Genomic DNA, 125566 nt, shown 5'->3' with positions numbered 1-125566 from the left:
TTTTTGACATTTTTGACCATTTGACATTTTTTGACACCTTACTATACTATGACATTTTTTGACACCTACTTACTATGACATTTTATTTTGACATTTTTTGACACCTTACTATACTATGACATTTTTTGACCATTTTTGACATTTTTGACATTTTATGACATTTTTTGACACCTTACTATACTATGACATTTTTTGACATTTTGACATTTTTTGACACCTTACTATACTATGACATTTTTTGACACCTTACTATACTATGACATTTTTTGACACCTTACTATACTATGACATTTTTTGACATTTTTTGACCATTTTTTGACATTTTTTTGACACCTTACTATACTATGACATTTTTGACATTTTTTGACACCTTACTATACTATGACATTTTTTGAGATTTTTGACATTTTTTTAGATTTTTTGACACCTTACTATACTATGACATGACATTTTTTGACACCTTACTATTCTATGACATTTTTTGAGATTTTTTGACACCTTACTATATACTATGACATTTTTTGACCATATTTGAGATTTTTTGAGATTTTTTGACCATTTTTGAGATTTTTTGACACCTTACTATACTATGACATTTTTTGAGCATTTTTTGACCATTTTTGACACCTTACTATACTATGACATTTTTTGAGATTTTTTGACACCTTACTATACTATGACATTTTTTGATTTTTGAATTTTTTGACACCTTACTATACTATGACATTTTTTGAGATTTTTTGACCATTTTTGACATTTTTTGACACCTTACTATACTATGACATTTTTTGACTTTTGACATTTTTTGACCTTTTTTGACACCTTACTATACTATGACATTTTTTGACACCATACTATACTATGACATTTTGACTTTTTGACCATTTTTGACATTTTTTGACACCTTACTATACTATGACATGTTTTGACCATTTTTGACATTTTTTGACACCTTACTATACTATGACATTTTTTGACCATTTTTGACATTTTTTGAGATTTTTTGACATTTTTTGACCATTTTTGACATTTTTTGACACCTTACTATACTATGACATTTTTTGTCATTTTTTGACCATTTTTGACATTTTTTGACACCTTACTATACTATGACATTTTTTGAGATTTTTGACCGTTTTTGACCATTTTTTGACACCTTACTATACTATGACATTTTTTGTCATTTTTTGACCATTTTTGACATTTTTTGACACCTTACTATACTATGACATTTTTTGTCATTTTTTGACATTTTTTTTTACATTTTTGACACCTTATTATACTATGACATTTTTTGTCATTTTTTGACATTTTTTGACCATTTTTGACACCTTACTATGACATTTTTTGAGATTTTTTGAGATTTTTTCACATTTTTTGACCATTTTTGACATTTTTTGACACCTTACTATACTATGACATTTTTTGACACCTTACTACACTATGACACTTTTTGACAATTTACTATACTATGACATTTTTTGACACCTTACTACACTATGACACTTTTTGAAAGTTTTTGACGCCTTATTATGACTTTTTTTTTTTTTTTACCATTTTTGATGCCGTACTACACTATGACACTTCGATTACTTTTGCCATTACGTATTACTTTTCCAATTATATATTACTTCTAAATTTACAGATAAAGTTTACTGCTGTAAACTACATCTAGTAACAGATTACTTTGACTATTACATCTTACTTCTGATATTATCAATTACTTTTACATTACTTCTATTTATACAGATTACTTATACATTATTTTTATATTGCAGATTACATCTATTATTATGTTTTTCTGATAGACTGAATACTGAACATAAACAGTGTTAGCGCTCTGTGTTGGACGGTTGATGTAAAGCCGTTTGTGAATTACCTGGAGTCCTCTGTCCTGGTCTCAAAGAGCTTCCCCATTGTACGAAGACTCTGTGATCGTGGGCTACGTCTCTGTGATCGCGGACAATGTCTCTGAGATTATGGACAATGTCTCTGCGATCATGGACTGTGTCTGTGATCGTGGACGATGTCTCTGAGATCATAGACGGTGTCTCTGTGATCATCGACAATGTCCCTGATCGCGGGCAATGCCTTCGAATCGGTGACCCCCGTCTCCGCCGATTCTATCGCAAGGTCTCTACGAAGCATGGGACAATGTCTCTGATCATGGACAACGCCTCTCTCGTCTTTGACAAGGTCTCTGCGATCATGACATGTGACAATGTCTCCCTCATCCTCAACAATGTCTCTCCGATCATGGACCATCTCTCAGCGATCCTGGACGATGTCGTGGACGAAGTGGTGACACCTGGAGGAAAAAAAAAAAAAACATACAAAGGAAAATGATCAATACACTGCTACCTATTCCTCATCAACAGTTTAACCATGAAAACACGGATTAATATTCAACATTACAGCTGAAACAGAACATTTAACAAACACTAGAGGGTTGTTTCAGAAAATGAACAGTTGACTGTCATCACTTCCCAAAAAAACAAAAACAACATATATTTGGGAAAAAGTACAATGATTATTAATTGTGTGTCCATCAACTAACCACTGAAGCACTTGTGTATGTTACTGTGAACTGCACAACAACAATAAACATTAACAGTTCAGTAAAATTTTGAATGCAGGGTTCTAACTTGTGTTGTTTACTATACTTCAGTAAAAATTCTGAGTATTTCTTCCACCATAGTCAGTCACATACAGAATCATTTTTTTCAAAGTCCAACCTTGTTCTTATTAGCACAAATTTAAAAGGTCTTTGTTTTGTGTTGTTTTCATTTAATGAATAACAACCAAATTTACAAAGGTCTTACCAGCAGCTTATGTGGAAAATTTGAAGTAAATAAGTGTAGGACTGGTTGTTACACACTGTAAAGGTATTATTAAAATCACCCTCAGACCAAGAGTTAAAATTAACACACTCACGAACAACTCAATCCAATATTTTATTTGTAGAATTGATATTGTTTTATGCTGTGTAGTTTAGTATGTCTAGCACATACACAAGATTAATAATTTCTGATCATGTACAATCAAACTGAAGTTAAGATATTTTTCAGTCCCATTTTGACTGATCCTTAACAACAACAATAATGTCGGACATTTTGATGCCTTACTATACTACGACATTCTTCGTGCTTTACTATACTGTGACATTTTTACTTCTATTTTGGATTACTATTACTTCTGCATTGCTTTTATATTACAGATTACTTTTAATGTAATTTCTAATATTAGATTACTTTTCCCATTACATATTACTTTTCTAATTACTTATTACTTCTACATTTACAGATAAAGTTTACTGCTGTAAACTACATCTAGTAACAGATTACTTTGACTATTACATCTTACTTCTGATATTGCCAATTACTTTTACATTACTTCTATTTATACAGATTACTTATACATTATTTTTATATTGCAGATTACATCTATTATTATGTTTTTCTGATAGACTGAATACTGAACATAAACAATGTCAGTGCTCTGTGTTGGACGGTTGAAGTAAAGCCGTTACTGAATTACCTGGAGTCCTCTGTCCTGGTCTCAGAGCTTCCCCGCTGTACGAAGACTCTGTGATCGTGGACTACGTCTCTGTGATCGCGGACAATGTCTCTGAGATTATGGACAATGTCTCTGCGATCATGGACTGTGTCTGTGATCGTGGACGATGTCTCTGAGATCATAGACGGTGTCTCTGTGATCATCGACAATGTCCCTGATCGCGGGCAATGCCTTCGAATCGGTGACCCCCGTCTCCGCCGATTCTATCGCAAGGTCTCTACGAAGCATGGGACAATGTCTCTGATCATGGACAACGCCTCTCTCGTCTTTGACAAGGTCTCTGCGATCATGGACAATGTCTCTGATCGTGGACGATGTCTCCCTCATCCTCAACAATGTCTCTCCGATCATGGACCATGTCTAAGCGATCGTGGACGATGTCGTGGACGAAGTGGTGACACCTGGAGGAAATAAAAAAAAACATACAAAGGAAAATGATCAATACACTGCTACCTTCCCGAAAAAACAAAAACAACATATATTTGGGAAAAGTACAATGATTATTAATTGTGTGTCTATCAACTAATCACTGAAGCAGTCGTGTATGTTACTGTGAGTATTTTTTCCACTACAGATGGTTACTTACAGTATCATTATTTCAAATTTCAACCTTCTTTTTACACATATTTAAAATGTCTTTGTTTTGTGTTGTTTTTGTTTAATGGATACAACTAAATTTACAAAGGTCTTAACAGCAGCTTATGTGGAAAAAATGTAAATAAATAAGTGTAGAACTGTTTATACACTGTTATTGATATTGTTTGGTGAGAATGTAAGGAAAGTTTTCTTTGTTATATGATTAATTGTAAATATTGTTGATTAAGCAAAACAAGACATCTGAATACGTCACCTTGAGCTCTGAGCAATTACAGTTAGTACTTTATTTCTGTTTTAATAGATATAGTCAGTTCTTAATATGTTCATTAATAAATTCATAAAATACCAAGGTTTGAGCTGAGATTTACCCAGTGACACTAAACGAAAAAACTGAAAGCGACTATTGACATTAATAATTTGGTTCACCAATACATCTTTTTCAGATTGGGTAAATAATCAAAGATGACTGCTACTCACATTGTTAGTAGTGAACACTCTGCTAGTTTTACTGTTTATAGCAGTTCGGTCTCATTAGTTTCACATTAAGTCAGTCATATACATAGTACTGTTCGGTTTTTGTCTGTGGACATGATGCTAAAAAAAAAACAACAACAAAAAAAAAAACGAATTTCTAGTTATTTCATCATTGAGGTTTTCTTAAAAATTCTTAAAAGCATCATATCCTTAAGAACCAACAACAAAGTAACTAAAATGTTTGAGGCTCAAACTTGTGGAGGACCACAGAGTTAAAATCTAGTTTTCAAGCTTAAATTTAACATATAACTGTGCTACAAAAAACAAACAAACAAAAAACTTAGACGGAAAACAATCACAATGAGTTGCTGAAATACCGCTATGAAACAAAAAATGACCTCAAAGAAATGTAAAAATGATCAGGAATGGACACAGAACTATGGAGACGCAGTAAGAACGACCACAAAGAGGCTGACCGTATATAGATGTAAAATAGCCAAGTAAAGACGCAAAATTATGCAATAAGACCACAAAGAGACACAAAATTGTCACAACCATATGATAATCAGACAAACAAACCAGGTGTAAGGCAGCCAGATACAGACGCCATGTAATACAAGATGACGATAAACAGACACAAGACGATGACACGACATGATAGGCATAATAGGCCCGATGGAAAACGAAGTTACAAAGAGATACAAAATGTCGGAAAGGTGACTGTAAACAAATTGAACAGGTATTTAAACAGACTAGCAAGAGCTCCTTGTGTTTTTTACGTCCACACTTGGGGGGTCACAACTCATGTCAGGGACGCCTCAGTCACAGAAACACAAACACACCATTACCCACACGATAAAAATGACTGAGAATGGAAACAAGGTCAAGAGATGTCTTTGAAAGAGACGGCTAATGCTAACGCTCGCCGCTAACGCAAATGCTAACTCTAGCCGCTCACTAGTTCGCTGTTTGGCCTTACCTTCGCCTTTCAAGTGTATTCAGCGTCCAGACTCACTCGTGTTCGACATAAAAGCAGCTCCAAAGCTTGTTTTAGCATCCAGACTTCTTCGGTAATCAAGTTTTCTCACAGTACTGACAAACCGAAGAAACGTCTCAAACTTGATTTTGAACTATTGTCCCCGACTTCCTCTCTCCGCCTCTCTGAGCTCCTCCCAGAAGATCACGACCAATGGCGATACAGGACGCGACCAATCACAACAGAGCCAGATGATGCTGTTCCGCCTAGCAACCGCCTCTGATTGGTCGTATAATACATCCACGGGGAAAGTAGTAAACCGATAAGGATCGTGGATATAGTATGTAAACTGGTTACTGTAATAATACATCCATGTTTACAACCTTGTCTCGGAGTGCTTTTCAATCTTTATTTTGGCTTAGAACTTAAAAATGTACTGTTTTAGGTAAGATTCGAGCACGCGATCTCCAAGCTTCCAAGCCGACGCCGATTTACACCCCTGAGAAGCACCGTTGTAACCGTTAAACCCAGATTACGTCACGTCCTGCTTCGTCATCAGGACTTAAGGTAAAATGGAGGAGAAAAAAACGCTTTGAGCAGAAGAAGTTAAGACAATCAGTGTTTACTACCAGAAAATCAGGAGCACAAATTCACCGTTTGATGTTATAAATATGAATTATATTATTACAATCTGTACATACACATCATCCTGCTAAATCTACAGTGTTTCAACAGTGCACCAGGAGGATGGAAATGTCTGCTCATAACCTACAAAAAAACATCTAAAAAAATATGGATATACATGTATGTGTATAAAAACTGCTATAATTTTGTATTGTTGGCCTTATAGAGTACATTCAAACTTACCAGTGTCTTTTGTTTTTAAAAAATACATTTTTGTCAAGTTCAGTATAACAGGCAAGATAATGTTAGACAAACATGAAATGTCAACCAGTTCATAAAATAACGTACAGTTCAGAGCATGATAGTAGTGACATCTGAGTATGAACATGTAAAAGTGTAGCCTTCTACAGTCACTTTAAACCCAATTGAGTCAAATGGGTAAAAAAATGTGATTTTGTCATTTTACCGGGTCTTACCTCTTCTGTTATTTTCCAGTGAACTCACTAAATATATTTGCTGGCTTTTCCTGACTATCATACAGTAGCTGAAAGATGCAGTGATCAATGTTCTTAGATAGTTTAGACAGATCTTTGTCTTATTAAATTTAAATATCTACATTTTTGTTCACATGCTGTTTTTCCTGATTGAAATGGAGTCAAATTGGTAGGTTTTCTTCCTGGAATAAATACAATGTTCTATGTTCAAATCTTAAAAAAATAGACATTAAAATACAGTTTAGAGACTTTGGGAAATAATAGATTCATCAATGTGACTTATATTAATCTTATATGTTTGGTCGTGTGTTTCAGTTTGACAAAAAGATGACTTGTTTCGTATGAAAAATGGCAAAATGTCATATTTTTTTCCCCAGTTTTATTGTCATCAGGTGGGCGGTGGGCCGTTGGTGTAGCGTAGCATGGGATAGAAAGACCGTGCAAAGTTGTTAGTCACAGTGCAGCTGGGGTCACTCTCTGACATGGGGATCAGACAGGGGAGCAGCAGGAGGAGCAGCAGGAGGAGGTGGAGGGGGAAAGCAGCACGGAGGACTCGGTAGAAGAAGGATCGTGGTGGCGACGCCTCCCTCCTCTCTCTGTGCGACACAAAAGACAGATGACAATTATTTCAGGAACAGATAAAATACGTAAGGTGAAAAGGTCATAAAATAATAAAAGGCTAAATATCAATGCCTTTCTTTATACCTTTGTGTGGAGGAACCTTTCTTTGAGTGTGCAGCCTCCTGAGAAGATTCTGCAGAGGCACATTGACCTTGAACGTCTGATGCAGATTCACAGCTCTGAATTAAAACCAAGACAAGACAAATATCACTCTGGTTCACCTGCTCACACACAATGATTTCAACACACGGAAACTGGCGTTCAACAAAAACTACAGCGGGAATAAAACACTATAAGAAATTTGATGGTTTTAAAGGGGTACTCCTGAAGTGAGTAGATGTATAATGGTCTGGTATTATAATTTGCTGGTTACCAGTCGCTGTTGCAGGGTGCTCAGGTCTTGGTCCACCTCCCTCAAGAGCAACCTCAGCTTGCTTCCTGTGACGTGGAGTTTCTCCTGGGCCTCGTCGCTCTCCTCCGCTCCGTCCTCAGGCTGGAGCTGAGACCACAGAGCCTGGAGTGAGGCCTGCTGAACCTGCCTGCCCCTCAGCTCCTCCTGCAGGTCCTGCAGACCACAAACATTACAGAGGGTGATGAGTTTTCTAGTAGATTAAAAGACATGCTGAACTGTGCTTTTTTAAAGCACTAAATAAGACTTAAGTGCTATGATAAATATATGTCATTTTTATACATTATTTACATAATTTACATTTACATTTAAACAGCCTCTAAAGATCAATAAACACTGTGCCTCATCAGTACAAGACTGTCTACTTACAGTGAGTGTGTTGTGATGTTGTTGCAGGGCTCTGACAGGTGTGTCTGGATTATTGATGTCCACTGTGTAGCGTCTACTCTCTGCGTGGGCCAGCCACAGTAACAGAGAGTGGAGGGTTTCATGAAACTCCTGAGTGGAGAAATGTTAAAGGTCAGTTTGTAAAATAGAGGAGTTTAGTTGAAAATTTGCTTGTTTTGTTTCAGTTGTACAATAAATTTCATCAGAATATAAAGTATAAATATATAGCTATAAAGAAATGAAATAAATACTTAAATGCAATAAGGGTCTACACACTGTAAACAAATTGTGTGAGGCTTATAAATGTTTCTATTTGTAGATGTAAGAATTAAGTTTTTTTTAAATAGTAAAGGTTAAGTAAATTATGCTAAAAACTATTTTCAGAATGGCTGCCAGCTGTATGTGATAGCAGCATTGACAAAGGAGTTTTTGTTTTTTACTTCTGACCAATCAGGAACTGGTACCTGTTCCTACAAATTAAGGCCATTATCTTACCAAGACTGAATAAATAACAAATAGACTTAGGGCTGTGTTGTACATTTTGGTCTATTAAAGGTTAATACACTTGATATTTCTTCTCACCTGGCAGCGCATCAGAGTCTTCCTCAGACTGGTGTCCCACTGCTGGACGCCTGTACATGCTCTGCTCCAGTCTCTGTTCATACTCGCCAGTCTCTCCTGTAATTCTGGAGCCTCCTGAGCTCTCAGGTTGATGGACAGCATGATGGACTTGTAGTGAGTAAACACCTTCTGCATTTCCTGCAACAGAATATCCATATCCATGAATATACATGTATAAACAAACTGGTCACTTAATGATCAGATCTGTTGTATTTGATCTAAAAGTTTACCTTTAGTTCTTTGGCTCTGGATTCCATGTCTTCAATACTCGTGGCGGGGTCGGACAGCCGGAGGCGGTCCAGCTCCGGGGTCACGTTTTCTAACCAGGAGGTGATGTCGTCGAGGTCGGACGTGAGCTGTTGAGGCTCCTGAGGGTCGGCCTGCTGATCGCTCCTGGACTGAGCCTGGAGCAGCTCCCAGCGTTCAATCACACCTGAGCCAGCACAAACACCTACTGATCAGCTGTTTATTCTATCAGATGCTGGAAGTAGTTCGTGTGTTTGTCACAAGCAGCCAAAATAAACTCACCATCATAACATTCGGAAACGAGGGCATTAATATCCATGTCTCCTGTGTATGCAGATATCCTAGCTTACAGCAGTGAATGAGGCGAGTTGATGAAAGACTTTAAACCTAAACAGCATTCAAAAATAAACCTTTACCCATTAAAACAGAATACCTCTTCAGTGCTTTTTTGTCATAGGATTCTCATATTGGAGTATTCATCTTTGAATGCTGTGTTGTGGTTTAAAACATGTTTATTGACTGGCCCCATTTGCTGGCTTTTCATCTGACAAGCTGGAGCATCTCTATCGACAGGCTCTTTTGGCATATGAGCTAATGTTCATGTATTGGTGTTAAAGCCCTTTGAGAGGAATGTGGGATTTGTTATTTTGGGCAACAACTTTAGCCCATTTACTAAAATCTTAATTAATCTCATTAATGTCTGCGAGCATCTCTCACCTGACTGTTTGTCTGAGGATGTTAGTCCTGTCAGACCGAGCTCCTTCGGCTGCTCCTCTTCATCCAGGATCAGTGAGACTCTTTTGATGTCCTTGATGCTACCGCTGCACTGAGACATGAGACGCAGCTGGAGACACAATAAATACTGTTTTACACACAGCTAGAGCAGAAAAACAGACTAACTGCTCTGAGATTTATTTTCATATTCCAGCGGTGAGGGGATGTCTTTGAAACTCACATAGCCCTGCTTTAGTGGAGTGCTGGTGAGGGTGGGTGCAGCCTCGGTGTGGCCCTGGAGAGGTTGTGTGTCCAGGTCTGTTGCTGACCTCCATCCTGGAGACTCATGTACGACCATGGACCTGCTTGGAGCTGAGACACAAACAGAGTGAAACCACAGGCGTTATTGCACAACAACCTCAGAGATAACAATGGCCCTTTATCTGACAGCAAACTTTTAATTTATTTTATACTGTATGTCCTGAATTTGTTGACCAATAAAAAAAAATCATCAGAAATTATTAGCTGCAGGCCACCAGGCTGAATTATTCCTGCTCGGAGATTGTAGATATGATCACAAATACAATGGATTTCTGCCAATTTTTCCTTATTTGGATGAAAAAAATCTCACCAAAATTACTCATACATTTGTTGTCAATATGCCTGTACTGCATGTGGCATAATTTACTATTGTTAGTTTAACTGATGTTATAGAGGAAAACATGCAGACACTGAAATAATCCATCAACTGAGAGTCATCCTAAACTACTGACAAATCCAGCCAAATAATGATGCCACGCCAGTATAAATCACCCACCACAGGAAACTGAAAAGCTTGTTATCTGTGTAGCACGTGTTTATTCAATGCCATGTTTCACATGGTCAAGCAGCAGGAGGGAGAGAGAAGACAGCACCAAGATCACAGCAGAGCAAGCTGCAGCTGGAAACCAGTTCACACCAGTCCTTTCACAATGAAAGCAGCGATTTTTATAGATGCTGTGTTATGACACCTGGGTAAAATGACTGTGAACAAATTATGGCTACAAAAAGACAAAGCTTTGTTCTTCTGTGAAATAAAACAAGTCAGATTTCTCTCACAATGCCACCTGATGGGGCCACTGGTGGTGTTTGTTATTACAATATTCTGTAATAAATGGTTATGATCATCCAAAAGAAAAAACATGATAAAAGGACCCAGAGCAGCGTCATATGAATCCACAGGCCCTTAAAATTCCTATTTTGCAGGGAAATCTGATATAACAAAAATCTGACCAGAGCTTTGAAGCTGAGATGTTTTTGACCTTTCATTATATCTTCCCCATGAGCCAGTTGGTGTAATTGTGTGCATAAAATGAAGAAAACCTCTTTAACAAAAATGTGTCAAAGAAAGAAAAAAAAAAGGTTTGCTTTGGCATTGAAGGATTTTTCCAAACCACAGCTAAAGGAAGCAAAGTATCAATGCAGCAGCACGACAAGCAATTAAGTGCAAATGATACATGAGCTGCTGGAAAGATATCTGCTGGAAATTTATTTCACCATAAAGAGCGGTGAGTGGATTTATTACGTTGTGCCTACCCAGCGAGGAGGCTCGTAGCGCCTTGGGGGCTTCGACAAAATCCTGCTGGCTCTCGGTCAACTCCACCTCTGGGAGGAGAGAGGGGTCAGACCAGAGGTGTACGGACGTTGGTGAGAGTGTGTGTACATATGTGTGTGAAATATAGATATTTTTAAATATTTTTCTTACAATATAATCTTTAAACTCTTTAACTATGAAATCTCATTAATTTAGGTGTTTATTGCTTTCATTTCATAAGGCTGAAGTAAAGATAAATATTAATGTTTCCAGTAACTCAGGAACATATTTAAGAAGTCAGGAACTGCTTCAACTTCTGCATTAAATCATTTACAGAACAAGAACTGGGTGTATCATCAATATTAGGATGAGGGGCGGACATTTCTTGGTGTTTATTGAAGAAAATGTACCTGATAGTGCACTGAAGTAAGCTCCCTCCTCCTCGTGCTCCTCCTCCTCCTCGTCATCCTCATGTGACGACGAACCTCCCACGTCTCCGGTGTGGTCCCACTCCAGAGGCAGCGAGTCCACGCTCACCGGTGTCTCCCGACCCGAACGCTCCAGTGGGGAGGGCAGCAGGTGGGTGGGTGTGGCCGGGAGGCTGACTTGGCTCCGCCCGAGCCAAGGCCGACCAATCAGCTCCAAGCTGGACTCCAAGGAAAAGGTGGTGCTGGACAGCTCAGGTTCTTCTATGATTATCTAAGGTAAAGAAATGAAAGGGAGTCAGTCTGATGTGAATATGAATGTGTCAACAGTCCATGTTGCTTTGTGGCTCGGGGTGAATGAATTTTTATATGTCTGCCCCTTAACCTGCCTGAGTTTCCAGGGGCCCATGCTTTCCTGTTAATTTTGAGATGTTCCACTCGTCAAAACAAACACCACACTTGTTACCAATGCATGAGGAATCAGGAGACCTGCAGGAGCTGAAAGCAACAAATCATTGGCTTTGTGCATATAAGCACTGCTCGTAAATCACTGTCATGAAAGGGGCCCAATGCAACATCTGCAGTATCTTTTAAAAACTCAATAAAACCCTTTTTTAATTAGATATCATTTTAATTACAGTTTCATTTGTGCTGTAGAATTTTTAATTTCTCTAACAGTGTCATTATTTTAGGATATTTATCTCTGCCAAGGAGGTTATATTTGACCCGTTCTTTTCAAGTTCTTTTCCTTGGACTTTCTGTTCATAATGTAACGCAACGTAAAACATAAAATTTGTATGAAGGTTACATGAGTATTAGGAGTAAATTAATGTTAATTAACGAGGCAGAATCACTCCACAAAACTAACATCTGTAGAATAATAAATGGAAGTGCATTTGTGATATACAGAAATCAATAGAGGAATAGTAAAAGGAATATTTCCGTCTTTGAAAAATTTGCATAAATGAACTCATGAAATGGAAACAACGAAAATGTGTATGTGTGCTCCAGCTCACCGGGGGCTGGCTAAGGCGCTGGTGGAAGCGGACCAGTCTGCTGAAAACCTCCTGGCAGTAGGTGTGCAGCTCCTCCAGCTCGTCCTCTATCAGTGCTGCATCCTGCGGTGAGCTCTTCTGGATCAGACCCTCTCCAAACACTATCAGCCCGTCAATGCGCTCTGTGTTCAACGTGATCTCCTTCTGGAAACTCTGCAGGAAGAAGAGGGGTCGGATGGTTGGATGAAAGGAGACTGAGTCAGGAAAATGAGAAGAATGTTTCAGAAAACCGAACATGACTGTTAATGGTGTTTGTAAAAGCGTCCAGTAAATGAACTGGAAGAGATTTTTTTATTTTTTTCCTAAAAAAAAAATACCCGCGGTTTAAAATTGAAGCCAGTGCTTTAATCATGTTAACATGCAGTTCTTCTAATGGCTGCAAGATGTGAACACCAAAAAAAACGGACTGAAGAAACCATTCATAGCACAAGTGCTTACAAAGAGGCAGGATTGTTCAGAAAAAATACAGAAAATGTTCCCAGTCTACTGTGCGTGAACTGTGTCCTCACATTGAGCTGCTGTATCTTGTGATGGACGTCGCTCTCTGAAAAGTGTTCGACGTTGGTGAGCTGCAGGTCCAGCTCCGTCAACCACACCAGCATGCTCTCCCTGGTGCCTTCAAATTCCTCCCTCTGGCTGGTAAAATACTGAGGAGAAAAGAGAGGACAGAATGAATAGACGGAAGAGGAAATGTAGGTATATTTTAAATACATTTTTAATGTAATGGTGAGAGAAAACCAGAAAATCAGTGGCTTCCTCTAGGAACAAACTTCTATCTCAAACTCGAAATGCTGTAGAGTACTGTTCAGTTCACCTTCAGACTGTAACTTTAGGGGTTAAGGAAAACAAAAATCAGACATGGAAAGTGAGGGAGGATGTGTTAAACCTTCAAATGACAGTCTGACCAATTTCTCAGTTTCAAACAATAAGCAAGAGACACTACTTTTTCAGTAATACCAAAACAAAAGTGTAATTTGGTGAGAGGAACAGTGCAGCACTTTTAGTCCACTTACATGTTAATAAATCACCAGTAGCTGGCCTCTCTACAACTGATTACACAATTAATATTTTAAAGCTATGCTGGAACAGGACAGCTAGTTAAACATCAAAACAATGGCATTACAGCTAACTAATGTGCTCATTAATTATATATGACAGAGAGGAAAATAAGCAGGAGCTTGTGGTGAAGACTCATTCTCCTCTCAGCTAATCACATTATTCACCTCATGTTTTAAATAGTTGTTCTGCTCTGCACTGTACTTCCTGTACTGTACCTTCAGCCTGCGGAGGATGGCAGCCACTCTGCGGTGCAGGGTGTCCCAGCGCCGGTTACCTTCATGGACCATGGCTTTGAGCTGACTGGCCCGGTCGGTGCGGTTCTCCCTGGCCAGACGGCGGTACTGGTTGTTGACTAGTTCCAGCTGGGTCAGACGCTCATGAACCTGCCTTTGGAAACCCTGAAAAGAACAACAGGAGAGTAAGGATGGAACATGGATTTAAGTTTGTACATTTTGAAACCATTCATTCATTTCATGTTTTTTTCCAGTTGTGTGTGATCCAATGTCCTTTTCATAATATAAAATAGAGCTGAAATGATCAGTAAATTAATCTGACATAAAATTATGTAGGAAAAGATAATTATTTATTATTTAAAGAAGCCTGGGCATTTTCTTCTATTTTCAGGCCTTTAAACTAAATGATTAATTGATTAAATGACAAAATAATCAGCAGATTAATCAGTGATGAAATAAAATTGTGTCAAATAAGAGTTTGATTTCCTTTAAATGTAAATTAAATTTTTGTGGTCAGTGGAAACTAATGTCCAATCACTTTGAGAAGTGTTTTTTCCATAGTTTTAGTTGTGTAAAGGCAATCTCCTTAACAAAATTTAATACAGACAACAAAACAAGCAAACAAAACAAAGTTACTTCAAGTTGACCTCACAACTGACCTCGAACTTCTTGAGCTCCTCTTTGGCAACAGTATAAAGGACGTCTGCAGAGTTGGGGTTGGCGGCGGTGCGCTCAGCCATCTTGAGCCAATCCTCAAACCGTGAGTAGTCGTCAAGGAACTTGCACCAGAGTCTCCACGTCTCCTCGATCCTACAAAGGAGACATTGTACTGGAGCTGCAGGTGACGGTGGCGGTTTGATGAGTTCTGTTCTAATCAATGACTGAATTTCTTTCTTTTCTTTTTCATTCAAGCTTTGCTAACAGTGCTATTACGACACATGAAGCATTGAATAGAAGTTCTTAATCAAAATGAATGATTTATTAGATTAGCAATCAACAAAATGGAACAAAATTACTGACTGCAACATGTCATTATCAGTGAAAACAGTGCATTTGTTCAACAGTTCTGTAGTAATCATGTATATCATAATACAGTAATAGCAGAAGTTACAGGGATAGACGAAGGACCCAGAAGTAAAGTTCCTCTTGCAGGCAAAGATTAAAGTGAGTACTGATCTGACTGAAACATGAATGTGTGTTTTAGCTCCTACCTGAGCCTCCTGTCCAGAGCCATGGCACAGATGGTCCTCCAGCGCTGGTCCAGGCTACGGCTGGTCTCCTGCAGGGAGTCGCTCTCTGCCTCAGTGCCGCCGGCAGCATCTTCGTCCCGCAGCAAAACGTCGCACAGACTGAGCACCGACGCTACGCCCTCCGTATGCTGCTCAATGTCTCTCTGCAGCTCCTGGACACACACGTGGACGGACATGAAGACAGACATCACCATCAGTCCAACACCAAAGATGTCATGTATTAAACATCAGCCCACACAGACAGAGGACAGTGTTCCTCTGCATGAGACCACCACTCCCAAAATTACACAAAGGATGGTTATAAATTATTAAACATAAAGAGTGAGAGGGAGTGACAGAGAACCAGGAAAACAGAAAAGTGGGAACAGAAATAGAAAAAGAAAATGAAACTAATGAAAGTACAATAAAGACAAAGCAGAAATGCAGATGAAACAACCAAATAAAAATCAGAAATAGTAGGAAGAATGAAAAACAAAAACAGGAACACAAATAACAAAAAGAAAAGAAAGGAGGAAACCTCAAACAGTGAAACTGTCCGTGTGTGTACAGCGCAGTATGAAGCGTTCACTGAAGTGTGATCAGTGTTATCGACCGCTGCGGATTCGTGTGTGTCTGTTTGTCTACCTGCTGCTCGGCCAGCCTCCTCTGGATCTCCTGGTGGTGACAGACGCTGTAGGTGATTGGTCTGGACAGCTCGGCCTCGATGCGGGAGAGCCAGGAGCGGAGGTTACTCATGTTTTTATCCAGCTGCTGCACTGTCACCAGAGTCTCCTTCAGCTTTTTCACCCTGCAAAACACACAGGAAAGACTGTTGTATAAAGTGTGTAATTCAAATTTCAAATTTTGCAATCCATATTCAAGTAAACAATTAGGACTGTGAGAAACATCTGTGCACATTTACCAACATCGAGTCTGGTGGTTTTTAATGTTTTTGGTGTTTAAACCATTGAAAAGAAGTTGCAGCCCAATGAACGCAATTAAAAAAACAAAAAATAAAATTAAAAAAGAAAGAATAACTGACAAAAAACAAAAGAAGAACAGACAAAATAAGATAACAAAGCCAGAAAACAAAGATGATAACCTAAGAAAAGAAACAGACAACGCAGGAAAGAAAGAAAGAAAAGGGGGAAGAAGAAAGAAAAGAAAAAGAAAGAATGAAAAGTAACAAAAAGAAGTCAAAAATAAAGAAAGAAGGAAAGAAAGACACAGATAAAAAGAGAGAGATAAAGGAGAAAAACAGACAAATATAAGAAAAGAGAATGAAAACTAGTAAAAAGAAAATCAAGAGAGGTGAGAGACAAAAAAGAGAGAGACAAAAATCGATAGAAGATAAAAAGACAAAAGTAAAAATTTGGGGAAAAAACAAATGTAAGGATGAAAAAAAACAAAAAGAATAAACAAAGAATCAGGCGAAAAGAAAGACAAAGATGGAAAGAAAGAAAAAACTAGTTCTACAATCTACAACTCTCAGGTATCTTACGCTAGAACTTCCAAAGTCTCCATGGCAACTGACCTCCATGAGAACACACACACACACACACACACAGAGCGCGCCACACTGACTGGTGTCATAGCAACGCTCCGGACAATAAAAGCTCTCTTCAGCGGCTTAAAAGCCTGAAGTGTGCCCCATTTGGGAGTTTGAGTTAATTTCCCCAGTTGATCCTTCCTCTCCTGTCGAGGTCCAGCCGAGCCTGTCAGGGCTGAGAGGGAGACGCTCTCCACTAAAATAATAAGCCCTAAAAACAGCTGTGAGTGTAAGTGGCAGGTTGAAGAATGCATGAAAAGGGTCCCAACAGATGCCAGACATCAGGACGGACATAGATAAGTGAGTTTAGATTTCAGAGTAGAGGCATGGTTAAGTTTGAGTTCATGTACAGTTTTGGAAAAGGTTATGTCAATGGTTAGTGGTGAGATTTTGTATTTTTTGAGGACTTTTCAGTTCCAGTTGAGTTGTGAAATTACTGCACTTACTGTATGTCTAGCAGATTCACAGTCTTAGTTTAGCTTGTTAGCAGGATTGCATTTGTGAATTATGTCATTATTTTTACAGGTATTTGGTCATAAAATGAATAAAGTATTGGGCAAATTCAATCATTTAACCTGATGATGGTGTTGGAGGAAAAGTCAGAGGATTACCAAAGTCATCAGGATTCATCCTGTGGAGACCATGAACGTCTGTACAACAATTTCCTGAAAATCCATCAAATAGTTTTTGCGATATTATATAAAGAAAAACTGCGTGGTGTTGGTAGTTCAAAAAGTCAGGATAACACCAATGGTAAGAAGATTCGAATGACTGCAATCCCTTGGCAAAGTTCAGGCAGTATCATAGTCGAAGGAAGTTTGTTGTGTAGCTGATGTGGCCTCATGTTTATGGCCGTGTAATGAAGACATAATACAGTCACTGTAAATTCTATCCAGTTAAAAACTCCTCCACAACCATCCCGGTCGGCTGAACTGTCTCCCTCTCCCTTTCACTCCCCTCTCTACCTCTGACAGCCTAACAAAGGCCAGTAGCTTCATGCGGAGGCCAAACAAAAGACACAAAACCCAGTCAGGGGTCCTTGCTGAGGAAAAGGACAAGAGGAGAAGGGGATAGGGAAAACAGAGCAGAAAAGAGCAGGAGGATCAGTGAGGATATGTGGTTGGAGGATGAAGTTAAAGTGCAGCTGACCACAGGAGGGCTCAAAGTTACTCACGGACTAAACTTCAAATGACATTTACTCGTCATTGTTATTTTGTGGCCTTTTACTGTAAATGTGCTTTTACATGATAATGCTTTACAGTATTATGGATGGATGTAGCCCCAGTTCTACTGTAGCAGTTTCCATCTATAAGAAAAGTAGAAAAATATAACAGGGACTCTTCACTATATTCCTATAAACTTTGAATTAAATTACTGTGCCAGCACTGGTGGTAACAGAGCCACAGAGAGCTGCCAACCGGTTCTTCACTCAGTTGAGCTTATTAGCTAACTTTAGCAAATTGGTTTGGTTTTTAAGGTCACAATTTTACCTGGTTTCCAAACAACAAACAGCAAAAAGACAGAGATAACCACTAGCTTTTTCCTCAGGCGTTGGTGGAACCCAAATAATTCTAATAATTCTTTACATTTAATATTGGAGATAATTTAAGTTTAATAATTGTTATTTCATGATGTTATCTTCTAATATAAATGAAGTGCAACATTTAAGTTGCTTTTTCTCCTTGGCTCAAAGTAGTTTAGTTACTTTAGTAATTTTAGGTAGTTTCTTCTGATTGTTTTGCAGAGGGGGGGGGCACTGGTGAGTTTAATCAGTCCACCCACAGCCCAGAGTTCAGAGCCAGTGCAGAACACTACTCTACATGAAAGCAGGGTTACATTACTCGACATCTTGCCTTCATGGGATCAAGCGCCCTGAAATCTGCTCATGGGGACCTCACTTTGAGAATCAGTGATTAATGCATGCTGACAGACTCCGCCCCTTCCGTACTAACCCGCCCGCCCTCTCTCACATCATCATCATCCCAATCTGACAGGGGACAAGGGGAGGGGTGGTCAGTGTGGACATATGGTACTGTCTGAAACTTAAGACCACTGTTTTTTTTTCCATGGTGGTGGGGGTAGTTTGGGTGTGCAGGGTTAGGAGTCTGTATCTCCTGCTCTTCCACAGGCCTGTCCATCTGTCTGAGAGGGGTGGGGGGTGGGGGGCAGTAGCTGTTTAGCATCACAGGGGTTTAACCTCTACAGTTTGTACACTATTAGCCATGTATTCCTGACAGCTGCAGGAATACACGACAGCAGGTGGATGGTTCCACATTAGAGCTATTGTTTAATTACAGGCTCCCTGTTAAAGCCAGTCAGTCCTTAATTATGCTTTTTAATGCAGAGTGGCTTCGCTGTGAAAGGTGCTTGTGCGGGAGGATGGTGCTCAGGTCGGTTTAATGTGGTACCCTAAAACTGAATAACCATCAAAAAGTCCTCACTGAATGGCACCCACGCACTTCTGGTTTACACATTCAACATTTGCTTTCCTTTTGTGCGTTTTATAAAGCGCTTAATTGATACAAAAACACACACATACTTTGTTAGTGAGTCAACTAATCCCCCTGTGCAGCTTCTGTGTGGCTGCTCTCACCTGGCTTCGATCTGACGGAAGAGGCTGTGCCAGCGCTGGTTGACCTCCTGCAACGAGCCGTGGACCTGAGTCTGCTTGGCCTCATCGCTGGCTAACAGCAGCTGCTCACCCAACTGCTTCAGGTGGCTTTTATTCTCACTGAACAAATTGATTTCCTCTATGCAGTCCTGTGGAGACATGGCATAATAAGATTACGCTGCTTCATACAACATGTCTTGGGGAAAAGGCTGAAAAACAGCATCTATCCACTGAGATTAAACTTAAAGTTCTGCTCTTTTTTATACTAAAATAGAAAGATTTCATAAGGAGATTTTTTTCAGTGGTTTCATTATGTAAAATGCTTTAATCCCTGCATAATGTGGATGTAAAATTCAGCTAGCAGCATTACTATCCAATGCATGATGCATTACATTTGTAAATGCATATATTATTCTCATGTTAACCAATTTAGCAAAAAAGGATGAGAGAGAATCGTTTTATTTTTGACTCAGTCTCACCTGTTTCAGCTTAAAATGACAGGAAAAACACAAAAATGTGGATTCAGTTTTTAGAGTCTCAAAACACAGTTCTACCTCTCAATTCATTCTACTTGTCAAACACCTGTTTCCATTCCCTGTAGCAGTCGTCGTCACCAGGAAGTGGCCCATTTTCAGCTCTCTGAATAATTCAAACTTAACTATTCACGTGCCTGTAATTTTCTCATCTCATCTAACAGCCCAAAACACTGATCCTGCAACGTTCAAACCAATTATCATCTTGTTTACTAAATGAGCATGTTTCATGATGAGACGGGAAGGTACAAAAGGCTTTCAGTCACTGAAAGGACAACTGTTGTGTGTGAACAAAGGGCATGCAGCCATTCCATTCCAGGCCACCATCTGTTATAAACAGCATAATGCATGTTGCTCATGTATGGATTTTAATCTTGCATACACGAGAGCTTAGCCAAGGCCTGAATCATGGGTTGTGCATGTAGTATCGTATAAAAGTTTTATAATGTGCATTCTTGGAGTCCTAACATGCATCTGTTTTTGAGTCTGTCAAATGAAAACCCATATATTTGGAAAGGAATATATTACAATTTACAAGCTCTTGTACCTTCTTCAGCTTCTCCACCATTTCCTCGATGCTCAGGTCTCCACTGTGGCACACCTTGTTCTCCATCTGGGTCAGCCAATCGCAGAACTCTTTGTTCTTGTCGTTGAAGATGGTCCAGGCATTGAGGCGGTCTGCGATTTCCTGCCTGCGCAGAGACACCTGGAGAGGACAGAGACAAGGTGGCAAAACTGGCGTTAGACAGCTTTGCACAGTAAGACTTTATGGCAGCGAGACAAAACTTTGAAAAATATGAGTGAAGTATCAGCATCCAGATAATTAGGGTCACAAAGCAGAGTCCAGTCAGAAGGCAGAAAGAAGCCTGTGCAGTAGTTAAGGGTAACATCTTAAAATATAATTATACACACTTGGGTTAGACTTAATTTCAATGTACCTGTAATTTGTACAATGACAAAAAGGTATTAAATTGAATTGAAAGCTACTGAATTATAGCGCTGACAGGACACATGCTGTGCCTCCTGAGCTGCAGTTATAAATAAACCTGTAAAAGTACATCTACTGATTTTCCACCTTCATGTTCCAAACACTACACGGTAACTCAGGTTGTTCATGACTAACGGCAGATAAGTGTGTTTAAGACAAAAAGGGGATCTGGTGCATTGTCCACGGTAAAGTGCTTAACATGATTTATAGTTTTTAAACAAACTCTGCCACTGACTGTCTCTACAACAGAAAAGCAAACATATCTCAGTTACAAGAGTCAGACATGTTCTTTGTTAAATTTACTACAGACTTGTTGGGAACATCTGCAAGCATAAAAAAAGAGTTTGACATGAGATAAAGGCTTAAAAACAGCGGTGCCAATGGTTTTGACGAATGTCAGTCCAGCCTGAAAGAGGGTTATGTGTTATGATTACATCCATGCATGGTGTGTATCCAGGAAACACTGTGACCCAAATCTAATGCTCAACAAAGCATTTTGTGGATTTGTGTTTGGTGCATGGGTTAGTATAACTGAGAAAAACTATAGCTCATTTCAAAATCCCTAAAGTATAAAAAATGTGTGTGATTACTGTAAAACTGACTGAATATTAAGTGTCTTCTTTTACTAGAGTGAAGCAGTGGGAACATTTAATCTCTATCTAAATCAAATGAATAGAGAAAAATCCCCGAGAGACTCGAGCTATTTGATAAAATTAACAAGGTCCATTTTCCTAATGACAGCTTAATGCCATGAAAACACCCCATTACATAGCTGTGGAGGGGGCTGATGGTCTTTTTGAGGTTAAAGGGCTTAGCGAGCCCACAGGCCATGTTTGAACCAGCTATATTTTACTGTTCACTGGCATTTATTTGATTTAAATGAGCCCTGCTTTGGTTTTAATGTACTAACACTGCTGGGCCCTTTAGACTCTGGAGAATTTAGGGGAGCATTGTGAGCTGCAGTCACTCCCGTGAGGACTTTGTGCTTCCCCAGGAACAATAGAGCCCGTCCCCTGAATCCCTTTAGTCCAGCCAGGCCATCTGCTCGTCGGACCCATTCCAGTGTCTCCCCTCCACCACCACCACCCCTGCCTACAACCTGTTAACTATGCAGAGGAAGCAGCAGTGGCTCAGATCCATGCCCCCCGGCCATGTCAGGAATGAAAAGGGATGAAAATCTTATGTCTGATCAAACAGCAGAAATTAGCCTGTGTTTTCCACAAATTTTCTTTCCAGTAATTCCTGAATTCAACCTATTTTCAGCATCCTTGAAGAAATCCAGTGGGTTTCAATAAACTATACTTTTTTTTTTAGCTTGTTATAAGACAAACTTAAAAAGAACTGAGGGGTTGTGATGAGCAGCTATAGGTAACGAAGACAATGCCACGTACAAAACCTGAAACATCAACAGAAAACCCAGTGATTAGACATCCTGGCTGCTGTTGCTGCATCTGTGAATCCCTGCAAACTGCTGCCAAAAAAGGAGCAGGTGGAAGCGGCCAGAGCAAACCAGGGACCCAATTAGCACGAGTGCAAATTACCCCATAGCCAGTAATAACTGAAGAAAATGTCCCAAGCATGTCATGACCATTGGTTTCGCAAGAACAAGAGTGCATTTATGTTTAAGCCAAAAGACTTAACTGTAGGAATTTGACCAATAATGCAGTTACAGAATTAACGTCGTGTTCTGTTGGAGAGTTTCATGTGATTGCTGAGCTTGCAGTGAGTCAGGAGCTGATTCTAACCTTAAGAAACGGTCAAGCAAACATTTAAATAAACGTACAAAACTTGGCTTCAATTTTTTGTAGCTGATTTAGGCAGAGCTCCATGTAGAAAACTTTTACAGAAGATATGTAAAGAGAACACATTAACCTGACCTGTAGGGAGGCAAGTTACTTCAGTTTTAATAAGAAGAGGATAAGATGTTGTAGTTTTCCCTCCATAAACCTGCACATGGTGGCTCTTTTCTCAGACAAATGAGTGAGTGTGTGTGTGTGTGTGTGTGTGTGTGTGCTCAGCCCCAGTGGTGCACAGGCTTTGTGCTGCTGGTCACCGCCAAGAAACCGCTGGTAGCAACTTTTCCCTCCTTCTCTCCCCTCTCTCTGTCCCAAAACCCCCTCTCCACCTGCACCACCTACAACCTCCGACTCTCTCTGGCTCACTTTATTTCCTCTCTCACTCTTTACCTGTGTATTTCTTTTTTTGTCAGTCAGTTCTCACCTTCATGCACAGCTCTTCCCACTGACCGTGGAGTTGCTCCAGCTGCTGCTCCAGCAGAGCCGAGTCACCAGCCGCGATGTACTGGGACAGGTCTGTCTTCATGGTGCCCAGTTCCCTCAATCCACTGGACAAACGCTGCAGAGAGAGCTCTATCTCCTGCATAACACACACACACACATCCACACACACACTCTTAAACACCCGGTCGGATAGCCATATACAAGCTGTGTGTACTCGCTTCTCTACCTCCTTCTTGCTCGCATTCGCTCTGACCGTTCAGATTAAAGGGCTGTGGACGGGACAGGGGGAGGGTAGAAGGGGTAGAAAAGGGGGAGGGGAGTGAAAGCATGGGGGTATTAAATAAGGGAAAGGGGGGTAAACTCAGAGGCGCTCTGATGGGATGGGGGGTAGCTACTGATGGAGCTGAGGGGTGGGGGAAACTTTTGCCAGTTTTCAGTCTGGCTGACCAGTTAGATTCTCCTCCAACAGATTCATGCTGATGAAAACTGTTGGGATTTACACCACAACTCTGTGTGTTAATGTCACACACACTGTTCAATGCAATTTCCCATCCAACACCATGACAATTACGTTACTATAACAAGTTCAGAACCTGTTTTTCTGCAGATTTTAAGAAGTAATTTGTGTTTTAAACAGAAAGAGTTTTGTCTCTTTGGTTCTCTGGTAGATAAGAAGCTCTGGTGATCCAGGCATTTAGCATCCATGACAGTGAATGACAGGAATCCTCCAGGACCACAGCTCAGATTTTAGATATACTGAGGTGGTAGTGTCACACCACCATGTTCTAATCACCTGAATGAGCTTCTCTTTCTTCGAGTCGGCTGGTTTTTCAGGCAGCAGCTGCTTCATCCTGGTCTTAATGTTGGTTATCCCGTCCTGACACTGAGACCACATCTAAAATAAACAGCAGGACACAGACGTAGAGATCTCAGATGTTTATGTCTAACAAAAATCTGATCTGATGCACTGTGATCAGTGATTTGCACTGTGAAAAGTATTCAGTGTATTTTTGGGAATAACATTTTGCGAATCCCTGAATTCTATCAAATGATACAGGGACAAGTTCAGTTAATGCAGACTCAGTCTGCTTTTCAACATGCTATACTTTAAAGTTGCATTATAAAAATTGATTTTCTTTTTTGTAGTTGACTTCTCTGTTGTCTTTGGAATAAAGGGATCAAGTGAAAGGTGTGTGTAAAATCTCACTATAGGCAGAACTGTTGTTTTAATATTCTTGAACAGACAAATCTTTCAGAATCAGATGCTAAAATAAAAGCTTTGTGAAACAAATTCATTCATGTCAAATGTTGGAAAAACATGGATCATGTAAGTGGTTGCTAAAATGTTAAAATGTTTTTATTACGCCTTCTTCATTAATGTCAATAAAGGACATCAAAACAAAAAGTATACTTTATAATTCAAAATTTCAAAAAGCTACAAAACAACACAGCTTCCTGTTCCTAAAGATCTTCAGATACTTGACCGTACACAACGACCACGTTAGTCTCTTGCTGTCAGTTCTAGTTTGTGCTTTAATGCTACTGTGTGTGTGATCTTTGACATGTTGCTCAGAGGGATTTTCCTTTCCCCCGGGTAGATCCTGTTTAGCTTAAAGAGGTTAACACAACTTTCCCTGACCTCTCCGAACACCAAAACATTCGGATGTTGTACTGTAATTAACACAGCTCACAAAGCAGGGAGATCTTCTAAAACGTAGATGGTAGTGATCACGCACAGCTCGGAGGTAGAAGGCGACGCTAGTGCAACAACCAAAGTGTCAGACACATCATTTATAGTGTTAATCGTTATATCAACGCTGCAGTGTAGCAGTGATGGAATGAAAGGGACAGACGCTGGTAACCAGCTGTGTCTGGATGTGGATCATGGACAGATTTGAGCCGCTCTTTGATCCCTCTTGGCAGGAGTTCAGTGCCTGGAGCAACACATCCAGCTCCTGTGTGTGTTTTTATTGGGCCAGGATCAGGTCCTGGATATAGGTCACACAAAGCTTAACACTTTAGGTTTATTGGGCTCTTATTTATCTGTCTGATTACACTGTATAAAACTTTTAACCCTGTGAGATTTGGATTTTCCTGTTAACACATTTTTTAAAATAAAAAACGAAGACTTTATTTATTAACGTAAAAATTGAAAAAACAACAAATAAATGAGTCTGGTGTTGTAAATGACGATGAATGATGTTACCTGAACAGTTGTATTAACCAGGTCTCTTCTCCTCCGCAGCAGTGAGGTGGTTCGTTTCCAGGCCTCCTCCAGGTCCTGGAGCTCTGACTGCAGTCGACTCCGACTCTCAGACTCTGTCATGGTTTCGCTCAAATGTTTTCCAGCCTCCAGAGTCTGGTTGTACACGGCAGAGTGGAGACCCAGAGCCTCTTCAACACACTTGGGGACAAATATGGGAAGAGAGGGTCATTTTTAAATATGTGATTTGTAGCATTTAAACATTAAATTTGTCCCAGAGATGAAGTTATACTTCACCCACCGAAAAAACCCCAACATCATTTTTATCAGATGTTTTGCTTTGGTTTAATTTTCATTGACAGAAAAGATCTGAAAATAAAGAACAACAACAAGAAGAAAAAGAGCACTTGTCGTCATCTGTGCTAACCTGGTGATCGTCCGCACAGCTTCGCAACTGCTGCAGCGTACACAGAGCAGGGCCAGTAGGGGGCAGCAGAGGGTCAACATCCCTCAGCAGCCTCCGCAGAAGTTTGGAGCCGCGGTGGTAGATTCTCCGCTGCCTGAGCTGCTCCTTCACCCAAGACCTGCGCTGAGCAGCCAGAACAACGGCACTAAACCAGCTCTCCCTCACACTGGACACTTGTGCCAAGAACTCAGATCTGGATGAGAAGCAACAGGAGAGGTTGACACTGCTGAACACTGTTGGTACCCATTCAGACTCTAAAACATGTGATAAATTTAATATGAAATAAGGGATGAGTTGAAAAATACACTGATAGATGAGTCTGTTGTAGGTCATTCACGGGCAATTGCTACAACACCACAAAATCAGCAGAATTTTAACACTTGTTTACAGTCTTAAGTAAAAATCCCAGCAGGGGAAACAGCAGGAATTTTCCTTTGGATGCCTTAAAAAATTTACAAGCTTTTCAAGCTTTCCAAACACCGCAAAAAATGATTTAAGGAAGCATCAGGGAAAGAGAAATGTAGCTGTTCCAGGGCGGAAAACACCTGCACACACTGCATTTTGCTGTGTGTCAGTGTGTGACTGTTAAAAGCAAAGAAAGGAATGCAACTGGAAAACTTCAAATCTAATCACTTCATTAGATGACAGGAGGAGAAATACAAGACTTGACTACTGGTGCCAAACTAGTTTCAGTACAAATACAAAAACTGAGTTGATGAGTAAAACATTTTATCAATCCACAAATGGTGGATACACAAATCGCACTGAGGTCTGATATCCCATCCTTCAGCTGGAGATCTATCACTGTCCAGTCATGATTTACATATTCAGTGAATCTTCCTCAGTCTTGGCTCCCATTTTTCTACTAAAATCTCTATTTATTGGTCGCCAAATGTCAAAATATAAACCCATCCGAGGCAGACAACCCATTAACCTTGACGCCAAACAAAATGGGAGAGAAGGAGGAAGAAAACCAGTGTTTTGCAGAGTAATGAGAAACTCTTAAAATAACACCCTTTATTCCTGAAGTATCTCAGCTTGGTTTCTGTTACAGTCGTTAGTGGTAATTATTTCCCCCAGACACAACAATAAATTATTTCTCTAGCTCTACCTGTGTCATGACACAGCTGACAATAAAAATATGGGTATTCTGGAAGCCTTTTAAGCCTTTCAGTTTCTCAACGTGCAATCATAAACTATTTAAACTTACTGTTACGGGTGCCAATAGAGACATACTGGTGAAAACTGCTGTTCCTGTGAATTAGATGGACTAGTCAAACTGAGGAGGATGCTTAACTGGGCCTTTGTCGATGTTTGATTTGAGTCCAGAAAAGAGACATAGTCGAGGGTAAGAACCAGGGAAAATAAGAGCCAGGAAACTGGCTCATTGCTCCACATGCAGGATTTTGCTTGTTACTGTAAATATAAAATGTTTTTTATGGTTTTACCACCAAGACTTTTCCATAACTTATATGTACCTTTTCTCTCCGGTTTCTTTTTCCATGGACTTGACTGCCTCACAGAGAAGACCCTGCAGAAGCTGGTGTCCAGCAGTAATTACTTCAGCCTGAAGCCTCTGTGGGAGCAAGAGATAACAGCAGGAGAGACAGCACAATGAGAATCAGTGATCACACTTCTATTTTTATCAGATTTGACTCAGTAGAGTGATGGCAGCAATACCAGTGCAGGTTTAACACTGCATGTTTTTTCTTTACTATTCGAAACGAATGGCATTCAAGTGGCCAAAGAATTTATTCACAAAGAATTTAACCCTAGCTTCTCCGTAACAAGTCAGAATAACTGCAGAGTTAAAGCAACATTATGTGACTATTTCACCTTAAAATAAGAGCTTCAGAACAGTTTTGATGGTTCAGGTACGATCTCCTGCTAACCGAGTCAGCGGCTTAAACTGCTGGAGTCAGACCCAGCAAGTCCAAGAGTAATGCTGAACTGTAGATCAGTTAAAAAGTCAGTGCTCATGTCTGATATCCAGCCAGGAAATTTTGACAATATCAAGAATTATGAACAGAGTTTGGTGTGTTTGCTACAGCGTCAGCACTTCCTGCTCCAGAAGCCAGGGATCATGGGTATATATACTGTTCGGTCGTGTTTAGTTCAGTGAATGGGACTACACCCTTGGAGTTCTGGTGAAGCGACTGTTTTCTGTACAGGTAAACCACTAAACCCCTCAGATTCAGAACACAACAGAATGAATTACAACTCGTGCAGAGGCCACTGTGGCTCAGCAAAAGTCACACTGTGTTGCTTTAACTTTGCTTTTACCGAGACTTAACAGGGTGATGCAAAAACCACTTCACCTGAAGCTCCAATCCCCCAGAAAACTGATGCAATTTAGAAGCTGGTTCCTGTTTGTCAGATACTAATCTCAGTTATGTCTCTGAAGCGAAAGAAACAGAGAGAATCTGAAGTGTTTTTACCTGATGGACAGTCAACATCTCTTGAAGACTGGAGTCACTTTGAGGCTTTTTGGGCATTGATTCCTCAACAAGTTTCTCCTTCATATGTGTCAGGGTCTTACACTTTTCCTGAAAGGTCTGGGAACCCTGATGCTCAGCCTGTAGCTCTCTGGAAAACAACATATGACATTTACGTACAAAAACGACACAGTTGACTGCTACAGCTTCTTATACTAGGCCAGAATGAGTGAAATGTGTTTAAGGACCACACGTCTCTATACTCTTACCTGTTTATATCAGATGTGCGAGTCATGCTTTCCATCCACTCCCTGATGAGCATGTGCAGTCTCTCCGCCTCCTGGTCGTTAAGGATCAAATAGCCACTCATCTCCCTGACGTCAACCAGTGATGGTAACAGATCACTGAGCTCCGAGAGAACCTGCTACACATCCGAGAAATGAAAAGTCTTGTATAATACAAGTGCTTTGTCATGTACAAGGGGAGCTCATTGATGGGAAATAACAGGGATTCAGACGAACCTCCACAGAGTTTTTGTCATTTAAACCAGCCTTCAGTTTATGTTGTATGTTCTGTGTCTGCTTTTCAAGGGTCTGCAGAGACGTATGAAATAACTTCTGCTCCTCCAAATCCTCCTGCACACACAGAGAAATGTAACTGACGCAGTCAACATTGATTTATAAACAAACAGTCTCTAGTTTCTGATAAGTTAATGCTTGAACAAAAATTTCTTACCTTAAGACTTTTCTTTTTCCCTGACATTGCCTGGCTGAGCAGCAGGACGTCACGTGACAGCAGTCTGGTGTCCGATTGGATTAAATTTGCAGCCAGTGGTTCTAGCAGACCAGTAAGAGGCTTGGAAGCCTCCAGCACGTCTCCCACGCTGCTTTGCAAGTTCTCAGCAACATCCTGCAACTTCTGGTGTCAAAAAATGAAAGAAAAAAACATAATAAAGTACTTTGATGAAGGAGTTTTTTAATCCATATAGGTCTAGCTATTGTTTTTACTGTGGGCAGAGCTGGTTTATAATAATCTCCTTTAATTGCCTAACTGCGTCACTGTTTTCCTCAAAGAATTTAAAAAACCCAAACATCATAACACTCGTGCCCAAATGAAACTAAAAATGGAAATCTTGTTTTCGTGGTTCTGGACTGAAGTATCTCCAAATGCAGCCCTCTGTGTACTTCTGAGCAGGAGAGGGAAAAATGGAAAAAATTACATGAATAGAAACTTGTTTTTTTGCATGAATGAGCAAAACAGCTCGTAGTGCAGCATCAGGTGTACGAACACAGCACACACCATCGCTGATATTTCTGCCCATGAGAGCATGCTGTTTGTTCCTTTCCCAGAAGAGAAGACCAGTCACTAAGAAAAACATTTAATTAAATTGTGAATGTAATGCACAGACTCTCTGAATCAGAGCCAGGAAACAGGATGAGTTAAGAGGAGAATTTCTCTCAGTGACATTCAACAATCCTAGAAATTAGTTCCAATTCAACCAGCAGTGGAAGAAGTATTCAGATCAATACAGCAGTGTAGAAATACTTTGTTACAAGTAAAAGTCCTGCATGAAAAATCCTACTTGAGTAAAAGTACATAAGTACCAGCAGCAAAATGTAGTTATTGAAGCATCAGTGTGAACAGCATGTTACTGTTGTAGCTGCTGGAGGTGGAGCAGTTTTATAAACACGGTCACCAGATAAATCCACAGGGTTGTGACATGATTAATGGCAGAAGAAAGAAGAAAAAACAGAAAAAAAAGAAAACCAAAGTGCTGATTCACAAATCTGTTGTCAGTTTTTGGATTTTGTCTGGAAACTGTGATTCTCGGTGAGATATTGGATCGTTTGAACCTTTATTGATATGAAACCATGTGAGACGTTTGGAGAGAAAATCACTTTGTGGTGAAGCTGTTAACAACTAACAGATATATAAAATGTGACACCAACCACACACTGCTTTTTGTAAGACAGCAGAAACCAAAAAGGTCGGAAACTTCTGGTTTAATCTTTAACAATTTTAAAAGCTTGCTATATTATCAATTGTGTAAAATCTCCATCTTAAAAAGAAGTAGTAATTAAAGCTGTCAGATAATTGTAGTGGAGCAGAAAGTACAATATTACTCTCTGGAGAGGAGGTATAAAGTGGTACAAAATGGTCAAGTACAAGCTTTCTGATATCAGCTACACTAGATATTCCAACTCTGCTAAAAGCCCCCTGAACTCACCTCCACTGTGTGAATCACAGCCTGCGTGTTCTGTTCAGGTGCGAGCGAAGAACTCGACAGCTCCTCCCACTGACGCCACAGGTGTCGCAGGTGAAGGGAGCAGTTCTCAGAGAGACGACTGTACTCCTGCCAGAGGGAAAGTGTCTGTCCAGTCTTCACCTGCTCGTCCTTTAGCTCCTGAACCACGTCCTTCCACCTGCCACAGAAACACAATACATGACAGTCCTCTATAACTCTACAATGTTGTGTGCAAACTGTGTACATGTAAACCTACAGTATGATACTGTGATTACACTTTAGTGCAAGTAACTATAAAGACTTAAATTCACAAGGAGACAGGGGTTGGAGACGGTTCTTTAAGTTTGAATTTGATTCACTAATAAAGTCCATTTTTTCTCATTTATGAAACTAACCGTTTTCGCTCTCCTTCCATTTGATCACCTAGTGCCTGTGCCGCTCCACAATGAAGAGTCTTTGCAAGACACTGGAATGATTTTTCCACAGCTGCCAACAGCTCTTCTCCTTTTCCAGCCTGCTCCTGGAGCTGCTGCACAAATAAAAAAAACACCTTTCTTTTACAGTCGCTCTTAGGAGGTGCATTTACTTCCCCATAACCTAAGTTTACGGACTGAAAATAACTGTGAGCTTGACGTCCATGAACGCCCACACGTTTCCTGGATCTGTCACAACGAGCTCTGAGGGCTTTTAACTTCACACAGTTACAGTCGGCAGATTCAGAGGAACAAAAAGCTTCTTTTTGTAGCGTAACAAACCTTTTAGATTTTAGATTAACGTGCTTAGGGAGTTGAAGAAGCAGCATTTATTTATAAAAATATGATTATATACTCCCAGCTGTAAAGCCTTTTTATGTGAGCATTTGTACAAGAACTGATGTTGAATGCTTTTGCTCACCTGGAGGAGGTCCATGTATCCCTCTGCCTGCTTTAGTGAGAACAGAGGAGCTCGCTGATGCTGCAGAGCACAGCGCACCCTACTGGCCTGCAGAGCAACCTCCGTAAGATCTCTGTCAAAACTGCTCCACTCTGCCACTGTCTGCTGTACAGCTGGTCTCAGAGTTTCCATCTGCAAATTACCCAAAAGAAACTTGTTGCTTTAAGACCTCATTTTCTCATATTTCAGATAATATTTGTCACATTTAAAGCAGGTTCAACAGCAGGCCCAGAGATGAGTGGATGGTTCTGGATTTTCACTATGTAATCAAGGAGCCATATTAGTAGTTTATTTGAAATCCTCTGTTTAAAGTGCAGGTGCTGTATGTGGATACAAAATGTCTCATGATATGCTTAGCACTGGATTTACAGTTTAACAGAACTCAGAACAAAAATTTTCGAGGAGAACAAAGTTTTCCATTTTCAACTGCACTGACAGATTTATTTTTACCTGCTGACTAAGATCCTCACAGGCACGGCTAACGCTCTCTGCCTGGTTTGAGAAGGTGATATCACAGGGACGCTCCTCTTCTTTTTCAACATGGGCACGTGTGGATTTTAACTCCTGCAAAGCTGCAGCCACCTCCTTCACTCTGCCTACAACCGCCTGGAAGAAAAAAGTAGTCTCAGATTAGAGGACAGCAGCAGCACATGCAGCAGGAACACACCCCTGCTTATTTCCTGTTAATGTACCTGCCACTCCAGCAGAGCCTTCTGAGCCAGAGTTTGACTGGTGGGTTGTTCCCACTGATTCAGCTGCTCTTTCTGCCGCTCTATCCAACTGTGAAGATGCTGTAACCGCCTCTCTCTGACTGCACAAGTGCGATGGATCCGTTCAGCTCCGCGGATCTGAGGGGGCAAAGCCAAACAGTGGCTCATTCTTTGTCTTTTTAGTCCATTTGGAGACTTTAATCAAGTTGTTGCCACTGTTGTTTGTATGACAGGAATTATGTTTGTGATTTTACTAATGGATTAGCTTTCTCTCATTACATTTCACATATTAGCCAGTTAGCATTGTCCAAATATAGACAAATAAACAAATCCACATTTGCTTGTATACATCTGCTTAGCTAGCCTAATCTAATTCTAATAAAAATATTAGACCTGAAAATACAGTTGGCTCATTAAGATTCTACAGGTGGTGGTGTTATGTTGGATATTGGTGGCTGAGACTCTGACCTGGCTCTCCAGCTCCCTCTGGAGGTGCAGCCACTGGAGTCTAAGGGCGCCAAGCTTTTCTGCAAACATTGTTCGCTCAGACCGGAGAGACTGGACGTCTGCTCCCACTGCCTGAGGCCCAGACTGACACAGGAAGTCAAGGAGGAGCTGCCCACTGACAACACCTGCCTTTAACTCCTGAAAAGGAATAGAAATAAAAGTAAATAAGTTACTGAGTCTGAGGTAGAGAGTAGGGAGATGAAACTTTATAAAGAATCAGCTTGTAATTGTACAGAATATTCTTTGCAGATGTATCTTGCTTTTGTTTGCAAACAATGTCACTGTGTGGATGAACATAAGACATTTGGTGACTCAACCAAACAACAGAGAGAGGGGAGAGAGGATCTCCCGTGTCTGAGTTGAATTAACCACTGAATAAAGCCTTTAATTAAAGAGAGAGTAGAGGTATAATAACCCGGTAGTGCTGCAGGACTTCAGTCATCTGAGCAGCGTCTTTGGCCTTGAGAAGTGTTTCTTTCTCCTGAATCAGCCGAGCCTCCTGCTTCTTCAGCCAGTCCTCCAGGTTAGACAGCAGCTCCACCGGTGGCCATCCATCCAGCAGCCGCTGACAGACACAAGACAACGGAGAGGACGGGGAGTTACTTGTACCTTGTATTTCTGCTTGACTGTTAAGACAATACTTTTATTTTATTTATGCAGCTGAGTAATTCAGTTATAATCTGACTTTTGTGCTTGTCCAAATTATTAAATCTTTCTTCGGTAGATAAGATCTTTTCATCCTCTCCTGAGGTGATTGCCAAAGACTAACACATCAAAACAAACCTTCTGGAATCTGGCAAAACTAAACTTCCTTATTACAAATGTAGAATATCTGGTTCCATTCACTGGTGATAAATAGTGAAGAAAAATTAAAACTGTCCCTCTTCTCCCTGTGTAAGTCCTCCCTATCCTCAATCAGTCGAAAACTGATTTCAGCAGGGTTGTAGTGAAGTTTGCACTCCCTTTACCAGAAGGGATTTCTCAACGCCTCATTATTTTTTGAAAACCAACAGGAAGGAATTTGGACCATTTGCATTTTAATTCACCAGAGAACTGGAAAGTAGTAAAGTTCAGAGTTTATGGGGCGTGTGGTCAAAATTTAAAACTCTTTGCACCTGGTGCAGCTGGTCTTGTATCTTGGACAGATCAGACGTGTGCCGGGTCCAGTTGACCTCCAGCTGTGCGATCTGAGCTCTCAGCCCGGGGCAGTCAGCTTCTCTCAGGTGGAGCAGCTGAGTGGCTGCCCTGGACACAGATGCCCTCTGCACCGACATGGCCTCCACCTCCATGGAGAAGTCCTTGGGGACAGAGTCATGGTTGGAGGTTAACTGACAGACATAAAACTGACAAATACCAGATCAAGTAAGAACAAAAAGAATTTAAATGATTAAAAATAATACTGTAACAATGAAGTTAAAGCATAAGTTCAGGAAAACACAGAGTAATTGAAGAAAAATAAAAATAAAAAGGAAAGGAAATAGAAGAAAATAATGCAGGGGACTGACTGTTGTTTGGGGTGTTATCTTCTCAGGTTAAAGGTCGTGTCACAACAGCCTTTCTGTTTTAGTTGCACTGAAAGGTGATGAGGAGATAAAAGAGCCTTACCAGCAGCTTGATTAGACAGTTGTGAAGACACTCCTGGTTCAGGTCTGAGGACTCTGCCAGGTCTGACCAAGTCTTCAGGTGTTCGTTGGCACCAACCAGCCATTCACTGACGGAAGGCAAAGTCCTTCTGGAATCTGTGGGGGGGACGAGGAAAACATAGCTCATCCAGCGGGGCAGAACGTGACGACTCCTTCAGACAGAGTCCAAAACTAATAAACAAAACTGTAGACGAGGGCATCTACGCTGATGACCTGAGCTGTAAGACTCAATATGTCTTCATGTTGCAGACCCCAAATAAGAAACACTGTCAGGCCTGAGGCATTGTGAAATAACATTTAGCCTTGGATAGCCAAGTTCTTTTTAATGGCCTTTAATAGCTTTGGCCCTGGAGTGAAGAAACACTTTTTATTTCGTATCCATTAACAAAATTGCTGACATGGTTGTTCCAGACAATAAAATCTGTCAAACTGCTCAGGCAATAATTAAAACGGCCTGGCCTCCACTCACAGATAATAAAGGCTTCTAGAGCACAATAATCTGTTTTTGTTTTTTAACAGTTACACATTTTTCCCACCTGGCCCGGATGTTCTGGATGTCTCTGCAGCGTTGAACCTCCTGCTCCGTCCTCCTGAAGGCGCTCCTCCATCGCAGCTCCAGAGCGCCTCCTGCCTGGCCGACCGAGGCAGCAAACGCTGGTTCTGTCTGCAGCACCTTGCACTGATCCAGGAGCAGTCCTAAGGCCGCTCTGCTCTCGTCTAACTGAGCCAGTGTTTGCTGAGGGACAAGGTATGAGATTCTCTTAATGAGCGTCTTCCAGACTAACATCTGAAGAGACAACATGGAGCAAATGTGATGTACTGTAGAGAAGATGAGGTGGTAAAGAGCATGAGACTGAGAAATAAAAATGGCATTTAAAATGTCAGAGAAAGGAAAGAAAACAGCTGTAAAGTAATGAAGAACAAAAACAAACCAACCACATTTTCACCTGCCTCGATATCATTGTGCCATCTAACTCCTCCACTGCTATGGCAACAGCTCTCTTCATATCTCTGTCACATCTTTGCTCCATCAGACTGTCTATTAATACTATCAAAAATAAAAGAAGCCTTCAAAATAAAGGCAAAGTGGTTCTAAAAGAACAAAAGCTTCTCCTTTATCACATGTGGAGCTGACAGAAATTAAGATATGAATCAGCTAAATGTAGGTTTCATGACTGAGCCTCTATTAATCTGCCAACTCCTGACAGCTGAACCAAAACACTCACCAGCTCTGTCCTCAGTGTGACCTTCATTTTTATTCTTTACAGGAAGAAATCAACACTGAAACAGTTTCACACTAAAACTGGTTACTGGTGTCATAGTTTAATTCTGATGCCATGTTGTGTTTCATTTTTATTCAAGAGGCTAAAACTGATGAAGCAGATGTTTCTACTGCTCCTACAATGAGTTTAATCATGTTTGTCTTTAGGCGCAGAATCTAAAACATTAACAGTAAACTTCAAAACCGTCTGTTCCTCAAAAATCCAAAAAATACAGGGGCTTGTTTTTAGGGCGCTCAGGCTGCACAAACGTTCAAAACAAGCTCAACGCAGCTGAGGCAAAACAACTTCTACAAAAAAAAAAAAAAAAAAGAAACAAATACAACATGTTGAGGTTTAAAAAAGTTTGAAAAGTTGCTTTTTCTCAGTTGGATAAACTAAAACTAAACACAATACATAGAGGATGTGTACAGGAGCGCAGACATGATCTCTGAGGGCTGTTGAGAGGCATGCAGGGAAGTGTAGGAGACTAGCAACAGGATTAACAGGTAGAATCTGCACATTTGCAAAACTGAATTACAGCTGACTGATGAACAAATGAATCGCAAACCTGAGAGGATAAAGAACGTCTACTGGAGTTAAAAGAGGGAGGGAAAGTGAGACGAGGTAAGAAAAAGTCTGGTGAGAAGGTCAAGACAGCACGTTTGTGTACAGTGTGATCAGTTTTACCTGGCAGGCATCTAGTCTGACAGACTCCTCCTCATCGACTCCCTCTGGTTCTCCACTGCTGATGAGGGCTTCACACTCGTCCAGCACACGACCCAGTCGACCACAATTATCCTCCCAGAGGGTCCACTCCTACAGCGGGTCCAAAGAGAAACCCACACATCTATTTTAACATCGGATATGGGAGCACATACACCCCCTTTAAACAGAACATTTTTCCACAAGTATTCCACAAGAAACTTCTCATTTGTGTATATATGAATTCTTATGGCCTTCAGCAAATGTGCACTACAAACCTGCAGCCTCCTTTGAGAAGCCACTTCCTGTTCCAGAGCCTGTTGCTGCAAAGCTTTGGCCCTGACTTCCAGCTGTAACCGCTCATCCTCTTGACACTTGAGTACTTCTGGCTCGCGTCGGAACAGATGCTGCGCAAAAGCCAACTGAGACCCGAGGACCTGCATGAGCTTCTGGATCACCAGGAGACAGCAGATTTATGACAGAAGTGAAGTGAAATAACGGAGCGAAGTAGGCCGGGAACAAGCGTGAAGAGAGAAATGAGGCAGAGGAAGTGATTAAGGTCTAAATAATAAGCCTAATCATTATGTGTTTGAGGTCGTTTTAGCAATGGCTGTGTCTTTGAAAACCGTCAAGAGGCTTCTTCACACTCTTGGGGAAGGTGCCTAACTTAAATCTGGGCTTTGCCTGCCTGCTGAAGAAGTTGCTGAAAGCGCAGTGAGATACCTTGTGTCTGCTGAGAACGGCTTGAAGTTGGCTGCGGCTGTGAACCCGGCTCATCTTCCTCTCTGTTATGCATTCTTCGCCCAGTTCCAGGAGGTGAGTTATCCCCTGAAGCAAGGACTGGGAGGTTTGCTGTAGCTTGGCTTTTTCCCCTGGACTCTCCCTCAGATGTCTGCCCAGGACACACTGCTGAGAGATGCAGGAGGAGGCACAGAGTTTAAGGAGAATACCATAAACTTTGGAAAACACAGATCCTGTATCACATTTCCATCCCAACTACAGTGGAGCTGAATAGCTGATTTTTTAAAAGCATGTATTTATATTAGTGTGTAATTAAAACTAAAGTAAATTGCTGGGCTTTTTTCTGTTGAGGGTGCAGACAGAGCTGTAATTTAGTCGGTATTATTTGGGGATTTTTTTCCTTTTTCCTCAAAGGAAAAGGTCAAATCTAGAATGATAATGTAGCAGTAATGGCCTGTAATGCTTTCAAATTAAAAGCATCCCAATTGGGACATTAACTGTACAGCGTATAGCTGTACAAGTGTTGTTATGAGAGTCCTTTACGACACCTAAACATGCAGAAACTTACACACATACAAAGCTGTGTTGCAACAGTTACCTCCAAACCAGGAGCATCCTTTATACTTGGGAAGGTCTCGCTCTGTCCCAGGTCAAACTTGTCCAAAATACACAGCTGGTTGAAAAACTCCTGTGTGAGAAAAAGTAACCTGCATTGGTTCAGATCAGTGACGGAGAAATTATTCAGATCCCTGAATTAAATTAGCGTAAGCATGCTCAATTATAAGTAACAGTATTGTAGCCAAAATCTACTTCTCAAAAGTAATTGCAGTCAATGTGCAGCAGAAACATTATTGCCAGTATTTCATGATTATTTTATCAGAGGATTATTATTACTGATGCATTAACACATACGCAGCATTTTTTAATGGCAGCTGGTTGAGAACAAACTATTTCAAATGATTTTATAAGATGTTAGATACTTTAATCTACAACAAATCAGAATATATAACTGAACAACTGTACGAGTAGAGTAAAAACAAAATTATTTCTCTGAAATGTAGCGAACTAGAAATATAAAGTGGCATTAAATGGAAATACAGTGTGAAAGCACAACAAATTGGTGACAGTAATGCTCCTTTTTGAACACCTCAAGCTCTGATATATTTCAAACCTGATGTTGGGTTTTGAAGCCCAGATGTTCAGTGAGCTGATTGCTGGATGAGGTGAAGACCAGCTGGACTGTATGGAGACAATCCTGAAGGCGCGTCAAACAGTGGTAAGCGTCTGGTTCCTCTTTTGAGAGCGCAGGTCTGGCGTCTGATTCCACTTTATTCAACAGCTCAGCCAGAGTCACCAGCTCAGCTGAAACACACTGCGCAGGGATTCAGACAGAAATACAACAACAGGAGAGTGAGGGTGCAACGAAATAAAAAAATTACACTGATCTTGTGTTTGAGCAGCATTGTGATCTGTCACCTCCTGCTGCAGGAGCCTCAGCCGGGGGTCGTCTTCACTGGCGCCACCAGGAGTCAACAGAAGGTCAGTGCAAGCGTCCAGACAGAGGAGGACCCTCCGCACAGCCTCGTACAACTCCTCCTTCACTCCTGGATGGGAACCGTCTGCGGACTTCACCTGGGAAATATCAAATACACGATCATCATCATTTTAAGAACATTTTATATCTTGATTCACTTAAATTGACAACAATGCTTAACACAGGAGGAGTGTGACATTACTGCATTACGGCCTGTTGCTACATGCGTAAAGCTAGTTGTCTACTTTGAGTAATTCGTTAGTTTTCTATGCTTTGGTCCATAAACTTTAATGTCAGCGTCTCTGAGATCCACGTTAGTCGATCATTTGTGGGACAACTTAACAAAAAGCAGCGTTTTATTTAAAAGAGTCAAAGTAAAATCCTTTAAACTACACATGTGCTGAGATTCCTTCCTCTGTTTCTATTGCACGTACTATTTCTCTGAGCACGGCGATGGACTCGTTTGTCCGCCAGAGAACAGCAGAAGCAGATCCGGTTGATATCAGCACCTCTTCTGGAACCTAAACAAGACCAGATTATTGTAGTTTTAAGTTCACAGTGGTGAAGGAAAGAATGAAGGATGAGAGCACTGAAGGAGAAGAACGAGTGGAGTTAATTTTCATCTCATCAAGGATATTTTTGCCTCTAATATAACTATAATATCATATATATTTTAGTGAGAACAAGCACACCAATTATATCGTCATACATGTTTAAAGGTTTCTGCTATTAACCCCTCTCTATCTCTTGAAAGGTCTGAAAGACTCTTTTGCTCAGATTCAGAAGGTTTATCCCACTGTTGCCCTGGTAACAGATGTGGCGGAGGAGCTGGTAGCCTGGCATCCACTTTCTCTTGGAAATAAATTTGCTTTCATCCGCTGTGGTCCCATCTGCCCGCTCGTCCTCCACATGTATTCTTTAAAAATCACAATCATATGACGTCAAACATTCTATAATTAAATAGGTTTCTGTATTTTCCTACCTTTTCGTGGGTTTGATGCTCGTCCTGAACTTTTTTCAGAGTGGTCAGTTTTTGAGAGATCTGGTTGTGAAGTCGACTCCACCTTTGCTGCTCCTTCTCGTCATCTTCGTGCTCTGTCAAGCTAAGGACCGAAAGGAAACACACAACATGCCTGAATCTATGTGCATCTTTGTGATCAACTCCAATGACTGGTCCCCTTGTTTTTACCTGAGTGGCACCTTAGACGACTCCTGGGCTTGTTGGGATTCTTCCACCAAACTGTTCTGACCGCTCCTGACTTCTATCTGCTCCTTCAAACCATTAACAGTGTCCTGGATGTTGAAGAGAAAGCAGGGAACGGTTGTTTCTTGCTGTTTCTATTGTGTATTATTTGAATGTCACTTCAGGAAGATCACATTAGATATAACAGAAGTTCAGGAAATAGGTGGAAAATATTACGAATATAGTCTTTTATTTCCCAGGCACTTACCAGATCTTGATGAGGAGCTGTGGGCAGAGACAGATCTTCATCTCCTTCCTCTATGAAACCCAGCTAATTCTCTAGAGAATGGAGTTATAGGTCTTGTAGGAATCAGTCTTGTGTCTTCAATTGCAGCCACTGCCTGAGGGGGCTTTGTGTGAGGGTCGGTGTTAAAGGTTTTATGCTTTGGTGATTGATGTTGGTCCAGTGCAGCAGCAGCAGCAGCAGTAAAATGGCCTTCAGCTGCTGGAGTGGCTGCAGTGATCAGCGGCGGTTCAGCCATCAGAAGTTTGGGATGAGATGAATCGCCAACATCAGCTTTAGAATCGACTGTTACTAATCCAGGTTCAACATTTTTAGATCCAAAATCGATAGTGTTGCTCCCAGGCGTCACAGATAAAAGCTCTGATTCAGCAGCTTTTAAACTCGACTCCACTTCAGGAGAAGACGTATGAGCCAAACTCTCCAGTTCCTGAAACACAAAGATTTTATTGGCAGTTTACTAGACACAGAGATTCAGTGAATGAGGGCAGCATTTCACAATTTCTCACATTATCTCAAATGCTGCCACTTGATTGTGATTAGTTAGTATATGTGTCCTACTGCACTGATATCTAAAACAGAAAAAATAACTGAGGTCTATGTTTCAGAGAGAAATTAGCTAAAAATTTAAAAACAGCATCTCCACAATTAAAACATGATTTACCTTAACTTTTGACAGCGGCTTCATTTCAGCAATATCCTCACTTGTCACATCTGAAACGGTGAGTGTGTCCTCTGGGTCCTAATATATGCATGTTGTATGAATATATAAATACAAAAGCACACTCACTCACACACAGACACATATCTATGAGAGGAAAGGAAAGGTTTCTAAGGAGCAACACATTTCAAGCAGCTGCATCTGACAGTGCCAGAGTGGATTTATCAGTGAACAGTGAACAGCGTGCCTCGCACAGCTTCATATCGACATGCAAAATCTGCTCCAGGCCTCCAAACCACAGGGAAAAGAAGCAATATTAAAGATGAAATCTATTAAGTAAATCAAAAAGGAGGAAAAATGAGGGGAAGAAGCAGCCCCAGATAATGAGTTTCATTCCAAAACATGTAGAATTAATGTGTGTGTTTTCTGAAATATATCTGGATTTGGATTGGACCTTATTTTCCCATGTGTCTGGGTGTAAATGACTGATAGACACAAAAATATTTGCAATCAGTGCAGTATCAAGCAATAGCAGTGTACCTGGAATCACTAAACAGCTGCTGCACCTGTCAAAGCACGCTCACTAAAGTGCTTGTTTTTGCCACTGACAGGCTCAGATTGTTTTTATAAGCGTCTGACAACATCGTGGATAGGATTCCTACTGAGACAGACCTTTTAATTAAAGAGTAAGATGAATGTGATGTTCTGGAATGAAACCCAAGGGAAAGAGGAACCCAGAAACATGCGTTCCTAAACTGTAATCATTCTCAGATTTACCTCTGGGATACTGCATGTTAGTGTGTCAGAGGACGACGAGTGACAACTCTCGCCATCCTCATCCTCCTCTTCCTCTGAGTTAGACACTTCAAAAGCCTCCTGATATTAGTGATAAGGGCGAATGATACGATCAAAACTGTGATTTCAATGAAAATGGAGCAATAAATTGGCTTCCTGATGAATACCTGTTCCTCAATTATCTTAAATATAACTTTTCATTTTCCTAATCTAATGTTCAAGTAATTACAGTTAAGTGTTTTTCAGTATGCATACCACTGTGACTCCATCAACAGTCATCCACTCATCTTTTATTGCTATATTTTCTTCACAGTTTGTGGAGCCTGACGAATGAAGTTTTACGGATTTTTCAACTCGTTTGAAATTATTCTCTAGTACAAGAAAAAAGCTTGAACATTCCTGGTAACAAATGGAGTCTAATGGAGGAATGGATGTTAATTTAGAGAGCATGTATTTCTTTAAAATCATAGTTCATTTTTGGGGAAGATTACTCATCTTCTTACTCAGGAAACAACATTTAATAAGAACTGCTGTGTAAGGTTTAAATGTGATCCCACAGACTGTGCTAACTGAGCTGAACTGGCCTCGATGATTGTTAAAAAGATCATATTTACAGTTTGCCAGTCACTGGGTATGTACAGTAGGACAATAATAAAAATAATCAAGATAATAATCCCCCAATAAACAAACTATAAGAGTCATGGGTTTTGCTTGAGCCTGCCTCACAGCCCAGTAGAATGAACACTTAATTTTTAGGGTGATGTTTTTAGGAGACAGGTCTGTACCAGGCAGGTTCAACCAACTCCAGATAGCACAGGGAATAAATGACAGTCACTGAGTTTGACATCCTTGAGAAAATGCATCAGTTTTACTTTATATTCTTTGTTCAAAATGCAGTGACCAGTAGGAATCCTGGACTCAGTGACTGTCACTTTGTTACCACAACAGTTTTATTAACAAGACTCCCGCACACTAATGCCATCAAACTGTGAGTGTTACTAAACAATCAAACATCACACTACCTGGAGTCTTTGTGGGGATCTGCCGTGCTGCTGCATCTCTTCAGGAATACTGGAGACTGTGGTGATACTGAGAGCCTGACCGGTTTCTTCCTCCTCCCTGATCTTGTTCTGAGAGATGAGAGGAACAGAGAGAGAACAAGTGAAGCCCATGAAAACACTAAAGGTTGTTTTGTTGCATATTGTGGCTCTTTGTGCTCTGAGGAGCAACACGGAGGGTTGAGACGATAGAACAAGCTTCAGTGCTTTTTGTAAAGAAAGATTACATAAAGAAACATCAAACACCTTCTGCCTAACCTCCAGGTGTTGTACAGTAACAGAACAAAAGCATCATCTTTTCCTATCTGCATCTGACATTCAGACTTGATGCTTTACCTCCAGCACTGAGGTCTGTTCCTGGGTGAGTTGTTCCAGCTCCTCGAGCGGCTGCAGGAGCAGTCTGGCTCGGGAGAAGACCAGCAGACTCTCCTCTGCTCCCTGTGGGAGGCGAAGCTCTCCTTTGCACCTCTCCATGTCCTCCAGTGTCTTCCGCATTGACTGCACATTGGCCAAGATTACCTTCAGGTGAAAACAGAAAGTCAGAGTCAAGACAAGACACATCCTAGGGAATTTTCTTAAATCTGTGTGTAACTTGAATTGAGAATGGTTTCAGTAGTTTATTTTCAGTGGCCATGTTTAATTTCATTTTGTGAAACCGTCAGAGTAGATAGAAAAAGGAAGTTCTGTGATGTCGAAGTACATTTCATCACAAATCATCCAAAACAAAGAAGTGTAAAATTAAGTTTTCTGAGTTTCCGACTGCCTCACCTGTCGGTTGTGTAGGTGCTCCATCAGAGGTATGTTGGAGTTATCCATGGAGGATAAAATTGTTCTGATCTTCGGAACGTTCTTCTCCATAGTCTTTAGCTCAGTTTCCATCGCCTCCACCGCCTGAAACGAAGATTGCCAGCAACTTTTTGAGAGATCTGACTTTGTATTTATAGAGTTAAATGGTTTCATATGATGCACAAGTGCCATTTCTCTTGATTGTACTTTATGTATCTGTCTGGACCTGTCTGTTTTATTAGGCCTGAATCTCACAATGTGGCCACAACATACCATCTACTGAAAGACTCCACAGATTCAACCAATCTAAAGTAAAATCTCTGCACAAAGGAAATGGGGTGAACCAAAAAACAGTCCAGCTGTTTCCTCCCACTACCATGTGGGGTCACTAAAAACCAGGGAGTTGAAATTCTTACTCCAGCAGTCTGAAGGAGTTGCTCTAACGGCTCCAGGACGTTGTGTTGCATTTTGCGGACTTGTTGGTCGTTCTGGTCCAGCCTCTCCTCCTGCGTGCTGATGTCGCACACGGCAGAGATCTCAGCCAGCACCAGCCTGAAGTCCTGCAGGGCGTGTCTGATCCTCTCAGAGTCGTCCAGGACCAGCTGTAGTTCAGGATTTAAAATTAAATTCACCGTTATCATTACATATGGAAGCAGAGACAGGACACAATACAAGTGTCAGAGGTTTCACTGACCTGTAGGGAGTTTGCATGATTCTTGAGGCTTCTGGCTGTTGTGAATGAACAAGGAGCGCTGAGCCATGACTGGGCCTCGTCTAACCAACAGGTGGCGCTGTGCAAAATGTCTTCAAACTCCTGAAGGCAGGCAGGGATCTGACAAAGGAGTACAGAAAATATGAGGAGACAAACTTCAACAGATTTTTAGAAAATTCAATAAAGGACAATGTCTGACCTTGCTGAGGAAGGAGGTGCGTTGCTCGGCCATCTGCGATGCGTTTTGGTACAGCTGCAGCGGTTGTGTGAGCTGGTCCATGAGGAGGTGGGCGTGATCGGGCTGCTCCTCCGCAAGATCCTGCACCTCGCTCTCCAGCAGCATCAGGCGGCTGTGCCATGCATCCAGCTCATCCCAAACACGCTGCAGAACAGAGGGTATACAGTGTGATGAGACGAGTGATCACTCACACCCACGTTTTCAAACCGTAAACTCCACATGCATATTAACAGTATATATATTGTACACACCTTGAGCACATTTTGAGCTTCGCTGACTGTTGGACTTTTCTGCTCCAGTAACGTGTTCACTCTCTGGAGGCCAGAGCCCAGCTCTACCACTCGTCCAGCCAGCTTCCGAACCGGGTTGCTCCCCTCGATGAGCTGTGAAAACAAACCACACACAATCCCAAAAATGTGAAAATAGGGGATCTTAAGCTTATAAATCCCTGAGGATGGATTCAGTGCTGTTTCCTGTTACCTTCACCTCTGCTCTCTGAAGGGACAGTTGAACGTCTTGTAATTGTTTGCTGATATCAGCAGGAATCTCTGCATACCGGCTCTGCACACCGTCCATGATAGACTTCAGTCTGGCTTTCTGGGAGGACAAATCCTTCCTGAGCTCCTGTGAGTGTGGAAATGCAGGAGAAAAATGGGAAAGACATGATTTCAGAAAGACACTAATAGATGGTGAGGGGTTAGAAGTTTAGCTCCCTCAAATTTATTTAACTTATTTTCCTGTTAAAGGTTAAAGCCCCTCACATGTTGCATATGCTCCATCTTTAAAGGAAAAGGATGACAGTAGACCACACTGTATACTGGACTGGTGGGTTTTCACAGATAAATTTAGACTGATGACAAGTTGAAAAGACTGTTTAAAGTCTGTAATCTAATTAAAGAAGCTCAGCGTGTTGCTGTGGTTGAAACTGACAGAAACAGGCATGTGAATGGTTCAAAGTGTGTTTCTCACCGACATTAAAATAAACTTGTTTTAAGCTCAACATAAAAACATACCTTAATTTAACTCTAAACCTCACCACTGCATCACTGTTACTAACCAAACATTTATAGGTAATGTTATTTTTTGAGTCTCAAACTCCAATTTCCAAGCTTGTGAAGCATAAAAAATGAGCCTGACCTGTCGTTTGCTTGGATTCAAACAGGTTTCCAGTGTGGGGAGAATGTCGACCATGTGTGCCTCCAGCTCTCCTATCTCCTCTTGGAGTTGCTGTCTCTCTTTCTCCTCTGCCTGGGCTGCAGCTACAACCAGCAGGTTTCTCTCTCTCAGGCTGTGGGGGAAGAGTATCTTCTCAGCATCTCTGATATAAATGAGTAATCACTCTCCACGTGTATATTAAACAAATCCCACCTCCTGACATTCTCTTGGATCTTCACAAGTGTTTTGCCAACAGGTCCAGGACTGGCGGGATCCTGGGAGCTGGACAGGCTCAGGGCGTGCTCCAGACGATGCTCCAGGGAGGCTAAGGCCTGCTGCTCCTGCTCCAGCCCAGCCTGGTGCATCTCAGCCTGGGCAAGAAGCTCCTGCGGTTTCTCTTGGGTGAAGCTCACAGTGGAGGAGTCAGGGACCTCAGCCTGAAGACTGGCCAAAAAGCTGCAACACTGCTCGATCTAAAAGGAACAGAATTTAATCTTAAATATTATCTGTACATGGTTTTTCTCTGTCCTTTATGTGCGTCTGTCATAATACAATGAGCCACTTTTGTCTCAGAAAGCAATAACATTTCATAATACAGTAAAAAGTTTCACAGAGAGGAAAAGATTTTATGGTTACTGTACTCACACTTGTAGTGATGTCCTTCCATTCCTCTTGTCTCTGCTCTGTGTGCGCCATCAGGAGGCCAAGACCGCGTCGTAACGATACCCAGCGTCTCCAGAGGGCACCCAGCTCACCATCTTTACCGACCCCACAGCCCTGCATCGGACATCCAGCCGTCAGTTCTTCTATCTTCCCAGCGAGGCTGCGGAGATCCCCCATCAGCAGCTTCATAAAGAGATGAGAGTTAGATTGAGTATACATGGAAAAATGAATGTCGAAACACTTGCTACACTTGCTACTACTTACCGTAGCTCTCTTTTGTTGGACAACACATTTGTCATATGACGTCACTTGCGCTGTGGCACACTCTGAAAGCCTGGCTTCAAACCCAGAGAGACGCTGCCGTATGTCTTCATGACAGCTCCTGTGGCTTTGTTGTCTTACTGCACACCTGTAGGAAATTAGTCTTTTAGGTCTTTTACTTTAAAAAGAAGAACAAAACATATACAGAATTGGTTTTAGGAATCAAGAACAAGCACAGTACCTCTGCAAGGACTCCAGCCTGAGCTGGGCCTGGGCCTCCAGCACAGCCCTTCCCACCAACAACTGGCTGAGGATGCTGATGTGGAGCTGCTCAGCCTTTGGACGGGAGAGGCAGGGCTGCTGGGGCACCAGCTCCACAAGGTGGCATATATGAGCCTGGAATCCGTCTTCTAGAGCTTCTAGAGCCTGCTGGGTCTGTCTTTGTTCCTCGGTACAGTCCAAAAACCCTCCAGGAGCTGAGAGAAAGGTGGCTTCAGCATTATGAAGAAAGGCTATTGCTCCTTGAGCGGCCCACTGGTAATCCTTCAGGGATTCTCGAGCCTGGGATAAACTCTCCTGTTGGACAGATTACATGATGAGGGATATTTTAGAGAAACTATAAACAAAAGTATGACTTGTAAAGTTTAAAAAATGTGGGCTGGATTAACAGAATATTTCATCTTACCATTCGTAAATGGCATTCTTGCATGGCTGCATCTCTAAGAGAGTATAGCTCCTTGCAGTTCTTCAGGTTAATTTTTTCTTTCCGTCCAAGAGCCTCTAACACCCGCATCCCAGACTCCATATTTCTCCACATGACCCAGTATCTTCGTAGAGCGCTGTCTATTGCTTTCTCATCTGGAGCAACTGGCTCGGCCTCCGCCAGCTCCTCTCTTGTCCTTTGGAACAACTCAATTAAAGCAGGAAGCTCAGAGGAAAAGCGCAGACCTAGCAGAAGCTTGGTCTCTAGATTTTTGACATCAGCTGTGACAGAATTCTCCCAGGAGACCAAAGTCTCCACAGTGCGTTGAATCCTGTGCCGCTCTGAGTTGAGCTCAGACGGATGCAACTCCTGAGCTACGGCCTCCAGTTGGTCCCCTGCTTCCTGACACTGTGTCTTCACCAAAGGAAGTTCGACCAGGAGTGTTTGGTATAGTCTGAACCTCTCTCCCACACTGAGTGTTTTGTCGTTGGCACGCTGGATTTGCTCTTTGGCAATGTCTCTAGATTCCTCCATTTGTCTCCTCAGGTGCTGATATTTGTCCTGCTCAAAGGCGCTAAGACTAAGAGCTTTGCACCTATCTTGCAGTTCTCCAATGGTGTACAGCAGGGCGCTTCGCTTGGCCTCGTGGCAGTGCTGAAGCTCTTGCACTTGACACTGATTCTCCATTAGCATGTGCTTCAAATGTGCAACTGTTAAAAGGGTTTCGTGTGTTAAAGGGAACTTCTGCTGCTCCAAATCAGCGGTAATTTGCTTCAAGCTATCCCGGATGGTTGATAATTCCTCATCTGAAGAGGTTCGCTCATGAATCAGCTCCTCTAATTCCCAGCTGGTTGCTTTCTCGTGAGCTAGCAGTCCATCTAATTCTGTCCAAAGGCCTGACAGTCTGTTGACAAGGTAGCGGCTCTCTCCCGGACTCAACCCTACTGCTATGTCCTTGAAACTGTCGGTCATTGCCTCCACCAGGTTGAGCTGGCTCTGTATCTCGGCGGTGGCTGATTTGTGCCTCTCCAGCTCGCTCTCCAGCTTTTGGATGTCAGCTTTGGAGACGTTTTCAACGTGTGCACAGGGGTCTCTCATAGCATGTGTTTCTGCTAGCCAAGCATCCATGCTAGAGAGCTGGGATAACAGTTTCTCCCTCTGGTGTAGGTGTTTCTTCATGGTGTCAAGAACATGATCCAAGCTGTCAGCAATGGCCTCGTAGAGGTCTTCAACTGTCTTCAACACTTGGTCGCTTTCCTCCTTTTCCATATCAGAGACTACATCTTTCATCTCCTCAACTTGGACTTGCATTTTGGACCGTCGGGACAAAATATCAGTCTGAAATTTCTTCATGTCGACAATCTGGATACGAGCCTCCTCGGGGAAAAGAGCTAACTTTTTCCCAGTGGAGATGTGGTTTTCTGCCTGCTTGGCCCATATGACGAGGTCCTCTAATTGTTTGTTCATCTTAGTTGAAGAAATGCCTCCACAGCTATATGTGGAAGCGTCAAGCTTTCTCTTGGTGACGTTAAGCAAAGACCCGAACTCCGTAAGACTACACTGGATCTCATCTTTCTCCTTCTGACCCAGAGAGAAATGGATGAGAGCGTCTGCCTGGGATTGTAAATTCACATAAAGCTGGTTGTACAGTTTAAGGTCTGTGGTCAGGCAAACTAACTCTAAAGCGCTCTTGCTGTCATTGCTCTGAAAGTTGGAGTTCTGAAGAGCTTCGAATTTGGCTTTAAGCTGTTCGGCCTCTTTTATAAGAAGAGAGGCTTGGGAGGTGGAGTTCACAGCGTGTCGTAGAGCTCTCTTGATACTTCCCTCTAAAAGCCTCCACTCCTCTTGGACGTCTCCGAGCTGGGCAAGAAGAGCACCTGAACTTTCAGCGTCGCTCAGGTGAACTGATAATTGGCTACTTAGGTGGAGCAGCTCCTCCATTATGTTTTTCTTCAGCTCCATGGTTTGCAGCAGGGCGTGGAGTTTGTCTGCTTGAGCAGCGCTACTCCCCAAAGCATTTCTGACAAAACCACGACAGGAAAACATGAGTGATCCGTCTGCATCAGGCACACGAACAAATATTATAAAGTAATGTTATTACTGTTACTCACAAGCTCGTTTTTTCCTTCTCGGCAGCTAAAACCTCCAGAAAAGCTCTGGCCATCTTCATCTGTTTGTGATACTGTTTGACCTGATCCAGCTGTGCTGCTTTCACCTGCACGGTGGCAGAGGCATCCAGCAGCGCTGCACTCCACTGTCCTTCAGCTCTTTTCAAGGCATTTGGATCACAAACTCTCGCAGCACTCATGCTTTTCATAGAAGCTACTTGCTCCTGCACACAGCACCTGTACTCCTACAACAGAAACAGAACTGGCTTTAGAACAAGTTTTCTACATCATTGCTTTTTCTGTGCTATAAAAATATACATACCTCTGCTTCCTCCAGCTGTTTGGCCATAGCTGTGACATCAAGTTGTGCTGGTTGATATCGACACGCCAGAACCTGCTGGACGGTTCGCACCAACCGAATCTCTGCCTCACTGGGAGAGGACTTCAGATACCAATTTAAATCAATATGTGGTGTCCTCTGCAACATAATAATAACAACAAACAAAATAAGAAATGGTGGGAAAAAACTGCTTGTTATAGCACCCTATAGGCCTGTCCATCTGTTGGTAATAATAATGACAATAAAACTGGCAGGAAACAGGCTAATGCTAATTTATTTGTGCAGTTATGTTGTGTGAGGAAACATAACTGCTGTTGGGTTTACGTTGGAGAGGCAATGTTTTCTTTTTTTTGTGGGAATGAGTAATTGTTTTTCCAAAATTAAACAAAATCACACTTTATATCAAAAAGCATTTTATGATTTATGACAGTGGTCACAAACTGTGCACTGTGGGTAATTAGACCCACTAACAACCCAGCAGGAAATCGCTTTATCTCTTGAGTCCTTCCTGTCGACCTTCCTGGCAGCAGCATCATGGGAATACACAAACATCAATCAAAACACTGCAAGTCCTATCTAGTCACTGTTCCATGCATTTATAATTGACTTCTTACCCTTTTTGGACACTTGGAGCTATGAGTTTATACTTTGAATTATATTATTAAAATGCTTAAAACATCATTTTCATTTCAATGGATATTTGCTGTACTGTGCACAGTTACAGAACACAGATTTGTGCCATGAACGGTGAATAAATGTTCTGTTTTTTACTTTAATTCCTCCACTCAGTGCAGAATTTAACCTTTTGTACAAACACTGTAAACTTCATACTTTTACAAATAAGTTCATTAACATGTTTTGCAACAAAGCAAGCCCACTGTGAGAGAGGTTTTACATTAAAACCAGTTGATACTCACATTTATTATGTTACTTCTTTCCACCAAGCTCTGTATCTCAGACAAAATATCCTGCATGGTGGGCGTGTGTTTGTAGGACACTGGTGAGCCACCTGTCTTCTCTCCAGCTCCCAGACCAGCTGACAAACCCGGCGCCGTCCTCTCGGGCTCCATGCTTTCTTGCATCTGAGGCTGCAAGCACAGAAGACAGGGGTGGTGTCACATCTTTGCCTTCTTCTTCCCTGCGTTTGCCTGCAGATAATAACAAAGCTTCCTGTTCTTTCCCGTGGTAAATATTACTGTGTTGTTGACAGTGGCCCGGCGAGTCAGTACAGTTAACACAAGAATGTGCCTGAGTAGGGAGCAGCCTGCCCCGAGGGAGAAGGACTCCGTCTATTCATCCGCAAAGTGCAGCCTCCCATACTTCTTTGAAGAAATAAGTGATCTGTTATAACTTGGTTAGACAGGGCAAACGCCAAACACGACATGAACTGCTAGGTTACTCGATTACAAACAGGGGAGGTGCCTTTTTAAAACTATGTTGGGCATGACCAAGGTGTGTGTTGTAGCAGGGTGTGGGAGGAGCGAGTGGAGGATGTGAAAATGTGATTGCTGATTTGCTGTAGGCAACAACAGTACGTCAGGAAAAATCCTATACTGTTAAGAGTCAAGTTTGACTTTCTCATAGGTGGTGCAAACAATTATTGTGCACAGGACCACAGCAAAAGCTTTAAGAGGAAGTTGATGAAGGTAACAGGCATCTCCTTCTGGAGGCTGAGTGTATTCCTTACCATTGTTTTGAGGTAAAAACCTCTCATATACAGTATTTGTGTGTTTTTTCACAAGGTTTCTGAAGTGTGTATACTTTTATATTTCTGGATAAATCCCAAGCAATGTAAATGTAAAATAATTTCAATTCATCTAAAATTGGGGAAATTAATAAAAGAAGCATCAGTGAATGATGAAGTGCTTTTATTTTACTGGAAATGTCCCCTGATCCATGATCACTCAAACCAGGCAGCCTTACCGAACGACAAACAGTGATGTTGCAACTGTCTTTTAAACACACTCGCCGACTTCCTCAGTGCAGCACCCGCAAATTAAAGTCTGGCCAATTAACTGTTTCTTAAATACTTATATTTTGGTATTTGGAGGAATGTTCTGGGACAGTTCATCACTGTCAACAAATGTCAGCTGTTTGTCGAGAGAGGGCACGCTGTTATTACTCACAATAATGACAGGTTGTCTGGGTTTGAGAAATTCCTCCAAAGGTATTTTTGAGCAGTATTATCAAAACACATCTAGAAACTGAGGAGCCAGGTGCCAAAGGAGAGAGCTGAAGTGATGGCAAGGTATCGCACTGTCTTGGCAGATATTGGCAGTTGCCATATTTGCAGGAAGCTAAAAATACAAGCGTATTAGCGTTGGTAAAGTAGTGTGTGTGGTTTTCAGCCTCATAACTGCTTCATGTTATATTTTTCCCCTGCCAGTGAATATGATTACCTCCTTAGTTTTTATGGATGTCTATTTTTATCATAAAAATGTGTTTGTGTTTTAATGTATTGCATCATTTTGTTTTGTGATATGCACTACACAAGGTAATATGTGATGTGGATTTCATCAAGAGAAGAGAAAAGTGAATTTCTTTCCCTTGGATGTTCCAAATAAAGATAAATGCCAAAAATTGTACGACTGGATTTTCATGAAAAAGTCATGACATTCAAATACCAAACGGTGAGAGGAATAAATGCACAAAAAGCAAATGAGTTCCAGCTAAATTTAAGGCAAAATTTTGGATGAAATTACACTTGCAAAATGTCTGAAATATGTTTTCAGAATGGTTAGTGAATGTCAAAGGGAATCCTGTTTGATAAGTGAAATTTAGAATAGCAAGGACTCTGATTTCAGCTGTTCAAAAATGACATTTGGAGAATGTGTTGAATTTGCAGGGATTAAATAACCTTTTGAGATTCTGTTTCTGGACAGCAGCCACTGATTTCAAACTTTTTTAATGGGACGTCTTTGTGGCCTGGAGGTCAAAGATGCAGAGCAGGTAACCGCAGCATTCCCTGTCTGACCTCTGCCTCCCTGTTTCCTGTTAGCTGTCTGTGATGTACTATCGAATAAAAGCTGAAACACATGGATGGATTTTATGCACATAATCTAGAGAATTGCTGGTTGTTCAGCTGAAACCTGTTTCATTTTTTCTGCCTGCTGTTATTATTTTTATTTCAGATTCATTTCTGCATACTTGTGTGGAAACTTAATATCAAATTAAAGCCATTTCGGGCTCGAGGCAACAACCAGTGCAGGATTACTCATTCCCTTATCATCCGAATGGCTGATATCTGATTTAATTTAAACAACAGGTGGATGTAATCACTGCCAACCCTACCCACAGTCATGCAGAGTTATGAGGAGCTGTGAGTCTCTCACCCACTGTGCCAGACTTATTGCTAATTTAATTCTAAGGTTACAATTTTATATTAGATTAAAAGACCAAAGAGGAAAAATCCAAACAGACAAAATAAGAAATCCACGAGTAACATTTTAAAATGAACCCACCTGTCCCTGTGTCACCTCTGCCTCCTCCAGCGATGCAGGTGGTAATGTTGATTCAGTCTCTTCTCTTAGCAGCGAAGCGTCATCTTGTCTTTCTGGCACTTCTGAATGTTCGGGCTCCGGGCCTTCGGGGTCACTTGCTTCCTCTGTGTTTTCTTCCTCTGCCATCTCTGCATGTCCTGCACCTGCGCTTTCTGCAGTGTCAGCAGCCGTCGCCTGTTTACTGACACCGGCAGGTATGTGAGTTTTAGTTAAGGCTTCTCCAGTTGGCACTGAACTTTCCGCAGTGCACAAGACTGAGCTCATTGTTTGCTTCTCAGTGTGACAGAAATCTGTCACCTCCTCTTGTTTGACATCCGGAAATGTTGTTTCTGCTACATGAGTGTCGGTGAGCTGACAGTCAGCAACAGTGCCACAGCATTTGGAGGAATTCACCTCCTCATTGTGCATTAATTCATAGGTTTCTGAGTTTTCTTTGCATGATAATTGGGCACTTGTAGATTGCATCTCCTCCAAGTCTGTACTCATTAATGCTGAGGGGTTTTCTGACATTGAGTCTGCCACTTGACCATGACCTTTTAAGTCTGTTTCATCTGCTTTAGGCCTGATAAATGTTGAAGACAGTTCAGATTTTTTCTCAGGGAGTCCTGTGCTTGAACTTTCTGTGAGCTTTGCACCACACAGCCCTGCTCCCTGTGAACACCTGGCTACATCTGGGCTGCGGGATCCAACATTTTCCCTTTGCTGCGTGTTCTGCGGCTCCATGTCCAGCACTATCGTAAACACTTTATTTGGGCTGACAGTGATGTCCTCACAGGATTTCTCTTGTTCTTGATCGGCAACTGACTCACATGTCTCAGACTGTGCTGCTAAATGAGGGCTTTTCAGGTCTGATTCAGGACTGATTGATGTTGTAAGTCCAGATTTTTTCTCTGGGACGTCTGTGAGCTTTGCACCACACAGCTCTCCTCCCTCTGGATGTCTGGTCTCCATCAGTTTCCTGCATGTCCTGTGGCTCCATGTCCAACACTATTGTAAACACTTTCTTTGGGGTCACACTGATGTCCTCACAGGGTTCCTCTTGTTCTTGAGCATCAGTATTTGCCTTAAATGTGTCTGCTTGTGCTGCTAAAAATCCACACACACTTTCAGTGGCAGGAAGTGGGAAGTCCAGGACTGAGGTAGAGTCTTCCTGCAGCGGTTCAGGATTCTCTTGCTGAGCTATGAAACTCTTGTTGAGAGTTTGAAGTGAATCTGACATTAAAGACTCTGTGTCATTTACAGAAAGTGTCCCGTGCCCATTGCTTTGAGGACTGCTGTCAACGTTATTGTTTCCAATATCATCTTTTAGCACGAGATCAGTTTTCAGGTTTATTTTTCGTGGAGAAGACGTTAACTGTTGTGATTGCTGGTGGATTTCTGAATTAAAAACATCTGGGATTTTTGCACTTGGGACGTCATCAGGGTCTAAGGCGTCTTTTTCAGCTGTTTGCATAAGGCTATGTGCAGCACTCACGTCCACTTGTTCCGTAGAAACACATGTTTCATCCTCTCTTGTGGCGTCAGCTTCCACATTGGATCCTCGTAAAGTCTTTGTGACAAGCTCTGTGGAAGGTTGATGGTTTGTGCCTCTGGTTATCATTCTGTTGTCGTTTTGATCACTTTCTGAATTTCCCTGGTCTGTTGCAGAGGGGGAAGGAGACACCGGAGGACACACACATTCCACTTCACTGTGACCTTGACTCACCTATGAAACACAGAAAATCCACCAAAATCATAAACCTCAAAAATATCATCATCATCGTTCTGGACTGTAAGATTCTCTGACTGAAAATAATCTCACCAGGCGTTTAGACAGGGTTTCAAGTGCAGGTGTGCTTTCACTGAGAGCATCTGAAGCATCTCCCTCCAGTTCCTTTGACATTTCTGCTCCCAAACAATTTAGAAGAAAATCTTTTTCTGAGAGCACTTCACGGAGAGATTGTTGAAGCTGCAAACCTTCATCAAGAGACACCTAGCAGAGCACAGACAGATACACAAAATGTAAAAAAAAAAAAACAGAGAAGGAACTTTTGATGTGAACTATAGTTTTTAAGAGTCAACAGGTCAAAGTGTCCTATCTGTTGTCACAACAACCAGAGCAAACGGTGCTGCGACAGTTTGGTTTGCTCCTGCCGTGTTGAAATTTACTTTGACTGTCTGTGTGTTATTTCACAGCCATTCACGCGGCTCTGTGAGGATGTACTTAGTTATTAGGCGTGATGCTTTGAGCTAAACGCTAACGTCAGCAACCTCAACCTCCTGGAGGTGATAGAGTAAAAGTAAGAATATCAACAGGATTCATCATTTATAAAATGCTTAGATTCTCAAGCTGTAAAGATGGATTCATTTTGCATTTCCATGGACTGGCAAAACAGGAATAACGCAGTTTGGTTTAAGCTTAAAGAGTTTTTGGCAGTGGCAGACAGTAAGGCTCATGGGAAAAAAATAAGTCACAACATGTTTATGATCTTTAATAACACTAGTGAGAAAACCTCACTAGCCACATGCTCCCTGTGATCACTGTCTATTAGGTTCACCATGGACCTGTGAGAGTAAGACTGTGAAAACATCTGTATCTTTACATAACTGTTTTATACATATATGATCATGATATAGACATGCAAAGTGAGTTATGAGTTGTCATTTTTTCCATGCTAAGAGGAATGTGATTTTTCTATTATGAGCTTATACGTTTTATAATGTTTTCATATTGTTTTAATGTCATTTTATTTATTTATTATATCCCTATATGTTCAGTGTTATGTAGTATGTGTCAGTGTGTTCTTTCCAGCATGGCGGTTTTCCGTAGGTCTGATAAATATGAGGCTGACTACTTCCAGATAAAGGCTGTAAAATTGTCGTAGATTACCATCATCCAAAGCCACAGGACTGAGGTCTGCTTTGTTCTCTTTAACGGTGTGAAACAGGGGTTGTGTGGGGAAATCAGTGCTGACTCATGTTGGTAAACAATTTTCATTCATTTTCCATGACATACCACAAAGAGGAGAAAGTATTTCCGATCTAATATTTATAAAGAATAAAGAATGGACCTGTGGCATTTTAAGAGCAGCTCTAAGAAGACTTAAATACCCTGCTGCATAGAAAAATTATGTTTTTTTGTTCAAAGCCAGATTTTAGTTTTTGTATCAACACAAATTCAAGGCCACAGAAAATGGCATGAAGGGCCAGTTAAAAGTTCAGCATTGTTCACAGTCTGAATTTATTTAATTGCCACTGACAAAGCAGACTCTGAATGCTACAGAAATATGTCTATTACCTGGCTGGGCGATGGTGATTCAGTTTGTACCGTTTGGCTCCAGTGCTGCAGCTGCCTGATGAGCTGTCTCACTCTGTTAGCAGCGTTTTCTGCACACTCCTGCTTCTTCTGTGGAAAAATGGACCTGAGGCTAGAGCAAAAACATGAGAGAGAAAACAAACAGGCAGGAAATGAGTTCATTCATTACTTAGAACATTATAAAACTACACACAACAGGTTCTTTGGTATTGAAGGCAACAGGTAGCCTCTGTCTCATCCCAGTGGTACTGATACTTAAGGCCCAAACCACATTTCCCATTAATTCTGTTTACTTTCTGTTCCAAATTACTATACATTTTAACACTTAGAGTGGAAATGACTCTTCTATTAACCTCCTACTCTTTAAGAAGTCCCTCTACAAGCTCTGAAACCTCAATCTTCATTTGGAAGAATAAACAAAAATGTATAAATGTCTGTGTAAAGAATCAGTTTTCTCCTGCTATGTCTAACTTGCTGTTATTTGTTTATTGTGTGCACTATGCATCTAAAAACTGCATTGATTTTGTGTGTTAATGAGGTGAAGTACCTGTCAAGGTCTTTAGCAACTGCATCGACAGTCAAAGTGACATCTGCGGGAAGCATTTCTCGTGTGACGCTGGACTCTCCGGTCTTCTGCAGGCTGTCTACTCTTGCAGCCAACTCTGTCAGCCTGGTATCAAAGCCCTGAGAGAGAAACAAAAGCTTCTGTGATTGAAAACACTGTCGGTTGGTTTTCATGTTTGAGTGCGTGGTTCCTTCATTAACCTATTACTGTGAGATAAAGCAGCGTTTTAAAGGAGCTTTTAATGTTACCTGTATAGAGCACCAGTGCTGTTTGAGCTGGCTGATACCAGGTGACACTTCAGGGTCATCACACAGATTTCCAACATTATCAGTCAGGTCTTTCACTGCTGTCTGCACACTGGAGATCTCTTCCTTCACTTGTTGAACTCTCTGGTTGTTGTTCTCTTTGAGCAGTGCCAGGTTTTCTCTGATGCTGCTGTCTAGCGCCCTCTTGTGGTCTTGGAGATCGCTGACTTGCTTGGAGAGGCTTACTCGGGCCTCGACTGTTGCACTGTCTGCGATCGAGTCCTTCAGTGTTTCAAGTTGCAAAATATCTTTTTCTGTGTCTGTTACTTCCTGTAGCAAAGCCTGGAAAGTGGAGAGAGACATATAAACATGCAGTGTTTTAATATAGGTGGATAAATGTTAGAAAATTCTCCCTCCTCTTTATATAAACATATTTTTCATGGTTTTAATGTAGATGGTGTGTGTAATAAAAATGTGCAAGAGCTTGTACATGATTCACCGGGTCAGTTTACTTAATGGACCTCACCTCCAGAGCTGGTACATCAGTGAACAGTCCAGCTGAGCTTTCTTTCTGGGTTTGACAGGCTGACATCCTCTCCTGCAGAGATGTCAATTTATGGTGGCAGTCCTGCAGTAACTGGCCAAAATGTTCCTCATTACTCAAACCGTCCTCGAGGCGGGAACACACATCCTGTGCAGTGACACCAAGCCACAGTCAGACGGCTTATATTTAAGTGCACATACTTATTGTCATTATAATAACCCAGTGGTTCCCATTGTCAGTGTTGGTCAGTGTAGTTGAGTTTGCATTCCTACCTCTATCACATTGGCAGAAGTTGTATCTTTTAACTATTCAGCCATTAGTGTTAGCAAAAACATTTCAACTTTTAACTATTTGAACTGTTTATTTATTATTTTCACTAATTATTTTACCAATATCAATCACTTCAATCTAACTTTATTGCCTGTTCAGCCATTCCTTATGTATTATAAATCATTTAGCTAGTTTATTTGTTACTTTTAGGTACTGTAACTATTTTAACTACATGTCCATTACTTTAAGCTAATTATTACAGCTTATTTAATACTTTTATTTACTTTTATTTTTCAACTATTTATCCAATAATGATTGTCACTGTTTTCCTTACTTTTAGCAAAGTATTTCATCTTGCTTACTAGTCTTTATAAAGTATCAATGGCAACATGCGGCTTTAAAGCGCTGACTGACTCAGGTTGGTGAGAGGTGAACAGTTAGCAACTATTAGCTGGTAGCTTACTGGTTATTGTAGCAGTAAATTGACAGAAAGTCAGCATCACATAAATCTTAATGCTGTTGGAATGCTTATTGGATATGTTTGAAAATCACTATACTCTACTATGTTCATCACTTTAACATGAAAAGTAACATTTTTTAACCTTCAGCTCTGCCATCAGCGATGAGCAGCAGGTGTCCAGCTCAGCCCAGGAGGAATCTTTCCAGATGGCGTCGCTGCGTCGCTCAGCCAGCCCCTGCCTCTGTTCAGCCAGGCTGGTAAGAGTTAATTGCAGGGATTCAGACTTATCGCACAGTTGATGGGCTAGGAGGCAGGCTTGTCTACGTTCAGCTGTGCCGGGACAGGGGAATGAGATGGGGAGCTGAGTAATTTGGCGTTGCAGCTCTTCCACTCTGCAGCAGACCTCCTGTCTTCTGGACAGGTAGGAGGAGATGAGCTCTGGATCAGTCTGCAGGACCCTGAAGCACCAGGAGACATCCGGGTTTAAGTGACCCATGAAAATGACTAAGTCAAAACTGAGGATTGGCTTCTTTTTCATACTTAATCATCTTACAGATTTAAAGCCATTCACATGCTCCACTCACCTGTGATAAGGCTCGACTGACTGCAGAAGCTCTGTCCACTGCTCCTCTATTCTCTGGATGGTTTCCTGAATTTCCTGTTTCAGGTCATCTCCATCACACAGCCTGCGGCTCAGACCATTTCCAGCAACTCTGAGCTCCTGGAGGCGAGCCTCTCCATCTGCTGTTGCATGTACCACAGCCTGAAAAATATTTTCACAGAAATGTGCATAACCTATTCAGAATGCAGCAACAATGAAAAGTGACAAAAAGCGTCTCCTTGATTCTGCCGTTGTAGCAAACAGTGACAACTTTGTAGCATAAACGTCGCTTCCAGAAACTTCTGTGAGAATTTTAGTCGTCAAAACATCAGTTCTGCACAATGAACAGACATTCCTCTTTTTGAAACAAGTACGAACAAATATAGACAAAAAAAGAAAAGATCAGTGTGACCACGCCCTGACGTGACATTACACACGACTGTAAGCACTCCCTTTTACACCTATAGAGACAAAATAGAAATATTCCCTACTTAAAAGACTACTACTACTACTTTATTGCAGAATGTTCAAAGAGGTATTTGGCTCAGACTAAATGAGTTGAGGAGTACAAGCTCTTATAAAATAAACACAGTGAAATGATTCATGTTCAGATTTGTTGCAGGATATTATTTAACAGGTGTGTAAAGAAACTAAGTGGCTCATTTGGTGAGGTTTTCTTACCTGAGCACAGTGAAGTCTCTGCTCTACAGGACTCTGGATACAGGGACTTTCACCAAGCAAAGAGTCAACAAGTTGTCTCAGCTCTCCGACCCAGGATTGTGTGGACTTCGACAAAGCCTGAAACACCTCGACGTCCCTGCTCAGAGGACACTGCCTCTCCTCTGCAACATGTAGCACCCTGGTGTAAAAGTTGTGGTATCGTTCCAGCAGTTTGCTACTTTCTTCCACCAGTGCAGACTGCTGAAGGTTGCTGCTTTGTAAGGATGACACAAGCTGACTGAGGAGCTCTGTCCTCGCCCTGCAGAAAAGATACATAAAACTGACGTTCAGCTACAGTTTATTCACACTTTAAAACTGTACTGAAGTGACAGATGAGTAGAGAGGAAAAACCTGTCATGACCTTGCAGCTCCTTGAAAGTGCATAAGAAGAGGAAGAAGAGGAAATTCACCTACACTTAATTAACAAAGTATTATATAAAAGCAATGTTTTCAAGGATAATGGGACTCTCTGCTTCAGCCAACCTGGAGTACAACCTGTACTGCTGATTTTGCAACTTAGTAAAAGCTTTACTTACTCACCATGGGCGTGTGCTGCAAATTATCTCTCCAAACAATGTGGTTAACCAGAGTCATGTGATTGTATTGGATTTAAAACATTTAATGCCTTGTAAAATGGCCGGCATCTTGCACCATTAATGGAAATAAAAAGAGGGCTAAGATCAGGATGAGGATCAGCATGAGTCATGTACCATATAACTGCCATCATTCCTGTCTCCAGTCAGGATTAGTCAAAATTCACAACAGTGAACAGCATATTGCTCAAAAGTGCTTGATTTACTTGTAGATCTGCTGTTTATTCCTTTACCTCATCCCTGAATGAAGAGCACAGATCAGTTAGATTTAGCACTGACTTTACTGGGTCCAACTGAGCCGGATCTGTCTCTTTATTATTATTGGTGCAATCACAACTACTATCCAATCCTAATCTTTTGAGAGAAAATCTGCTATCATTTGATAGGAATATTAATCCTGGAAAAATGTTTTGTCACTTACAACTATTTTATTATTTTATTAATTTGTATTGTTATGTTGAAGTCATTGAATTAACACAATATAAAGTACACTGTCCCATACACTGCCTGTTAACAGCTCATAAATATATATGAAGTGTAAATTACAGAGCATGACATGCCCTCACCTGGAAAAAAAGTTTACCTTTGTGTAACTGCTTCCTCTTGCAGGAGACTAGGATCCTCCTCCTTTGCTGCTTTTTCCTCAGCGGTTTGCAGCCATCGTTCTAAATCCTCACTCTCCTTTTCCAGCCTACAATACACACACACCACACACACAGCATGAACGCAGGCATGAGCATGACACAGTCACACTGTACAGTATGCACGATGTACTGTCAATTAAAGTGACATCAAGGTGAGAAAATAAATGATTCTGCCACAGAACAGAAAGAAAGACAGACTTAGGAAAACAAGTTGAACTTGTCCATCTGCCTTTTTCTCCAGAGTCTGAACTGTATGAATCCCTAAGATTGTCTCTGTGTATTATACACAGTCATTGTTTGTGTATAGTTTAGCACAGACTGATCATTTTTAGCACTAATTATCTATTCTTGTAAAGAACACAGGTCACAATAAGATACACTGTATTTCTTGTATGTTTTCTGGTCACAATCAGTCCTTCTTTCACTGCTCATGCCCTTCTCAGACTCTTTAGCTACTGTATGTTCAGCTCATGTTTAGTCTGCTTTGTTTCTTTATCCAGATCCTTTGATGACAACTGCTAAAATGCAGTCAAGTGATCAAGCAGCTGCTGGACAAAGAAACAGAATGCTTCTGAAGAAACTCCAGAAATACCTGCCGAGCAGCTCTCTTACGCCCTTATTGTGATGTGTAAATGTTGCATGTACTGTTGAATGATGTCTGTACACATGCTACATGGCTATGAAGACATATATCATCATATTACTTCAGATCTGTAAATCTGTACACATTACACACCGTCTGTGCTCGTTGTCTGTTACCTGTCGAGATCCTGGATGTTCCTCTGAGTCTGTTCTTCCACCTCAGAGAAGAGCCGATGGGAGGTTCTGATTCTCTCCTGCAGCTGAATCCCATCCGCAGACAGACTCTGTAGACTATCTGGACTGGCTATGGAGGTCAGAACACGCAGGTCCTCCAGCAAACTCTCTGCCTGCTCATCCTGGGTCTGGAGTTGCCAACACAGTTCCTGTAGAGGAAAAGAAGTTACTGTTAGCGATTAGGCACAGAAATCTGGATTCAGAGATGGCCGAGTCTTTTCCCTACAAAATAAAGTTCAAATTTCAGACTTGCCCAAGACAGCCTGATGTGTCCAGCTTTCCAGCCTTTGTTCAGGAGAAATGTTTGTGTTAAATCAAAAGGTTTATGTGTCATTTGCTGTATCTCTACCAGCTACTATATTTAGGGAAAATGTGCCAAAAAAAACATCTAGATAAAGACGGACAGGCAGCAATTTCATGTTACAGCTCCATTTCATGATGTGGGTTGATCTTGATGCCCTATGAATATTTATAAATAAAAACTCATCCAGGAAACATCTTAAATATGTGTTTAACATAATATCTATGTGGGATAATATAGTGAAATCTGAAATTTTTCTCACTTCATCTTAAAACTTACCTTAAGTTTTGCAAGGACTGTTGCAACATCTGAACCACAGAGAGTGAGGAGGGAGTCCTGAATCTTCTGGAGGGAGCTGAAGCACTCGGCCACCCTGGCAGCAATTTGTCCCTTTAGCAGCCACCATCTGCTTGTAAACGTCCTCAGCTTCAGAACCAAGCTCCTTTAGTTGCTCTATCTTCTTCCTCATCTGGGTCTCAGCCACCTACACAAGATTTTAGACAAGATTTACTAAAAAATAGAAGCATTAAGTGTAACAGTGTCATCACGTCAGTTCCAATAATCAGTTCATCATCATCTGTCCATGCTAGCAGCTTTATTTCAGCCTGAAACACCTACCTCTTAAACAGAAAACTAAATCCAAATCTACTTGCTGTACCTGCAGCTCCAGTAGAGGCTCTGTGCTTTGGAGCAGCGACTGAATCTCACTGGCTCTCTGTTGGAATCGCTCCACACTCTTCTCTTGGGCCATAATCTCGTTCTGGAGAGGGTGAGAGTGAGGTTATCGTTATTCAGAGCAACTGTAGAAACCTGGAGACTTCTCTTCTCATTAGACAGCCCAGAGGAGTCTGAAACTCTATGTTACAGAGCGAGACAAGGGGAACTCAGTTTTACCTGCAGTGTCTTGATGTCACCCTCAGACTGAAAGGATGGAGACTGAGCAAACTCTGTGAGTTTGTTGTCGGTCCAGCTCTCCACCTCTGCTCCCAGCTGGAGGACTCCATCCCACAGAGTCAGGCTGCGGTGTAAGTTTTCAAGGTAGGAATCTGTTCTTTCTGATATCTGCAAGGATGTCAGTTGAAACGGACACTAGCACTCATCTTAAAAGTGATACAAAAAGAGAAAGAAAATAAAAATGTGGTATAATTTAAAATGAGATTAGGGAATTTTAACTCACATCCAGCCAGCTGTCCATAAGAATATCAGCTTCACTCTCAAACGGGATGTTGCTGCATCCTGGTATCTTACGTAGGTGAGCGTGAAGCTGCCTGCAGACGCTGCGGACCTCCTCTATGCTGTCCCCGAGGCCGTTCAGCTCTGCTTTTGTTTCCTGAACCTGAGGAAGCACACATACAGACACACACTGAGGTTCTGAGCATCAGCACACAGATTGACTATACTTTACTCCACCAATCTTAATGTTATACCTTAGTGTGTAATCTCTGCAGGTTGTCTTTCCCCATATAGGAGGCTTGTTCACTGATGGTGCTTTCTGCTCTCTGCAACGTCCCGCTAAGCTCAGCCCGAGTGCTCTGAAACATCTTCAGCAGCTCAGTTAAGACGCAACACTGTTCCAGCCTGTGTGTGACCCGTAACACAACACAAGACACACACACACCATAACTCAGCAAAGTGACACAATTAGAGTGACACAACAGACAGAGACAGAGGCTGTAATAATCAAACACTGAGCTTGTAACTGCTCCTCTTGTTTTTACCGTTCAGTTACAGCTCTTGTTGTCTCCTCCCAGACCTCCTCCACCTCGCTGCTCTGACTCACATCATAGGTTCCTGATGAAGATGCATCTCGTACGTGCTGCAGCTCAGACAGGAGGCCAGCGAGACGACTTTCCAGCTCAGTCAAGGCTCGTGTCCTGAAGAGGATGAAAGAATCACTGGGTCATCAGTTATGGATGAGTGGAGACTACTGACATTGTGTTTTGACGTCCATATATGTTAATGATTGTTATTTGTCAGATGTTTGTTCATAATATAGTTAACACCCAAAGGTTTAGACAATTACAGGAAAATATCTTCATGTTATTTTTGTTATTAAACACACAAATCTGGCATTCAGCGCACAGTGGGACAATAGAGAAGTTAAAATGAGTAAATATGTATTTTCTGGATCCAGGTCAGTGTTGTACCTCTGCTGCAGAGCAGGCAGGGTGGGCTCGTGCAGTTTCAGATGTTCAGCTGCTCCTTTTATCTCCCTCAGTGCCCCTAACAAGGCAGCTCTCCTCTGGGCCAAGCTCTCCTTCACCTCCCCCTCTTTCTTAACCTGGCTGCTGCTTCTCCTCTGGTCCTTGACATCCCCCTCAGACCTGTGCTCCTTCTTCCTTTGTCTGTTTGTGTCATTCTCTCCATCAAGCCTACTCCTTTCAGCCTCCAACTCTAGCTCCTCTTTCGCCCTCCTTGGAGGGGGATGCTCCTGCTCCTGCTCCTGCACCTGTGCTCCTCCCTGCTGTGATGAGTCATCCCCAGTCTTTGCCTGACGTATCTCCACAGGATTCAGCTCTTCATTCCTCTTCATTTGCTCCTTTCCCACTGAATTTAACTCATCTTTGCTCTCCCTTTGCCTGCCTCTAATCAGCTTTTTCTCCACGTCCACAACGTGCTTGGACAGTGACGTCACCACATCCTGGCACGTCACGATCGCCCCATCCATGCTCAGAGTCATCCCCGCTGCCTTTAAATTGCTGTCAACTTTCTCAGATTGCTCCGCAGCAGTCTGCAACCTCTGCTGCAATGCTGCGTGCCAAGAATGCCTTTCCTGCTCCCAGTCTGCCTCAGTTTGCTGCCTGCTGGCGTCCTGGTTTGCCAGCGGGGCTGGGATCTCGGCCTTGACTTCCCTCACTGTGGCCAGGAAGTGATCCACAGCCTGGGCAGCTAACTGAACCTTCTCCAGCTGCTGTCTGAGCTGCTTCAGATGACTGACGCTGCTGTGGAGAGCCTGGTGGAGGGATGTGGCTTCTGGCTGTTGTCTTTCCTCTTCACTGCTTTGTTTTGATAGTCTTCTCATTTCAGACTGCAGCCTGTGATCCATCTCCTGGGTAACACATCAGGGATTAATAATAACGTTTGAATGTTCCACTCTCAGAATTAAAGTGTTGATTGTTTGAACAAGGCAAAGACGTACCTTTAAGTCAGACTGCAGACTGAGGTCAGGCAAGTTGAAGGAGGAGATGTCCATGGACTCTGACATGATCGTGTCCAGTTTTTGTGTGATCAGTGCCAGGTGATCATCTGCAGACTCCATCAGATCAGCAGTATTCTCCAGAGACGTCATCCTGACATAAACCAACTCGTTAGAATAAGCTGTTATTATGTAAAGCATTAAATACAGTTATTAGTTAACTAAATATTATGTAATATGATTGAAAGCTCCAAAATAACTATTAAAGGCTCAAGAATAAACTTTGAAACTCCACTTCTGAGCCAGAATAGATGACAGACAGATGTTACAAATGTGCTTTTTCTTAAGAGATCAGTCTGCACTCTACCTGTTCTTCAGGCACATTTGTTGGCTTTTCCACTCATGAGTCAGCTGCTCCCAGTCCCTCTGCACCTCACTCAGGTCTTCCCTGGTCATCAGATGGAGGGACTGGGATAGTTGGGCATACTGGAGCTCAAACTCAAACCATAGTGCCTCTGTCTCCTGTTTTAAAGTCTGTTGAGAAGACACATGCTTGCAAAGCAGCCACAAGACAAACTGAGAAGTCTGCACACTGTGACTTAAGCACTAAATATCACTTAATGCATGGATGTTTGAGGCTGAACCCTTCCTCAGCGTTGAGGCTTAGATTGGTCTAGGTTGTAAGAATGCACAACAAAAGGGACAAAGTAACATGAGTGATGCTTCAACTTGCCTGTAGTTGTTTCTTTTGGTTCTGCAGGGTAGAGACAGTGACTGGCTCTGGGATAAACGCCTCTAAATGTTGCTTGTTATTCTGAAGTTGAGACTGAAATATCAAGCTGGACTTTCTGTACCTACAGTGAAAGATTTACACATCATTTCAATATAACGTTTTATTCTTATTTCATTGAACTTCAAAGAAAGAGCATGGCAGACTGTTAAGTCTTCATGATAATTCTGTTTTTTAAATGAGATGAACAGGTCAAACAGGTGATAACACACAGTAAGTTAGTTAGTCTTACTTAAAACTTTACTTCACATGCTTTTAGTCAACATGTTGTAAAGTTTAACTGAGGCATGAGTCCATACCTCTCCAGTACTTCCTGTTCAGCGGGGTGCTCTTCCTGTGATGGGGCAACCGCCTCTGGTACGACCGTCCACTCCGCCTCCTGCTTGGCCTCCACGGTGTCGCCCCTGACAACCGCCTGGGAGATGAGGGAGTTACACAGTGACAGTCCAGCAAAGAAAAGAGGAAAAGATGGAGCGGTGAGCCTATCCAATTACTGAGGATTAGTGTCCCACACCTGGTGCTGTGGCGTCTAAGCGTTAGTGACAGTCACCACCAATGAAACTGCTGAGTTCTGTCTGACTGGGAGGAGAAAGGCCACTTAAGTGTAATGTGTAAAGTAAACAGGATTCATTTAAAGCTAATTAACATGTGCAACCTACATATTGCAATATCATGTGGTTTATACTGCAAGTCACATCACAGTATTCAAGATTATTGGTTTGCAGGTATGGTAGCATAAAGCAGAAGTCTCATGTAGCATCGAACGTATTCTAGTGATTTGAAACCAGAACACTCATAACTCCCATCTCCGTTTTTGTCTTCTTTAGTATCCTGAAGGAAAATGTGCAGAAACATACTGAGTGTATTTAAATGAAAAGACTGAATCCATTCATGACTTAAGATTCCTCCTCCTTTCTTTGAAGTACATAATACATGTCAAGTGTCTTATAGTTACAAACAAGCATGTCACATACAGTAACTGCCTCAATGTCTTAAATCATGATATACTTTTGAGTAGTACGTAGTAGTACGTTTACATAAAGGAAGTAGGAAAGAAAATGCACACAAGTGTGAAATCTAAACATCTTCTAAATCACAGTGAGTGAGCCATTTTAATTACTTTTACTTCACATTACATGATTTTAAGTTCAGAAAATAAGTTTATCAAACTTTCAAAAATGCAAATGATTGTTTCTACCTGCAACTTCACAAAGTGCTAAAATATCTAGTGGAGCTGAGAAAATCAAGAAAAAAAAAGAAAATCTGAAGAAAAGCAGTCATGTGATCATCATACCTGTATGTGAGGCTGGACTTGTTGACTGCTCTTTATGATGTGCAGTAGACGAGCCTTCAGTGGCTTCTCTTGGGCTCGAAGTGAAGACTTTAAGACCGGTCTTTCCGTTGGGGCATCCTGAGATTGCAGAGGCAGGATATCACCGTGAACTGGCACCTCGCCAGCCGCAGGTGAGAGGTCGCGTCGCGGGCTGTCCTCCCTTTGTTCCCGCGGCAGACTGCTGCTCGGCTGTGGGTCGGCCGATATGCCAGTCGCACTCAGCGGGGTGTTTCCCCCAAGCTGCCGTCCCCTGCTGAGTTAAGAAATGTTCAACAGGCGGAGGTCAGGGCCAGTCAGCTACAACCACTCAGTTAGAACCAACAGGATTCTCATTAAGATTAACAGACTCTAAGGATTACTGAGTGACAATTGTTATGAAATAAGCTGTCTGCTTCAATTAAATGATGCTGTTCACTTGAAAATCAGTTAACAGATGCTAAAAATTGAATCTTGATTTAAAGATAAATTCGAAAGACAAACTTGTTCTATTTCTGTCTAAATTGTAATTTTTCATTTTTTCCTGCAGTTTGATGTTCAGCCTCCCACTGAGCAGCTCCGGCATGACTGAAATACACATGAAATATATTAACTAGTTTTAGCTAAATTGAGCTTTAATCTGAAATATGAACTGAGTTTTTTGTAGATGTACAAAAAAACTCCCATTGAGCAAAAGTCCACCCCATATGACATCTGTCAGAGTAAATACTATAGGTCAGAGGCTTCTTCTTCTCATGTGAAGAGTGCCATCATGCCATTTTCAAGGTGAAGTTTCACCTTTGTATTTTCAGAAATCGAGAGAGCTGCAGTATATTGACAAATTTGGGTGGAAAATAAATTCTTTGAAAGGTTATCAGGGTAAAAGCCATGAGATTTATTCATAAACACAAACCCAAACAAGACCATTCAGTAATGACAAGCACAAACTTTGCTTCCAGACATACTGGAAATACATATATTATTTCCTTCTTAGCATTATCTTACCTGTGTGCTGGGAGCACTGAGTCACTGCATTGTGTTTCCTGAGCCTCATCTGACTCTTTCAGCAGATCTGTTGCCAGGCAGGATGATTCACTTGGTGTCACTGTCTCACACAGCGCTCTGAGTGATTCAACCCGCTCCTCAGCAGATGCATCTTCATCCATGACAACCTGAGGGGGAACATGAAGCTCTGAGAAACTGTAATCAACCACTTTTCTTCCTGATTATCTGAACTTGGCCACACAGCAGAGTTAGATGTTAATGGCATGCTTGTACCTGTTGTTGCTGCAAAGACTCGTGGTCAGTCTGGTCAGTAGCTTCACAGAGAGCGTTAGTATGCGTTTCGCTTTGTACGACAGAAAATGTCTGCTTTCCCTCTCTGATCTTAGACCATAAGACTGGGAACAAAGGCAGCCATTTCTCTGCGTACATCCTGAGTGTGACACAAACAAGCAGAAACTTGCTTAAGGGGCATTTTTTAAGGGGAATGGGTGAGAAAAATGTTAGTTATGTAAAGTTTTCATGATTTAAAGGTCTGTAAAATATTTAGGTTCATCTGGGACCCAAATCAAACTCCTTGTTTTTTTGGTTAAAGTCTTTACTTAGGTTTAAAACTGGTGGGTGCATCAATCTTTTATAGACTCTCTGTCGTACCTCCCACTGCTTCCTGACTGAGTCAGACAGGAGCATCAAGTCCTGGAGCTGGGACCCAGAGCAGAAGGCCCCAAAACCTTCCACTGCATCCAGGAACTCCTCCAAGATGACAGGCTGCAGAGTCTTTAAAGCCCGCTGCACAGAGAGACATACAGCTCAACAAACACGCACAAACCAAACTGGCAGCAACACAAGAAAAAAGCAAATCACCACAGACCTTGAAAGAATGTGTCCTGGTTCTGAAATTTAAGTTTGGGATTTGTAAGGTCTGGATGTTGTTGCATTCAAAGCAAGTCATGACCAGGCCTCTGTTTTGAGCATTTACTAAGCAACAAACTTTAATCAAAAAGGACAAAGACTTTTCACGAGACACGTAACCATTAAACTCATTCAGATCTTACACTGTTTTTTACAGCTTGATAAAATCAGTCAGGGTTAGTTGTGTCTCTCTTATTCTCTGTCCTCTGTTTAAATGTACCTGTTTCTTCTTGGCTTGTGACTCTGAAACCTCTTTGCCACTGAATAACTTGATGGCTTGCTGGATGCGTCCCTGCAGACGAACCCTGGTCTTCTCCAGTCTGCTTCTGGCCATCGACTGGGCTTTTGAATGGACTTCACTGCGGACCACGACCGGTGGCTGTGGAGGTGTTTTATTCACCTGTAGAGTGTCTGGTTGCCCTCTTATTCTGGGTTTGGATTTGTGAGTTTGTGAGGGGGACGAGCTTCCCTTTTCCTCTGTTACATGTTTGGACAGCAGCAGAGTTTTTTGAAATGTTTGGGTCAAAGATGGTGGAAGGTTCGTCATTTTGACTTAAAGCTTGAGTATGGGATTCAGGAAATGACCGAGGCTGTATGATGGGCTTAGATTCAGCTTCTTTTACAAGAGAAGAGTGAAAATGAGGCACTAACTCCCTCGAAGGCTGAGGCAGCATTTGGATTTTCACATGGGGTATAACAATAGTTTCATCCTGTATGTCCTTGTGCTGGAGGTCTCTTGTCCTCTGTTGAGGTGTATGAGGTGGAACCTGAGGTGAAAGTTGACTTGGGTCCTGGGTCTGCAGCTTAACATTCCCAGTCTGGTCTACATGTTTGGTTTTGGCTACAACAAATAACCCTGTCTCCGGCTTTCTCTGTGTCTGATGGACTGCTTCACCCACGTGCCCTTTAAACCCAAGGGAACTAAACATTCCAAGAATCTCCTGAAAAAAAGAAAAATAGACAAATCACATGAATATGAGTAACTGCTGAGGAACTGAAAGAAGTTACTATATATTAATTAAAGTCACCTGGCAGTGGGAGACTGCCTCTGTGATCCTGTCCTGCAGCCCAGACGTACTGAGGCTCTGCAGAGGAGAGGTTTTCCGTACGTGTGCAACGAAGTCCTGCAGCTCCTGTCCCTCCGTTACAACCTGGTTCTCCAGCTGTAAGCCTCGAGAGATCAGGCCCTAGAAAGGATTATAAAGTCTACACTGAGTTATGTGTGCTGTACTGTTTGATTTTAATGACCCAAACCAAACATTTCTGCACATTTCTTCTTTCTTGCCCTTACATTTGAATTAAGTCACTCTAAACCAGTTTTGTGTGAACAATGCTCACAAATCAGAAGCCTGTGGATCTTTTGTGATGACTTTAACATAAAAATGTCTAACTAGAACGAGCAGAAAGTTTTGGTTTGCTGACTTTGGCTGCAGAGTCCTGCGCAGAGTGTCCTCTCTTCTCTTTCTCCTTTAGGTGCTGGTAACAGTCCAGGGCATCTGTGATCCAGCGCTCCAGCTCAGCCAGATGGCCCTCTAGTCTGGATGAGGCCCGCTGCAGCTCCCCGCAGGTCCTCTCTGCTTCAGCCAGCACCTGTCATATATATGCACAGGATAATGTCAATAATAAACAGCACTGGATCTACAGAGTGTTGCCTGTGTACAGGAGAGTACCTGTGGGAGAGTTTGCTGGAAGTTTTCTAAGCAGCTTGTTTGGAAGTCTGCGGATGACATGTCCACTTCTGTCATCTTTTTACTCAGTAGCTGAAAACAAGAAAAACAGATGTAGAAAGTAGAAGTAAAACTTATCTAATCTATATTTTGGTGCTGATTTTTATCCACTCATCAATTTATTCATGTGTAAGTTTGCCAACCTGTAGTTTCTGTCTGTTAGCCCTCAGTGGGACTGAGGCCACATCCAGTGGTTGTCTCAGTAGCAAGCTGGCTTCCTGGGTCAGTGAATGCACCGTTTGAAGACACGGGGGTCCGACACTGGGCTCCGATGATACCTCCTAAGAAAGACATGTTTCATGTCTGGCAAACTCTACTCATTTCACTAATGTTACCCTTCATTTTGTTTCCTAAAAAATTAAATGAATAACAAGAGTGTATCCTACTACAACACTATTTAAATACAGGAGGTCCTGGTGTTAACAGATTGAGATTAATTCAGTAAATTATCAACATTTTAAATCATATATATTCATTTAATCCTCTTGAAAAGTCTCTGTGGAAGAACAATGAGAGCTTGCAGACTTACAAACTTTGTCCTCTTCATACGTTCAGCCCACTGCATGTTGACCTTGCTGAGTTGTTCAGACAGTGTGCGGCTTGTTGAAGTTTCTGTCACTTCAATAACCAAGTTCCCCACCTCATTTAGCTTCGCTTGACATGACATCCACTCACTCATATCCTGCAGTAACCAAACAACAGATTTGTACAGCTAAGCAGCTTCATTGCAAACACTGAAGTTCATAGTCAGAGTCATACAGATGTACCTGTGTCCCCTCAGGAGCAGACTGGGTTTGTGACTGAGCAGTCTGTGAGAGCCACGTCTGTAGAGAGACGAGGCACTTGTTGTAAGTCTCCCACGCAGACACCACTCTCTCCATCAGCCCTCTCATGGCCGTTACAGCTTGTGTAACCAGTTCAGCTTCACTTTCTGCTTCTTTCACCTGACGATTAACAAGCTGGGAATCTGCACCTGGGGAGTGGAGAGCAGGTGGAAGTCAAGTCTTAACTTTTAAACATAAAATCTTCAAGAAATTCATCATCCACAGAGTTCATGACCTATCAAACATTATGCCAGGATTTTGTGTTTACAGAACTCTTATCACTGACACACATTCACTGTAGCTCACACCTAGTGCTGCCTTGCTGGTGTAAGCATTTGCCTTCTCCTTCAGGATTTGGAGAGAGTCCATCAGAATCAAAACTATGCCTTGACGCTCCACTGTTTCCTAGACAACAAACCAACATAAGTCATCAATTTCGCTGTTTTTCTGGAGGCCAAAATCAAGGAAAATTAGCTTATAAATGTCTTGAAAGAACTAACTCCACATTTACTCTGCCGTTCTCTGTTAGCTCACATTATTTTGTAACTGGTGTAAATTTTGATCTTTCAGATAAACACTCACATGCCAGTCCTGCAGGAGCACATATACGGCCTCCTTTGATCTGTAGGGAGTTTTCCAGGTCTGGATTTTGGCATTGATACGTTTCAGGAGGTCCAGCACAGTGTGACGATATTCCTGGTATTCCAACTTGATCCCTTGATATTTGGCTGTGACTCTGACATGGGTTACACTGTTTTCAAATAAAAAAGGATTAACACATTGTCTTGTGAGAATACTGGTACAAAAGAAGCTACTGTGGATTATTTTATCATCAGTGATTTTAAGATTTCTGACTGTGAACATGTACCGTCTTTTTATCTCATCAAACTTTTCAAGAGGCACTAGCACGTTCCCTGAGCCATCCATGTTGTGGTAGTTGTCAAGGATCTGGACATGGTGGCTCATCTCTTTAATTAAAGTCTAAAGAAAACCAGCAAAGAATATCATAAGTACATAAACTAGACAATGAAAATGTGTGTGAAGTTTTCTGAAGTCCTGAAATATTGTTACGATGCCTGTTTATAATAACTCTGTCCCGTTCTCGTCCATTTCAGAACCAAAAAAATATAAATTTCTGATTTTTTAAAAAATTATTATAAAAATTTGTCCAACAGCTTCAAAATTAAAATAACCTTCAGGGTGTCTTGTTGACCTCTTGCTTCTTTAGCAGCACCTGCATGATCTTTCACCCTTCCTCCCTCCTCTGTTAGCGCTGCCTCTGCACGCTGCAGCCATGCAACCACAGAGTCCAGAGGAGGAGGAAGACTCAGGTCCAGGTCTGCTTTACATCTCTGCAGCTGGAGAATGACACACACATACACATAACGTGGTATTAGCATAAATTCTGGTCATTGTAATGTTGTCTGATGACTGCTCTGTAAACATTTCTCACTCATCCGGAGAGAGATGTTAGGAGTATTTTATCCGACTGAATCAATACTACATAATGACAAATAGCATCCTCGCATATTTGTAAACAAACAACAACGCAGCTTATTGTCCACAGTGGGTTTCCTCACCTCCTCCTCCATACGATCCCACGCTGCCCTGAGAGCCTGCTGCTCTCGACTCAGCTCAGGGCATCGTTTGATGTTTGTGAGCAGGGTCATTACAGGTCTCCTTTGCTCAGTGAAGGAGCCAGCGAGACTCTGGAACACCTGGTGAGCCAAACACAGCTCTAATCACTATACAACAATATAAAATGAATATTTTTCTTCCTTCAGTTTTTGTGCTTTGTCTTACTCGATATTTTTCTGCATAGCTTGAATTCTGTGCAGCCGTCCATGCTTCTGACAGTTCCTGAAAGGCCTGCTCCAGCCAACAAGTTACCTCTTGTGCTCTCTCACTTGGGGAGACCTGCATTTTACATGTTAACAGTCACATTTTGATGCTATAAAAGTGTTAACCATGGTGAATTACAGTGTCAGAGCTGCACAATAACTGAATAAATCCATGAGGTATGAGGCAAACCTCAACTATGTTTCAGCTCTGTTAGAACAGTAAACTTGGGCTCCTGGAAACAGCAGCGGAAAATGTTTTTTAAATTAAGAGATCAGAAAAGTCCTCTGCAGGAACAGCTATGCATCTTATAAATATCAATCACATGCAGCTGCATTGTTTAGCAGTAAAGGTGCACACACAGTTAATGCAAACTAATAAGTGAGAAAAACTGAAAAATATTAACCAAAGAAGGATTTCTTTGCTTGGCGTGTAGCTACCTGGCGTAACGGTGAGACAGCAACTGCTGGAGTGAAGTGAGCAGGTAAATTCACAGGTGAGAAGCAGGAGGGCTGATCCAGAGGAAACAGCTACACCACCACCACCAGAAGAGAGCATGAAAAAAGAAATGTGAAGGTAGAGGGAAGTAGTTGACACCCCTCAGTTTCATGCAGGGGGTTGTGGATCAGACAGCGAATATAAGCAGGAAGAGCCAGAGGAGCAGTAAACCACCAACTGAAACAGTAATACCTGACTTTAATTAATTGAGCTATGTTTTGGTGTAAATACTTGAGAGGGACAGGCTCAGATTATTATTATAAGTGACAATATGATCAGAGATACAGGTGCGACTGCTGACCTGCAGATAGTCATCAGGTGCTGGCATGTCATTGGAGTACTGTAGAAACTGGGCCACATATGTCATAATGGACTTCTCATCGGGGTCTTTCACATCAACATCTGAGTTCAGAGAAAAGGTAAAAGATGGTGTCTCAAATGACCTTAAGTAAAACCACTTTTAGTTTGCTACTCAAGACTTTAATACAGTATTTAGTAAACACTGAAACACAACAGTTTTACCTACTGGAAAAACAGAGTAAAGTTAATCCTATGAAAGGCTCACCCTGGGGCTCCAGCAGGCGGGGGATGTGGAGCTCCCTCTCAGCCAGGTGGAAAGCTTCTTCCAGGTTCTCCTGGTTGCTCCTGGACTGGACCAGTGAGAGATCAACCAGCTGTGGTCTGAGAGAACACAGGATGGCCAAGAAGGCCTCTCCACTTCTCCAGCTCGACTTAAAGTCTTTCACACTGACAGAGCAACCAACCCTGGAGACAAAGAGACAGGCAGACAATTAATTTTTTCAATTTAATAACTGTGAAATGTGTGTTAAGCAGTAAAGTATACGCTTAAAAACTCACTTTTGGCATTGGTCCCTGACCCACATGAGCAGGGCCTTCTTGGCAGATATTCTGAAGCGTCTGTGGAGGGGAGACATCCGGCCTGCAGGGAACTGGACTGGCTGGGATGGGGCTGCCAGACCAGGAGTCCAGGCTGGACAGAGAGTCGAGGGAGGAATGACGAGAGCTGAAGGAGAGAGCACTGGCCAACTCCTCAATCTAACATGGAGACAATGAAACAATATATATGTTATCAATGTATGTATCTTGATATGACACAAGATGCTTTTTCAGAATAGCAGAAGCACAAGTAGATTAACATATGATGACTTTAGTATTTTACTTTTACTGTTGGTACTCACATGACAGCGGAGAATGATGGTCCACACAAGGCCGAGAATGATTGAGGGCCGTCCATCAATGATATCTGGGATGTTTATGTTCACCAATTTGATCTACACCGACCAACAACAACAAGTGTTAACAATAAAACACAATACAAGTTCAGATGTTCTTTATGTGTGAAAACTCACAGATTTCTTCTTGAGGAAGTTTAGTGCCGTCTCAATGTTGGCCCTCTGCTGGAAGACGCCCTGCCCCCTTTGTCTTTTCTATGAGGAGAAATTACAACATCAGCTTAATATTCATCTAAATTCATCTGTGTTTTGGCTTTTCCGCAACCCAATACTTGGCTCACTGATATTAGAAGCACAGTAACTCACCATAGACTGACCACTCATCACCTCCAACAGGTCAAGCAGCAGTGACCCATCTCTAAGGTCAGAAAACAGGTCTGACACAAACGAGGGAGGGCATCTCTGTAACAACACACAAGATTTACTCTGATTATATATCCAGCTGCTACATGTGATTTTACCATCAACTACAGTCTGTGTGAAGATACATGCAGTAGGTGTGACTCAGTGCTATGTGCAGCAACACATTCAATCACGCCACGATCATTTGGGCTATAGGCAAATTAAACAAGGTTGTGTAAATAGTCCTGGGTCATGTTAGGTTAGAAATTTGCCTCATCAATTTAATACAAAACAGGAAGTTGTTCAGGACTTCCTCAGGTCATGATGGTTAAAGGAGTAAAAGGCTGATGGAAAAATAATTTCTCAAATGTTTACCCTTTAGTAAACCAAAGAAGAAACCTAAAAAAAAGGTTTACACTTTAACTAAGACTGCCACTTGTGTAATATTGAAGCTTTCAGACAAGTCTAATGCTGTAATTACAAAAATAAAATACATAAACATGTATTACAATAACATACTTTGACCCTAAAGAACAGAGTCAACAAACTATTATACTATAACTATAAAGCTTAAACTGAAACTGTACTAGGTTCATGTGTCTGGGTCAGAGCTTTAGATTAAATCACAACAGTGAAGACTGTAGACATACAGATAATATCTTCTGTTGGGGGCTGTGAGTGGACTCAGATTGGTGTAACAGATGGAAAGTTATGAACGAGTGATTTTGGCATTAGAGTGCAGTCATATGGACATGAGGTTAAGAAGAGGTGTCTGCTGGGTTCAGATTTCGTGCTGCTCTGCTCCACTGAAGCACTATTTATACTCCAGGCGAGTGTCACACGCAGCTCAAGGTCCCTTTCCAACGGGATCCGGGGCGAGCTGCTTCACTGCACCTCGCCGTCTGACCAGTGAGTCAGCATGTTACACTCTGCAGCTCGTTTCATATCATTTACAGCCAAACGGCAGCATGACGTCATGACACTTTTCAGCACTCTCTTGGAAATGTTTTATTTGTTGCCACATATTCTGGTTCAAATATTACAACACTGGGTGCTGAAATATAAAACTATTCTAAAAGCAAAAATGTTAAGGTGAATTTTTGACTCTTTGCAATACAAACTACACTCAAACCTCCTGTAAAGCCTGCAGGAAAACATAACACCAACTGGCAGACTGTTTCAAATATAAGGGAAAATGAACCATGTATGAAATTCATGTATACAAAAGACGGCTGCAAATAGCACATTGACAGTTTGTTCTCATCAGTCCTTTACTGCATTATTTCTCCTGCATCTCTCCACTATTTTCTTTAATAATCTCCGACTGTGGTTTAAAAAATGTTCTCCAAAATAACTAGTCATCTTTGACAACTGAATGCTAATGTTTAAACAGGTGTTTGTTCAATATAATACCAGGCTGTATTTTTTTTCAGCTGTCTGATACTAGTCACATTAAAATGTTTTGACAACCATAAAAATCTACTTTGTCTTCAAGGCATGACCACTGCTTCAGGAGCATTTTCATCTTTACAAATACATATGTTTATTTAAGTGATCTGTCACTGAAATGAGGTGGATATAGCGTCTTGTTTCCATTCCCAAATACATACAATTTCATGGTTATTATACAAGCATCACACACAAATATGCTATCCCAACATACCTTAGACAGTTGAGCATTTATCCAGTTGGTGAAAGTTCTTTTCTGAATCTGTTCATGCTCCACTGTTTGGGAAAAAGAAAAAGAAACTGTAATCAATGCACATACAGTACAAGATGTATCTGAATGTGGTGGGTTCTGTTTTTAATCTGGCATTATTAAAGTATTGATGTACTGCACACCAAAATATTTTGTTGTAATTTAATGAAAACATAACATAAATATGAATTAAAAATGAATAATTCCTGATGAATTTTGGAAGCAGCACACACTTTAATAAATGAATGAACTGTCTCAGTCCTCTTAATGTCAACAGTCCATTTATGTCTTCTCATGTCGGTTTACTTACATGCGTATTGTCACATTTTAAAACAGTGAAGAAGCGAGGAAGCTGCTGTTTTTCTATTCTGTAAAGTGTCAGTTTCAGCTCCATATGGTCTGAAAACCATCCCCTAATGCACAAATACACAAACCACTGTGTGATATATAGTATACTTGTTTCTACTGACGTCTTCTGTGCTGAATCTAATCCAGAAAAACAGCCACAGGAACCCAGATATGAGCTGCAGTGAGGTCAAAACCTACTCACCAACATCAGAGAACTGAGGGACTTTTCGACTCGCCATTCTCACAACCAACAGTCAATAGACCCATGTATAATAACTAAGGAGACCTGTCCACTTGAACAACATAAAACTCTCCTCTCCCAGTGGACGACCTGGGAGTGAAAGGCTTCCTCTTTAAGCTAAAGTAAGGCTGGGATCTGGCAAGACGGATGCCAAGACACTGACAGACATAGATACTGAGCTCACACACACACACACACATGCACACACACAGCAAATATACACAGAGACACACTCAAAGCCATGGTGAACTTCCAGACACATGTACTGTATGCAAACACACACAGTGAGGGGGTCTGGGGCAAACATGGATCCTGTGAAGAACCAGACCTGATCCTAAGCTTCTGTTGCCAAAACATGAACCTCTTACTATATATAACAATATAGAGACTTTCCTTGTTACAGTAATATGGAAATGTCAGAAAGCTTAAAGAAACACGCAACGTAAAAGGAGCCAATGACCCCCATGGGTAACTTTGGTGTCCATTACATAATTTAATCAGAAACATCATCAAGAAAAGAACAGTCACTTTCAGATTCATGGACTCATTTGCTGAATCACTGACTCTGCTGTTTGTTTAAGAGCCTGTCAAGAAAGGGAACTCCTGAGTATTTAATTATTTTAGTCATACTGAGTACTAACAGCACTGTGTGTTTTCTCAGGTCAGATTAATATCATGGAGCTTTTGCAGAAGTGGACAAAAAAATAAAAAAACAAAACAAGAAGATAATTTAAGGTGGTGACATTATGTCTTGCATAAATGTCAAATCAGCACAATCTTGATTTCCAATAAATGTGTAAGCACACAACTGGAAGTGAGTATTGATTAATGAACAGCTTCAAAACAGGCTTTGCAACAACATCTGTCTGCTGTTGTGAGCAATATGTGATCAATGCAGTAAAATCTAGTATGATTAGTTTGTTTTTATTGATTATGTCAATTTGTTTTGTTCTTTTCACATTTTGAAAAATGAAACGTCATTTAATGTCAGCTTTGCACACAGTAATAACTTACTTTGCACATGATGATATCAGTGAAAAGAATCAAGGTGATAAACATGTGGAGGTCAGCTGCTTCAGGCAGTGAGGTAAAAACAAAACACACTGAGGGGTTGTGGTCAGGGTAAACCTCCCCTATGAAACAGAGCTTCCTGAAAATGCTGCTAACATCATGAAAGTCAGACACACACTTGATGCTGTGGACCAGACATCTCAGATTGTCCCATTTTAATTCCTCACTATCTCCTCAAAAACACACACATTATTATTGACTGATATGTATTATTTCTGTGCATCAGAGTTTATAGTTTTATGCCAGACAAAAGCTAACTTCATGGTGCAAATAAAGAAAGAAGCTGCAAAAATCCCCTTTTCTTCTATCTTCCTAAAACATAGTATTTGCTGAGTAGTTGATCTCAGAGAGTTGGCCAACACTGTGATTTCCCACTCCAGCACGTCACATGTCACATCTATAAAAGTACAGGAATAGACTGACCTTGTAGGAGCATGTGCACGTTGTCAATGTCCAAAGGAATGCCTCCATCATCTTCCTCTGCTCCACCTGAAGCCATGCAGTCTCCAACCACAGCACCCAATCGACCTCAGAAAGATTCAGGAGACATGGACTAGTAAATCATCCACTCATGAGGAATCCACAACAGCAAAAAAGAAAGTGAATACTGCAGTGTCAAAGATTCATATCAGAAACATTTTTGTCAGCTGCCTCCACTGCCTGATTAGTCACGTTAAGAACGCGCCCATCCACACCCTTACATTACCGCAGACACACAGATACAAGTACACACATGCAAACACTGAAACAAAGAGCTCAAAGAGGAGGAACGATCGTGCTGTATGGAAAGAGCCTGGACACACAGCCATAATGTAGATATACAAAAATAGATGGCCTGGTCAAATCAGCATACCTGTAGCTGAGCTGTAGTCACCGCAGACAGCTGTTGTATTGCATATTACAGTGAAGAGCCCAGTAGAGTGAGAAGTGACCAGTGAATCTCCTCAGCTATGCCCTTTCATACTGGCACAACTCTATGTTGATTCACTGTGTTGACTGCCTTCAAATAGGACTTGGCCTTTACATGCTCATAAATGAAACAAGGTGCCTCTTGCCTATCAGAGCATGAGGACAAAAAAGAGTGAAAGGTCCCGCCCACACTTACTGCTGGAAATCCCAAATCACTCCTGCAGGCTCTCATATGAACTAGGTACCCCTTGGCTAGAAAGTAATCATATCCTGAAAAAGCCCAGAGAGTCGACGACTTTCACTGGCAGCAAAGCAAACTAAACAGAAGCTGTTACTGATGTTCCAGGCAACAAAAACAAAATAAGCATTTACTTATAGCCTTTATCTTGCCTTCATTTCCTTGATCTTCTTGTATAATATTTCAATAAAGCAACAGAAACAAGGAGACTGAGAAAGACCATCAGTTTGATGCATTAATGTGAAACAGTTTCAGTTTCCTTTTAGGTGTAATTCCAGAACAAATTCACTAATAAATATTTAATTCTGCTTTTACTTTTTACAGTAGGTTTCATATTGAGTCACAGCAATCTTTAAGGCTTTTCCATTCTAAAAAAGCCTGTTAATTATAATTAATTACAGTTCAAAGTAAAGGACTGAACTGAAAGGGATACTCACAATTGAATTCAGACCATAAAATATCTCTTTACTTAATGTTATTTATTTGTTTCACCTCAAGAGAAACAGAGTGCATGAACAGTGGAGCTTGTTACACGATGCCATTTTTACCCTTGAGAGCAGTGCCAGTGTTTTATTTGTTGTCTCACTATGGTGAGAAGGCAGAGCCGGTGGAAAGCCTGCGTACCATGTAGCAGCTGCACCCTCACCTCAAATTCCCACCTCTATTGTGGCAGTGGCAGAGGCAAGATACCAAAACAGAACAGAATATTGGTTGGTTGATTTGTTCCTCTGGAAAATCTGCATGTGTCTAGCATTGAATCAGGTTCAAAGCAGGCAACCTGCTTGGTGTTAACAGAGTGCAACAGAAATTGAAAGTGAGGCAGAGGGGTTTTCACACTAAAGGGTTATTGTAGTGTATGACTTATTGTAAAAGCACAATTTAAAGGAAAGTCTTGCTCCTCTTGATATATCAATTTCATGATGAAACCCAGACACACTAGCTGCACATTTATAAACAAACTTTTTGAGTTTTTAGATAGCTGACCAGTCCTTCCAATTCGAACTTTAATGTATTTATGGGGAGTTCCCAGCAAACAGAATTACCTAAATGACCTTCATACCCATGAGTCTTCTCCCTATTGCTAGATGAAAATTGTAGTTTTAGAGATTTAGGCTACATGATATCAGATCAAAGTTCAGTCTGAGACTTTTAAAATGAGATTTAACTGCAATAAATGTGATTAGGTTATCGAGTATATCATCATGAATCATCAATGCTCTATTTCAGTTTTCACATAAAACCCAAAACAGGAAGAAAGTGTAACTGTGTTTAGTATTTATGATCAAGTCCTCAAGATGGAGCCAAGAGATGGTTAGTCGGGTATCAAATAAGTCAATCGTGTACCTCCATGTGGTGGCGCTGCATCTCTAAACGTACAGTACAGCACAGCCGACGAAGAAGAAGCTTCCCCCCACGACTTTGACGTTTAGCAGCTGCGGCTATCTTGACCTTCTAACTGCAGCGTGGTAAACTGAAAGGTAGGAGAAGGACTTACACTTATTTAACAGAACTACTTTAACCATAACAGAAAAACAGTTGTTTCATCACCACAGCAATCCAAAATGAAGCTATCGTCTTTACTTACCATGTTGTGTGTGCTAGTTTTGCAGGTGTACTCAGCTAGGTAGCTTAGCTTCTTGCTAGCATCAGAGAAGATGCTAACGCGCTAGTCAGGAGCCATTCATTGATTAAAGAAGTTAACTTGGTGACCACAACATAGATATCAACTATGTGCCTGCTTGTAGATGTTCTCTTCCTTCGTGTGAACGATTTGCACATATTCAATGCTAACACTGACATAAGTAGACGCGAGGTTGCAGTGTTAGCAGTAACATTAGCCAACTAGATTTCCTTATCTGCAGTAAAGGTTAGTTACTGGTACGTCAAGTACAAAACGATGTTTCTTGTTTCGCTGACAATAAAGATTAGAAAAGACAGTCGTGATATTTCACCCCGTCTTTTGATCATTATGCTTCAGCTCGCCAGAGTCATTAGCTTAGCTAGACACACCTGCGGGTCAAAGTAGCATTCACAGTTCTCTATATTGAGAAACACTACGTTTTGTATGAAAGAAACAGCTTCTAAATTTTCAGTCAAAGATAGTGCAGCTATTAAAACATAAAATGCATTTCGCTGAAGGTATGATATCCACCAGTAAGTAAAGTTACTAGTTACTCAGGTAAGCTCGAGAGCAACACAGCATAAAATTGGTAGAATTTTGAATGGAGTTTGGTATGGCCTTACTCTGTAGAGAGGCTACAGAGTACTTTGAGCTAGGTCCACTGATGTCCCATCATGCCTGTGCTTAAATAAACTGTTAACAAGGTTGTGTCATTGTACTGACCCCAGTACATGAGCATTGTTTTGACAGTGAGTCTGTGCCTTCTCCTTCAGATGGCTGGACGTGCGTTTGCAAATTGGTGGGCCAAGATGAGCCCTTACTACACCAAGGCATACCAAGAGATGTGGGTTGGTATTGGCATCATGACATACCTGTACTACAAAGTTTCCTATGGAGGTAAGTTTTAAAATGTAATGATTTGTAAAAGTATGTTGAGATTGAAAAGCAGTCAGTCTTTGCACTTATTTGTGCAGGACGGGATGGATTCATTTGTAAACATATATAAATACAGCAACTCTTCTAATTGTCTTCACAACATATTATAAGAATAATACTGAAATATACTGGAACTATTAATTACTGGAAATGTGTGAAACAAAAGTGGCTTTCATAGTGCTGAATAAATACAGCTAGAATTACCTAAATATATTTTAATGCACTGTGTCTTGAGGGTGTGGGTTAATGTGACTAAAATGTTTTGGTTTTTTTCCTTTTCAGGCAAGAAGGCTGTGAAGGACAGTAAGTACCGAAACACTTTTTTAATCATGCTATATAATCAGGGTGGGCAATATGGTTATGTAAATACTTGTGCACAACTGATTTATACATATATCAGCTATTCAATTTGCTGGATTATTTGAAAGGAAAAAGTCTGGTTATTTTATCTATAAAAAATATATATCCATATTGCGCACTCCTGTGCACAATGTCATGTATATAAATGTACAACCTGGATTACAGAGGAGTACAAGGAGTCTTTAACTTTGTTGTCACCTCTTATCTCACCCCATGATCTGAACTTGAGCATAAAAGTAAACATGTTTTTTCTGTCGTATGCTTGTTATTAGGATTTACCCAGGATTTATCAGGATTAAGTTGATGAGAACAAACATTATCAGCAGAAAGCATGTGTGCTCAAGATGTTTTATTTACAATCTACTGTATGTTGTCTATATAGGTCATCAAAATTGAAAAGCAAGGTGTGTTAGGTTAGGTAAGCCATTAGTCACTACCCTCTATGTGTTTGGATTCTCCAGTGCACAAGAAGTTTTCGTAAGAAAAAGCTGCAGCAGCGAACATGAGATTTGCTGCAGGAAAAGTTTTAAGTCAAAGAATCATGTCAGATGTTGTGTAGTTTCATATGTTTTCCTCTAGATGTCAGTGACAGATGACATCTACAGTAACAGGCTTGGTTGGACAAAGTCTATTTCATCAATCTGTGTCATTAAATGTCTTTTCTCATCCTCTCTTTTTGCAGAGCCTGCCCATTGAGTTCTCCACCATGCTGACCACCCCTCCACCTCCTGTGATATAATGCCCCAGTCGCTAGTCCAGAAGTCCAGCTTCATATTAGAATTTTTGTTAATATGGAACAAATAAAGTTGTTATCCAAAACTTTATTCATTACATGAGTCATTTAGTATTACCATGGCTGTATAGGAATGAGATTGACTGTATGCAGTGGTGACTGTAGACAGAAAAAAGCAACAAAATACATTTTAAAATCAGAAAATGGGTATGGGAAGATCATCTGAACAACAATGTGAGGAGACTGATAAGTATATATTTTGCTGCTGCCTTTGCAAAGATACTAATGAGTGTACAATTGAAGACTTGCACTACATAACACCTTATATTGCCAACAAATACTAGTTCATATTTGGGATATTTAAGCACTGATACTTGGATGTATTTATAAATCTCTTCCACTAACACTGGATTTCCTTTAGTTTACGCATAAGTTTTGATGAGAAAACACAAAAAAAGTTAAAGCAACTACTGCATCTCAATTTTGTGTCTTGTTAAGTGATATTCAAAATCTATAAATCTTCTACAATCAGTTGTTAAAGCTGTGGTTGGTTCAATCCTTTGAACAACTGTAGCTTGTCATATGTCAGTGTTTGTCATATCCTGTTGTGAAAGTGAAAATGGAGAATGAGTGAGCCTTTAATAGCCAATGACTCACAGTTTGGGTTTACATTTTAACTAATTGAATGGACAGAATAAACCACAGCACTGCCATATTTAGTACTGAGTGGGTGTTGGTGTGCTTGGTTCACTTAACCCTCTTACTTTTACAACAGATATTCTGAATAGTGTTGAAATGTACAATGGTAGATTTAACATCAGTTATATAATTCTTCTGAACGGCTCACTCTGGGTTATAACATAAGGGGCCGCAGCATCACAGCTGGTTTGCTGGCAAAAAAAATCAATAGCAGATGAATCAGTTTCTGTTTACAGTTTGGTTCATTGAACTGAGAGTGAGTTGACCTGCAGTCCTGCCTGGGGCCAGAAGTTTAGCGCTGGGTGAGGAGGTGGATAAACTGATTCCACTTCCGCAACCCATCACCACTGTCTATATGATGCTGTTGATGAGGTTCATATGCACCTACACAACTGATGTATAAAAGGTGGTATTACTTCTCTTGTTAAGATAGTCAAGTAAAGGTTTGTAATTAGTGTGACAAGCCTCTCAATATCCTGAATTTGTAAGAAAGTCTTGTTTCAGTTGAGTTCAAACTTAACAAAATATTCACCCAAAACAAGAGCTGGTGTCTCCTATCATATGACTCAGATGGGGTAGTGTTTTGTAGAGTTACTCTCCTGAGACAGATGAATCGATTGCCTCTGGTAGGAGGGATGAGATACTTGGTGTGGTGCGTAGGCGTGCATGAATTTGCTCCAGCATATTGCTACATCATTAAATAAATGTCTGGTCTGAGTGTCGGGGGGGCAGCTGTCATGGTTACTCCGAGGTTACCATGCTGTGGATGTCTAAATATACAAAGTGCATCCCCCATAGGTTAGAGTTTCTACATAAAATTTGATTTAGTAAAAGGGCAAAATGTGCACAGATTGTTTTAAGTAAAAGTGCTCATGCAAAATGGCTCCTTTAACAACTGCAGGTAGGTGTTAATGGTCTTTTAGGGACTGTAACATCTGAGAGAGTGGTAGCTTTGTTTCATCTCTGTTATTTTATGGCTCTTTTTAGTTGTTTGGCATCTCTTAGATTTGCCTTTTGGTCATTTAGCAACACCGTTCGGTTGTTTTATGTCTCTTTATGGTCTTTTTTCATCCCTTTGTCTTCATTTTTTGTCTCTTCTGAGACATTTTGCATCTCTCTGAAGTTATTTTGGGTCTCTTTATGGCTCTTTTGCATGTAAACAGAGCTCTGTGACTTACAAAAAGAGGAAATATAAACTTCATACAGAGGCTCAGGTAGGCCTGTTCTGTAATCCATCTATGCTTACATACCATCTCTTTTTGGCCACAGCAAGTCAGGGAAGGTTGAGAAATCCTGCTCGAAAAGTCCCTCCAGCTATCGCTTCCCACCTACGCACCTGCTGAGATTAACCTGTGTGGACAAAGTGGTGTAATAATTAATGGGGAAAATGTGAAGATAGACGGAAGGTTATCAAACAATAAACTTGTAAACGTGTACATTGTACTATTTAAACTACAGTGTCATAATTAAAACTGCAAAATTAAAGTTTTGTGTTGCTATTTTGTTCACGTGTACGTTTTGGGGGTGGTGGATAAACACTGAATGACACATAGGGAGAAAAAGAGAGGGCTCGCGCTCCCTCCCACCGCTCGTGCGCACCGACTGTGACTGCGCTCCTCTTCCCTACATTCAAACATGGCGAAACTCTTTGCCATTATACCACCACCACCTTCATCCTCCTCCACTTCATCGCCACCAACACCACCACCTCCTCCTCCTCCACCACCACCATCATCATCATCTTCACTATCATCATCACCACCATTATCTCCGGTACCGTGATGACCCGGGAGGATGGAGAAGTTGTCGGCGAGCCTGTCGGAGATCACTTGGAGCCCGTTGGCGCTGCCGTTGGACGCGGTGGTCAGCAAGTACCGTCTGCCCACTCTGGTCCGTCTGGCCCACGGTAAGAGACAGCCTTCACCTGGGGCTTCGACCGCCAGCACCGACCGTTAAAAACTTTCAGGGCTGTTGTGTGTTCTTTTGACAACTGTTAGCTAACTTCGCCGCTTCACAGCTCCAGAGGAAAGATGACCGTGACAGTAACGGTCATGGATGACGATAAATGTGGATTTTTCAGTCAGGAAAAGTTAAAGACTTTAACTTTTATCGAGTAAAGTGGGTTTCCGTGGGTTTTCGTGGATGTAACGACGCTGGAATTAAAGAACAAGTGTAGTAATTTACTGAACTATCTGTGGAGCATTTTAATAGTGTCAGGGCTGCTTCCGGTCAAAACTTTCACAATAAATCCTTAATTTTAAATAGAGAAAACCCTTTTGGAGATAAATTTACGTTTTTAAATGAAAAATATGGATTAATCTAATCTGCTAACAGTATCTTAGAGGGTAATTTAACATAATCTTTGCAAAACAATGTAGGCAGACATATTTTGATGAGAAATAGAGCTCAAGTAATTATTGAATTTCCAAGCAGACATCCAATTCTTTAGCTCTTAGTTTTGGCTTATCACTTGTGAGGATTTGCTGCTTTGCTCTCCTTTTATAACAATGCAAACTAAATATTTTCTGTTGATTGGACAAAACAAGGCATTTAAAGACCTCACTTTCAGAAAGTAACAGGTATTTTTCACTATTTTCTTACATTTCATAGGCTAAGATTAATCAATTAATTGTGTAGATAATCTGCAGAATAATAGATAAATAACATAATCATTAGCTGCTGCCTTAATTGGGATATTCTGAAAGTTTGAAGAAGGAATTTACATTCATTTACAATGTGTACAAAAGAGGTTGCGTCTGTTATAAGAAAGCTGGGCAAGTAAACAGTGCTTTATGTTTGATAGTCTCTCACTAACTAGAGGATATCAACTTTGACTAGATTTACAAAATCATCATGTTAGTAACTGATTAATAAGAACTCTATCGCCCAGAGTTCCTTAGGGGTTCACGGTATTGTCATGTAACTAACATGTGAGGTTGGTGATATCTGACAAACTGACACTTAAGAGATGGGCTATTCATTAATCTGTATTATAATTAATTGGACAGATTAATTGATTAATCAGAAATCAAAGATGTGAATCTATGATATCTCAGTCTCTGAAGTCCTTTGCTATTGTAGTATTACTTTATATTTGGCAGAGAGATCCAGTAAAGATGTCTCCCACATTTGCTTTTAATTAAAATTGATTTACAGTGTGTACATTTATCAAATAAGGTTTCTATTAATGAGGCATGTTGTCAAACACAAAGACTCTACAGAATGTAACCTAAGAGGTATTATGTATTGAATTGTTTCTGTTTTTGTTCATCATGTGCATTATTTTGGACCTACTGATGTAATTTGACAAAACATTAGAGAAGCCACTACTACTATTACTATCAAGCACTTCACTTTTTATCGGGGAGGCAAGGTGTGCAGTTACTGTCCCAGCTCCATGCTCTTATTTTGAAACCCAGACGGCCTTATTTCCGTTATTATTTAGATTAAATCTGTCTACCTTGATGCAGCTGCAGCGTTTATTCTCGGACATAGACATTCGAAGTCCACACTGACCCACTGAATTGGATAAGAGAGCCATTATTTAACATTTGTCTTCAGTTTTCTATTTATTTGTGTTGTGTTTTCATGCCAACACGATTCTCTGCTGAACCAAATTTGGTGTCTTTACTTTGGGAACGGGCGATGGGTGTCATGGCCAAAGTTGTTCCAGTCCAGGGAGGCCCGGAAAGCCACAAAGTGTCTGTTGTGCTGCTGAAGTGCTGCTCAATTCTTTTCATATGTAAATGCTGTAATCTGTCGGTGAATGTGGTGAATACTAACGAGCAGCGACGAGGAGGAAAAAACCTTCCAACTTTGCTTGGTTGGACTAAGGCGCGCGCCCGAGTCATGTCATGGTCCCCGAAAATTACGCACCTTGCTGATGACGGCGCGCGTGTGTGTATTGTATGGAGAGGGCACCCGTAGGTGTTTATTAACTGCACTGTAGTTAGCCCACAGATGCCTGCTTGTTTGCAGAGCCCAGCCAACCCAGATGGTGGTTAGTTATTTACAACAGGGCATGATGTCAGCATGTGGTGCAAGCTTTTTCCCCCTCCATTTCATCATATTAACAACAGCAAACAACAACAGTGTTTTATCTGGATTGACACTGTTTGTCAGTGCAATGTGTGTGGGTTTAATTCAGTGTGACGGAGGCTTTCCTCATACACTGTGACTGCTCCAGACTGCATGCTAGCAAATTAACCCTAACAGTCAATCAGACAAATCCATGTAATGATTGCAAAGCACATTACGCTATGCAAAGACAATGCACAATATATTTGTCATGCAGAAAACAATAGTTCCACCCACTTCAGCTGGTATTAGCTTTGGTTGTAACTCTAAATTAGTCAAGATAATACAAGACAGAAGATTTCATACTTTTACATACTTCACATACAAACAGATCTTGAATGCTAACCCCCATCTTAGACAACAGACTGGGTGTCTGCAGTGGATGTAAATGTATTTTTGTTGTGTGGTTTGACACCACTGAGGATAAGAGGGAAGATACTGTCTGTCTGTTTGTGATTTGGGATGAACTTAACCTTTAATATACAGGAAATAACTTTGATATGCTCAACATCCAGAGCAAACTGAGACACATGGAGATGAATTAAGTGTCAATCCTTAACTGACAATGTGCCAGAAGCAAAAAGCAGCATCCTTTGATGATAATTATCCTGTCAGCAGAGGACCTGTTGTATTTCTAGTCACAGTCCCTCGTCTTCTGTCCTGTGTTTCTATTCAGCCATCCATCAACACCACTGTTAGACTAAAAGGTTTGAGAGAAACATCTATCCCTCAGTAACAAGAACAAAAAGAGTGAATGTGTGTGTGTGTGTGTGTGTGTGATTGAATTGTACCACTGCGCTATCAGCAGAAATCAATGCTGTTGTGCTACATGATGGCTCTTGTGAAAGCTGGAGAGCTGTGTGTGTGTTTGTGTGTGTGTGTTTGTGTGGGTATGTATGGGGGCTGTGTAATAGCAGGTTGCCAGTTGAATAGCGGGGTCCTGATGAGTAGGTTAGGGGTGGTGAACCGTCACTGATGGTGGTAATTATTGACACTGAATCCTGAATGCTTGTGTGGGGAGGTGTTTTAGTGTTTTCCATTGCCGAGCCACTTACTGTGACCTTAGAAATTAAAACCTGAGGCAAGTAGACTGTTTTTAAAATCCCTAATCCATTTTTATGTGTTGATTTGTGTGTGAATATGTGTGTGTGTGTGTGTGTTCCAGGTGAATGTGTGGAGGGTCTGTCAGAGGAGGATGTGGTGCTGTTACACTCCTGTCGTCAGTGGACCACAGTGACGGCCCACAGCTTAGAGGAGGGACACTACGTCATTGGACCCAAGATAGACATCCCTCTGCAATACCAGGGTGAGTCTGCACACACACATATACAGACACATAACATAACAAAAATTAAAAACACATTTTTGTCACAAGGTCAACATTTTCCACTTGTTCTATATTTGGTGGGGAATTCATGTCTCTTTGGGGGCAGGGAAACAAACACATACAAGAGACACAGTATAGCATTAGACTGATATATTGATATTGGAAAAGTTGTCTGACATGTTGTTTGGTTAAAGATGTGATGAATCATGAAATTACCTCTTCTGTCAAACAGTAGGATTTTAAAGATAAATAATTTTGGGAGGGATGTTATGCCTTTATTAGGCAGCAATATCAGAGAGTTGGCAGGAAATGAGGGAGAAAGAATTGGCCCTCGCACAACTCAAACTCATGGCTAATGGTCATCATGTTAACCTCTAAGCCACAGGGGTGCTGTAAAGATAAGTCAAAAAGCTAAAATAAGTTCAATAGTTTGTTCCCATAAGAACTAGTCTTGATGTAACTCAGATGATGAACAGGAACTGAAGATAAAAGTAAAAAAACACACAATGCAATAGACCTCTCTATTGTGTTTGTCTAGTTCAAGAAGGAGTCTCACATAATAATTTCAGTCATAATGTGTGATTTAAACTGTGATTTTAACAGTGAAATAGTACATATGCATTGCAGGTTCATGAAATAACTAATAACTATAAACTATTCCTATAAAGCTGTAAGGAGATCCAAGGAGGAAACTGATTTCTGTGACTTGGGTGAAGAAGTCATGCCTTAACACTTGAATAAAATGGTTGATTACAGCATGTAAATGGTCAAATTTAGATAAAGAATATTGTAACATTCAATCAGACCCTAATATTAAACCCTAGCGTACAGAAAGGTACCGTACACCCATACACACACACTCACTACAGTCCACATTCATAAAACCAGCTCAGCTACTGTAGCTGTGACCTTCCCTGACTCCTCCTGTCCATTCACTTGTCGTCTTCCTGCTGAATGAGTCTAGTCAGAATGATCTCACCGGAGCTCATCTCCACAATCCCATTGTTCAGACTCTCCATCCAGTCACATTATTTGCTGTGTAACTGGATCTTAATGCCCCCTCTCCATTGCTTCCTCCACTGATGGTTACCTCACACTACACCGCCGCCTCTCAGGCTCCTTTTCGGAAGAATGAAGGAACATTTGGGCGGGAGGGGGTGTGTTGAGATCATTGTCATTTTAGACATTTTAACATTTCACATCGGAAGCATGTGACCTCCAGGATTGCCAATATTAGCAATGGCTTCTTGAGCACAGTTTTTTCCTTGCTACCACACCTCAACAGCTCGAAAGAACCAAGTTCAAGAACGAAGGCAGCAGTTTGTAGGTTTCTTGACCACAGTTTTTTCCTTGACACATTATGTAAAAATGGATGGCATTTATTCTGCTCATGCTCAAGAGGTTCACAGGAAACTATGCATGCTCATACTGGACAAAATTCTAAAGACAAGAGTCAGCTCATGCACACATTATATTACTATGACACTCTAAGTGTTAGCAGTTGCTACTGTGGTTCTTACCAAATGAGCCAGAACTGAAACTTTAAGGAGGCGGTGATGGGAAAATTGCAGTCATCTTGAACAATAATTTTAAGGAAGAAACTGGGGATACGGAAACAAAATGGTTCCACTGGTGGAAAAGTGGCTTTGCTGTAGGAGTCTTCTGGTTGTGAGGGCTGCTGTTCCTGGACCCTGTAGCATTACATCAACCCGATGACCTTATTTGTTTTGCACCATTTTAATGATGCATTTCCGTAGTCAAGAAAAAGCCAGCAAGCAAAGCTAATTAAAATGTATGCATACTTTCAGGACTACCTTTATGTCTCTTTAACTCTAACGGGTGAGTTGTTGTTGAATCAGGGGCTATCGGCAGTGATGAGCTAATGTCTGTGTGATGACTTCATACAGGAAGTCTAAATAAGCTTAGGAGGAGAGCAATATAGGTTTCCCCCTGGGGATGGACAACAGGATGCTCCCTCCTCCTCCTCCTTCTCGCTGCGTCTGTCTGTACCCCCCACCCCCACCTCTTCTCTGTCCATCAGTGAGAGGCAAGGATGACTGAAGCGCAGAGGACAGAAAAGCTGAATGATCCCTTGTCATGAATAGGGTTTCAGGGAAGCAAGTGGCGCCACAGCCACTCTTGTAATGTGGAAGTGGTGGCCAAACCCTAAAAGCCTCAGAGTGATTCTGTTTTTATTCCTAGGAGCAATTTCTCACAGTAATAGTAGCTTTTTTAAAAATATGGTGTCACATCCCAGTAACATCTGGCTTCTAGTCAAATAATCCTCTTCTTCATACGAGGATGGAGCTGCAGTTTTGTTTGGTGTATAGCGGTAAACCCTGTTTAATTTCAAACTCCCTCCTCAGCCTGTCACTTTTTTTAAGGGAAGGGGGATGTGTTGAAAAGTAGCACTTGCTGGTATTGTTCAGTGGGTGGAAGCTCCTTATCCTGGGGGTTCTGTTTGAATTGGAGGGTGGGGGGTTGGAGGAGAAAGGGAGGGGAGAGAGAGAAGGAGGGAGGTGCTGGCGAGGAGGATGGTGGATGGTTTTGGTATTCTGTGCTGCCTCCCAGACAAAAAAACTTTCTCATGTCTCCCCCTGACACACACCACACACACCACACACACACAAACACATTGACTCTGTGAGAAAGTAGAGGATCCTTCGAGGGTTATCGTAGTTCAATGCAAAAAAATAACGTGAGCGCCAGCACAGCTGACTTGGAGCACGTTGTGCATTAGTTAAGTGGTTCTTTACAGCATCAAAAAGTGGTACGAACCCGAAAAAAAACACACAGACACAGTTACTAGACTGTGACACTGGAGTGCATAAGTGTGAAAGATGGAGGAGGGGATGAGCAAGGAAGAGAACGAGTGAAAGACAGAAAGAGAGAGAGAGAGTTGTGTGTGTGTGTGCGAGTGAGTGAGTGTATGTGTGAGTGTCTCCATGGTGATGTGTCTCTGCTCTGCGTGAGAATGGGGGTCCTTTATTGGTTGCCATGCCAACCCCGTCGGCTGTTGATTGGCCGAGAGCTGGTGCCAGGTCATAGGTCACGGAGGTGTCTTTGTATTCTTCTCGTACAAACAGTGTCTGCTGCGGATGTGTGTGTGTGTGTGAGTGTGAGTGTGAGTGTGAGATTCAAGTGAGACTGCAGGAGGTCAAAAAGAAAAAAGAAAGACAGAACAAAACCAACTTTTTACCTTTCCTTTTTCCTCTCTTTCATTCTTTTCCTCCCCTTTATTCTCCTCTTCTCGTCTCTTTCCTTGTCCTCCTTCCTTTCTTCCCTCCTTCCCCTCTTTTCTTCATTATCTTCTCTCCACTTTATTCTTCTTCCATCACTTCCCTCTTCAACTTACTTCCTCTTCCATTCTCCTCCACCCTTCTCATCCCTGTTTCCACCATCTGTCTCTGTAGGCAAGTTCAAGTTGTTGGATGAGGACCGGGACGTCAGGGATCCAGTCCAGTACTTCTCCAGTGTGGAGGAAGTTGCTGGAGTCTTCCCTGATCGGGTCTTCGTCATGGAGACAATCACCTTTAGTGTCAAGGTTAGCACATTTGTGTATTTAACCTTTAGTAGGCAGGTAATGTTGTATCCTGGTCTTAACTTCAGACTGTTTAAAATGCACACAACTTTATCACAGCCACTTATCCGTGTTTGTGCTGCAGGTGGTTTCAGGGGAGTTCAGCGAGGACAGTGAGCCCTACAGCTTCACTCTGCAGGCTGGAGATGAGCTGTCACTCATGGGGAAAGCGGAGCTTCTCTGTGCCACGCCCTCCAAGGAGAAGACAGGGCTGAGCGCGCTCCTGAGACGCTTGGGAAAGACCCCTAGAAGTAAGTAAGGCCCTTAGCGAGTTGAGCTCCATGCTTTACAGAGTCCTGGTTCAGTGGTTGCACATGAGAATAAGGAAAAGGGAATCAGATTCGTCCAGTTGCCATGTTTGTGTTTGGTCAGTGATGGAGCTGTGATCGTGGTGAGCGGTGATCTTGATATTTTTTAGGAGGTGATCAGCTGTAGCATAAATACAGCTCTGTACGCACGCCCAAACCTGTGAACACACAGCTTTACATTTTCATATTCTTTGTTCTATATCCTCAGACTCTTTTGACCCGTTCCACCTCTCTGTCTCTGCTTCTTCAGGTAAAACTCCCTGCCTGGTCTGTATGAACCATCGCACCAATCAGAGCGTCAGCCTGCCCTTTGGCTGCCGTGGACGCTTTTGCACACGCTCCCCCCTGGAACAAGGCATGCTGGGAGGGGAGCACACAGTACGCAGCATAATCGAGAGGGTTCGCCTCCCCGTCAACGTGTCCGTACCTTCCCGGCCGCCACGAAACCCCTACGACCGGCACGTGGTCCGAGAGGGCCACCGCTACAAGCTGCTCAACATCGTCAGCAAGACGGTGGTGCTCTGCATGGTGCTCCGCAGACAGGAAGTCTCCCCCTCCCACTTCCTGCTGCTGCGCTGCATGCCCAGGTTTAATGTGGCCGAGGCCTCCGTTCACACGGCGGCGCTGGAGAGTCTCCTGCTGCGCCATGCCTTTGACCCAGACGCCTACTCTCGTGCTGTCAGGGAAACCCGGCCGGAGCTGGAGTGTATGACAGAGGAGTGTGTGAGCCCGCGGCGCTCTCGCATGTGTGTGTCGGGTCAGGACTCGTTGGCACCGGCACTGCAGCGCCTCTCAATGTGCGGGTACGGGGGTGGGGTTTCGGACAGCCTAACACAGCGCTGCAGGGACTCTCTTGGAGAGAGACTGGGGGAGGGACCAGGTGAGGAGAGGGAGTACGTGACTCCCGAGTGGACTGAGGCTGAAATGAGGACCAGTGAGGAAATCCCTTACGAGGAACTCTGGACCAATCAGAACGCAGAGGGCTTGGGGAAGGAGCCAAACCTCATCTCCTTCCATTCGTCTTCCTCATTGGACGGTTCTCTTGGTACCGTGGTGACAAGAGTGTCTACCCCGCCACCTGTACCTCCAAAATCTGATGCTGTGAGTTTCAGTGTTGAGCTCCCGTCTGTCTTTTTGTCCTTCTGTCTCTTGTTCCTCTCGTCTGTCCACAGCAGCATCCGGCTGTTAAAAGTCAGGATGCCTGGCTTGAATTATTCATACATTACAGCTTTTAAACCTTACTGACCACACACACACACACACACACACACACACACACACTGCCTTCCTGGAAAAGCTGTCATACACTCTCACAGCACATGGACACATACGTCATCACCGAGGACCCAGGTACAGGGTGCTGTATGCTGAACTACAATAACCTGGTTGGTCTTTAGACTTAGAGTGAAATTAAGTTTTAGTTTCTGTAGGCAACTTTTTTTCCCTGCTCAGTCATGTTGACTGTTGATGTTAGTGTCAGCACATCCAGCATTTTTTTGTGGGCCAGTGCCACTTTTTCTGCATGTTTATCTGGAACTAGTGGAGTTTAGGGCCACAGGCAGATGACTTTTAAATTAATCTTTTGTTTTTTCTTCATATAAATGATTAAATAGCAGGAAAAAAGTGAAAAATGTTCCCATATTGCAAGGTCACTGTTCCAAGACCCAGGCATATTGAATTTCATTTTATTTCTCAGTTTTAAAAAACAGAGAAAAGTAGCACTAATTAGAAAATAAGGAGAGAATACTTTATATTTTTTGCTTCACAAATGACTTAAAACAACACATCGATTTTCAAAATGGTTCATGATTGATCAAGTAGATGTTTAAGCATTAATGCAATTATTATAACACCTTTCTCTGGGTTTTATGATCAGCTTCCCAAGGGTTCAGTCACTGATTTATTCATCAGAGCTTATTGATGAAAAGTGTATTGTAGAGACTGTAAGAATTTAAAACTGCAAAAGTACAAACTTAAATGATCAACATGTGGTTCTGTCGTTACTGTGGTACATGATTTTATGATCAAAGGAGACTAATCAAATTAATTTAACATAATTGGGAGAGTTGTGGAATATAATTTTTATAGTGCTCAAGTTGAACATGTAACATATGAACTGTAGCTAAATTTCTTTGCATGATTGTTGTTGTTACTTGTAATTTTTGGAATCTGATTTATCCAGTTTTTAACTTTAAGTTAAGGATTGTATGTGCACTGCTAAAGCTTTTCATGTTCAACTGAAGGCGCTCTTATTTCCTCTGTGAAATGACCAGTACTTGTATATATGAAATCATCTAAAAAAACAAATGGTTTTTAAACTGGAGAATGGTGTGTCCCGCTGAAAACAAGGTTGATTTTGTTGCTGCTGTTGTTCCCTAACATTAGTGTTCATATGTGAGTGTATATGGTGTCTGTTTCTGTAAAGGGGGCATTATCACGCTTGTTTTGTTTAATTAACTTTTTTCTTTTAAAGTGATGGCAGCTAACAGCAGCACAGAGAGGGTGTGTGGGTGCTGATGTGTGCTATGCAGCTGGATTATACCCTGTCACACACAGCGTTCCTCATTCCCTGATATTTAGGCTGCCAAGACGCTCTCTGAGTCGTGAATGTGTGTGTGGATGTGTGTGCGGAGCCTGCTGTTTTGTGTGAGGGAGTTTGTTTGAGGTGTAAAGGTCACTAAGTTTGACATTTACCAAACAGAACATTGAGACAAGCCAGCAGACCACACACACACACTAAAGCCTCCTGAGAGGTCAAGTTCTGTTACATTCTCTGGTGTTGTTGTAGCTCTCATTCTGTGTGTGTGTTTGTGTGTAGGTGAGAGAGGAGTGTCGCTACTTGATCGCCCCTCCGGTCCCCCCTCGCTGCTCTAAAGGGGGCTCCATCTCCAGTCCAGCCCCCAGCCCGCCCGTCCCACCTCGCTTCCCCAAAACCTCCACCTCCCCGAGACCCAACCTCTCCTTCTACTCCTCTGGACTTCAGGACAGGTACAGTATGAACGCTCTGTCGTTACCAAACACTCACAACCAGTCACACAGAGGTTCAAAAATCATCCACGATCTGAGAAACAAAAACTGAAACAACATTCTCACCAAAAGCACCATTCCTTAGCTCTATTCTGGAGCTTTTAATCATATGACATGATCTTCATCAGCAGATGAGTATGCCCAGTTGTAATGGAAAATTATTTCATTTCCATTTTTGTCTGAGTGCTTTAGTACTTAAAAACCTCCACTTTTAATCCAACATGAACGAGAAAGTCCAGAAAGGAAATTTTACACATTTACAGTTCCATGAAAACACCAGGGGGGCGACTCCATCTGCTGATGATCATGTGATATGATCGAAAGTTCCAGAGCTGTTTAAGTACTTGATGGATCTTGTGGTAAGATTGTTTTATCAGCTGTGCTAAATTCGGCTGAAAAACAGACACTGTCTACAGTCGATGTCTGGTTGACATATGATTGTATCATCTGCATTTTAATGACTGTGCTTCAACGTGAAGTCACAACCTGTTTGACAGTAAAATTTAAACACTGTTGAAATAATTATTGTTGAAAATAAACTATGTTAACCAGTTTTAACCTGCAAATCCTTAGGAAAAGCTTGTTGATATGGGGAAAATAACTATAAACAATACCCCAAATATACATGTATGATTATAGTTTTTCACATGGGATTTATTGGGGTTAAGTCATTGCTGACTTATTGTGGAAACTAATATCATTTTCTCCTGCTCTGTCGCAGCTGCTCACCCTCTCCAGATGCTTCTCTCTACTGTTACCCGTGCTCCTGGGCAGACTGCCCTGCCCCTAACCCCACCAGTCCTGAGCCAGTCCCCGCCATCCCCACAGACAACACAGCTAATCCTCAGCCAGCACAGGCCACCTGGGCAGAGCCGTGGGTGGATTCCTTCACGCCCTCCGGACCCCGACTCAGGCCGCCACCTCCGCAGAGTCGATTCGCTCCCTTCGGGGCGTTGAACCCCTTCAACCGCCAGTCCCCTTGCCCCTCGCCTGAGCCAGCCGCCAATCCTGTCACAGATTCCTCCAGAGGTGCAGAGGGTGGTGGCGGGACATCCACGGGGGTCACTGAGGGCTTGTCCCCACCCCCCGACCCCACCTGGCGGCCTCCCGCTGACCTGTCCGCTCTGTCATTGGAGGAAGTGTCGGCGTGCCTGCGGTTCATCGGCCTATCAGAGGCAGCAGTGGCCGTGTTCCAGAGGGAGCGAATCGACGGCAGCCTCCTGGTGCAGCTGACCGAGGACATCCTGTCACATGACTTCCACCTGAGCCGACTCCATGTCACCAAGATCACACAGTTCATACAGGGCTGGAGGCCCAAAATCTAACACACACACACACACACACACTCTGTCCTGATAATGTGCCTGTTGGCTACTGAGCCTTCCTGAATGTGCCTTCCACTGTGACCAACTGGCTGCTGAACCCCATTGACTGAAGCTGAGACTTTGCTGAAGGAAACCACGCCACCCTGTGGTCAAACTGTAGAACTGACACTTGATTGGCTCTCATTGCGAAGAGTCTCTGACAGACTTGACTGCATACTTCCTGTCTGAATCACAGACTGGGACTAGTTTACTAACAAATGGCTACAACAGAGAGCTACATGATGAAAGAGCCCCGTTTCAGTTTGTATTTGGGGCAGATAGTCAACCATGATACATCGTCATGATATGAAACAGCAGAAAAGTTCAAGCACTACATACATTTGTGCGGTCTTCATGCTGTGGTCCCACATAAAATCTGATGAGGGGAAAACATGCCTTTGTTTTACCTAAAAAAAAATACTATGACAAGTGAACAGAATTCCTACAGTTTACACTTTGCATAAATTACACCACAGCAAGGGTTTGAAGTGAGTTTTTTTCCAATATAAGGGGCATTAAGGGATTCGCAGCCTCTATTGTTGACCAGTAGGAGATGTAACAACGCAGATATAACACTGAACCTGTCCCCTACACGAGTCACAGCCTTCTTCATCCGTCTCATTGAGCTTTAGCGGCATATAACCGGCAAAAATAACAAAGTGAGTTTCTAAGGCGATAAAAGAAGAGCTAGTTGTTCAAACCTAAATAAAAAAGAAAAATGCAAAAAGTCTGAAATCTTAGCACCCAGTTAATTATTGAGTTTCTGTTACTGATCGGTGATTCATTGCTCTGTATCGACACCATTTTATGCTTTAGAATGGTGACATTTTTATTAACCTCCTTTAAGGGCACCGTGAGATGTCCCTCTGTCTGCAGTCAGATACATGCGTGTGTTGCCATGTTGTAATGTTTCTGCCTCAGAAATAGAGTTTTGTCAAAATGTACCTCAGATCACTTCCACAGATATGCTTAAAAACTGAACTGCTTAAGAACTGCTTAAAAATAAATAGGTCCAGTATAAACAAACAGGAAAAATCCACTGCCCCATAAAAGAGGATGCAATTATAAACCGTGGAAGGATTACTAATGTTACATTAAACAACTGTTGTAGCTATAAAGTTATAAAATAATAAACAGGAATAATTTAATAGGAACATGCCTTTTAAAGCTCACTCTCTGAAGTAAGTTGAGGAAATTTTGATGAGGTGTTTTCACTATTTTCTTACATTTCATAGACCAAATTATTAATTGAATACTTGAAATAATAATTAGCTGATAACTCTATAATGAAAATTGTCATTAGCTGCAGCCCTATATTTAATTCTCACCTTCTCCAAAACAGCTGAAATATGTACAAAATGAGGAAGTGTGTCAGTTACGCTACAGATTTGATCTGTCATAGCTGAAATACACAGACTAAACCTGAGTCTCTATTTAAGGAGCAACAAAATGGCAAGATGTATTCAAATTAAATGGAGGCCTGAATTCAACATGTATGTCCTGGTTAATTAGGGGTGTAAACTAAACCTCCATACAGGTCCTGATGATAATAATGGAGCCTCACTGATTATAATTTCATCTAAGTTAGCAGTTTGAAAATGCAATTCATGTTGTTGTAAATGTTAAAGTAAACTTGTTTATCATTAGTTCTTGTGATTCTCTTGTTGCCACACAAGCTGCTGTTGTCTCATAATGTCTGAAACAATCCTCTTTAAATTCCATACACTCAAAATTCCCAAAGGCTGCTCACTGATGCCAACTTTCTCAAAACTGTTTCTCGTGACGTCTCTGAAACTCTATAAATCCTCCTCCCCTCCACACACACACACACACACACACACACACACACACACACACACACACACACACACACACACACACACACACACATATTACCTCCTCCTCGGTCTACTACACCCACATAATATCTATGTACTCTCTGTGATCATGTAACTGCGAAGCCACTGTAAGAAAAGCAGTGAAGAAATAAATGAGAATATGAAATAAATAGAAACTTAATGACCTCTGAAAATCAAGTTATCCTGTTTTTGTTTGCCCTGGTGGTTGTGGTGGAGCCGGAGTCAGAACAACACACAAACAGGAGGTTATTAAAGATAAGGCCGGATACAGTATCACTGTTATTGCATTGACAGAAAATGATATAACAAAACAGCATCGCAGATAGTAGTCAGTTTTCAGAGACATGGACAGTGTAGCCACAACACTGTCAGTTTACATGAAGGACATACTACAGAAGACAGCCAGGCCCATTAATAATGAACTCCCATCTCCCAGAGGTTAACTGGCCTTCATATAGACATAAAGAAACAACATAAGAGCTTACGATGTAAACAGACATGAAGAACAAAGATCAGAATTGAAAGCTGCTCATATGATTTACTTAAAACTGTGCAGGAGTTTTGCTAAGGACCCAAGGAAGTGCAGTGTCAACTGAGAAGTCTCGAGACAGCTTTAAACATCACTTTTCTGTTGCTCGACGTGAAGAAAAAGGCAGGACTAGACTACAAGGAAAGTGCAGCAACAGGACAGTTTACTAGGCTGTCAGGCTTAAAAAGAAGTTTGAAGAGATAATACACAATACAGCATCCTTTCCACTCCAACAGTCTTATCACTAAGTCCACGGGGGGTGGATTCAACTGCATGGGCCACAATGTGAAGGCCATATCCAGATATTACCTCTACTCCATGTGCTGCTGTATCAATACCAATTCATCACTCACCGATACCCAAGCACTGGAGGCTGGGAGTTTTATGTACCAACCTAAACTTTTACAGAATTTACTGACATTCATGTCCTGCGTTATGTTTCATGGTATTTACCTTTTCAGGGCGTTCACTCTGCATGAAGCTCCTCTCCTTTGTGAAGGGAACCTTCTTGTTGATTATTCCCTTGGTCACACCCACTGCAGCCTCCTCACTGTGTTCAACTGCCCTCTCCTCTGCATGCTTCACACCAGAGAGAGGAAAGACAAAGATATGAAAATGTACCAGTTTCCATCTGTTACAGTTACAAAGATCAGTTACTGGCTTCTGAACAGAGTACCTCCGTCACCTAGAGGAGTAAATCACAGCAGATTATAGAAGGAGAACAGCGCTATCTTTCTTATGAAGTACAGCAAAGAAGAAATGCCACAGAACATACCCAGAGGGTCCACAAGCTGGTGCACTAGACCCATCTTCTTCTTCTTCCTCTTGGCTTAATCAGCCCTGATGTTCCTGCCTGTCAGCATCATGTCAAACGCTCCAGCGAGACCCACCTACACACAAAAGACACACACACACACACATGCTCGCGCAACAAGTGGGTTGCAGATACTGTGAGTTGATATCCCCCCAAGTGAGGCTCTTGACCTTAATATACTCCAGTGTAACTCAGTAGCCACTAGCACAAGACTGTGGCAGTGCTTTCAAGCCATTAACTGAATGACTGATTAATATGAGTGTGTGTGTGTGCACCATTTTTGGCAGTCTCTGAGTGGTGCCTGCTCCAGGCAGCAGTCCCTGTACGACCTCTGGTGCCCCCAAGATTGTGTTTTTTTTTTTGTTTTTTTTTAGATTGAGTTCTGGCAGGAGAGAAGACACAAAATCAGGACCGTTGTACCTCGAGGCCTGAACCCAAGCAGGAGTCTCCAACATCTTCTGACCTCACCGTTCTTACAGGACTGGATCATACTGAGAGGAAAGAAAGCCATTCAGTTCCATACATTACAGCAAGGAGACATATTTTATTTATATTTTAGTGTGGACATAATTTAATCAAATTGATTATTGCCTTTTGAATGAAGAGAGCTGTGTGACTCTCTCGACAAGACCAGATTCATTTGCAGTTAGGAGACTGACGTGTGAAATGATGAAGACTCATCACCCCCGTCAGCTCAGCCTGCCTCACCTGCATGTACACAAACACACACTAACACAAACCCACTAATCATGTCACATCTGTCAGTGAGAGACTGAGACAGAGACAGGCAGTCAAGACTGTCACAAACATAATCTCTCTCTCTCTGACATGTATGTACTGCCTCACACTCTTCCTCCATAAACACACAACCACATTGATACACCCACACACCTTAGCTGTTGTATCATTGAGTCGTGTAACTGCCACATCATCCTTGAGCTCGCAGCTGACGTGTTTTGGGGCTTGATGGAGAGAACAGTAAAAAAAAAAAAAAAAAAGAGGGAGTCAGATAGAGGGCCACCAATATTGTATTATGTTAATTTCTGCAAGTTGAACACCATCCCTGGAGAATGTTGACATAAATAGTACAAATACACTTAAAACAGCGTCCTTGCTCAAGACACTGGGCATGTTGTGAACTGTTAGAACTGGGAGGGCCCCACAGACCAGCTGAACTGTGACTGAATGAAAAGAGCAGCCAAACCCCAACAAAAAACCAACAAATGCAAGGAATAAGAAGGAATGTTAGAAATACAGGACCCTGTTCTTCAAATGTGGTGTGACGCTCCACCCTAAAGCTTTACACAATTATCTTTAATTAAAAGATGGATTGTTTAGCCTATTGAATGTCAGGAAATTGCTGAAAATGCTCATCACAGCTTCTTGTCTGTCTTCAGATTGTTTTTTTTGTTCAATCAGCAGTCATAAATTCAAAGGTGTTCCATTTACAGTGAAACATAGAAAAGCAGCACCAAATATTAACATTTAATGAAACAAAACCAGCAAAAAATAGAAAGTAACTCTAGTTTTTACCATGAGTAAACACACAAAGAAAAAAAATTGGAGAAAACTTTTTTTATATATTTGCATTTTGTTTTGGAAATAAAATAAAAGAATACAAAATACAAAACAATGAAGATGTGAGCAGATACAGTTTCACATTAATGTCAGGTGTGTGTATGAACTTCCAGTCACTGCTGACCCTGACATAAACTGTCCATTTATGGATCCTGGAGCTGTCTCCTCAGATCCGAAGCCTCTGTTGCCATCTCCTCCTCTGATCTCCACATGGAGGGACTGTCCTCATCTTCTCGGTCGTGCTTCTGCAGTTCATCGTAGACGCTGTCATTCCTCTCGAAATCCCCCTTCTTCCTGGGCAGCACGTGGACGTGGACGTGCTTCACGGTCTGTCCGGCTTCAGGACCGTCCTGGATGGCGATGGTGAGCGAGGTGGCGTTGAAGTGTCTCTCTACCAGGTTGGCGACTTTCTGGGTGGTGCTGAATAAATCTGCCACCTCGTCCGGTTGGAGGTCCCGAAAACGCTCCACCGGTCTGAGAGGGCACACCAACACATGTCCCGGCACCACGGGCTTCCTGTTGACCAGAGCAAATGACAGCTCGGTCTGCAGGAACACAGCCGAGGCCTTGATGAGATGCTGTCCGAAGCGCAGGGTCATGTCCCACTGACTCTGGGGTAACGTCTCAGCTAAAGGGGCCTGCTAGCATATGAGTTAACCTAGCTTCCAGCTGCCAATACTTGCTTGACGCCTCAGTGCGACAGGTATTCGATAAAACTCCGGCCGCACAAACACCTGACATCTACACCACTGGGAGCTCAGGAGTTTCATTCAGTCATATTCGCCTTCCACAACTACGGCAACTCGTTGGACTGTTTCGCGGGCGCTGTAGCCGTGGTAACCGCCGTTACTCCAACGTCAAACAGGGATATGGACCGAAACAGCGTCACAGAAAAAAATGAAAAAACATATTTTTATGATATCGGTTTTATCCACTATAATTACATCTGCTCTTAGCAATAGCAGGTGTGTAACTAGCATATTCTGTAAACTAGTCATTGGTCCATCAGGCATCATTTCGGTCAGCCACACATTGGTGTGGGTCCTTGAAAGCGGTTAGCGGGGTTTGTAGTCCGGTAGCGCTGCAGAGTGTAGCCGATCGTCTGACAGGGAGGTAGTGTCGGCAAAGACATAACACAAGCTCAGGTAAGCTTCAACTTAATAGCTGTCACTATTGATACTAAAACTAGAAAAGGAAAAGAAATGGAAAGATTTCTGCATATATATTTATTTTTCCCAAATATTGAGAAACAGATCACAACTGAATGGAAACTTTAGCTAACAAGTAGCTAGCTTTACTAGCTTACGTGTAGCTTCCAGCTGCATTGTTTTGCTGTTAAGGTTGTTCAGTAATTTTTTTTGAATCGATATAAATGTTATTTTAAGGGGCCGAACACTTAGTTGATGTGTAGATAGGTTTGACTCAGTTTGAGACCGGTGACTGTGCATTTCTGTCCCTGTTATTCTGCAGGGTAGGAATCTAGGTGAAGGGTCACAGCCGGGGTTGGGGGGGTTGGGCTGGGTGACCGACAATGATATGTCATATTATGCCACATAATAAACACAGAATAATATGGAGTGCATATGTACACATAACCGGGAGACTTTTTCTATACGTTTAAGTCTACATTTAATTCAAAACCCATTGATGTTTGCTAATTTTCCACTCTTCACTGCAAATGAAATTATCTGTCATGTTATATTGTCACATCAACCCATGTCGTCATATGTCGGTGTCAGTTAATTATAAATAGTTAAGCAACCCTCGGAAGAGACGGTTTATTACGTCCACTGCCATTCAGACATTCAGGTCACAGATGCTAATCACAGATGACCTTTTGCCTACAGAAGGTGAGAGGATTCACTATCACCCTTCTGACTTTCCAGGCTGCACTAGCACATCATAATAATAGTAACACATGCTGTACCTGTTACTCTCCACTACACATCATCTGAAAACGCTATGGAATATCAAGGACCAGGAAAACTGGTCACTGTGCTGTGGGATGTGAGGGCATGTACACTCAGTTGCCAGTTTATTAGGTACACCCAGATAAAACTAGTGCAGGTTAATACAACAATGAACCATGAGCCGTGAACTTTTTCACGAGAGCTTCACAGTAACAATTACAGTTCCTTTCTGTGCAGAATATAATGGCTTCCATGTTGCTGAACTCGATGCGGAGCTGCTCTGTCAGCCCCTCCTGGGCAGTGCGGTTGGGTGAGTTGTGTGCATCCTTATTTGTACAGTTTAACAGATTCCAAAATATGTTAATGCAACAGGAAAATAAACAAGAGAATAGAGTCAAAAGTGAAAGATGTGCCAACAGCTATTTGTCTTTCTTTCTCAGTATTACGGCTTAGAAAATATGATCTTTTTGTTTGTTTAACCTTTTCATTTGTCACACTAATTGGTGATCCAGTCTAAAATACAGACATTAGGGTAGATTCAGACTGCACCAACACCTTTAGCTGTTTATGTTATCTGAGAGTGTCTATTGTTAATCATTTTGAGATGACTGTGTCAATCGTGGTCTCTCTGTGTCTCAGGGGTGCGCTCTCTCAGTACAACAACCCAGCTTCAGGCACAGGGTAAGTCATTACTCTAAGTGATATCATTTATCTTCACATAAAAATCCAGATTGTAGTCTCGTGGGGATTACACTGATTAAAATGTGAGCTGAACATCTAAGGTTCTGTTTATTTATTCATCTGGACAGAAGCTGTGCAAAACTATTTTCCCTAGGTGGAATCAAAATAATTGAAAATTGATTCCTCAGGTTAGCTCACAGCTGTCAGAGTCTGTTATTGTTATACTGTTTTCTTTTTCTTTCAGTTCAGACAAAGAGCAAGAAGACGCTGGCTCGGCCTGGTGTGAAGAACATAGTGCTGGTGGAGGGAGTTCGAACCCCTTTCCTGTTGTCTGGAACCACGTACGTCACCACGTACCTTTTATTATGACTAAGTTTACTGACTGGAGCCTCTAGCCATCATAAGTTTATGATGCTTTGATAAGAACACAAAAGGTTGTTTGACCTGAAGATGATTAGAAAAATAAAAGGAGTATTTTTTCCATTTAAATATTGAATAATCAAGGAAAACATGTGGTCAAATGACTGTTTTGCAGAGAGATAATCTCAGTGGCTTGAAGGTAAAACCTGTCTGGTTTGTGTTTTACAGATATGCTGACCTGATGCCTCATGACCTGGCCAGAGCAGCTCTGCAGTAAGTGTGTCCTCATTTTGTGTTTTGTGTGTGTGTGTGTGTTACCTGCTTTATAACAGTAGTCTGCCTATGTAGAGTGAAGTTGATTCAATGAATTTGTGCGATTAATATTGTCAATTTGGGTTTGTTTAGGGGTCTGCTGCACAAGACAGGTATCCCCAAAGATGCTGTAGACTACATCATCTATGGAACAGTCATCCAGGAGGTCAAAACCAGCAATGTAGCAAGAGAGGTACACACACACACACACATGGTCTTACACCTCCGAATGGCTGCAGTATCTGGAGCTTCACCTACCTTGCGCATGTTTGAATCGATCCATTAGCACTGCATGATAAGACATCTCATCTTACTGTGATTTCAGGCGGCGCTGGGTGCAGGCTTCTCTGACAAGATCCCAGCTCACACTGTCACCATGGCTTGCATCTCCTCCAACCAGGCAATGACCTCAGGTAAGGGAGAGAAATCTCTACTTCAGGCCTCCTCCATTTGTTGCATACTGCTGCTGTGACAAGCGATAAAGTTAATACTGACAATGAAAGCACTAAAGAAGTAAGAACAAGGATGTAGTTTACCCTTTTTTCAAATGTCTGATTTAGTTTTCTTGGTTGTCTCCTCCTTTGTTTGACCTTTGTTTGTCATTTTCTCCTCCCTCCTTCTCTCCAGCTGTTGGTCTGATTGCTGCAGGCCAGTGTGACGCTGTTGTGGCAGGTGGGGTGGAGTTCATGTCGGACGTCCCCATCCGTCACAGCCGCAAAATGAGGAAGACCATGCTGTCCCTCAACAGAGCAAAGACCCTCGGCCAGAGGCTCAGTCTGATTGGCAGCATCCGGCTGGCACACCTCTCCCCGGAGGTATGTGTGCACTTAAAATCTCCAGTAGCTGCACTGCTTTCAGTTTGTTGAAATTGATTCCAAAGTGTTACCTTCTGTAACCTTTACACTGCATGTGTAGCTTCCTGCTGTGGCGGAGTTCTCCACAGCTGAAACGATGGGCCACAGCGCTGATCGTCTGGCTGCTGCGTTTGGAGTCTCCAGAGTGGAGCAGGATGAGTTCGCTCTGCGGTCACACACTCTCGCCAAAAAGGCCCAGGATAATGGTCTGTTGCAGGATGTCATCTCCTTCAAAGTGCCAAGTAAACACCGCTTCATCCTTTAAACTGAAATACATGACATTACAAATTAAAGGGTCATAAAATATAAAATTGTTTAGACTCAGATTGTATATATTTTTGTCCTTTCCAGATCGTGACATTGTTTCCAAGGACAACGGCATCCGTCCATCCTCCATGGAGCAAATGGCCAAACTAAAGCCTGCCTTCATCAAACCTCACGGCACAGTCACCGCTGCCAACTCCTCTTTCCTGGTAAACACACACACATACATACACACATCTATATCCACAGTGTTCTTAATTCGTCCTTCCTGCTTCAAGACATCAGCATGTAAAACAAACACTGCACTTCAGGCTGCAAAAACAAAGAAGCGATTTACCTGAAGCAAAATAGCGTTTAAAATTTGGCTGAGTCTTTTCAGTTCAGACATCAACTTAAACGTTGTTTTTACAGTTATCATAAGCACTCTTTTGGGCTTCATAGTTACATTTACTGGTGACATTTTGGCTCCACTGCTGCTCACAAGTGGAGACACTGTCACTGCTCATAAACTGCTTTGACTATAAGTTAACTACTTGTTTGTTTTATGTGTGTCCTCAGACTGACGGTGCCTCTGCTGTGCTTATTATGTCTGAAGAGAAAGCTCTGGCGATGGGTTACAAGCCTAAAGCCTACCTCAGGTATCTGCAACCTTCTCTTGTTTGGTAGAACAGCCTCATTTTCCCCAGTGATGTTATTTCAGATGATGTGCTAATCATGTAATGTTTTCATCCTGGCAGAGACTTTGTCTACGTGTCTCAGGACCCCAAAGATCAGCTGCTTTTGGGGTGAGCCTCAGTATTTTATCCCTACTTTCAATGATTCTCAGGTAGAAAAGTCAGATGATGGTGTTTTTTCTTATTTTAAAGTTCATATAGTAATCTTAGATTTAATCTGGCTAAAAAATCTAGCAAACATTTGTTCATTACTCCTTTGAAGATCAATAATTGTGACTTGTGAATGATCATTAGGAATGAAAAAATGTTATTCTATTTATTTATTTATTTATTTTTAATTTCATACTTTGCCCTGTTTGACCCTTTCAGGCCCACGTACGGTACACCCAAAGTCCTGGAACGGGCCGGCTTGTCCATGAGTGACATTGACGTTTTTGAGTTCCATGAGGCATTTGCAGTAAGTTATCAGAAAAAACCCTGTGAGGTTGTGTAGAGGTGGGAGAATGTGTATCGATCTATTAATATCCTGTCAATCTCCGAGATATTTTAGATTTTAGATGTATATTTTTTATGTAACTGGACCAGAATCTCAATTTCTGTGTCTGCTTTAATCCAATTGTGTCTTGTGTTATTCATGAACATCAATGTTGGAGTACGATTTGACTGGTCTACTTCATATCATGCACTTTAAAATCAGTAGAAATCAATGTGTTTTCAGTCTGGTATCTATGGTAACTATACTTCTGTGTGTTTTCCAGGGCCAGATAATGGCAAATCTGAAGGCTATGGACTCAGATTGGTTTGCCGCAGACGTACATGGGAAGGAAATCAAAGGTAAAGATAGCTGCTGGTCAGCTGCAGCAGCGTTTTCTCACAGTAGATTCATACAGTACATCTGTGGATGCTTGGAACCTACTGCTGCAGATGAACATAGTGGACACAGTTAATTTTGTCCAAGATACTCATACAGTTAAAATTTTACATTGGTGTAATAATATTTGTATCTGGTGGTAGCAAATTGATGTTTTCTTTCTCATATTAGAAATGTTTTTACTTATTTTTACATACATAATAATTTTAAAGAATTAAAGAATTTAAAGAAAGAACAGCACCTGAATACTGACTAAATAATTTCAAAGCAAATCACACACAATAATTTTACATCAGGGAAATCATGTCAGTGCAGTGCAGGACCATGCCCTTCTTTCTGCCCTTCACAATGTGACTTGCTGCTGTTGCCCAAACAAGTCACATTGTGTTGCTAGCTGTTTGTTGCTTTGATCGTGCCCCTTTCTTTTTCTCAGATTTCACTGGTGTAAATATCAGTCCTTACCAAATGTCTGCTGTGTATAGGTGGGGACTCCTCCTATGGAGAAGTTCAACCTGTGGGGGGGCTCTCTGTCTCTGGGTCATCCGTTCGGCGCCACCGGCTGCAGGCTGGTGACCACGGTGGCACACCGGCTGCAGAAGGAGGGAGGACAGTACGGCCTGGTGGCGGCTTGTGCTGCTGGAGGACAGGTAAACCAATGAGTGACACCTTCAGAAACATTTCTTCATATTCAAACATCACAATCCTAATATATTTTACGTTTCTGGAACAATCCAGATAATCTTTACTTTCTGTTAATGTTGTTTTCCAGGGTCATGCCATGGTGATCGAGGCCTACCCCCAGTAAAGCACTTAAAGCACCAACCATAACCTGATCTTCAGATTCATCATGACGGCTACACACACTAACATCCAGACAACAGAGTGTACATACTAGCACCACTTTGCCTTGATCAGAGAGGAGTCAGAAACAGTATGTGAGTGTGTGTGTGAAGAAGCTTGTGTAAATTAAACTTTGCTTAGAGGCTGTTAAATTATAGCAGAAATGCTGCAGAGGAACTTTGCCTTTGATTTTGTGGACACTGACGCAGCATTGTCATGGAGTCGAATGTAACATAGCAAAGTTTAAGCAGTCAGACGAGCTACAGTGCTAATGTTTATATACGCTGTTATATGTTTTTTCTTACAAACAGTGGAAATTAAATGATGTGATGAGAACCACACTGACACTGATGAGGTCATCTCTGAAGCGCCACAATCCTTCATTTGTAATGTTGTCACACATTTTACCTTCATTAAAAAATTACAGCTGCTGTAATTAGAATATTTACACTTGGCCATAATGTGATTTCAATATTTAAATTAATAATTTAGCCCCATACAGTTTCTAAATTACTGCATCTGGTGATCTTCTGTGGAGTGACAAGTCGTTTAATAATTGATTAATCAAATTTTAAAGCAGAAAATACCAGAATTTCACTGGATCCAGCTTCTAAAATGTGAGTATTTCCTGGTGTTCTTAATGTTTTATGACAGTAAAGTGAGTATTTGTGGGGTTTTGTGCTGTTTGTCAGACAAATCTAACAATTTAGAAACATTTAAATTTACATTTATTCCTTTTTGTAGACTTTTTTTTTTATCAAAGCAAAGTTTGAGGTGCAGTTCAAGCCACAGTAGGTGAAGGAGATGTGATTGAGATTGAGTGCCACAGTGCCCAGTTTCAAATTCCACCAGACACAATGTTATAGGTGCGTGACATTCGACATAAATAAGACCGTTTTTATTTATGTGAATATATGTGAATCATATTAAACCTCACTGGTGACATCACTTTCCAGCTGAGCCTCACCCACTTCAAACTAGTGAAAAAAAAAACAAAAACAAAACCCACAAATTCATGTAGGACACCACTGTGAGGGGAAGCTTTCAGGGCTTTAAATATATTCTCATAAATCAAACAGCTGGCAGAAACAGCTGAGTTAACCAGGTTTTTAAAGATAGTCACACCTGATCATTCACATGTAAACTCACATGTCTGTGTTTCCAGAAATCAGGTTGAATCATTAGTGTACGACACATACTTCTTTGTGACTCTGAGTTTTTGTGAGCAGTTTATTGCCTTCTCTCTCTGATGGTTTCCACTCTGCTGATAGAAGGCCTTGATTTGATGTGCGGACAGCAACTTCCAAGTAATGTTGATGGAGCTATGTTTTATTCAGCAGGAACTCAAACTATTGCAAAGAGAAAGATCAATGTATGGAAAGCTTTGTGCTGCAGACAACAACAACAATTTGGAGAACGGGGCTCTGCTGCTCTTTAACAGATTTCCAAATTTGCATTGCCAAATTTTTTTTAGAAAATGCATTTGCATCTTGCACCAAGATGTGTCAGCAGTAGACTGGCTTTGGATTCCTCTGCACTTAATTGATGGTGAATAACGCTGTCTGCATCTGACAAGACGCCTGATGTTAATGAGGAGGTAAAGAGAGATGCTTGGGCTTCCTGGTGATTTAAAACATCATGAATATGGAAAACTGGGAATATGACTGGCAGATGACTTAAAAAGTTCAGGTTGCAGCGGCGTCTTCCTGATATTTGGGAGCTCATATTGTGGGGGGGAAAGCAGAAGTTTTACACCCGCTAAAGTGTTTGTCTAATTGACTGCGGATGGGTAAATTTATATCAACACATTATGCCTCTTCTCTGCTTTGGTGTGCACGATCCCCTCAGCGCTCACCGGGGAATCTGACACACACACCTGAGGTAGAGAGGGGTGGGGTGGGGCTTGTTAACATAACTTCAGTCAGACACTTCCGTTTAAAATGTATTTAAAGATTTAATTCTCCCAGTTTAAGAAAACCTTGACTCTGAGCGGGAGGAGTTGATTAATGCAGTCGAGCCTGTCACACGGGCTGCAGGCGGAGGGAATAAAACCAATGTTTTACTGCCAAGGCAAAACGGAGCTCAAATGTAAATAGCGGGGAGAGAGACAGAGAGGGGTTTTTGTGTTTTTAAAGCTTCAAAACCGCCTCAACCCTGCGAGACACCGGAGACACGCAGACACACACCGACACACGCCGACATAGCGGGGCCGCCTCCATGCCTCTCCCTGCCTCAGCGGGGCTTTGATCAGGCGGAACCTTTTATGGGGAATGACTGGCGAATGCACCCGCTGCTGTCACTACAAATCTACCTCACCGAGCGCGCGGGGAAGCGGGGAGGAGAGGAAGGGGTGGGTGGGGGGAGTCGGGGTGTTCGCGCGGAGGGAAGGAGGGAGTCGGTGTGCAGCGGTGTCTTTCATCTCGTCCTAGCCGGCTCACGCGGGGCGGCACCTGCTGAAAGCTGCACTTGACTCGCGCTTACTTCACCTGCTCCGTGCTCTCAGTGAGTGAGAGAGAGAGAGAGCGCGTGTGATATTGAACAAGTTTCGGTGCGCACGCACGCACGCGCAACATCTGCTGTAGGTGGGTTCAGGGTCAATTTTATTTACATTTTCGTCCATTTTTTAGAAATCATAAATATAAATATTTCTTCATACATTATCATTATGGCACTCAGTGGTGAAAAGTAAAGTAACTAAGTACATTACTCCAGTCAAGTTTTGAGGTTTACTTTACTTGAGTAATTCCATTTCATGGTGCTTTATACTTCACTACATTTCAGAGGTTAAATAATACTTTTCACTACACACTTACTTTAAACCTTGCATATTCAAATGAATTAATGCAAAATATAATCAGCTTAGTAGTAGCTTAATCTTCACCAGCTGCAGCATTAAAGTGATAGAAACATTAATGTATCAGTTAGCTAATTATAACCCAACAACACAGGCTATTGTACATTATTTTGAAAGGGTAAAATTCTGAATGCAGGACTTAGTAACAGAGTATTTCTGCACTGTGGTAATGCTATTTTTTCTTATGTAAAACAGGTACAAGTATTTCTTCGACCACTGAAGGCTCCTCTAATGACTTAAATGTCCATAAAATCACTCCAGTTAACAGCAGCTGGCCTTTTGAGTCTATAATGGAAGCAACTGTTAAACTGTCATGGATTAAACAGAACAAATTCAATGAGCATAAAGACCAACAAAGCTCACTAATTAACAACTTATATCCTGTTTTTCAAATACAAAGACAGAAACATAAAAATGACCAGCTACAGTTTTATAAGTTGTTATTTGCTGAAGTATTTTTTGACCAGGAGCAGTAACTTCCCGGTGTCTCTGCAGTCGGTCTGGCTACCTCACAGTGTCCTCACTGACATGACATGGAGGTCAAAATGCTGAACTCGAGAGCTGAGGTGAAACCAGAATGTCTGAATTCTGTATATGCTGCTGTTAATGACCTGGACATCTGCAGGTTAAATGTCACGGCTCAAACAGAACAGCTGAGTCTATGAGCGAGTCGAGAGGTCACACTTATGTCTGCAGTAACAGCAGGATGGACAGGACAGAGTTTTTACACATTACTAGAACCTTAAAATGACAAGAACAAGTTTTATGGATGTAAATGTTGTGTGTAGTTTTTTTCTGTACTCAGAAAGAAAGTTGATGAAGACCAGTGAAGCTCCAGAGCAGCTGGGAGAGTAGAACTCGAATGAAGACTGTTTTGTCAGCTGCTGTTTCTATCCTGATAACAACACTGACACCTTATGTGACATCCAGCACATTAATTAGCCCAGTACTGTTTTAATTAAATCACATTTTGTGGTTTCAGCTGTAGAGTTCAGCTCCTTCTTTGTCCAATAACCATAACCATGATTAAGTATCACCAGAGCAGGTTGTAGAAGATTCACAGTCTCAGTGCAATAATTCAGAGTGTCACTGAAACAGCAGAAAATGGTTTGTACCATTTGTTGGTAAGATCTTCCCTCAGCTATATCTCTATCTGTGTGTGTGTGTGTGTGTGTGTGTCTTAACAGGTTGCCATATACCCTACTTACTGTACAAGTGTCAAAATGAGTGTGAGTGGGTGTATGTGATGTTAAAAGTTTTGGTAGAAGTGACAGAGCTCTGCCAGTGTGTGTGTGTGTGTGTGTGTGTGTGTGCATATTGTTTAATACAGCAGAAGTGTCAGAGCTCCACTTTGTGTGTGAGTGTGTGTAGATATTATTAAAATCAGGTTGGTTTGTCAGAGCTCCTGTCTGTGTAAATCGAGACATTATAGCAGTTAAATTGCAGGAGATCTTTGTGCACCACGAACAAACACAAAAGAAACAAGACTCATCTTTTGTTGATTCTGTGTCCTGTAGACTGGAGGAAAACTGGACCATCCAGGTTGGGGCGAAAGGCGGGCTGTACCCTGAACCATATTGGACCTGCAGAGAGAAAATGTAAAGAAATCTATTAGTTTTAAAGTATCATAAGTGTAGACTGTAGCTGAGCAATGCATGTGACTGGGTCTGGATCAGATAGTGATTGTTTGCAGGAATGAGAAAGAATTTAACCCTTAAAATGAAGCAAAATTCAGTGAATAAAAATCATTAAGTGGCTCCTTTCTTGAGAGGATTTTTTTGATCCGGAAACAAACTGTTCACTTAACAAGACATTTCTAATCGTCCATCACTGCTTCCTGTGTTGAAATCTGTCTGGGCCTGTGTCCTGCCTCCTGAAACACCCAAGCTGGCTCCGATTCACACCTTGAAGCACAATACAAAACACAACACACCTTCCTCTTCCTCCTCCCTCAACAGATTCTGCCGTGTTCGTCCCTGCAGGAACGACTCAGTAAAACCCTGAGACATCAAATAACGTGGTTCAGTTCCTAACAGGTGCAGCCGGTGCAACGGGATGTGTTAAACTACCCATGTTGATCTGATCAGGGGGCCTGCGTGCTTGAGATGGTGTATCTTTGTGGATTCTGGAGGGGAGTTTGGCATCCTCAGCAACCTACACACACACACACACACACACACACACACACACACACACTCACAAATACATCTCGACGTCTGTCGGTTGTACACCAACTGTACACAGGTGGATGGCAGCGGCTGTGTGTGGAGCAAGTGGATTATGAGGAACGGTAATTGGCTGTCCAGAGAAGCTGCCCATATGTATCTGTGTGTGTGTGTGTGTGTGTGTTAGTGTGTGTGAGTGTGTGTGTGTGTGTGCTCTGTCCAGAGTTCATCATGTTCTCATAACGGTCAGTTAGGGTTGTCCGCCAGGCTCGATCTCCTGTTGGGATTGTAAATGTTATTGATCAGACGCATACGCCGCATCCATAACGAGAGCTGAGACACTGTTTTCTCTCTCTCTCTCTCTCTCTCTCTCTCTCTCTCACACACACACACACACACACACACACACTAGAGTACAACTCATTAGGAGCCGTACACATTCATAGACATATCCTCATTAACACTCCCTAGTCATACACACTAAACATCCATACACATCTAGTTGTCAGACAACACACACACACACACACACACACACACTGACTGATTTAGTTGAGTGAGATGGGGGGAGAGTGAAGGATGGGAGGCACAAAATGTGGACATGAATGGTGTGTGTGCCGCATGTCAGTGTGTGTGAGTGTGCATGGACATGTGTGTGTGTGTCAGTGTCTGTATTGAGCGTGACATTTGTGTCGATGTACGGGGTTGCGCGCAGCAGTGTGTAAGTCAAGGAGTATGTTTGTGTGTGTGTGTGTGTGTGTGTGTGTGTATCGGGTGTGCGTGCGAGTGTGTGTATGGCGCGTGTCAGAGACTGTCAGCCCCGGCATCTCGTGTCAGGGCGAGAGGCGAGACATTAACAACTTCTGTCATTCTGCTGACAAAATGGTGGCAGAAGATTTCCCATGGTGCCCTGATGACTGCTGGCGTTTGTCAACAAGCCCTGTCACTGCGGCGATGAGGGGAGGGTGGGGTGGTGGGGAGGAAGAGGAGAAGGAGGGGGGGGGGTGAGGTGGGGGAGGGTGAGGGAGTGGGGGTGGGTTAGTGACAGGCCCCGGACCCGTTCCCATGAGCACCAGGGAAAGAGAGAGGGTTTTGTGTGTATGTGTGAGTGTGTGTATACGTCAACGTGTGTGTTTGTGTGTGTGTGTGTGTGTGTGTGTTGTAAGAGGGGGAGAGGGATAGGGGGGAGGCAGGGGGGAGGGAAGGGTTGTCTCTCAGCAGCTTTCATACATAGACTGCGAAAAAACCAAAATGAGCTGTCACTGCAATTCCCAGGATGCCTTGCTGTTTAGCATAGCAGCAACAGCAGCAGCATGAACAGTGTGTGTGTGTGTGTGTGTGTGTGTGTGTGTGGGCTGGTAAGCTGATAAGCTAACTCTCTCTCTCTCTCTCTCTCACTCACACACACACACACACACACAGATAATTAAGCAGAGCAGAAGCTCCCCCTGACGCGAGGCAGAGCTCATCTGCATTTTGGCCTCCGGCGCGCAGTTAGGAGCAACGCCTGATGGAGGGAGAGAGAGAGGGCAAGCGAGGGAGGGAGGGATGGAGGGAGGGAGGTAGAGAGAGAGAGAGAGAGAGAGAGTGTGTAAGGCAGAGAGAGGGAGACAGAAAGAGGGAGAGAGAGGGTAAGGAGCCAATTAGCCAGCTGGATGGATGAGTGACTGACAGCACTCTTGACACACTGCTATCTGGGCTTTTCTGTTGCACACACACACACACACACACACACACACACACACCTTCCTCCCCGATCTCTCCTCCATCCATCCATCTCTCTCTCGTCTCTGCCTCCTTCTCTCCTCTGTACGTGTCTCATGCTGTGTTGGTGTCTCTTGTTCTCGGCTGCATCCTGCGCTCTGCACAAGGCTCGCGCTCCAATTGCCTCCCCCCACAGGGCTCAAATGTCCAACGACCTTGTCCAATGAGAGCGCCCGCTGGGCTTGCGGGCCCCGCCTCTTAGGTGCTGAAATCTAAAGGAGGGGGGTCAAAGGTTGTCGTCCCGCCATTTTGATGACAAAAACTCCATTTGTCAACTGCTTGTTTTCACCCCTCCTTTCACTAAAAAAGATGTTTGACGCTGCTGAAATGTGGACTCCATCGCTGATTTCTTGCCGTGTGTCCTTGTGCTTCTTATCCTCCTCGAGTTTTTGATGTTTGGAATGATGATGTTTTCTGCAAAGTGAGGTCTTTTTGCCTGGTCGTTCTTCTCTTAAGAGTTAAAATTTGAATTAGGATTAGTCTCATTATGGTTGTAGTGGCGGTAAAGGTTCAGTAATGAATGTCTTCATCTTCATCATTCTCTCTTGCTCTTGAAGGATTGGTACTGGAGGTTCAGAGCTTATCCCCCTTCTACTTCAGGCTTCACCTGTGTAGACAGTGATTTAAATTCCATTATCAGGTCAAACAAACTGCAAAAAATGATGGACAAAGCCCCTGCATTGCTCAAAATGGCCATCAACACAGTACCAGACAGCACTGCAGAAAGGGGGCGGGCAGCAGGAAGGAGTTGACATGACAGATTGCTGACCGTGCACGAATCATCAAGGTCCTTTAGGGATCCAGAAAGTTTCTCTGGAGTTTGGCAGTTTTGTGTTAGAGCCCCATTAAAATTTGCACAGAATATGACACAAAACTACTGCACCGGAACACAAACTGATATGTGTATACAACATCTTGTACCATAACCCAAGGTGAGATCTCATCCTGTGGCCTGTTCAGTGTCAAGTTGACCAAGGTGATACAAAACAAATGATTACCACAGAGAAGTCCAGGCTGTGGCCTCATAAATCTTCTGTGGACTCACCTCACTGATTCATATCATTCTGTTGAGCTCAGTTCATCGGATTTATCATCATTGATGGAGTAGTTTGTTTATATTTTTGGAGCTATGAGATGATATTGTTTTGACCTTAAAGGGGAGGTTTGTAAGTTTTCTCTGCTGCTCAACGTGGTTTCTTTCCGGCATCATTGAGCTTGTAATACAAAAGGTTGGAATTCACCCTCTGAGCAGCGCTGCTTCTTCAGGACAGACTTGGACGCTACATTGAGTCGTGATCGGAAAGTGATGAGACAGGCCGGGGCTAGCTGGTTAGCATGCTAACTTCAGTAGAAGAACAGATGTGATACAACTAGCAGCAAAACATTGATGTTGCTTTCCAGCACTGGAGACAGCTCCTGGCGAGGAAAGGAATAAAGTTTGATGCTGAACTCACAACGTTTCCTCTAGACTGGTGCAGTAAACAGATGTTAATTCTAACACTGGCTGTGTAGCTATAGTAAAAATAGCAAAATAGCTTCTTTAAGGCGATGGAAGAATCAATCCCCTTTTAACCCTTAAACCGTACACTTTCTGGCTTCTATCATGTGATCACCTGATATGTTATAACCGAAGTTACTGCATAACTGTAATGTTCAGCTATAAATAGATAATATTTCAATTTAACAGTCAATGTGTGATCAAAATACACAATCCCTTACTTTCCATTTAAACTCATTATAACGCTAAAATCTTGAATGAAACACCAGAGCCAACAAATTACAAGGGAGACACATGGTTGGCTCTCTTGTTTTTTTTGGGGGGGGTTGACTGGTGCTACAGTCTCCAAGAATTATATGTGTACTGTATTCTTTTAGCTCAAAGTACACAATGTTATTTTCTGCATTCTGCACATTTTGATTTTGTTGTACTGTACGTTACAGAGCGAGCACGTGAGAAAAAACGATGCCAAAATTCCTCTAAGGTTCTTTCTCTTCTTTGTCTTTGTGTCATGTGTGCAGTGATCAAACATGCTATCTCCATGCTGCTTCCTCCTCATCATTATATGTGAAAGTACAGAGGGTGCACTTTGTAGAATCTCTGTCTAGTTATTTCACTGACTTTCATAAGAAAATCAGTGGAGAAAAATATGTATTGCCAGTGTACTGTCAAGTGCAGTAAAGCAGGGAGAATTTATATTTTCACAGAAACTCCAGAAATTAAAAGCTGCCCATTAGTGATGCAGGTGTTTCACTCTGTGCTCTGGTACTCTGAGGCAGAAAACATCACATTTCTTATTAAGACATGTTGAGCTACAGTAGAATTTCTTGCAAGAAACAAATAATTACATGAAATTTCAGGAGATTTTAATAATATTCAACAGAATTTGCCTTAATCCTGTCTGATGACAAACAAACTGTCTCAGAAGTGGATTAAATGTTTGCACTCCGAGCAAGGCGATCGACTTTAATGCCTTTTTTTTTCTTTCAGTAATAAAATATCTGATTAAAGGTAATCTACAAAAGGAGCACAAACGCAGAAAAATAAAGAGGAGGATTGCTTTTTAACAGCACTCTTTGTGCTCTATGTGCAGCCTCATTAAAATCTGACATTGTTCAAGTCTTTAAACAAACCACTGTTTGAATTTGCTCCTGAGTTTTCAGATAAGTGACATATTCAAGCTTTGTCACTCCCAAAACTGAGTGTTTTATGCTTTTACAGTTATCTATCCATCTATATGTCTATATCAATCTACTGTATATCTTCTGTATATCAGACAGATCTACATTAACATTTCATTGAGAGTTTGTCCTCTCCCAGCCATGAACTGTTTGCGGGTGAAGTTTGTTACTGCTGCTCTCCTCTCTCTGTGAGGTGGGTGTACATTTTAGAGGGTGACAAAGTCCAAACACTGACTTTCTACATGAGGGATACGGACGGCTTCTACTATTAACGTCAGACTAAAAACTAAAATAAATGATGAACAATGTCTACTGAAGGAGATAAACTAAAGGAGACTTTAGCTTTACAAACTGAGGTGAAAATACATCTGAAATTTTAACCTGAATGATTAATCTGCCTGTTGAAGAATCAACTTAAAGCAGAGATCCATCAGCCAGTATCTACATCTATATGATTTACAATGGGAAAACTGGGGTCACATTGAAGATTTATGACCTGCAACACAGACAAGTGATGTCTGACCAACAAAAAAAAAGGTTATGAAAAAGTTTATGAAAGTTTGATTCTGATGCCTGGTGCTGAAGTATATTGCATCATCTCTCAAGTTTGTTTTCATCATTTCTTCCTTAGTCCAGACTTAGAGGGGTACTTCAGTGATTTAGTATTGCACTTCCATAAAGGTGAGGGGGGGTCTTGCAAAGATGGATTAAAAAAACACAGTCATGAGTGATGCAGGAGAGGCTGACATGTTCTGACTGGTCGCTATACGTCAAGCCTTAAAAACAGTCAGTAGATCTTCCCTGCCTATTCTCACAGGCCGAGTTCTGCCCCTCAATAAACTGACCTTTATGTGTAAAACTGGTGACATTCACCTTAAATTTAGTTTCTCTTGACTTTTTAAAGTAAGTAACAGCTATCTTGTTAGCACTACACCTCCCTATACCTGCACACCTTTGTGTTTTATCTTTTAATTCACACTGAGGCCTGTGTTTTAGAGCAGGTCACATACGCATGGCCAAACAAAGTGAGACGAAGGGAAAAACACATATTCAATGTGAAGCATTTTGTCGTGCGTTTGCTCAAACTAAAGTGAGGAGACGTTTCGCCTCGCTAGTTCCAGTTCCAGCCAGGGAGTGACAGGCACCGACAACAGGAGAGGATACGACTGTTTCTGGAAAAACCGTATGCAAATTCATAACAAGAAGACACCGAAAAAACACGACGAGAAGAGGATGTAGGATACGTGTGGGTGGGAAGTGAAAAAAAAAAGGGGTGTATTGCCGTTGGTTGACAGGAACACAGTTGGCGGGGCTGGAACAGGAGGCCTCATGACAAGACGCCGCCGCCGCTTCCTGTTTGCCCACAGAAAAGGAGCAAGAGAGAGAGAGAGAGGGGAAAGATGGAGGGAGGAGACGACTTGTGGAAGAGTCACAGCTGGTAGCGAGAGAGCAGACACCCTCCTGGAGTACAGAGAAAGAGGGAGAGAGAGGGGCAGACAGACAGTGTAAGGACTACAGAGGGAGGGGTGGATGATGGGAGGACAAGTGGACAACAAAATAAGTCAGGAAAGAGTCGAGCTGGATATTAATGATAACTGCGTTTTTTAAAAGTGAAACATCCATGTTGCAATAATATTTCCATCCTCAGCCTTTTAATCATTTTGTTTCTGTTTGAGTATTTATTTAATATGTGCAGGTTAAATATCAGGAAAAACATCTGTAACTGTAAGATTCATCAAATAATCAAATATGTGTTTGTAAAAAAAAATCAAATCTTTTAAATATTTAATAAAATAGTTGTGTGTTGTGTACAGCTTTTAAACCAGGCCAGTTTCTATTAAATTATTAGTAAATTGACAAATAAACATTGAAAATAATCCAAGTAAAATCAGCATTTTACACTAAAAAGAAAAAGTGTTTTGTGTTACATTCATTATATTTACTAATGTGTACTGTAATGTATTCTGTATTTTGTGTTAGTGTTAACTTTTGTTATGTACATCATATCATTTTAAATGTTACATTTTCTTGTGCTTGTCTTATTTTTATTGTTTTGGGCAATAAAAGACAGTTTGTCCCCTCTTGTGGACACTAACGTTGTATTCAATTCTTCTATTTGATTCTACTGATGTTGTTGAGGAGATGAGATGAGATTATTTAATCTTTGATAAATTAGAAATGTTAAAAGAAACCTGGACAAAATAATTGTGCTGCTGTTCAGCATTAATTTATTTACAGACAAGAAATTTATTGTAATAAAGTGTAAGCTAACTGCCTTATTATTAAAATCATCCACAGGTATTTACACGTCAAAGAGCCTAAAGGTGATAAAGATATATTCAAGGTCTCCTACTGCACTGAAGCTTTACTGCTGTCCCTCACATGTGAGTCGCTCTGGGAGTAAAGCGTCTGACAAATGAGTGAATGTAAATGCAGTGTAATGTATCTTGTAATCTGTTACAAAACATGCTGCTTCAAGCTAAACACAAACCTGTTTCTCTCTAAAATAAATATAACGTTTGGAAGATGTGAGGTTCTCAGCAGACAGTGATGGTGCTGTGCAGTGTTAGAGGGACACAGAGTGGATCAGAGCTGCAGAACAAGAGCAAGATAAACGCTAACTGTCACCTCACCTTAAAAGCTTTTCCCTGCCTTTAGCCTTTGAACCGTTGCAGTCACAGATCATGGTGTGTATCTTAACCAAAAGAGCCACAGTGTCATCTGATATTAATTAATGCTTTGTTGAGAGAGTACAGGACACTAATCTGCTTATTTGTGTTTTAATGTTCTCGCCTCAGACGTCAAATGTTTTCTGTTAAAGCCTCACAAAGTCTGTTTAACCCAAAATAAATGTAATAAACTCTAACCTGACAGCATGCATTCCTCCTCCTCTACAGGTTTTATGAATAAAACCAGTTCAATCAACTTTTCTTTATGTAAAAATTCTGTTTTCTCAGCTTGATTTTTAAGCTAGATCGCTGTTGTGTGTTTGGACAAGATGCATTCAACTGGTTTAGGGAGCAAAGACAGGAAATGTTGGACTAGCACTGGAAGACAGGAGGAGGAAGGAGAGGGGGAGATGGACAGGGGGTGAGGGAGGAGAGGAAGAGTTGGGGAAGAGGGGTGGTGAAGGGAGGGGAGGCGAGGGGGCTGAGTGACGGATAGAGAGGTGGTGGTGTGTGTCTTAGACGAAGGGATGGAGGGAGTAAATCCTTTTCTTCATCATTACCTCGTCTCTGCCACTGCCCTCACCTTAATTAGTCTCAGAGCAGCTCGCCCGGCCAGAAGTCTGCCTCATCCCTCCATCCATCCCTCTACCCCCTTCAAACCCACCACCACCATCCCTCCCTCCTCATCCCTCTCACCTCCTTCTCTTTCTTCCTCTGCTCTCTCTTTTTCCTCCAGCGATTTCCACACTTCCTCTGTCTCTCTCACGTTGCGCTTCATCTTCGTCTCGGTGGAAATTGACTGAAATACCAAACCCCTAACCCCACAATATCAACAGCTGTGCAGCTATACACACACACAACACAAAGAGTTTAATGTTGGTAAATACCGCAGACACACACACACACACACACACACACATACGTGGCTGCTCCAGGCTTGGCAGCTATAAATACAGAGGATTGCAAAGAGGAGGAAACTCGGTTAAAAAGTTAAGTGGGGAAAAAAGCGGCGCAGTGAGATTGACACCCCGACGTCTCAGCTCTCTAGAGGCTAAATTAGGAGATCCACAGCTCCTCACACACACACACACACACACACAAACTGACAGACACCTTGAGAGGATGCACATTCACACAGTTTTGTAAGGTGCACGCACACACACAAGCATGTATGAACGTGTGTGTGTGAGTGTGTGTGAGTGTCATGTCAGTCTCCAAGGTCCCCTGCTCCTCCACAGACACTGAAGGCCCATCCAACGTCCCTGTTTTCCCTTCACCAGCTGAATGTTGATGGCCACTGGGACATTAAATGTGGTGGGAGATGCTGCACATTAGACAGAGGACACTCAACACTCTACTGCTTTTTTTTTTTTTTTTACCACGTTCCCTTATTGTATTAAACTGCATGTTGAACTCACTGATAGAGAAAGAAATTTTACTTTATTTCTCTCCTAATTATGACCCAACCGACTTTATATCCACCTCATGGAAGCTCATTATATTATACACTGTATATGCGGACACAGTTTAGCAGTATGACGCAGTATGTTTGTCTTTAATCCTCAGGTATATGCAAATGTGAAGCCCCTCTCCTTGAATTAATCCTTTGACACACAGGAAGTTAAACATTTTACTCTTAGTTTCTAGTTTGTTTGGAATAATTAAATAAAAGAGGGGCTATTTATTTCATCTGGGCAGCAATCACCATCATGAACGACAGAAACTTCATCAACACAAACTCTCAGGAATTCATTTAAATCTCTATTTGTCCTCTCTCACATTGTGAACCTGCTGCTTTCTGCTATGTTAATTTATGAAGTTGTTTGAATTGTTCTGGTCGCCATCCTGTTTACCCTCATCACTTATGCAAAGCAGCTGTTTGTTAAAAACCTCCTGAATGCACCTGCTACAAACTGAGGTGTAAGTTGAACTGTAAATATTTGACTCAGACCAATAATGCTTCATTTTTTAGAAGCGTGCAACTACTTTCTAACTTGTTCACAATTTCATTATTTTAGTATTTTATCCAGAAGCTCCACTACAGTATGATGAATGCAGAAATTAAACTTAAGTGTATCTGACTGCAGCTCAACAGATTTGTTATCTCCACATATTCCTCCTCTGAGAACTTCACAGTATTTAACCAACCTGCTCTATCCTTCAGTCAAACTGACAACACAACCACTACAGCTGATCGTGTGTGTGATGATGAGAGGACTGTGTGCGCTTCACCCTGCAGGGGGTGCTGTTGACATTGAAGTCACTCCATCTGTGTGACCTCTGATCCTGCCGCTGGATGCTGCTGTTTCAGCCCAGTCCTCCTCCAGCTGTAGCCACTAGATGGCATTCAGGCTCTTTACAGACTGAGACCGGAGCAGACGCGTCTTGTTGGCTGACTGACTGCTTCTCTGCTTGTCTGTTTCATTTGGATATTGAGTTTTAATTTGTCAGCTGCCTCTGATAGTCCTACAGTCACAGGCTGCAGTCTTTAGATGATGTAAAATTTAAGTTAAACATAGTGAATAGTATTAAATTGTTTATGGTGACAGGATAATATGTCTCATTAGGGGTTTTAAAAAAGAGAATATAGTTAATTTCTGTTTATTTTGAGACAAGTTATGGAGGGAAACCTGAGGACCTGGCATTTATCTCACAGCAAATATCATTAAAAAAAGCATCAAATATATTTAAATTATATAAAAATGTTTGAACAAAAAGCCTAAATTATTTGTTTCCCTTTAAATAAAATAAATGTGTTTTTTATAAGGGGTGGTAACGAGGCACGCAGTGACTTAAAGGTCATATTGACCCAGCTTCTGGTGCGTGCGCCATATGTTAGAGTGTTATATTATTTATTTGACTCTCACTATTTATGTTAAACTGTCTCATTGTCTGTATGTGTGTGATTTAAATCCAGAATAAGAAAGGAAGGAAGGGAAAAAAAAATAAGAAAGGAAGTCTCATCAGTCTAGGCTATGAGTTATATTCCATGGCTGGTAAGGGAAACTGCGATTCTGAAGTGGAGTATTTTATTTAAATACAGCAGTCAAGTGCCCACACACACTCACAGACGCACATTTGCACACACTCATGCACACACACGAGACAGAGACAGAAACTATTCAGCCCATTCTTGCGTAAATCACTTGGCCTCAGGGCTCTCTTAACCCTTTCTCTGTGTGAGTGACTGTGTGGTTGTGTGTGAGTGTGTGTGTGGGTCTTAGATGTCCCTTTGAAAACAGTAATGCTGGTGGACAGTATAACTGGTTGCTGTGATGATGCTGCTTATGAGCTTCCACTGTATCTGCATGAAACCTAATGCACCATCAAAACTGTTTGTGCAAAGATCTGAAACGCACACATGAAAAAACAACCATTCAGAGGGAAGTTAGTTTACAGAAATAAAACACGATTATTTAACAAAAACACTTTATTTTAGTGGAAGCCTATGAAATAAATATGTTTTTTTTAATGTAAATTGTTCACATAATTAATTTAAAGCAGAAAACACATCTTTTTTAAAAATTAATTTCCTGTAAGGACAAGTGTTAAATACAATAAAGTTTACTTTGAATAAAGCAAATAG

General features: G+C 41.7%; 5 protein-coding genes across 5 annotated transcripts; 3 read left to right on the top strand and 2 right to left on the bottom strand.

Annotated features, from left to right (window-relative positions):
- Nucleotides 1–6229: 6229 nt before the first annotated feature.
- LOC108888892 (nesprin-2) lies at nt 6230–80227 on the bottom strand. Its single transcript, XM_051072072.1, is given in 114 exon segments — nt 6230–7337; nt 7447–7541; nt 7736–7927; nt 8141–8269; nt 8741–8917; nt 9010–9212; nt 9743–9869; nt 9981–10111; nt 11315–11383; nt 11723–12011; nt 12754–12945; nt 13302–13439; nt 14067–14249; nt 14744–14894; nt 15296–15486; nt 15959–16121; nt 19456–19622; nt 20554–20712; nt 23215–23370; nt 24028–24129; nt 25441–25638; nt 25865–26096; nt 27382–27479; nt 28342–28489; nt 28608–28762; nt 28860–28973; nt 29074–29256; nt 30566–30761; nt 30979–31112; nt 31478–31648; nt 31967–32122; nt 32209–32364; nt 32695–32871; nt 33149–33298; nt 33849–34031; nt 34339–34528; nt 34913–35112; nt 36326–36454; nt 36619–36789; nt 37064–37249; nt 37680–37769; nt 38253–38453; nt 38558–38713; nt 39598–39718; nt 39805–39908; nt 40110–40529; nt 40764–40841; nt 41538–41636; nt 42578–42685; nt 42950–43132; nt 43382–43504; nt 43816–44001; nt 44094–44231; nt 44311–44493; nt 44601–44732; nt 44830–44973; nt 45487–45637; nt 45718–45977; nt 46150–46350; nt 46432–46576; nt 46670–47004; nt 47114–49151; nt 49243–49484; nt 49562–49717; nt 50497–50667; nt 53041–54066; nt 56387–56486; nt 56922–57058; nt 57188–57526; nt 57711–57875; nt 58601–58916; nt 59043–59221; nt 59741–60038; nt 60956–61063; nt 61776–61981; nt 62420–62617; nt 62792–62893; nt 63028–63195; nt 63311–63469; nt 63561–63711; nt 63852–64007; nt 64281–65182; nt 65273–65423; nt 65637–65803; nt 66003–66123; nt 66359–66474; nt 67354–67645; nt 68374–68540; nt 69025–69159; nt 69503–69679; nt 69681–70223; nt 70311–70469; nt 70705–70872; nt 70953–71042; nt 71153–71290; nt 71539–71691; nt 71777–71982; nt 72142–72238; nt 72416–72584; nt 72702–72814; nt 73027–73191; nt 73414–73551; nt 73637–73750; nt 74113–74202; nt 74472–74572; nt 74736–74935; nt 75029–75114; nt 75116–75226; nt 75370–75462; nt 75541–75618; nt 75730–75825; nt 77429–77490; nt 79548–79652; nt 79978–80227. Coding segments are annotated over 113 exon segments (21996 nt in total). The 5' UTR covers nt 79624–79652; nt 79978–80227; the 3' UTR covers nt 6230–7129.
- A 1350-nt stretch (nt 80228–81577) lies between these two features.
- atp5mj (ATP synthase membrane subunit j) lies at nt 81578–84012 on the top strand. Its single transcript, XM_051071771.1, has 4 exons — nt 81578–81749; nt 82666–82789; nt 83111–83131; nt 83871–84012. Exons 2-4 carry the CDS (start codon nt 82666–82668, stop codon nt 83882–83884), a joined length of 159 nt encoding a protein of 52 aa, XP_050927728.1. The 5' UTR covers nt 81578–81749; the 3' UTR covers nt 83885–84012.
- Nucleotides 84013–84154: 142 nt separating this feature from the next.
- gareml (GRB2 associated, regulator of MAPK1-like) lies at nt 84155–99038 on the top strand. Its single transcript, XM_018685127.2, has 7 exons — nt 84155–86526; nt 89863–90003; nt 93438–93568; nt 93690–93855; nt 94163–95013; nt 96731–96900; nt 97661–99038. The coding sequence occupies exons 1-7, from the start codon at nt 86415–86417 to the stop codon at nt 98262–98264; spliced, it is 2175 nt and encodes a 724-aa protein (XP_018540643.1). The 5' UTR covers nt 84155–86414; the 3' UTR covers nt 98265–99038.
- Nucleotides 99039–102515: 3477 nt separating this feature from the next.
- Nucleotides 102516–103963, bottom strand: fhit (fragile histidine triad diadenosine triphosphatase). The gene has a single exon (XM_018685131.2). The coding sequence runs from the start codon at nt 103680–103682 to the stop codon at nt 103227–103229; it is 456 nt and encodes a 151-aa protein (XP_018540647.1). The 5' UTR covers nt 103683–103963; the 3' UTR covers nt 102516–103226.
- A 144-nt stretch (nt 103964–104107) lies between these two features.
- Nucleotides 104108–110190, top strand: hadhb (hydroxyacyl-CoA dehydrogenase trifunctional multienzyme complex subunit beta). The gene is given in 17 exon segments (XM_051071770.1): nt 104108–104228; nt 105231–105303; nt 105633–105674; nt 105919–106015; nt 106263–106307; nt 106440–106539; nt 106672–106759; nt 106974–107161; nt 107262–107442; nt 107552–107673; nt 108023–108102; nt 108202–108249; nt 108508–108595; nt 108897–108944; nt 108946–108972; nt 109492–109656; nt 109779–110190. Coding segments are annotated over 16 exon segments (1422 nt in total). The 5' UTR covers nt 104108–104228; nt 105231–105236; the 3' UTR covers nt 109815–110190.
- Nucleotides 110191–125566: the final 15376 nt, after the last annotated feature.

The sequence above is a fragment of the Lates calcarifer genome, linkage group LG7_1 (assembly GCF_001640805.2).
Source record: "Lates calcarifer isolate ASB-BC8 linkage group LG7_1, TLL_Latcal_v3, whole genome shotgun sequence".
In the NCBI taxonomy this organism is placed as follows: domain Eukaryota; kingdom Metazoa; phylum Chordata; class Actinopteri; family Centropomidae; genus Lates; species Lates calcarifer.
This window is presented reverse-complemented; position numbering and strand designations above follow the sequence as displayed.

Bases quoted from the DNA above. Each gene is read 5' to 3' on its own strand.
- gareml (XM_018685127.2), top strand. From the start codon at position 86,415: ATGGAGAAGTTGTCGGCGAGCCTGTCGGAGATCACTTGGAGCCCGTTG. The intron at 86,527-89,862 runs GTAAGAGACAGC...TGTGTGTTCCAG, and splicing joins TCTGGTCCGTCTGGCCCACG to GTGAATGTGTGGAGGGTCTG. The intron at 95,014-96,730 runs GTGAGTTTCAGT...GTTTGTGTGTAG, and splicing joins TACCTCCAAAATCTGATGCT to GTGAGAGAGGAGTGTCGCTA.
- atp5mj (XM_051071771.1), top strand. From the start codon at position 82,666: ATGGCTGGACGTGCGTTTGCAAATTGGTGGGCCAAGATGAGCCCTTAC. The intron at 82,790-83,110 runs GTAAGTTTTAAA...TTTCCTTTTCAG, and splicing joins CTACAAAGTTTCCTATGGAG to GCAAGAAGGCTGTGAAGGAC.
- fhit (XM_018685131.2), bottom strand. From the start codon at position 103,682: ATGACCCTGCGCTTCGGACAGCATCTCATCAAGGCCTCGGCTGTGTTC.